Here is a 140,071-nt window from a genome sequence, read left to right as displayed (position 1 = left end):
CCTCAGACTTTGGGTTCTAACTATCTAAATTCCATTCAGGAATTTGCCTAATTCAAAGCCAGCATTTTCTGTATCATTGTTACATTATAAATGTTTTGTTGGTTTTAAAACCAGGTTATTCTTTTCCCTGTGTTTCCAGGTTTCCAGGATCTGGCCACACATGTACCTTTCAGACTCAATGTGTCCAGACACCATGTGCCAGTGTGATCTCTGCTCTGTTTTCTCTAGATGCTTTTGTGCGGGCTGGAACTGAGCCGTGCTGCTTACTGCTCCCAGATGTGCTCACGAGTGAAAGGGGGAGAACCCCCAAGGGAAGATGGCAGCCAGGAGTGGCACCTGTACTCAAGCTGGACAGAGAGATTAAAGCCTGGAAAGCCCTACAAAGTACAGGTAACCCCTGTTTCTAAGGACTCTGAAGAGTACCAGCTTCTGAGGAACCAGAACCACCAAGTAAAAACAGATTTGCACTTTTTCCCCACAAGGTTTTCAGAGTTCAACATGTGTTTCTCAAACATAATGTTGCTATTTTCCTCTTGTTTCACATCAGAGTATTTTTTCAAGTCTGTGCTGGGATGCAATAGGTTGTATTATGTGTTAAGGACAAAATGTCTTTTTAGATGGCAACGCCATACTGTCATCATCTGAAAATTGGATAAAACACTGAACCTTTCACATTTCAACAAATCATTTAAAAACCCAGTTCTGAGTTAACATCTTCCACTTCTGTTTTGGACAGAGTGTGAACTGAAATTGATGTTTGCTGGTTGTGGCCAGCATTGTCCATGTCTATACATATATTAGCTTATTGACTGAGAGCTTGCTGGGTACCTAGTTTTGAATATTCCATTTTGCCTTTTGCCACTTTTGTCAGAAGCTAAAATTTCCTTGTAAGTGACATGCAGTGACTAAAACCTTATTGTTCCAGCTGACCTCACTGAAAGGATATTGTCACTTACATGGCTGTCTGCTTAAGAGCATTAGCACTTTCATTGATGACACTAAAAAGCCCAGGTTTTACTGTTTCATTGACGTCAGTAGAAAGGTAAGGCTGGTTTACACACAAGTAAACCAATAAGGATGTACTGCATTATACAATTACTAAAAGATAATATCTTTTTTTTCCCATTGCCTTTATTTATTAGTGACTCATATGGTCCCAGCACAAAATTCACACTGTGTTTTAATGACTTCTATTGTTGCCTCTTCAACCTGAGGAAAAACGGATCCCTGTAGCTCATGTCATAGCCCTTACCAAGCAGGATTTGCACCAGAGTGGGGAAAATGTAAGACCAGGTATTGACAGCCCTGTCTTCTACAAATGGAGATGACCATAGAAATAATTCATATTATTTTTTACAAGTGCGATGACTTAATTGTTTACTTATTCTGTAGTGTCACTTGCCACTTCAATTACAGCCAAACTGCTTAGTTAAAGTCAAGGAAAAACGAAACAATAATTTCCAGCTTAAGGCTATATTTTAGGAAGGAGATAATTTAATTCTAACTAAAAAAAAAAAAAAAAAGAAAAGTTTGTATCTACTTTTTTCTTCTGTAGCTTTATATTGCATTACGCTGAGCTTTTCCAGACAGGAAAAGAGGGAAATGTGTGTTTTTCATAGAAAACTGGAGTTAGCTGGAAACTAGATTACAGCAAACTGAAGGGGTTTTTTCATTTTAATACTGTTTCAGTTCCATGGAAAGTGATAATGGTTGCCTGGATGCTATAGTGTTTATATATGGTGCCTGATAGACATTTCCCCCCAACACTTTTTGGTTTAGAATTAGTTAATTTAGTATTATATTATTTTGGCAGCATTATTGTAACATCTAGGAGCTCAAGTAGTCAAAGTCCAGCTGTGCTCTGAGCTGTATTTTATGTGTATATTATGCATGTCTTAGTAATCTCTGAATCTCAGTTTTGGGTGAACTGACCATGTGAATTAAGGAGAAAAAAAAAAGCACAGTAGAGAGTAATGGTGACAAAAGTATTTTATGTGGAGAAACTAATGTTCTATATCTGAGATTAATAAATAAACTGTGCAATGCATCACTTTTTCCCTTCCAGCACTATTTATGCAAGTGTAGTTACATTTCAAAACAATGAATTAATCTTTGTGACAGAATATTAGACTACAATTAGCCCTATTCTTCTCCTAGTGAAATTAGTGAAAACGTTATCACTGACTGTAGTGGGGACAAAGTTAGGTCCACCCTTAACCTTTGTCATAGCTGTCTACATATGGAAGTGATTCAGCTGCTGAGTAACTGAACATTATTCAATACTCCAGAGTGCAATTCTCTAAGGTGTCAGCACTCCTTCGACAGCTAGCTATTCGAGTAAAGTTTCCAAGTCTGGTGTGTTAATCTGTCCCTGCTGAGATCAAACATTGCACCTTCTATAATAAGAATGACAACGTCTTAACAGGCCAGATAGTTATCAAAGATGTTTGGAATCACTGCCATGTTTTGTGCTGTGTTTATCTCAGCTTTAAGCCTTCATGTGCTGCTCTAAAAACAACAAAGAAATATTGAGATTGCGAGAAAAAATATCCTATTGAAGTTTGTCTCCATTTATCGGAGCATTTTTCTAACCTAAGGCCTCAAAAAACAACGTTATACCAAGGAAAGGAGATCGTGTCAAACCTAGAAGAGTAGGTCAAAACTCTAACCCGCTGTAGAAATTTCAAGAGGCTTTTGGTATTTTGAAGAGTTCCTACAGGTGTGTAGACATCCAAGTCAGTATGCCCAATGCTCATACTCCTATTGCAAGTCTTCTGGGAACTGGTACTTTGATTATGGCTTTAGCTTCTGGCAAAAAAGTTACTCTTACGCTACTATGGACTGTGCTGGTAGAAACCCTAAACATTTGAACTGCTAGCCTATCTAATTCGGAAGAGATGCATCACCAAAACAAGCTAAGTAGTCAGTCTTATCCAGAAGCTGAGAATTTATGCCATGAGCTGGACTACAAAGAACTCAAATTACTTTATATTTTTAATTTTTTTCTGACAAGTATTGATCACATTTCAAATGACAGTATTCCAAATAAGAGTTTGTCTACAGAGATCTGCAAACAGGACTTCATTGTATGCACTATTCTCAGCTTTATATTTTCCAGAGAAAAATCTAAAACCTGAAGGTAGAATGTGTTATTACTGACAGAAAATAGACTTCAGAATCCCAGATGGCAGCTTGCAGGCTTTCCTACTACATGGAAGTCCCAAGGCTCTTTCTATAAATATGTAGGACCATATGTTCCTACATTACTGAAACATCAGTAATCTCTTTTCTATTACATCCCTTTGGAAAAGTGGGACAGTAGCATGATAATAGGGACATCTGAAATATCCAAGACAAGAGAGTGTAGACAACAAGATCTATACTGTATGTCTTCACAGCTCAACATTTGGCACAGTATTCTTTCTTAATAATGTTTTTATGGGTTGATGGATTCTGGGATCAAGTTTAGATGGACATGAAACAGTATTTAAAGCACAGATGTGGTTAATAACAGTGCTGCTGCCAGATCTGCCTTGCTGTTGGGATGCTCAGCTGCTTTCTGTGCTTGTCATTCCTTTGGAGGGCCCTGTGCAACACCTTTAGCTCATCTGCTTGTCCTCATTGGGCCAGATGCTGGGATTTTCCTTCTAAATGTTTTCAGGTAAATTACAGTTTGTTTCCCTCGTATTTTGCGGGAATTATGACTAATTACATAGCAAAGGATCATGAGATTTACTCCCATGAAAATAACTGTGGAGGAAGTACAAAGGAATGCAATACTGGTGTAAAAATCCAAACAGAGCTAATACTTCAAATCAAATAAGAATGAAAGTCCAAGTTAATTATATTTTGGAAAGCATTGTTTTTATAGTCAAGGGTCAAATCCTTCTCCTAATCCACTCCAGTCTTTCTGTACTGGAAAACAGAACTGCATTCTGCAATTGATATCAGCCGCTTATTCCTCAAGGGAGGAGCTTAATGGATAAGGCACTGAGCAGAGCATCATTCCTGGGTTAGTCACAGGCTGCATCTATGCGTTTGGGCAAATGACTCTACCTTGTGTCTTGTTTTCTGCAGGAGGAGATAATAGCATTTTCCACTGCTCGGAAATGCTGAAGTGCTATCCGTTAAGAGTGGCAAGGCGGCATGCAGGGACATAAATCCTAGTGTTGTAAGACACGGAGTTCTTAGCAGGCAGATGATTGTTTCCCTGGCCATATCTTAAAGAATCCTATTGTTTCACATAGGTGAAGTTTCCTTAATCCATATTAACAAAGCCCGCTGTGTGCTTGAATCTTCTGAGCACTAGTTGAAGAAGTTGTACTACAACATCAGACTGATTGCTCTTTGTATTTATACTTACTGCTGCTTGACTTTCTCTGTTAAGCTCTAATGTTGGATAAATGTTTCTGTCTGGATCAATTGGAAAAAAAAAAAGCCCTGAGGGGAGCTCTCCTTCAAAGAGTAAAGGACCTCTCTACTTTGCCACTGAACCTGGAATCATGGGTGAAATATTAATGCAAATTGAAATATTCCAAGTTTAAAAAAAACCCACTAACAACAACCCCAAACAAACAAAAACCCCCAAAACATTGGGATGGTTCAGTCTCAAGGACACAGAGTCCCTCAAAAACACCATTAAATTTTTGCTGGCAACTACAGAAGAAGGCTATTAAAATAAACAGGCATAGAAATGAAACTGCCCTGTAAAAATCCTCTACTCAGGGCACAGTCCAGGCACTTTGAGTGGATATTAACAAGTTCTTGTGTTATCATTCCATCTCCATACTATCCTGAGTATGAACCAAGAAGCTTGTCTCTCGTGTTAGCAGCCCAAAATTTGCTCTTATCAAAAGAACTTAATCCTTTTTGTCGGTTATTCTTTTTAGAGAGGTAACACACCTGAGGATGAAGCTGGAGACAACGTTGCTTTTGCATCTACCTGCAGTACAGTTTCTGCTGTTAAAGCAGCTAAGGTTGAAGACTCTGCCAATGTGTTTTGCCGTAAGAGGTTTCTTCAACAATTTATATTATCAGAAAATGTTGAGGTGTGGTCTACTAACTATATAAGGTATCTGGGCATCCAGAAATGCTGGGCTTGGATCTTCATTTCTGCCAGACTCATTCTGTGTTTGAGTAGGCAAGCTATTTGTGACTCTGACGATAACCAGTTTCTCTTGAGTTCAACTGGATTTATGAATGAATGTCTAAATACCCAGCTGTTACTAATCTCTGCATCAGTTATTGTAAAATATAATGATTTATGCCTGCCTCCTGCAATATTGTAGGACTTGTATACCTTATTTTTTTAATCTGCTTTGAGATCCTTTGAATATATAATTGTCATGATTCAGACTTCTGATGAGATAGTGCAAACCTCCGCAGCTCCACAAGTAGCAGCATTTTATATCAAATGAATTCAAAAGGGTAATAAGGAAATTGAAATTGAATAATGAAATAATTAATTTCTTCTAGAACTTTGGGACTCATTTCCTTGTTGTTACATGGTGTAATCTTTCCATCATCACAAACCAAAGCAAAATCAAATCAGTGAAAGCTTTGCCTGACATCCTTTGGCAGACTGAAAGTTAACTCATTTTCAGATTGATTTAAATATGAAATTGAATTAGCAGAGCTAAAAATATTTCTTCAGTACTGCACTGGTGAAAAACAAAGAACACTTTTATGCTAGATAGTCTAAGGAAGAGTGGACAGCAAACTCTGAGAAAATTATAACCTTTTTTTTTGCTGTTACCATGGAAATGTAGCTACAAACACTTGTGTTTAGACTGTACAGTCCTCATGAAATACAGCTTGTCAGTTGTTTTTATAAGACATAAACCCTTTCAACTCCATGGATGCAGAACAGTTCCTAACAAGGAGAAATGAGAAGGTGACTGTTATAAATGGGATGTGTGCAGTGCCTCATCAGTCCTCAAAATAATAAGGCAAAGCCATTATGGAGGCCTCATTCTAATTTAAACATCCATTTGTTTATGCTAGAATTAATGTGTTTCTTGGGTGATTTTGTTTAGATTTTGTGCCTCTTAGCCCATATGACTGTATTCCCAAAGTATGTGGATACAGTCCTGCGACTCGGTTCCTTCGCTGCATTACTTGCTTTGCTATGAGGAAAGACAGTGCAATCTCTAATCCATGTTTAAAATAAGATTGTTATTTTAAGCGACCATTTGCATCTTTGCATGCCTGAGGGATTCCCTTTGGAGTTCCAATAAACAGAACAACAGCAGGCTTCTCTCTGTGTATTAGACAGCCCTGCGTGTCTGTTACTGCTCAGACAATGGGAGCTGAACAGGCAGTCAGGGTTGTAGGAAGAAGTGGGAAAATGCAGCACTGATTTCAGGTATTTCCCAGAATGTAGGGGTAAGAATGCAAAAGTGTGGAGTTTAGCCTTTTGGGGAGAGAACCGAGACTTTCAGTACAAAACACAGGCATATAAATTATTTTAAACACCTTCATGCGTATGAAACACCTTTTCATCAGTTGCCACTTGAAGATCATATACCTGAGATCCGTTTCCTAACCTAATTGAAACTGGCCTGTTGCCATACACGTTTCCCTTTTGCTTTCCAATGCGCAACACACAGCAAATCTGCCTTTCAAAATGAACCTGTGCACGTGGCAGCATTTCTGTAAATGCACGAGAGAAGGCTGAATTTAATTGGATTATTCATAAACCTAAATTAATCAGGGGTTTGCAGTAGCAAAGCCAATGTTCCTAATCCAAAGGGATTACCCAGAGTAGATATAAGATTGCAGGAGAATCCCATCTCATCCGAGTTGAATTATTTTGAAAATCGGGATCTCCTGAGTTACCTGGGAAATGACCTGAGGATAATTCACAATCAGGAGTTCTGGAAGGAAAATGGTACCTTGGAGCTACCTGGGTGTTTCCCACAATTGCAATCTCCACTGTTGCTAAGGCACAATATCCTAGAGACCGATTCCCCAAATCTTCGGCTTGCACAACTAGATGATCATCACTGACCTGGGATGTGTCTAGCACAGACCTGTCTACAAATAAGAGAAACTTATTAAAGACATTTATAATTATTTTGCAAAAGCATGACAGCTGGTATAGGAACATGAAATTAAGCTCCCTTTCTTGTTAACTGCTGCTAAATAATTAGAGCAAATACTTTGCTACACAGATATTTCTGTGGTTTTGATTTTGTGTATTTTCCTATAGTTATTTACTGATGGTTCAAATCAGTTTTGTTACTGCCAACTGTAGTAAGGTGGTGGATGTGAGACTTTTGCTGAGCCTGCTAGAAGGGAAGAGTTTGGGGTGCTCATGGGACAGTTCTTTACCATATTTTCCATGATACCGATGTGTCTCTCAGAGGCTTGTAATGATTGTATTGATCACTTGCTGCTGGTAATCCTGGGTTACTGGCTGCTAAATCTTCACTTTAAGGTGACTGCAGCATCTACCACTGGAAAGGGAGTGAAGCGTTCCTAGGAAAAGGTCTTTAAGTAACCCTGAATGAGAGATGCCGGGAGAGAGGAGCGCAGCTTTGGGGCTCTGAGAGAGCTGCTCTGCTGCGGGCAAATGAGAGACAGCCACTTACTGATCTTGTTCTAGGCAATGCTGTGACCTGTGTTCACTATCGCTTGTCTGAGGTGATGTTTGTTTTCATGACAATATGACTGCTCAGCATACACCATGACACGCTCCTTTGCTACTGCAGGCAGTTGGGGGAAGAGCTTTCAGAATTCGGATTTAGGCAAGTCCTCTTTCCCTTTTCCAGTGGAAGGGCCGTTCAGACAAATTAACATAGCTACACCAGCTCCTAAATCCTTAGGCACTGGGCATCCCTATCTGCGTGGTACGCCAATGTGATGGGCATTACTGTCTAAAGCTGGACAGAGATGGTGTCAAGCTGACTCCTGATGACCAGTGTTTCCTTGGTGGGGACAGTCTCAGAGCCCTGAGAACTCCAGCAATTCGTCACTGAGTTACAGGCTGTGTGTTACCTTTTGCCCTTCTGGCCTCTCTGTGAGCAGAAGGCAGCCCGTCCAAACTGCCCTGTAAGGACCTTTCCTCTCATTCCAGACCTTTGCTGGGTTACCTTCCTGCTGCTTCTGTATGAATAACCTCATTGATTGGAGTCGGGACTGTCAGAAGAGGGAGGGGATGTAGGGCTTAAGCTTGTGTTAAAGGAGCCTGTTAGGGCATGTGGATTTATCTTTGAATGTTCTTCCCTCCTACATTTCTGTTGAGCTGGTGATGCAGCTTTCTGTAATGATTTTGTAGTGACTAATACCTAAAAGCCATAGAAATGTCTCTGAACTCTTGAATGAGGGAAGGCGTGCTCTTCTGCTATCTTGAGGGAGACAGAGGATGTTTTTGCTTTTGTATCAGAGGGTGAGATTTACATCAGGTTGCTGTGTCAGTACAAAAGCAGTAGCAGCCAGCAGAGGGGAGTTAGGAAAGCCTGGTATTTTCCAATCATCTGTTCACCCAAAACACTGTTATGTGGACAATGCATTTCAATGTTAAACTGTTCCTGGAGAAAAAGAAATCAAGTGGGTGAGAGCTGTATTTTAGATAAAAGAGGTGCAATGCTAGACTAGAAGACTGGAAAAAAAACAGTTTATCTGAACCTTTCTTTTTGTAGTTTGTTGTTTAATCTGACACACATTTTCAGTGATAACTCAGTTAAAACAACCTTCATATAATCCTAGAAACTAGCTGTCTACATTGGTCGTTGTTCCAGACTGTTATCCTGACCTTAGACTTTATCCAAAACATGAACAAGGATCTTCAGTGATGGCCACCAGCTGTTTTTCCAGGGGAAAACATTCTTTTCCTAGTTTCATGAAAACAGTTAAAATTACTGTTTCAGCCTTGGGTTTGTTTTTAAGTGCCCTTCCCATTATGGTGGTGAGCCCTACATAATATTTAGAAATGTAAAAATAAGTGAAAAAATATATTGAGGAGCAGTTTTGAATTTTTTTATTTTGTAATTAAATAATAGGTGTTTTCCATATTATTGCATAAAGAATATCAAGAGGTGACCAGGAATGCACCTCTGTGCGCCATTGTAACACAACGCAGCAATGTACATTTCAACAGAGTATTGTAACCTGTGCTCGCTTCTTAAAAGATGAGATCGCTCTATCTTTCCAATTTGTTCCGCTATTGCTTTTGAGCTGTCATGTTCTACTGTTATATCTCCAGGAGGTTTTTCTCTGTACAAAATGCCATTTGCAGAATGTCTGTGGCAGGAGACGGCTACAGAGCCAGCCCATTGAAGCCTAAGCCAAGACATTCATTCTTCAGTCAATATAGCATGTGATTAAAAACCTCTCAGGCTGGATATTTTGTTTGAGGGGAGCAGACATATAGTGTTTGTAGTTCTCTTTCGCAACATTTGACATTATTAATTTTTTTGTAGTTTTTTAAAGGAAAGTACTTTTTCCCAAAGTCTTTTTTGCTCCCTTTGCCTTCCTCTTTTCTTTCCTACTGATGCAAAATAATGCACAAAGTTTGACACAATTCCAAGTTATGGGTTTAAAAAATCTTTATGGATTTATTTAAACTCCTACCCATATGCATTGACTACTTTTAGCTGCACTTTCCAAAATTTTTGATGGCGGTTACGTTAGTATGGACTTGGTCTTTTGAGAATCTTTCATCCAGTACACAATGACTGCAGGCGCACAGAATGAACTGCAAAAAGACCTTTCACTGCACTTCAAAAAACCTAATCCAACCTGTCATTATTGGTGATGCATTGTGTGGGTGTACACAAAGCATCAGGCAGTGTTTTTCAAAGACAGCAATTTTCATGTTCTCAGCTGTACTTTATAATCTGCAGATTCAGAAAAAAATCTGCTATAAAATAAAACTTTGCATGTTGGATTTTATTCACAAAACGTGAGGATAGGAGTCATGAGGGGCAGCATCCTCTGGTGGTAGGTGCATTGGGATACAATCTCATTGAAAGCTTTCTGCCTGGCTTCACAGAAAATCTCAGCATTGCTGAGGTCACGATGAAGTGCTAGTCAGAGTGAGTAATGCCAGGGTATTGCATTTCTACTGCTTAGGTAACTTAAATCAGAACTGTAAACCTGATAGAAAATCTTACATCAGGTATTTTTTCATATAGAAACAAGGAATTCCAGGATATGACAGCTGCTGCATTTTGTTTCTCTGCTATGTATTCATTTGGTTATTCAGAATTTTACCACTGGAATTGTGTAGGGAGTTGAAGACTTCTTGTGGTAACAGCACCTAAACAGCTCTCCAGACCCAGACCTCATTCCTAGCTCTAAAAAAGACAGTACATCTATGAACCTCTGAAAACCTTCCTTTGTTTAGTTCGCATGCTTGTCTGCATTCTGCATGGTCTCAAAATAGATAACTGACTTCTGTTTCCTAAGGCTTAAGGTCTGTAATTGTTCAAACACTTCAATACAAAACAAGGGAGAACCAACCAGTTGTATCTTACTTTCTACAGGTAAAGAAATAGCCCATATCCTTGAGTCCACCTGGAACATATGCTCCAAGGTTGACTTGGAGCCTGTCTGAGGATTTTATATTGTAACCCAGCATTTGGTGTGGAAGAGTCATCCGAGTCAGTGACACAGCCAGGCACAAAGGATACTCCGGGTTTAAAGACTGCAAAGTAGTTTTAGTGGCACATTAATTTATCTAAAACACAGTGGAGCTCAACATGACAAATACCTTTTATAGACACATTTGTTTTCCTAGTGAACACCTACCTATCCTGACAACATTAAATACATCGTACTTATAGGCATCATGTATGAGAGTCTGGTGTTTTATCAGGTGGAAAATACAGCAGTGTGTACCTTCCACTCATGACTGTGTTCAAGCTGATGCTGCATTTGCTGCCTGTTTAATAGTTTACTTTTTAAAGTTATATCCTGTAAGTTTTTAAATCTTAGGGCTGCTTCAAATACCAACTGTAAATGAGATACACTAGCAAGAGTAAATTTATAGCAACTTTTCTCTGAGGCATTCAAGGGCCTTACAGTATTTCTTATCAGCCCAGTTTTGTAGGCTCAAACTTGCCAGCTCTCATAACATTTGTCTCTCATACTAACCCATCTGCTGACAGTTTTGATTAGGCTAGTAGTGGAACAATGCATTTTTTTGACTGCACAGAAAATGTTCAAAGTAGATGTGAGGCTTCAGGCACAGGTGGTTCTTTCTACTTGTTTTTACAGACTGTATGTGTCTTGCATTACGTCTCATTCAGAAACACATGGAGACGGCACAGACAGGTCCTTGCTGGTTTTGTTCTAAAACCATCAGAAAGAAAGCTTGACCTGAGAATTTGGGGTAAGAGAACTTAATAGGGTGTATGTTATGTTTATTTGTGCGATGTGTGGAAGTCAACAGTAAGAACATACGCTGAGTGAGAGATACTTGACACTGCCACGTCAGCTAAATCTCCTGGTGATAGTCTTGCTAAGGTTACAAAACTGAAACAAAAGATAATACGATGTTTTGTACATATGGTAGAAGTGCAGGGCCCAGATACTGTTTGCCTGGTCTTCTGTGGTCATCTGTACCACTCCAAAAGGGGTGAGTACTTCCTCCTGGATTGATGGTGTTTCCTTTTACTTTGCATTGAGATTAGTTACGGCCCAAGAGATGCAGCAATAGATCAAACACGAGTTGAGGCCTAAGCCTCTCACTACGGTTTTACTCAGGGGTGGCAGTATTTCTGAAATATTATTTTAACACCTGGTGTGAATGAAACCAAATTCTCTTGTCTCTTTAGCAAGAGTGTGAAGTAGGCAATAAAGTGATATATTGCTTAGAGAGGTTATGGCCTTGTTGGTCTAACTCAGCAGGTTTCCATGATGAGAACAATGTCCATTCTTTTTCTATATTTTAATGCAGTGTTGCTTTGTTTAATTTGGAAAACAAAACAAAACACAAACCCAGAAACCTTACTTTGAAGTAAATAGTCCAGTTTTTACATTCGCGTGCACATTAAACAGCGGTTAAATAGCTTTTGTATTCCACACTAGAGGTAGCTATCTTATGGTCAAAACATAGTCAAACTCGAGCTTTGCTTATATGACAATATTAGTGGGATTTTCTAGATGTGGTAGATAATTGCTGTGTGTTTGTAGTTTATGCAACCAGGTGGCATTTGCTAAATGCAGATTGAATGGTGCTGTCAAGATCAAATGGTTTGACACGCATGGGAAATCCCAAAGGGCCTGCTAATTACCTGGTCAAAAATGTGTGTCTTCTCATGGGGGATAGTAGAGGTCCAACAATGTTTTGCAAGATTGTTCTGAGGAGTAAGCGTTAAGAAAGCATCTAATCAGTACGATGTATTCCCATTAATATGAAAGCAGGGACAGGTCATGTAGAGGTTAGTATTTGGAACAGTAGTAGTATTTAGAAAATAACATTAGGAAAGCACTGCTACGTTAAATGCCATTCATGTAGCACTATAAATTGTAGCACTACATTTCTCCACCCATTTTTTCCTTTGTTGTCAAGAGATTTTGTTATAGGTTAGAGAAAATGACAAGTACCCATTAAAACTCATTTAGCCTTCACGCTGTGAATCCTTCTACTGCTGTGACTTGAAGTGACTTTTGCCTCTCTTACAAACATATGGAAATGCACGGCAAACCTTTTATAACGTCTACAATATAACGAATATTGCTGTTAAAAGCCGCCTTCTGAGACATGACGCAAAACGGCATGACCAGTGCAAGTCAAATGAATACATTGAGGAAACCACCATGCTGAAGACAAGTAAGTATTTCAGATGGAAAAACTTCTTGTGATTAATCAAGGATCTTATTCTCTGGCTTACACCTCATTTTCATCAGTATAATAAGCCTGAGTTCAGTGCAAATACCCCTGATTTATAACAATAAGAGAGGAACACAATACCACATAGGTCATATTCTCTGCTGGTTTTTTGCTCTGCATCGTGACTGTCTGACATCTGTGCCGGCTTAGAAATGCTTCCTGTTTCATGTTGGAGCTTTTTATACCATTTGTACTTGCTCTGTAGGGGAGAGGAAAATTAATCGCAATCTAAATTAAATCCCTTTGGGATGCATTTAGATATGACTAAAAGGACTTCTAAAAATATGTTAACTAACATGCTTTAAAAGTATATTGTGAACAAAGAACATTTTAATATATGTTTGCAGGTAAAGGTGATCTATAGATTGAGTGTGCCTTTACAGGATCACCTCTGGAAAACAGTATTATCTTGCCTGTCACCACTCCAGTCTTTGGCGATTTCCATAATGTGTTTGTAGGTGGTCTAAGCACTCTTCTTTTCCTTTGTGGTCCACACACATTCTTCTGCATTGTAAACCCTGTTGACAAGTAAAACATGATGCACCCAATTTTGCTCCTTTTTGGCATCAGTAGACGACAAGCAAATAAAGAGTTAATTTAATAGATGCTTTTGGTGGGAAGAGATGCCTTCAGTTTAAGTTTCCAGAATGTTTCCAAAAGATGATTGACAAACACTTTGCTTACTGTTTGAAACATTAGAGCTTGTGTGTTGGAAAGGTGATCACGAAGTGCCTCACCAGATACCACAAGTCTCAGTTATGAGGTATTGCAGAACAATGCACAAGCTCAAGAAGTGGGCCCACATGAACCAAGTGGAAGGTCCTGCACCTGGGTTGGGGAAACCCCTGGTATCAATACAGGCTGGGGGATGAAGGGATTGAGAGCAGCCCTGCAGAGAAAGACTTGGGGGTACTGGGGGATGAAAGATTGGACATGAGCCAGCAATGTGGGCTTGCAGCCCAGAAAGCCAATTGTATCCTGGGACAGGACAAGACAAAGGGTAATGGTTTTACACTAAATGAGGGTAGATTTAGAGTAGATATAAGGAAATGTTTTATGATGAGGGTGGTGAAACACTGGCCCAGGTTGCCCAGAGAGGTGGTGGATGCCCCATCCCTGGAAACATTCAAGACCAGGCTGGACAGGGCTCTGAGCAACCTGATCTGGGTGAAGGTGTCCCTGCTGATGGCAGCGGGGTTGGACTAGATGAGCTTTGAAGGTCCCTCCCAACCCGAACTGTTCTATGATTCTATGAATTCCTTCTATCGCAAAACTGAGATTTATCAAGAATTTGGCCCTTATTTACCATTCCATGACAACTTAATGATCACCTGAATACAGGTAATTTTCTTTCTATTTCTGGCTTGCATCCTGAAGATTTACACTTACGTTTTCCCCATTTTTCTGACAAGAGTTATTTTAGCATAAAGACTTATGTACACTAGCAGCCTTAAACAACAGCCTAACAAGGCTAAACTATCTCACCCTGTATGAAGCTCCTGAAATAAGCCCGAGCTCCATATTAAAATATTAAAATACTGCCTCCTCCTGACTTTATGTCTGGGTAAGCAATAACATTTGCTGTTCAAAAATATGTTGGGAAGTTTATCTATAGAACTAATGATAGAACAGTCCATGTTTCTAAAATAGTCTCTGTTTAGCCTGCTTATCTCTTCCCTGACATTTCTTACTGAGCATCAGTGAGCAGGCAGCTTTGTACTGACATCTGAAAGCAAGTCTGCGGCAGCAGTGTGCAAAAGGCTATGGAACAAGCAGTCACATGGTTTCTATATTTTCTCTCTTTGTTTACTGTGTTCGTAATGCCAAATGGCAAATTAAAAGAATGCCCTAATCCCAAAGAGTAAGGCATGGTATTTCTCCTCCCCACACGGATAGCTGTGATTATCTTTGGGGAGGGAAGGTATTTTATACTTGTTCTTTTTATATTCAGCTCTAGTCTTCTCTCTGGGAGAGCAAATAACTTCTGAACTTTTTCATATGAAAACTATATAAGTTATATAAATGTATGATTTATATAAATTGGATTATTTTAACAAAATGTTTTACTAAATTTACGGATATTGGTATATGTGATCTGTTTGGCTTTGAATGTATGAGGAGAGAAAAAAATGTGCATTTTTAGAAAGGGGCTGGGAGGTTGATGTTACCTTGCTATGTTTGCTAAGAACTGCGGAGAAGACATATTCAGCCAACACTGGTATAATGCCTTATTTTCATCTTTACCTGCTGTGATTGTGGTCATGGAATTCAGTTCTGGCTGCTCACCTTCATCTTTTACAAATGCCATTTTCCAAAGCGTGTTTTGTAGCACACATGATACTACTGGAGCTGTAGGAAAACCTCTGTTAGTTGTTACTAATAAAGGGCATGTGATGTTTAGATGTAAAATCTATTACAATTTTATATATTTAAAATACAGGGGAAAGAAATGAACTGAGGTGTGGAGATCAGCTGCTTCTGTTTCTCCTGTCTGAATTTCTGTCCCTCATATCTGCCATAGAAAAAGGTAATGAGGAGGCAAAAGCCAGGCCCCTATTGAGACCTCCAGGTTCTACCATTGCTGCTAGTCATTTCGCAGGGACAAGGGATCACAGCAAGGGGTTACAGCTTGCTTTGCCTACAGGTAACAAGGGGGCGATGATATTTTTGGCAGGTTTTTAGTTATCTTGCTATGGCCACACTGCAACTTGCTTACGAAATATCCAAAAAGAAACAATATGAAGAGAATCCAGCGCTTGGTTATTGCTTTATTACTATTGCCACTGCAGCAGCAGTTGGCTTTTTGGATGTTTGAGTCTCTCGCTTCTTCTCAGCTTGTCACCAATATACATTAATGTAACCAGATCCATGCACGTTTTCTGTCTTCAGAGAAACGTCTCCTAATTTGGAGGCTGCAGTGCATACATCTGATCATAGCCAAATACTTCTGCTATGGATTTTTAATTGACTTCACCTCATACTGAAACTCCCTGGGGATGAAAGCGACTTTATTACTAAGTGTGGCCTGAATTAGTATCAGGGAAGGCAAATGACTCAGGATAAGTACCCGCCAAAGCATAGGCTACTTATGGGACTATAAGATGAGGTTCTGTCATGAAAAGGGTTCAGGAAATAAAAACAGAGTCTATGAAGTTGTCCCCATGAGATAGTTAAGCCCCTGCTGTTTTTTCTTGAAGTTTGTAGCCCTTATTAGCTAGTATGTAGGGGCATTTACTGTATTTGGGAGGATAGAAGGTGTAAGATAAAAACCTGTAAGACTAATCCAGGTTCTTTAATTTGCAAATTCTTACTTGGTCGGGTGATAGTAGCTGATAATGTGAGCTTAGTTTTCAGTTAATAATTCTTTTATCCTCATTCCTTTAACTAGTAGTATTTGCTAATTATTTTCTATTTGGACATTTACATATCAACAGCTGGTTGAGCAGTCTATATAGCATCAAGGCTACTTAGTTTTTCTATTCAGTGGTCTCCAGGCACAGAGCTTAAGATCTGACCCGACAAGCAAACACATTAAAAATACAAAATACCCATTTTTTTTATAGACTTGGGCAAATTGTACATTGCTTTTAATAATAACTGTTGGTTTTTTTAGCAATATGGCTTTAAGGACTTAGTTTGTATTCAAATAGCTAGACTATTTGCAGAAGTAGATACATGTAGAAGTAATTTTAAGGACGAGGTAAATTGGCATGAAAATACAAGTTAATTTGTTACTTAAAGAGGTTCCAGTAATATTTTCTGAGTAGCTTTTCAAACAATATCAAAAATGTCTAGAAATACTTTTTCACATTCATGTAATATCTAGGTCAGTTGCACACAGAGTTGGGCAGTTGTGCCTCTCAAACATCTTTTTAACACATGCAAAACATTTTTAAATCCCCTTTGAAAATACGTGCTGCAATTTTACTCTATGAAAAGTTGTACACTTGTATTTGGACCATGTTGCATGCTGGGGAATTCAGAAAGTGCCAGGTGAAGAAAATACTAAGACTGAAAATAAAGTTCCAGCACTGGCTACACAAGCCTTGAAACTGTTTTCGAAGATATTGGCATTATCAGGATGGACTTGAAGGGTCCTGGTTAGTGGTGCTGAGCACAGCAGCAATAAAATGGCAGCATTCTGTTCAAAGTCAATTTAAGTACACCCTAATGAGTCACTGAAGCACCTATTAAATGGCAGATGGTGCTTATGCCTGGGAAGGGACAACTTTTGCAGGTGACCTGTTTTGTAGATTAGAGGTATACCTACAGATTTTAGTACAGAATACCACTTGGAGTATTTGGAACTGCCCATAACATCACATAATACTACTATAGAGTGGTGTGGGCTTTTTGTGTGGTTTTAAAATTTATTATTATTTATTTTTATTTTCCTTAGTTGGCAATAGGTATCCTACTGTGCTACGCTAATTTATTTCCAGAAAATATTGCCTCGTACAAGCTCAATACTTCTCAAGTGGTACGTGTGCTCACATAAAGTTACTCTTGGACCCTTAAGTCAAAAGGAAAAGGAAAAAAACCCAAAACACTGACTTCTTTCTAAAAGGCCTAACTCTAACCTACCATGGTTTCTGATTATTTTTCGTTATTTACAATTTCAAATAAAATGTTGTTTCTTTTAAGACCCCACATTCATGTTTTAAAGCAGTCAAGCCTTCAGTAGCCTTAAACAGAGATATCTGAAAGGTGTAGACATTTATGAGGAATCTCAGCTAACACATACTCATTAAATAGGAGAATGTGCTCGCTAATGTCATTTGTGCTGTAGTGAATACTCCTTGTAACATTTCAGTCATAAACTAGACTGATGATAGTTCTGTAGGCACAAGCTAGATAATTGAAGCCTGATATTTAAATATCCGTGTGAAAGGTAAAAGGATTTTGGGGTGACAGAGAAGTTCATTTATTTATACTAGAAAACTGGAAGTAGCAATTTTATCAAAACAGAACATTAAAGAAGAAAAAACATTGTAAATACTGGGTTTTGAAAATATAAATCTAATTATTAGGGCTGTATGGAAATGCCTGTTTACTGAAAGGTGAATGATGAAAGAACAACATGTGGAAAAATAATTTTAAAGCCAGCTATGCCTGCTGTCTGGTTAAGTGTTGGAAAATTGGCTTATTGCATCCCTCACGTAAAGCAAATTAAAACAATTGACTAAATTTAATTGACCATTCCCATGATATAAAGCAACAAAATCAAACAGTGGATGAATGTTTTTGATTTCTCCTGTTTTTGTGCAAGTACTGGACACTATTTTAATCTATCAGTATTACCCTGATGTCTTTTGAATAAGTTATTCTGAGGAGAAAAGCATTGGTTTACACAAAAAGAAGTGTAATACTGCAATGGATGTCCCGGTAGCACAGTTACTCATTAGAGCAGTAGGTTTGCAAATACATGTGCACGTTCCCCTGAATTTTATTCAAGTAGCATCAAGCACATGTTTAAATGTCAGCAGATCAGGGAAGCAGCAATATTAAAGTTGCCTTCATTAAAGCAGTCAATCAGCTTGAGTTCTAGCAGATCCGTTCTTTAATACACATCAGCTTGTGCAGGAAGGCCGTAATAATTCGGAGCTGTGATAGAAGAGCTTTGCTACATTCTGCTGTGGATCTTTCAAATGCTGTTCTTGATGTGGATGGGACCTGTTGGGTGCCCAGGTGTGGCCACAGCCCTGCCCGGAGCCCGCTCAGCCGGGGGGGCTGCGGGACACCACTCGCTGCCAAACACGGTGGAGAGCGGGCTGGGGAGGGGCAGCTCTCCAAACCCCCCCAGCACATGTTGAATTCCTCACATTAAAGTTGTCCCTTTGAACTCAAGAAAGCTCTTCCGTAGCTTAAAGCATGGCAGGAGTACATGCGTTTGTAGGAGCCTGACCTTCGCTTTGTTTTTAATCCAATAAAATGAAAAACTTTTCTACAGTTTGGTTGTGAATTGCCTCCCAGACATAGAAACATAGTTTTGCATTTAGTCATTCAAATATTTGAGATGTTGGAAACAAAAATAATCAGAAAACCTTTACTGGGTTCATTTTCTTAATTTCTCTATCTGAATGCATCCATCTGTCAAAACATTCTTGTGCAAAACACATGAGGTACAGGTTTTGAATTCATTCTGTGCATATCTTACTAATTTGTACAAAATCCACTTAAAAAAAGAACTAATTTTCTTTTTTGTGCTTTTTCAAGTTACTACATCTTTAATGACAGAGGAAATACAGCTCTTGGCTATAGCTGGGTCTAAGGGAAAACTTACTGGCTTCATGCGGGTTAACATTTAACCTGCTGCATTTGCCAGCAAGGCTGGGAAGGAAACCATTTTCCTACCACAAGATTCTTGGAAGCATTCAATTATTTTCTTATTCTCAGGCTCAGGACAAACCCCAAAGTACTCTCTGTTTTCATTAGGGAGGGGGGCAGTGAAAAAGAATCTCCACAGGCATTGATTCTGGAAGCTAGAGCAACTGGATCCTGATCCATCTGTGCTCCAAGATACACGTGTGCAACTAAACTGGAATGGGTCTGAATTAGGAAAGACAAATGCAAAAACATAATGCTCACATTTAAGCTCAGTACTCCAACCATCCAAGTAGTGAGCACTGTAGGATGACTTGCTTTTGAGCCTTAAAAATATCTGAGATGTACTTGGGTCTCTTCTCCTGTGTTGCAGAGGTACAGGAATGGTACCTGATGTTTCAGCACTCGAAGAAAGAGCGTATGTGGACACAGAGAAGACAAAGAAACTCCAGATAAGGTGGGATAACATAACACTGTAAATCTGTCTATCCAGCTTTTTAAGAATTCAACATCTAAGACGGCAAACAAGGTTTAAATTAAAAGAAATTTTTAAAAAGCTAGTTACTATAGGCAGAGCTTGGCATAGGGGAAGAGTGTGCTGTGCAGCAAATTTATAGAATCTTTTCTTTCTTTAAATAATCATACTTCTAATGAGAATATTAAAGATGTCACACAGTTAAACTTAGGTCTAAAATGAGTTGCTGTTTCTCCAAGTAAGAGCCAGTGGATGGATATGAAATGAATGGTTCATTTCACAAGATATTCTGTTGAAGAGGAAATGAAGAGTGGCTAAAAAAACAAAACAGAAGCCAAACAAACACAAACGAAACAGAAACAAACAAAAACCAAAACAAAACCCAAAACCCACCAACTACAAAACCCCCTAAATCCAGTTCTCTTCCAAAATCTGTGTAACTGTTTTTTCATTTATTCTGCTGTAATTCAGAAGCCTTATTGGCTCAGAAGTTCATACTGGTTCTCTAAATTGCAAATGGATGCTTTCCACAGCTGACAGAGATCCGTGATACTGCCAGTCTGAAATTTTATCACAAATTCACAAGACAGGATTTGAAATTATATGAAATATAATAAATAGCTAGATCTTTAACTTCTAAACAAAGTGAGATTCCAGCATAATTACTCTCCAAAAGGTAGAATGGGTAGTATGTTAAGCAAAATTTCAGCTATTCCTTTGATAAATTTGCAGGACTTAGAATTAGAATAATATGTTAGAATTATATCCTTTTCTTTTGAAAACTAATTCTTAGCTCTGTTCTGCTCTGTGAAAGTTCTATGTCTATGTGACATTAAGTTTATTATTTTAATTTCTTAACCGATGAACTGTAAGTGCTGAGATCATTCCAAAGTAGGGTTGAATTTATTAGTAATTAATGTAATCCCTCGTTCTTATTCTAGCAGTGAATACCTGATCTGTCTTATTGTTATGGCTCCTGAAATGTAGTAAAACAAATCAGTGCAGGAATGGTTTGCTTTTGTTTTCCTTTGTTTCAAAGAACCTATTGGGTGCTTGTTCATGTTTTTGCCACAGTGTGATTGTGTCTCTCAGAAATTGCCCTGCAATTATTTTGTTTTCAGTGTGTAGTCCTGATCCTACAAATGTGCCAATACATTTTCCTGACATCACATAGATGCTCTCACAATGCCAAATTCTATTTTTGTTTTCCCCATAGTGTTAGAGAGAACACAATTCCAAACTAACAGCCTTTTACATATTCATTTTTACACGCTCTGTGCACCCTGCTGACATTAAGCATGTGGTAGTGTTTCCAAAAACAGGGCCTAAATCTGCTGACTCTCCAGAAATGAGCAGGATTTGTCCTATGGTCTTAATAACATTATTTGCATGAATAGTACTCAGCTGAATAAGGAATTATAAAGCTGGGTGTACATTTAGCAATGAAGGTGCTGTGCATTCTCTGCCATATATATAGGGATGCAAGTAACGTATATCGGAAATTTCAGCTGTGTTGAGTGGTTTGTGTGTGTCCGTTGTTGTTTGTTTGTTTTCCTATTAATCCTTCTGGAAATTACAAAGGATCAGTGAAACACAGATATTGAAATGCAGCTAGTTTTCTTCACCCATTTTTCACCAAGTGGCCTTAATAAGCCATTTTCAATGTCATGTAAAATGTGATGTTTTAGAGATTTGAATGGTTTTGGCAGGTTTTACCACAGAAATATGGTTAAGTTCAAGGAAGAGAACAGAAAACTGCTTAAAATATATCACTTTGGTTAACCAACCTCAGCAAGGATTTATTTCCTGAAATGGATAGGATTTTGCTGGATTACGTTAGTACCAGGTGGAGTTTTAATTAAACCTCTATCCTGCTGTTGGGAAAGCAAGCTTTACAATCAGAGAATTGAAAACAGCCTTTCCTTTGGTGGGGGCAGGAGTGTGTGTGTGTGAAGGAGCCAGGGAGGAGGTGATGCTCTGAGATGCAGGAGTTTCCCACCCAGCCCAGCATAGAAGAACAAACTCCTGCTTGAGCAGCTGAGAGACTTCTCACCCAGTCTGCCTCAGGCACAGCTCCTCGCTGAGCTCTGCAATCCCCACGCTGCGCTCTCTTCTCGAAGCATCTCAGAGACAAGAAGTTAGTACACGTGATGGTTTTGTTCCTCTGCTTCAGCCCAAGAACACCTGGCTGTAGAGTTTGGGAAGAGAACACCTGGCAGCAGGATGTAATCAAAAAGTTCATTCTACATTTGGACCTCCAGGTCTTCTCTGGCCTGTTGATCCACTCCATCCCCCATCTGCAATTTCGGCAGTGAAGTCAGAAGCAGTTTGCTTCAGAAATATTTCCCTTGAATAGAAATATAAAGTTGCGTATAGATTTCATTTCAATGTTTCCCTTCTTGCTCAGTCTTTTAGGTAACATCTGCAGGTGCCAACGTAGAGCCAGTCTTTCTGTGATACCCAAAGTAAAAAATGCTAGAAAACACAGTGTAGAACAAATATCATTTTTTAGACATAATTTCATCTTTCATACTTTCCACCAAATATACCCCATCCAGTATGTAACTGAAAGTTTAAAGTGCATGAATGCTTCAAAAAGTCTTAAAAACAAGCCTACAAAATACGGACATTTGTTAATAAGGAGAATACTAAAAATCTTTGTCCAGCCAAGAAAACCTGAAATTACCACCTGGAATACTAATTTGCCTTTACGATATTCACGACATCCAAACTCCTGTCAAAATTTGTCTGTGGTTTGTTCTTTAGGGCAGGGCTTGTCATCCGCTCTACGTCATACTCCTCGAATGAATAGTGTATTAGCAGATATTTGAGCATAGTCATTCAAAAGAGACTGAAAAGCAGGTGAAATGCTCAGGACTGCAGGGCTCAGTTCCAAGGCTGGAGAACTCCTCACGTTGGTGGGAGGGACAGGTGAGAGCAGCCCCTGTTTAAAGGGGTCACAGTCCGAGCCAGCAGAAAAGTCAACCAGCTCCCCATTTCTCTGGTTAAAATGAAAACGCTCCTTAATCCACCTTGCTCCTGAATGGCAAAATGTAACTTTGGGGGCAAAATAATAAAGACATGTTAGTTAATTATGTACCTGGTAATTAAAAATGAACCAATTACTAACCAAGTCAGGATCTGTAGAATTTAACTAAGAATTTAATTTACAACTCATTTTCTGAAGGCTGGGTATGAAATTGTTCATTAAAAAGCCCGTAGCACTTTTTTGGTTTTGAATGTGTTTTTAGAAAAGAACATGTGCTGTTTCCTAGAACCCTTGAAACTGATCTAGAAAGACTTGGACATTCTGCTAATGAAATCTCTGGGAAGGCAGAAGGTACATTGGTGCAAATTTGCATCCTAAATCTTTGTTCTTGAGGACTTGGCCATTCAGAGCTTTGCTCCAATACTTGAATAGCTCAGCTTTAGAATAAATGTTGTGCAGACATGCACGGATACTTCAACTCTCCAGTAGCTTGAAAAAATAAAAGATGAATAAGAGATAGATCTGCAGGAAGCATTATTTGCTTACTCAGTGCTGTCTACTGCTGTATTTGTAGGCTTATATCCCCTCTATGCTGTAACTCAGATTTTTAGTATTATCTTTTGAATTACTGCGTAAGGGAAAAAAACATTCTGCAGGTAATGGATGCATGTAGGTGCATTCATTGTGTATTTATCATACATATGAATTGAGTGTCTTTACTTACACAAATGAAAGCTTATTATTGGTAACGATAAAAACGTACAGTAAAAACAGCCTGGTCTTGTAGTTTCTGTTTTGTCTGCTTCTTTGCAGTTTATTACAGTGACTTTAGATCTGCTCCAGAGTATCAAGATAAACACAGAAATACTTATTATTGAAAAAGACTGAAGAGTTCTGTGTTTTCTTTGTTTCTCTAGCCAGTTTTTTCTTCTTGAATGTAATGGACTACCACAGCGCCGTGGACTGTCAGCTGTAAACCCTGCACAGAATTGTTAATTTGGATAAAATGTTTCCATTTCAAAATCATGGGAACTTTTCCATTGCTCTTTTGTGTCAGATTCTAAGAAGGTTTTCCGTATGAGACTTGGATAGAGATACAGCGAATCATCAGATGGCAGAAGAACATATGGAACAATACTCCACGGCTGAAAAGATTTCCATTGAAAAAATTACTTTAGAGTGAAAATTAGAAGTGGATGACCGATGGCATAAGTTGTTTTGTTTGTTTTCTCCATGCTTAGTTAGCTAAAAATCTTCCATTCCCTTTTGTCTTGCAAATGCAACAGTACCCCCTTGCATTCAAGGAGAAAGTAATTTAATTTGCTATGCTGTCTTAATCAGAGACTTATGTGCAGCAAAATCTGACATTTTTATCTAGACTATATTATGTAAAGCAACGAGCTGGGGGAGCAGGTTCATGTTCCGGCTGTTGACAGCTGCTGTTTCTCGGTAGGTCCCGCAGCAGCAGAGCGGGGCCGTTTCCCGCCCCAGCGCCCCGCTGAGCCGCCGCTGCAGGGTGACAATGTGTAACCATGGAGGGCGGAAAGATAAAAGTGAAGTTGACATGAAAAGCGTGTGACTGAGGTACCCACAGATTAAAAATCTGTGAGAAAGTTGTTTGGCACCCGGCTGATACCCAAAGAGCGCTGCATTATTCTTTTCATTGAAGAGCATTGGTGAACACTCAATAAATTCCAAGGGCAGGCCTGTAATGAAGTGGAGCTGATGCAAGTTGGCACAGCTTTAAAATTCACCATATATTCTAGTTCAGATAAGACGCATTTCTGTTGCTTTATGCTTTTTGCATCCTTGATCTGCAAGAGTAATAAATAGGGCATGATCTCTTGCAGTTACCATCGCAGTGTCAAATGCACTGAACTGTTCTGGCCTGGATACCTGTAATGAGGTACCTGAAAACCTGCAATTAGAAATGCAAAGATTGTTCTTGTTGGGCAGTCCAAAATCAAGCAATGTCGCTGACTTTGTACTGAGTTCAACAAGCTTTGTAGCCAGCCAAGAAACATGCAACAAAGTGAAGCAGCTTCAACATTAGTCACATTCAATGCTATTTACAGCTTCTCTAGATCATCACTTCACCTAAAAATGTATGGGAACCCAGAGCTGACCACACAAGTTATGTGCTCGTTTTGACCTAGCCAGCTTCATTAATGTGGCTGCATTTCCTACCACATGAAGCTCCCCAAAGCTCTTTGTTAAGCATAATGCATTACAATAATCCAATTTAGACATGACAAAAATTACTGTTCTTCTGCCAAGGCATCTACTGAACTGAAACTGTCATTCCCAAAGTAAGGGTCACAACCTTTAGTGGGACTGCAAGCCTAACAGTAGTGTAATTATTTATCCTAGTGTAATGAGGCTGATGAAAGTGGGACTTACTGCCAGAAACAAGCTGAGGAGGTTTTTATGGGTCTGACTAGACTATTCTGAGCAGGAACACCTGCTCTCCAAATCCCGTCCTTTGTCCAGCCCCTGGTTTGGACCTTAGAGAAGATTTTTTTAGGAAGGTAAAAAAAAAAAAAAAAAAGTATTTTCAAATGTAGTCTATTTCTCTCAGTCTCTGAATCTGCTACATTATAGTTCAGAGTAATATTTTCTTCAGCTCCTGTGATAAATACGGGAAGAACTAGAAAAAAAATCTGTAGGCTCTTAATTGGTTTCCAATGATTCATTCAGACAGCACATTTATAGATGGGGGGGGGGGGCAGCAAAAAAAAGGAGAAGAAGAGAGAGGACAGTCTTTAGAATGTACACTGTCCGTTTTACCCAGTTGCCAGAACATTTTTGTGACATATAATTCATGTTATTTCGTTGGTGAAGAACTTGGTGTTGAAGTAAATTTCTTAGCCTCCTTCCTACCTTCTAGTGCTAGAATCCTTAGTGTATTTTTAAGTTAAACAATGTTGTTTCCCTTTGGATTCTAAACAGTGGGTTAGAGAAATCTTACTTGGAGATAAGCAATGGGCATTTGTTCTCTCTTTTTATATTTTACTTCTCTGTTCAATGTCCAAGCCACAGAGCACAAGGGCAGTTGACATAATTTACAGTTTCAATTTTTAGAAATGAATAACTTCAATAGTATTGGAGTTCAGATGTTCCCTTATGCAAAGACGGAGTCAAATTGTTATAATGCTAGATACCATCTGTTAAAATATAAATTAGATGGTGGTCCCAGAATGCACAGAGATCACCTTTGAGTGCAGCTGCAGATTCAGTGAGGTCTCTGTGATGTACATGCAGTTGAACCTGAACATTGCCTCTGAATAAAATTAAGAGTATTAAAGCAAATTTCAACATAAATATTACTCCACTTATTATAGACTACGTCTTAGCAACCTTTTATCATACACTGGATTATTAATCACTGTCAACTCGCTCTACTTTCCTTTTCAGTAAAGAAAAGTGAAGTTATGCAATGTTACTATGTAGATCATGCCTTGTTTTTTCTAGTTGTATTTTGAGAAAATGCATCTGAGTAAAACCACATTTTTAGTGATGCTGAGTCTTCCCCCAGCAGTTAACATTTCATCTCTATTTATGTGACATGACTTTATGCTTTGTGGTTTGGGCAGATGGAGGCATGATTTTCTTCACATTTTTCATATGGTGAAGAATTTAGAGGAGCTAGTTTAGCAGTAGCAAGCAGAGGAGGCTTTGATTTGTTTACCTAACATATGTATCACATATAAAAGGCAATGTCCTTCCACTGTAGTTGTTAATAACTAGCTGTTCCAAATGGATTTGTGCCAACACAAAATCCACCACCACAATTAGCAGTAGTAGGAACTTCAGCTGGCAGCGGCAGCGAAGGCAGTGAAGATTAAATGACTGTGTGAACTGTCCCTCCAAATTAAAACAGATGTACGTTGGCATGAAATAAGAAAACTCACACAACTCTTACCCCTTACACTCATTTCTGCTTTGGTAATACTTAGAGAAAATACTGGAACACACTGATTTTAACATTACACAGGTTCACCCTGTTAATGACAAGAATCTGAGCATCCATACCAGTAAAACACCTCAAATTACAAAAACATATACATGACTTTTGAATGCTTGAGGGTACAAATAACGTTTTGAAGAAGGTTGATTTTTAGAGGCGTTTGTCAGTCAGGTACCCGTTACTAACTTCTAGCTGATGTTGCACATGTTCTTCCAAAAATTCCACTAAATGACACCCAAGAATTTTTATCAAGTAGAAAATCTTGCAGAAGCTACAAAATCTCTGCTATAGAAGTATTACTACAAAACAAACCCTCCTCCTTTTCATGAACCATTGCTGAATTATGCTAACCCCTGGACAAACCAATGAAAAAAAATAGTGTAATGAGGATTTGAATCGATATTTTATTGTACAATATTAACTGATAGAATACATTCTAGATTAGCCCAAGCTTCTTTAGAGTGACTCGCAGTTTGTTGCCTCACAGTGTCCTGTATGATATGCTTTCAAAATATATATTATTTTCCACAGTTAAATGGACCTCTAGCAATGCGCTAGAGCACCTCAGAAATGTTTTAGGCTTGAGTTTTCCAAACCTAACCTTTGAATTCATGAAGACAGTCAAACATCTGATTTGTAGGTCAGAGTATGCAAAAAGCAGAGCTGTTAACCATGACCTTGGAGAGGCTTTGCAGCTGCAGTTATGATGCAGCATTCAGTGACACATCTTTGTAACACATCTTTGTAACACTTGGCACTCTGTGAAATGCCGTTTCCTTAGCTCTGGGTTTGCATCCCATTCCTTGCGTTTGTTACGGACAGAATTAAATCTCGCAAGCCCATCAAACATATCAGTCTTCTCTGGTCATTCTGAAAGCACAAGGCAACCGAAAGACAGACATCCAGGGAACACCATGTAGTTTTGTCAGTAACTTCAGCGTGTGCATGAACAGGTATTTATGCCCATGAATCTGGATGCTCTTGCTGTAGAATTTTCAGGACTAGAGCAATTGCTTTGGTGTTGACAGCTAAAAGCTTCCATGTGAACAGACCCCTGGTGTCCTACTCTGACAGTGGTTGGACATCCCAGAGATAACAGTTTGCCAGGAAGCAAGGCTAGTGAAAAAAAGCCAAATTCAATTAAAATGTATCATCAGATAAATGTGAATTTTGGCAGCAGCACAGAATTACACATTTTAGGCTTCACTCAGGACACAAAGTGAGCACCTCTTTCCATAAAAATGAATGTTCTGTTTCCAGCGACATATGCTAAACCGTGCATCTAACCACTTAGACCCAGCATCAGCAACACCAGGCAATGGTCATTCTACAGAGCATTACCTACGCAGATCAGATGCCATTTCCCCCAGTACTAACTGTTCTCTGACAAGTGCCCAAGCACTGGGCTAACCCAAGGGAGAGTTGCTAGTCTGAGCTCAAGGAAGCTCAGTGTGAGGTGTAACAGCAGATGCAATTTGCCTGCTGCATGGAGAGGTCAGCCCCTATAAAATCACGGACAAACAGCTCCCAGGCAGCTGGAACAACCTCTCTGAAGAACTGGACTTGGGCGGGACAGTAGAAAGAGACAGAAGAGGGTATGTTTTACTGTTTTTAAGAAGTGAGTGAGTTTGTGGACAAATTTAAACGGAATGTGTCCTATGAAAAGGAATGTATAAAGCAAATGCAGCAAGTCCAAGTTTTTCACTGCGACATGACTGCTTCTTAACTTCATGAATAGCAAATAGGGAAAAATAATAGAAACACATTAATTATAACACAGTGAAATGAAGACTTTAACAGCACTGAAGGCCACCATATACCACAGCTGAAGCCCACAATTCTTTCAAATGGCCTTGCCAGCCTGCTTTGAGCTTCTTGAAACCATGGGGAGGTATCTACAGGCTTGTGAGTAGGTTAGAAAGTTACACGGCTCCCAGAAAAGATGAAAAAACAAAATCAAAACCAAACTCACACATTTGCTTATCGGCTGTAACACAAGGCCTTCAAGCCAGGAGAGGACTTACAAAGTAGAACATTGCAGGCTTCAATTTATCTAACTAATGGCATTATAAAGAGGCCTGTTCCTGCCAGAGCTGACAGGAGAACCAGGTTGAAGATAAACAAAAATACAAAGGGTCAAGGCACCTCTTTCCAATATGAACTGTAGAAGTAGTGTTCATAAAAGCAGGTTTTACTTCTTAAAGAAAAAGTCTGTTGAAGAACACAGGATATTCCCGATTCATCTTGTTCCAGATCTTCAGCATGTGCAAATCTGCATAGTTTGTGTGTAACGTTTTGCACAGTGAAAAAAAGTCAGTATAAAAATACTGCTCTCCCATTCTTTATCCATAGTATGATAAAAGCACAGTTGATTATAACAGGAAATAATACTTTATTATAAAATCTGCATGTAAACAAGTAACAAATTAATTGAATAATGGTTAATGCAAGTGCAAATTAACTTCATAAAATGATATCTGTTCTGTATTTAACTATATATTTATATGTAATTTGTTTTCTCCCATTTTAACGTAGTTCTAATCCCCTCTCCCCACATTTGTTTAAAAAGATTTATCATTGCTTGCTTTATACTAGAAAGAGTGTACGAGCCTGCGTACAAGTTTAAGTTTTGCTCTGCAAACGAGACAAGTCTATGGTGATACTCATCATATCTTTGCATCTCTGGTATCCACAGGACAAGAGGATATTTAACATATGTACACAGTGAAAATGTGGCCATGGCAAGCCACTATTTACAGTTAGTTCATTTACTTGCACACATTGAAACTTAAACCATTTATCAATGAAGCAGACATTGTCGTGTAACTTCTGGACTTCCTTGTGCACCTTAAGGCATTAACAAGAGTCTCAACTGACAAGTCATTCTTCTTATCACCATGAGGATCATCCGTATGCTTCTTGTAACAGTCAGATGCTTGTTCATCACACACACATAACATCTGAAGCTCCTAAAGCACAGATAAGTCATGGCAAGACTTGGATTTTGCTTTGAAAGCCATCTTCTTATTGTTCTTTGCCACAATTCTCCCAAGGAATCGCTTTGCCTTTTTGCCTATGCTTTCTCTTCTCTTTGTGTTAGCCATTCTCCTGGCATTGTCTTCTTTACTGTCTTTTCGAAGTCTGATTTGCCGAACAATACCTTCAAACAAGTCCTTGACATTATGATGAAGAGCAGCTGATGTCTCGATAAATTTGCAGTCAAACACAACGGCACAGGCCCGTCCCTCTGGATGGAAAGAGAGAAAAGGAGATGAGTGGAGATGTACATTTTCTCTCCATATATACTGTCAGAAAAACAAAACAAAAGTTGACTTTAAGTGAGGGAGTGCCTTCACTGCCATGAAGAACCTCACTGCATAGTGGGAAAGTGCAAATTTGAGCTCGTGGTTTTGTCCCCTTACTTGTCTTGGTTTTGTCGTGATAAAGTCAGAAATCTCATTTGGTACTGAATGTAAGACAACAATAGTCCTACAGGCAGACAGACCATCCCAGTATTGTTTGAGTGCCAAAGATGAGACAGGAGTGGCACCTGGATGCATGCTTGCTGCTTGATAGGAAAGTGAGGTACAGAAATAGTTCTTATTTCTTCTGAAAGCTGTTGAGCAATTACGCATCTCTGCCTTGCTGCAGTAAGTGAGAATTTTCCATATTAGTTATAAAGGAAGGTCAAGTCATTGAACAGATCAGTAGAGGTCATGAAGACGCACACCACTGGATTTGACTAGTACTACATTCAAAATACAAGATGCTCAGTGTTCCAGACATAAGCACATAACTCTGGAACATTGCTGCAGTGTAAATTTCCATGCTCAATTTGCGGTAAATAATGGCAAAGTTGTAAACCTGAGCAAAGTATTGATGTTACCACTAGGACAGGTCAACCATGCACTGCCACCAGCCTGAAAATTGATCATCTCCTGGTGAACAGTCAATTCCCTGTGCAGGCGTTTAATACAGGGAACGTGGCAAGACCAGATAGCAAGAGATGGCTCATCATCATCAAGGCACCAATATTTCAGAGTATTCTTCCCAATGAAAAACACAACACCACCACACCACACGCCACAAAATGTTTACTTAAGTGAAATTAATATTGTGGTGTTGGCAGTGGTTACTGTTACCAGAAATGCTAGTTACAGAAATGCTAGCTGGAACTGAGAAAATTCTCACTGATCACAACGGCACAATATACAAAAAGGCCAAGTTGTGTGAGCCTGGTCCCACCAGCTCAACTCAAATGTGATGGAATCACTTCCAGAAGAAAAGAGGATCGTACAGGCTGTAGGGTATCACCCTTTCCAAAGGCTGCCTGAGTCCTACGACATGGCACTCCTGTCCCTTAAAAAGCATAGCTCGGGCTATCAAATCTTGAGATGAGCAAGTGCTGTTGCACATGTAACATACAATTGAACTCCTTCAGTTAATATGGACGAAACCCAAATGCTACACAAAACAACCTGCTAAACTGCAGCTCTGAAGCATTTATTTCTCTTGTACTGCAGTTGAGAGCATTGCTCTGTGCAGTCACAAATCTTCCTCCACCACCATCTCCACCAGTTTCCGCGCTACCAAGTCCCTCAGCATGAACCAGCTGGCTTGATTTCTCTGGTGTGCCTCAAATAATATGTTTTTCCTACATCAAACCCAGACCATTTCTATTGACTATGATCATCCATAGCCTTTGCTACTCATTTAGATGTTATTGTATAAATTAATAGTGTCTCTTACCATCAACTGAGACTTCCCGGGACCTGACCAGGTCGCTTTTGTTGCCCACAAGAATAATAGGAATGTCTTCTGTTTGCCTTGCTCTTCTTAGCTGGATTCTTAGCTCAGAGGCCTTTTCAAAACTAACTTTGTCTGTCACCGAATAGACAATAATATAGGCATCTCCCATTTTCATGCAGTGGTTCTGAAGCCATTGGTTGTCATCCTAAAACAAAAGCAAGAAATAGATTTATTGCACTGAAAAATCTATTCAACACCAATCAATGGTTTAATTATTGTAACCACCTTAAAGATATTTTTGATAGCTTTATTAGAGAGTCAGTAAAAGTAAGCCAACCTCCCTTTTTAAAAATGATTTTGTTGCTTAAAAAAAAAAAATCACATAACAAAATGATCTTTTTTTGAGAAATAATATCAGGTCTGCACTGATCAGATCATGAATGTCTAATTTCACAGTAACACCCTGGGCTGCTCATTCAAAACATTAAGGAATTTGCACCCCAGTCCTATTCAAATTTTTTAATTGCCTGCCTAGCTACAAGAAATTAATTGCAGGAGAGAACAAAGGCAGTATGAATTCTAATTTTTAATGCCACTTTTTAAATATTACTGATAGAAGAAGCAGACATAGTTGTGCCATTTCTACTTTTTAGGATGAACCACTGACCACACCATAAAGAAAAAATATCATAAATCTGTAAGTACCTGCTCCCATATATCAAACACCACGAGAGATGCTTCTTCTCCGTCAACTATAATAGATCTGTCATATGTATTTCCTACGGAAAAACAAAAAAAAAAAAAGTTCAGAAAAAAGATTAGTTCTTCTCCCTCTTCTCGCTGGGAGGGGTGGCCGGAGGGGATGCCCGGGGAGCCGGGGCCGGCGGCGGCACCGCTGCCCTCTGCCGCTCGGAGCGGTGGGTCTCCGGCACCGGGATTCCGGCTCCCTCCGCCCGGGGGCTGCCCTGGGGGCCCCGCGCCCTCACCGGCCTCTTCCGCGTCCGCGCAGTCCTCCACGCCGCCGAAGATGCGGGCCAGGCTGGTCTTGCCGACGCCGTGCTCGCCCAGCAGGATCACCTTGTACAGGTTGCTGTCGGAGTCGCTGCCCGAGGAGATGACGGAGTCGGAGGAGTCGGAGGCCCAGCTCTCCCGGTGCTCCTCGCCGGGGCTGTACGAGGTGCAGCGCACCAGGCCGGAGAGCTCGCCCTGCGGCAGGGCGGCCCGCAGGTCCCGCTCGTCCACCGGCATGCTGCGCCGGTGCAGGTGCTGGTGCACGGAGAAGGGCATGCTGCCGCGCCGCTTGTCCAGGTAGCGCAGCTTGTCGCCGCGGTTCAGAGTCATGGAGCTACGGAGAGCAGAGCTGTCAGCACCCGCCGCCCCTGCAGTGCCCCAGCCGCTACGGCACGGGCCAGTCCCGCCGCGCCGCCCGCGGAGCAGCGCTTACCTCGGGGCGCCCCGCGGAGGGAGGGAAGCAGAAAGGGATTCCCCGCCGTTAACCACTTGCGCTGCCGCGGGAGCTCCCTCAGCGACTGCTGCCGCCACCCCGCTCCTCGCCCCTATTTATGGCTCCGCCAGCTCGGCCCTCCCCGCCGTGACGCGCACTGCACGGCTCTCTGCCAGCGCGGCCGTGGGCAGAGCTGTCCGCCCACGGCACCGCTCCGATCCGCTGCACTCCGCTGCGCTCTGCGCGGCGGGGGCGGGGAGCCCGGCGCGGGGAGTCCCGCCGGGGGCGGCACGGCCCGCTCTGCTGGCGGCAGCGAAGGGGGCGGCCGCGGGGCTCCCCTCCCGCCGGGGCCGCGGGGCTCCCCTCCAGCTGGCCGCGGGGCTCCCCTCCCGCCGGGGCCGCGGGGCTCCCCTCCAGCCGGCCGCGGGGCTCCCCTCCCGCCGGGGCCGCGGCACGGCGGCGCATGGCGAGCGCTGTGAGGAGGGGAGGGCTGGAAGCAGAGCGTTTCAGTGGGAAATACCGTCATGTGTAGCGAGTGACAGGCTGTGCAATCAAGCTAACGGGGTCTGCACCGCGTCCCTCTTTCTGCCAGGGCCGCAGTACTTCCCTGAAGCTCCCCCGGGTGGAAATGGAAGACAGCATTTGCTATCTATGTTACCTGGTTCCACTCGCAGCCCAGTGCGAGAGAGCGTGTGTCGTACCCAAACAGGTTTCCTCGGTTTGTTAGGCTCCGTGTTATTGTTCAGGAGTTTAGGTGATGTCTACAGTAGTGTTAGGAAAAACAGTTGCAAATCTGCAGTATTTGCAATCTTTGCATTACTTTGTGCTTGCTTGACCTAACGTTCAGGACTGGGTTATGCGAAAAGCACCTCTGCGAGGTGTTGCATTTACATAGTAAGCTTGCCAGAGTGTCCACATGCAGTGTTAACGGTTTAAGAGGAAAATATAAAACATAAAGGTCAAATTCTTCTCTTGATTTCACCTGAGCAGCAACGTGCGACAGTGAAAGGCTTATCTCATAAGTGGCACAGTCATGACCGTGTGATCGGGTGTAGAAACGACTAACCAGATAACTATACTTGTATTCTGAATGGCTCACCCAAGCATCGTGTATACAGTTTATTGTTTACCTAGCAACCGAAACGTTAGACATTTTACAGCCAAAATAACTCTGGCTCCTGCTCCCAAAAGGTTACAGCCCTATCAGTAGGGGAAAATCCCTGTGACTCTGTATAGGGATAGTTGCCATCAAATCCGTGAAAGTTTAAGGGTTTACACATCAGCTACAGAAACAAGGCTAAAGAAGGTAAGAGATAGGGAGGTAATGGAAATGAAATTATAGATGTAGGGAATAAAATAAGGGAAGGAAAAGAATCTGTGGGATTTGGCTATGGGGCTTCATAGCAAATAAAACACTGCATACCGGCTCAGAAATATCTTTTTTCTTACATATTAAACTCCTCACGCTACTTAACTACAGCAAAGATAGACATAAAAATACTTTGAAGGGACTGACCACAAGGAGTGGATATTTTTTTTTCCTGTGAAATTAAGTAAGTGAATGTTCTCTTATTTTCAGGAGCTAATTATAATTCTCCAGTCCCTGCTCTTGGGGTGGTTTTGGCCCCTCCACCCTGATAACTACAGTTTGAAGTGTTAATGTGGCAGTTAAAGATCATCAAGTGCTTGCAGCAAGTTCTCTCTGCCTGTCTCACAAAACAGCAACCAAAATAGCCTTGTCAGTTTAAATAGTCAGAGTTTGGTGGTGAAATGAAGTGAGTGCTTCACTTAAATGAACCGAATTAGAAACCTCTGGTTAGCATTTTAAGTCACATTTAAATAAATTATGGTTAGCATTTGAAGTACGCCTTGGTTACTTAACTTGGATAGACTGGAATCTGCCAAACAATCTTAATCGGTATTTATTTACAGTTAATTATGTAAATACACTGCCAGAAATTGAAATTCTTTGTTAACTTTTTAAAAATGTGCATGTTTCTGAGCGGGTTTGTAAGTCTTTTGGATCAGTGTTTCTTGCATGCCTTTACCGTGGTTCAGGGTCAGACTTTAGAAGTTGACATATAAAGTGGGGGTATTTCTAATTATTTTCTCTGTGAAAGAAGGGAAATCTGAGAAGCACCAGAATAAAAGATACCGTGCCACATTTGTGCCACATATAGCACTACTGACTGGAACCAAACTAAAAATGGGAGTTTCACTGACACTAAAGAAGCCATATTTTATTCTAGGCCTTTTGCTCATGAGAATTATAAATATTTTAGTGATGTAAATGCAGGATAGACCCATTGCTAGCCAGAAAGTAAGAGGAAAGGCATATGCAATAGTGTTAAATTAAGAATTTGAGGCAACAGTGTTTCAGCAGGAAAAATGACTGAAAATAAAATGATGCCTAATAGAAATCATGCAAAAAATTCGGGACTCTGTGGCAAATACTTGTTTGGTGCCAGCACCCAGGTACAATTAATGGATTAATGGATATGGAATTCCACCAGGGTTACAGGATACGACTTGGGATCTGGCACTGGGTTCTGTGAGTTGTCCTTTAACGGAAAGTGAGGTGTCCTTGGACTGGGTCCCCGAGGCCCAGCTGCAGAGAGGAGCGCTGTGCCAAGGCACTCGGTCTGTTCCCAGCCGCCGCAGGATTTGTGCCTGGAACCAGAGAGAGGGGGAATTCACAGGGGTCATGTAGCTGTTTTATCTCCTTTGATCTCAGTAGGTCCAGCTATTTTGTGAAGTTCGGAGGAATTAACAGATAATTCAGTTTAATCACTTAAGACATATAACGTGCTTCTTCGCATAGCATGTAATTCTGTTTGCTGTTAATTATTGCTATATATTCTTGTACACATTACCGTGGCACCTGCTGATTTCAATGGGGTGCATATGAGACCACAGGCTTGAAATGCTGATCTTCTAGTTTCTTTGAAGGTTTTTCAGACCATCTCTTTCTATTTAAAAGTGATTTGCATGTCTTGCTTTTCTACTCTTATTTTCTATTTTCCTAGCTGGTCTAGGGTTTGTTTTAATTAAATGAGTGCTTCAAACACATACTGTAGACTTGATATTTTTTCTAATTTTTAGATAATTTAGATATTTTTACTGATGATTTTTTTTTTCTGTTATCTCATTCCTTCCTTACTCTCTCTCCTTTTTTTTCCCTTTCAGTTTTCCTCCAGCTTTGGAGAAGTATCAGTGTTCACTTCTAGTGCACTCTCTTGGCCTGAGTACTTTTCATCATATGGAAAATGAAAAACATGCAGACCAATCCTGGTTTTCCAGTGATTTATTCCTGGGGTAATAAAGCTTGTGTCTGGAGTTTCTTTATGCTATATTAGGTGTAGAATGCTTTTCGCGGTGTAAATGACAAGCACAGACGTCGCAGGGAGTGCAGTGATAACTGACATGTATAACCTAACACCTGACCTTCTCCCCTCTGAATTTTCAGATAAAAAAGCAGAATTTGGGGGGCCAAATTAGCTATATGTGATTCTGTCCCATCCGTGTTTGTTCAAGGTCAAATGACATGTTGTGAACAGCATTTATATTTTTACATCACACTAACATTATTACTGAATTCCAGTGTTTACTTTTGCTGCTGTCTCACATTGTTTCACATTTCATTAGGAGTAATACAAATAATTTTAACAGCCCAAAGACTGGATTAGCAGCAGTCAGGTTTGGGAGAAAATGTTGTTCTCAGTGTGACTCTATGCTGGAAGTCATTGGTCTCTCCTCTTCTTACTTCTCAACTTATCTGCACTGTCTCACATCTAATTAATCAGCCATTATGTGGGTGAAGTTATTTCTACGCGACCTACAGAGATATCTAAAAAGTCTGTTCATGCCAAGTTATATGAAGCATTACTATTGCAGAAGCATGAGTCTGGCTACCTCCCAAATACCTGGATTAACAAACAAATAGCAGCATTTATTATTATTTTAATTACAGGACTGACAGACTCAGGCCAGTGGAAGAAGAGACAGCGGCAGCAAAATGAAATGTGCTGGGTTTTTTAACCTAAGCAAGAGAGATAGAGGTACAGGGAAATTAAGAAAAAAACACCAACGTTTTGTCCTTATCACACAAAAAGCAGGATACAGTGCACACGTGGTTTCAAGTTTTCCTCACCGTCACCCTTCAAACCACAGAGTAGTGTGTGCAGAACAGATACAGGCTAATTGGTTCAGTTTGTGAGCTGCATGCAAATGCACATTAGACCTTTTCATGTGTAGCACATGGTATGTTGCAGTGTCTTGCAGTTAATGTGTAGGGAGGCAAAAGTGGGCTACAGTTTGTACTGTGTGAGTAACTCTAGCAATGGCGAAGCTTTCAGCCTTAGCACTAACTCCTTGGTGGGAAAGCCCGATAAATGTCACATCCACCTGCATTTGGACACTGCCAAGGGAGGGCAGCACATCCCCTTGGCCAAGGAGCCATGCCTTTGCTTATAACTACACTTGCATTTATTGTCAGGGAATATTTTTGGTTGAATAGTGGTAGTCATGAATTGAGGTTGCAACAATAACATGTGAGAAGTATGAGCTTTGGAGTCAATAGGAACCCACATAGTTTAGAAAGCTAATGTAGAGTGCCAGGGGGGAAATGCAAGCAGAAACCTAACTAAATCCATTATTAGATCTACAAAATTAATCCCACGTTTGTTCCTCTCACAGCTACTGTGCTTCCTCTCAGCTCCAGACCAGAAATTCTAAAGGATAGACACCGCAAAAGAATGTAGTGCTGTTTGCGTTTTTCAGGTAGAAAATTATAAAATAGGTGTGGTTTAAGTCCATTGCTTGTAACATAAAGCAAAGGCTTCTGTCTTTCTGAAACTCATGCAAGAGTGCAAAAAATAACTTGGGATAAGAATAACTGGAAATGTGGTTCATCTTCCTGCTGCTCTGAATTTCTCACTGCTGTGAGTAAACCAAAAACATTCCCCCACTAGATAACCTTATGAGCAACTGCACCAGGTGAATCATTGCTCCGAAAAAAAGAACTTGCACAAGTGGCAGATCTGATTTCATTTTTGCCTGTGCAGTTCCCCCACTTCTTTTTCACAGAGCGCACCACACGGTTAGCAAACTATCCCGTTCAAATATACTTGGGAAAACCATTCTTTCTCAGTGTAACTTTGAATTTGCACTGACTTTTAGTTTTTCAGATTCAAGTTTACTTCTTACTGACATGGTAACCACTCGTGCTACACCCTGCTACAAGAGCCTGAGTTCGGATACCCCCTAAGTTTCCTCAGTCACTGCGGAACGGACTCATTAGCACGTATCATGTGTGATCAGCTGTTTGGTCCTATTGCATTTCAAGTTTGGAGTAAAATCAGAACATGACCTAAGATATTTCCATAATTATTTTCTTTCATCACCCCCAATTCCTCTTTTTCAGCATGAAACCTGTCATGGCCAATGTGCATGACATACCTCTTCTGTCCATGAGTGGAATGCTAGATATCCTGTTACAATTCCTGTGGGATGTATACTCCTTAGTGTGGATTTCAGAGGCCCTCTAAAAGAAATATCTAGAAGTCTGATACCATTAAAAAGTTTCTGAATTTACAGTTTGCAACAGACAGTTGGTTTAAGGAGTGGGCAAGTAAATGGCTGACTGGCTGTTGTACTAAGAAGTTCATAGTGGTAAGGAAGAAAATCGCAAATGGAAGATTTATTGGTTACCAGCAGTAGATCTTGGCAAGAGGAATGAATCTATTTACAATAACAAATTAAAGGAGCTGTACTGGGTCAGACTCAACTTACAGCCAGTTTCCAGTAGCTGTCAGTAGTAGGTATCTAAAGAAGAATGGACAACAAGGACACGATAAACACAATTAAAACTCCCCCTGTACAACTGCCAGGCTAAAATATTCCTTTTGTTCAGAGGCACTTTGTGGTTTTTCTGCATATTTTTCTAATTACTTTTTAACCCATGTAGATTTTCAATGTCATGCAACACCTGGATTTACCATATTGTGAAGCAGAGAATAAGGTTTCCCTCATCTTTTTCATACATGAAATGATTTTATTGCTTTCTGTAGTAATTATCTCTCTTGGCTGAAGAACCCAGAGTATTCAATCACTGCTTGTATAAACGTGATCCCTACTTGTCCTTCCCCGTATCTTTTCTAATACATCTTTTTAGAAGTTAGGGTACAAGAAGCATACAGGTTAGAAACACAGATTGTTCAAACTGCATGTGTCCATGGATTTCCCCAGTGGGTGGTGATGCTTTCTGCTTTCTTTGTTAATCCTGAGAATTAGTAGCATCTGTTTACACTGTCAACTGAGCAGTGAGTAATGTTTTCATGGGGCTACTGTAACTCTCTTTTGAGAAACAAATGGTTTAATGAGGCAGGAAATTGGGTAGAAAACAGCCTAAAGCTGCCCTTGCTAACCCACAGAGCCCATTTCTTCTGTACACCTACTGGACAATGTCTTCAAAAGCTGCCTGTTAACAGCCACCTTCCACATAGTACTACAGAAAAAAAACCCACAGAAACTTGCAGAATGAAAGTATAGTTAAAAGGGAAAACTTCTCTGTAGCAAGAGATTACAGTGAGGGTGCTGGGAGTACAGCACATTGCGCCAGTGACAAAGCATTGCTTACATTTCAACACATTAGGGAGATACCAAATGAAAGAAGACCTGAGAACGTGGGGTCTGAAAATCTGGGTAAAGTCGTCATATTGTAGATGCTTGCACAAATATGATAGGCAAACAAGGAAAGGTGTCCTTGCAGTGGAAACCCATCAGCAGGAGCGGACCTGTGGGCTGAGGAGACGACCAACAGCGTGCAGAGTCGCATTGATCCATCACTGGGGGAAGGATGTAAGACAGAAATATAATTTGTTATGTTTGTGGCAATATAAACTAAAGCTTTAACTATGCTGCCCTCTTCTGTGTGCTTCTTATCTATGAAGAAAGGACAAGGATTTTTAAATCTATCTTTTCTAACACAGAACCTTCAGTTTTGTGTCCAGATGTGCATTTATAATGCTTAGAATATCTGCACCTTATATAAGGCTCATGATGGGGACTGGTGGTGACCAGAATTAGAACATAGCTGCTCTTTTGCTATAGGTGATAAAGTCTGATCTTGCTTTCCTTTTGGGCAAAAGTCCATTTCTCTTTCATTTCAACAAATGAAAGCTTGAAACAGGGACAAAAACTCACAGTTACAAGGGAGACTTATGAATTTGAATCAGAAAGGCATCACACTTCTCTATAACTCCGTGGAGAATTTGTGGTGTCTTTTGCTGTGGTGAGTGATGTCATGGAGTTGTTCATGTGAAGTGTGTAGGAATTTGGATGTGAGAGATTTTATCATCTGTTCTGGGAGAAACTCAGAATTTGTCCAGTTGGAATGTGCTGAGTTTGGCAGATCCCACGTTTGCATCACAGCAGTAACAGGCATCTCTGCTTCTTTTAAATGTCTCATTTCCTGCTTTGCTTCTGCCGCTATGCAAGAAGACTTCAAAAATTCTTATAGTAGAGTTATACTAGAATCAAATGAAATCTATTATTTTCACTTTAAATTGTCAAAGTTCTTTCTGATTTTATTCTTGAGAAAGAATGTAATAGTAATTATGTTAACCATAATACGGTTCATTATCTAGCACTTTCTCTCCAAAACATATGAAATGATCAGGATCTAGGCTTATGATAAAGTACAGAGAACAAGCATAAGCATAGATGGATATAATAGAATGATATGAAGTGTGTACTTATATAAAGAGAGTTATAGACAGTAGACTTGAAATATATTATTTTATGAAAGCAAATGCAGATCTTAATTTCAAAGCCAACCCTAAATAAAAAAACCCGCATCAGAACTCCAGTGCTAGAAGTCTCTCAGTCCCAAAGATTAAACCACAAAATTTTGACGTGGATCAAGGACTTTCTACACCCAAACCAGTTACAGTGAAGCATGTAAGAAATAACTTTATTTCCCTATTCACTTATTCCTTGCACAAGCAACTTGCCCACCTTTACTGAAGGCCAGAGTACTGAACTGGTGAGGCAGCAGCACGCTGAGCTGCTGATCATGCTGGGGAAGTGCCAGGGAAATGGTGCTTGGCTCTCAAACATCTCAAACATAAGTCTTTGGGCCTTCGGCATTTTAAGTGGACTTTCTTAACTTTCCAAATCATCAAAGCTACTTATATTCAAAGAAGGACTGAGTGATCATCCCGTTCTCTGGCGGTAACAAAATTCAGCAAGTTATTTGCCTTTCATGGCATTTTTCCCTGTTTACAGTTTGGAAATGAGATGAGAATCAGGCCTTGACAGTCTTTCCCCTTTTCTACACTTACATCAGTAATTAACGTGAACCAAGCAAACGCTTCCTTGGCATCAGACTCTCGCGTCAAAAGCATCAAGTCTGTGATTTCACTGCCTGCTCATGTACCCAGGGCCATGCGGGGAAATGGTCTTTATTAATGTCAAATAGAATATGATGAATACAGTGAATTGCTTTTCTGTAAAGACTCTTTCTGTTCACACTGACCCCTTTATTCCATAATCTTTACCAAAGAGAGGGTTATATATTTTCATTACTCCTCTGCTGAAGCACATCAGCACCACCAGAATCATTCAAATGAATCTACAGCCTTCTAAGGTAACAGCAGCATGTAGCTAGGCAACAAAAAAGAATATAGTATTTTTCAGGAAGGAGGACTTTTCTAGATGATGTCATGCAGATGCAGTGCTTTTTTTTTGCCTTATAAGAAGAAAACAGTTCATTGGAGAAATGAGTCTGTCATCCTGTCACCATCAAGTCATATCGATAAATAGACTTCCCTTGATTAACTGTGAAAGAAAATAACAATACATTGTGTACTGTGCCTATTTATTTCTCTGTATCTAGTACGTATTTGTAAGGTTTTTTGCAAAGACTAAAACCCACAAATGCTCTTGTGGCAGATTTCATTAACTGTCATCCTAATTAAAATTGACTGCTTCAATAATTACTAAGACAGCTGAAATAAATTGAATCTCAGTTCAGCTGAAACCATGTCAGCTTTAAAAAAGAGATTTTATGAGTGGAAAAGGCATCTTGTTGTATGTACTGTCCCTCACTATATGTAGGGACAGAGCTGTTGTGAATGGTGAACACTGATTTTATGGGTGTGAAGGGGTTTGGTTAAGTGTAAGCTGAAACCCTGACGTGGACTAGCAGGTACAGCATAGGCACTGATGCCTTGGTGTCCTGGACGAGCAAGCCGAGGATGATGGAGGTGCCAAGCCAGCTTCTGGGCTTTGGCAGGACTCTTTCCAGTCTTGAAGGGCAGCAGGAGCTCTGAGATGCTGGATGAAGACATCTTCCCTTCTTTCTCACCTGGTTTTGTGCTGGCCAGGTCTCAGGACAGCCGCTGACCTGCATGAAATTGTGGCACCATCTGCCGGGGTGCAGTTACCAGCCCTAAGCCACGCCGCAATTCACGATCTCAGCTCATTATTACAGCTACCCCACCTCCATGTCGCTAAGTCGACAATTTGTCCATGCATGCAAAAACGTGTTTAACTTGCAGAGCTTTCAAATTTTGTTTCCCAGTCAGGGTGCAGCCTGCGTGGCTGGGACAGACTGTGCAGGGCGCTGGGAGAACATCTGTCCTGGAGCAGGGCAGTTCCTCGCCAGCTGTCCGTGTTTGCGAGAGGACATGCTCTGTACACTGCAGTTTCTGTGGCATATGTTTTTTCTGGTACAGACCTGAACCTAGCTAATCAGAGACATTACATCACAGTCTTGGAAGCTTTCATGTATGTATTTCCTCTCTTCGGCATGTTATTTTTATTTGTGTATTCCAGAGCCTGTTCCGTGGGATGGTTTCCATTCTTCCCAGCTGGACCAAATCACGATTCATGCTACATTTTCTCTTTCATCTTGCCATTCTTTGTGGCAAAGCAGGGATTGCCCAGATTGGTATGCAGGCCAAAAAAAGACACCATTTATTTGTAGTCAGTGAAAGCAACTTTTAAGAGCATGAAGACTGGATCACAGGAACATGTCAGCGGTAGGTACACTGTCTTCATATCATTCATAGCAAAGTTCTTGCAGTTTTAAGGATTAGTAGAATATGTTGCAAGTGCTAAACTAGTATGATACATTAACTGATGTATATACAATTTGCATCTAAGCTATAGTGTTTACTTATTGAGCCATAAAATGCAGAAAACTGTTTTATTATATGACTTGGTAACTGCTTAAGTACATTTCCTGTGGAGTTAAGCACTCAGACTACAGATTAACTGAAGTGTGTAGGTGCAAATGGCATATGCATTTAAAGTAAGGTAGTTATGACTGAAGTTAAAGCTGATACAATGCTTACTTTGTGTTTCAAAGAATAAATTAACTCTCAGTTGTTTTACTAGGAATGGCCCAGTATTCTTCTTACCAACAAAAATAAACGTGACAAGACTTCGTCACTTCCATACTAAAAATAAAATCCAGAGTATAACCTCAGTTAAAGCTCTGAGTTTGTAGGAACAGACCCAAAATGGTGAGTTTGAAGGGGAAAAGGAAGAAAGTGTTTAAATAACAGCTCCTGTTTCAAGCTCCTGGTCAATTTTGCCATTAGTAAGAATCGATAATGAAGCAGAATGTGACAGGCTCTTTACATTATTGACTTATGTTTCAAAAAACAATGTCTAAAATGCATTGTTGTGAAAATAAGTCAGTGCCAATTTGAAGAGAAGCAATTTATGTGACTCATTCCGAATAATTTTCTGTCTACCTCAAAAGTATTTGTGTTTTTCAAAAAGTTGGCCACAGTGTTAATGAAACTATTTTCTGATTTTCAGTTATAAAACTAATTTTGTTCTATTAAAACTTTGGGGGGAAAATGGAATCTATTGGCATTTCTTGTTTTTCTCTGCAAGCATTTCAGACTATGTGGATGATTTATTTGTTTATTTGTCGTTTTGCATGGGAAATAGAAAGCATTGCTGCTTAGATACCTTCTTAATCCTTAGACCACGTGCCAGCTCTTCCATTAGCAAAAGTGTAGAGAAATCAAGCTGCCAGGCATCCTGGGGTTAAGCAAGCTTCTCGCAATCTACTGAGGTTATTTTAGTCAAAGCCACGTGTGACACATCTGATGGGAACTCAGATGAAACTAACTGGGGTAGATTAGGAAATAAAAATGCTATGATAAACCATCCTCTCAAAGTTACATCAAAATAATGGGATCTGGTCCAGCAGAGAGAGTTTGGCAGCAATGACTTGCCAGTCACTCAGGTCTTCCTGCTCGGCTCAGAGTGGACACAGCTGCTGCCCACGCTCAGTGGCCGCTGCACTTCCAATCTGGCAAAGTGTGTGTCGCCCTGTGTCAACTTAAAGCATTGGGTTTATGTAGATATTGTCCTGCTGATCCTCCTGGCTCCTCCTGCTGTTTGTGACTCACCTGCAGTGGGACAGCAAAGGCTTTTTGTCACCTGTGGGGCAGGGGGTGGCTGTGGCCAGCATTGTTCCTGGACTTGAATGAGGCTGCTTGTATCCAACACGGCAGCTCTAAAGGCTCATCCTTTCTGATGGAATGTGTCCTGTTACAAAGCATTCCAGAGGCTACATTTAGGAGTAGCTTTTTTTTTTTTTTAAATAAAGAGTCTGACAAGAAATATTGGTAACAAATTAATGTTTTCTTCTCCCACTTTATCTCCATAGAGCAGGAGCCAGCTAACAATCGTTTAAACCAGGGAACAGAGGATTTTGCTAGAACTGGCCGTACGGTATCTCTCAGCGAGTATCCAAGCTGAGGGAGCCTGGACAAGAGGACCCGTGAGCTTCAGCAAACTAACTGCAGTTGGTCCTCACTTTTTTTTCTACTATCTCACCAATATCACACCCATCTATGCAATGACTAGTAAAATGTAAATGTTCATTATGTTTCTGTAGCTGTCTGTAAGCTGATTTCCCATATACTAGTTTTTGTAGGAGTAATGAAACGTTTTTTTAGAAAATCCAAGTGATTTTATTTTGCTCATAGGTATATGTATAGAGTAACATTAGCATCACCACTATATAAAAAAAAAATTACATTTAACAGAGCAGAACACCAATAATTTCCTCATCAGGCAATTATGATCTGGCAGACAAACACTGATTCACCACTTCCAGTAAGTGAGAGTTCTCCAAAGCAGCTGCTACACGTTCTTTATCAGCAAGCTGTTTATTAACTGGGCAGAAAAAAAACACAACACAAGAAACCGGTCAAAACCTTGATATGCAGGGTCTTTGTTAAAGCATTTTACATGGAGACACATAATCACTCTGTTGCTATGGCAGCCAGGTAGACCTGTAATTCTGCAGCTGCCAGGGATGCTGCAGAGTTGCAGTCTCGAGTCACAGCTGGCACATTATCACAGGTTGAACCACAAAGCTGTTTGTGGTCCAGCAGCACCTGTAGCTGTAATGCAAAGGAAATTCCCCCTCAGCCACTCCCCATTTTCTGAGTCCTCCAGAACCCAGGCAGATCCATGACCAGCTGAGAGCACAGGCTGCCTGAGGAGATGGCAACAGTACAGTACAGGACATTCCAGTGTCATCATTACACGTTTCTGTTCCGCTACATCCCCAGAAGCTGATGCAGGTAAAGTCCCAGAGAGTAAAGAGCTGCTCTGCAGGTGTGGGAGTCTCTCTCCCCTCTAATCTTCAACATTAAAAACCCAAAGAAAACCACAAACCAGAGCATTAAACACCTTACCTGCGTGCTCAGAGGCATGTGTTCCTGGTGTTATGTGAACATCCAGCTTAACAAAAAGAAAAAGAGGACAAAGTCAGTTTTCACCACAAGTTAGGTAGCGCTTTTTTTTTTTCTTTGTAATTTTCAAATACAAACCCTTTTCTTGGCTTTTGGAGCAATTTGATTACTCACCTTAAACCTCTCGGGCAGAGATCTGATCAGTTTTACTTTTATGGAGAGGCCGATTAAGGTCGCCATGCTGCAGTGAGGAATGGTGGGAGTGAACTCCACCGCCACCGTGCTCTGCGCGTCATTCACCTGGGAAACCAAACACTCACGGACGAACCGCCCGGCCGCACCCCAGCCCAGCTGCAGGCACCGCTGGGAAACGCAGCTCGGAGCTGCACCTTGCCGCGCATCGTCTCCTTCACTGACACCGTAAAATACCATGTTTAGCTGCAGCAGACCGACATATGAACGTCCCGCAGCGCCAGAAAGCAGCAGCTTGGTCTAGCAGTGCGGGCTGTGCCCGCGGCCCCGCCCGCGTTTACCCCCCGCGGCCCCGCCCGCGTTTACCCCCCGCGGCCCCGGCGGCTCGACGGGCGCCCCGGGCTCTCACTTTCACTCGCACTTGCTCCACGACGTTCAGCTCCTCCAGGGTGAGCGGGTGCTCGGGGTCGTTAATGGAGCGGATGAGATGTGCCGCGTTAAGGAAAGCGGAGCGGAGCGGAGCTGCCCTGCCCGGCCCTGCCCTGCCCTGCGCGCCGGCCCAGCGGCCCCGGCCCTCCCCTCCCGGCAGGATATCGAAGATCTCCCGGTCGTCGATGGAGTCGGGCAGCTCCTCGTCCTCCTCCCGCGCCGTCACCGGCCGCTCCCCCGAGCGGCGGTAGATGAGCGGGTTGGCGTTCTCCAGCGGCGCCCCGCCGCCCGGGCCCGGGCCCACCATGGCTGCGGCGGCGCTGCCGGGCGGAAGGAGCCCGGACGCCGTTCGGGGCCGCACCGGGAGCGGAGGCGGGTGCTGGGCGGTGCTGGGCCGGCCGGCGCTGCCCCGTGCGCCAGCGCGCTCCTGCGGGCGCGGGGCCGCCGGCGGGCGGGACCCGGGGAGCGCGGGTTCGCTTGTCGGGCGCTCCGGGGAGCGGGTGGGAGGCAGCGTGGGGCGGGGCGGGTCTTGCACAGCTTAAGCTGAACTCCACCGGGCTCAGCGAGTTATAGCTCTCAAGCACTAGATGCATGATGTTTGGCTTTATGTTCTGTACATTCCAGCTTCACTGAATGCTTACCAGGGGCTGAGTAGAAAGCCAAACCGACCCTCTTTTATTTGCAGACTTTCAGCGCTTCTACCATACAATCATGAGGTAAAATGTAATTGTGAGCTCTTATAAAATTGTGTGTCTATAAATGCGATACTTGTGTCTATTTTTCAGCTATGGAAACCAAGAAAGGTAACAGTGCATTGAAGTATAAAGAGGCAAATATAATCATGTGGCAGGATTGTTTTTGGATTGGTCCCTGACTTCTGCATTATTCACTGATTGAGGGTAAGCTGCCACATGTTCTCTTTTAACATTAAATGCCTAACGGGATTCAAGAATTCTACTTGCCATGTATGTAACAGTGTCTCTAGAGTCCACAAGTTAGTCTGTATCACTGGATTAAGTGTTTCCACATATAGGTCATGATTGTGCATCTCTACCAAGGGTCTACAGGCAAGGCTGTAGGGATCTCAAATCCCACTTGTATATTTTCCTAAGATTGGCAGAGTTGGCAGAAACTGTTTTGCACTGGTAACATTTTCAGAGCGGCTGCTTCTTCGGGAATCTGGATGGAACATGGGCTGAGAGATTTTGCAGATCGTGTATTTGAAAGACAAGTAGTGAGTAGAACAAAGAAGGATTGAAGAGTAAGGCTTGGAAAATAGAAGAGTAAATGAAGGGGAAAAATAAAGGGAAAGCAAATAGGAAAGGACAGAGTCTAGTAAAATGAGTGAAGATCGGGATATAGAAAATAAATTGCTGATGGAGAGAATTAAAGTTTTTTTCAGCAAAAGGAAAGAGCAGCAAGCAGAGTGCTCAGCATTTGGTTTTGTGGCAAAGGACTCCTGTAGGCTGCAGGTCACAAGTGAGCTGAGGTGTGTGTGCCCATGGGATGGAAGCTGAGACACAAGCAGGGATTCTTGCTGTTCCACACTGCATGGAGGAAAAAACAAAAAACAGAAAACAAGAACAAAGTCTCACAGTGAACTGTGGGTCTTTAGGGCGCACTCAGCTGAAAGCAAAGGTGCAAGCAGTAAATTAATTTGTGCTGTGTGTAACAAGTAAGAATTCTTGTGATATATTATAAAATTGCGAAACAGCCTTTCTGGGGCAAGAGCTACTGAGGCGTGCCAAAGAAAAAAAATAAAGGCAAAGCCCGAAGTTCACGTAGAGCTAACATGAGCCCTAAGTTACGTGGGCAGAAAATCGCTTTTATTTCTATTCAGCTCTCTCTTCCCTCTTTTTCATGTCATGCAACTTTGATAGATGTGAGTTCACACAGAGGCCCAGAAACCTCCTGATTTTCAGAGGCATCAAAGGTACAGTTCCCACCCAAACACTTCGATATTGTTCCCGTGCTACAAAAACTGAGGAAGCATCTCGTTAGTGTTGAGAAACTCTCTAACTCTTGTATTAGCTACCAAGCAAACATCCTTGAACACGCAGGACTGAGTGGCAGGTGGAGCAGCATCCACCTTGCAGGAAAAGTGAGATTTTTCTGGTAGTGTTTTTGTCAGCAAATATTGTTTTGTAAGAAGAAAAATCCATCAACGTTTTCTTCAGCCAAAGCACATTTTTCAGGAGTATTGTTTGGGGTTTGCTCTTGGTGGCTATATGGTGTGTTCCTTACCTTGAGTCGTTAATACCAAGACAAAGTAAACCGATGTGATAAGGTAAAAGTGGAGTTCCCTTCCTGGTCTCTTGACTGTGTGGTGTGAGGAAACCCTGACCGCATTGTGAAGCGGGTGTTGTTCCAGCAGCAGGACGAATATCCTGTCACAATGAAAACTCTTTTCAGAGCATTTTACAGCGGCTCCCGGGCCGGGCAGCTGCTCTGGCTGCCCCGCTCGGTTGGCTCACATCTTGAGTATTGCTTTTGCTAATCAGCGGTTGCCTTGCGTAACACGTACATGTAACGGTATATAAGGCAACAGGCTGCGGGGGTAAATATGTGACTGGCTTGAAAATGGCGACTGGAAAGGACGCGTTGCTGCTGTCGCTGATTCTGACTGTCGGGGTCACGGCGCTTGTAGCTACCGGTGAGCTTGGGAAGGGATTTTACCTATTGCCTTCTGTAAGGAAATAGAGCCCGTGGCAGCTTGTTCACCTATGGGAACCCCAGCTGTATCGGAGGAGCTGGGCAAACAACCTTGCTGCATAGAAATTACATCTCAATAGCAAAGTTTTCTCCATTTCTTTTTCTGCTCTGCTTTCCATAATTCGACTTGGTAGTTTTTGCAAATAGAGAAATAAGCTTCTTGTCCCAAATACTGTTAACCTAAACATTAACAGTATTTGTATATGGCAGAGCATTTTCAGGAATGTTAGAAGCTTTTCCTTTTGGCTCTACATACAGTCAAAGTTCTGCAATGTATTTTGTGTATTCACAGATCTTTTATTCAAAAGAAAATGCCTTTTCTTATGAGAGCACCTGATTGGACTTTTAACTGACAACATGGATCAAAAAGAGTTAAGATCTACATGCAATTACTGATGTGTGTGGATAGTAAGACAATTCATCTGATATACCTGAGGGAGTTTACACACAGAAACCGAGGAGAATGAAGGCTGAAATGATGTCAGCTATACTGATTAGAGTTTGTTGAAACAAAAAGTGTATATTTAAGTAGCTAAAGCTCTTAGAAATCTAGAATTACTTACAAATAGACCAATTACGTGATTTTGTGTTCATGTCCCCCAGGACACAATGCAGAGCAACCAGAAGTGGAGACCAAATACGGGAGAGTGCGAGGGTTCCGCTTCCAAGTGGACGCAGCCGAGAGGAGTGTGAATGTCTTCCTGGGGCTTCCTTTTGCGAAGCCGCCCGTTGGGCCACTGAGGTTTTCTGAACCCCAGCCACCTGAGCCATGGAAAGGAGTCAGAGATGCCACTTCCTACCCACCAATGTAAGACAACAACACAGCCAGGGATCTTTGTAAGACTCGTACATGGTATGCAAGTCCAGGACACTGATGTGTAGGGCAATCACAAGCCACAAAGATACATTCCTTGCTGCCATCTCGTTGCCACCTGCGACGGTTACAATGAATGCATTTCTAAAGATATCTCTATAAGCTGCTCTTCTTATGAAAAGCTCTTATGTGATGGGCATTAGTGACAAATTAATGTGGACCTGCACTTTGCTAATGATGTTCATGTTTTGGAGCATTTGGTCATTGCTTAGCAATGTATAAGAACTGTGTAGCTTTGGAGCAGAAACAGAAAGAAACTGAGGAAATGTTGGAATAAAACATTCAAAGAAAAAATGTGGAGCGAGTCACATGCTTCATAGGACACATAAGCACTGCAGAGCATTTCTAGTCTATGTTGTAAATATCTACTGCATTTGTGCTACTGCCCTTGTTTAGTGCATCAAGCCCAAGACCCACCATTACAATACAAAAAGCTATTGAGGATGCAAAATACTTAATTTGGATTTTCATTGAAGGAATTTATAGCCACAGGTAGTTGCAGGTATATTTCTGAAATGTTTTGAAACACAAAGTTGTATCTGCATGTCCCTGTGTGCTGCCATAGATTGTGACTCATTTTTACACATCTCCTTAGTGTGAGCTCAAAGGAAGAAAGTATCTTGAAGGTGAAAAAATATTAAATGTTTTCTGTTGCAAACAATCTGGAAATGTACTGGAGATTGGTTTCTGGTTAGCACTTTACTGTGGTAGTACAAAAAAGCTACACTTCATAACCTTGAGGTTTTAGTTATTCCTGTTACTAGTTATTTTTTCATTTATTCAGGTGTTTACAGGATAAAGCAATAGGAGATTGGTTTTCAGATGTTATTACTAATAGAAAAGAAAAAGTTAATCTCCAAATGGCTGAAGATTGCTTATACCTAAACGTGTATACACCTGTTGCTACAGAAAAACAGGAGCTGCCGGTAAGCAAAACTATTATAAAACCTCTAGCATAATTATTGTACAGTACACCTACAAGCTGTACTATCTGCAGACTTAAAGGTGCAGTTTGATGATCAAGTTACACACTTTGCCCCAGTAAATATTTCCTGAGGTTTAAAAGATACACAAAATCCTATTATAAAATTAAATTATATTGACATTTATGTAGATAGTGTTTGATTTCCTCGAAATTATCTGTGAAAAGTCACAGGGTACTGATATAATCTAAGTATTTAATAAAAGCAATGCTATTTTGTGAGACTGCAGGCCTCATATTTGAAAGACTTCTACTGCTTGTGAAATGTAATCTGAAAGAGTCAGGAATGAATTTTTATCACTGGGAGCTCTTATCCGTGCTGGGTTGTCTCTGGTTTTGTCTTCCCAGGTCTTTGTGTGGATCCATGGAGGTGGATTCGTTGGAGGAACAGGTTCATCCTATGATGGTTCAGCATTAGCGGCATTTGACAATGTGGTGGTGGTAACAATTCAGTACAGATTAGGTATTGTTGGATATTTTAGGTAAGACATCTTATTTCCATTCTTTGCGATTTCCTCAATTACGTGTGCAGAGCCTCGGTGAAGAGACGTGCAGGACACTTGCTTATGCAAAGAGACTATACATTTCTTAGTTGCATATGCAACAGTTGGGAACAATTTACAAGTCCCAAGTGAGCTTCATTTTGTTCTTGTTTGGTTGCTACTTTAAGCTCAATGCTCTCTGAGCCATTTATTTTTTTAGTTGTGTAGAGAATGGCAGCTGATTTGTTATAGCACAGATTATATTTTTCTCTGCTTTTTTTCTTGCACTGGGCATTGAAAGAAATCTCTTCTCTGCAGCACTGGTGATAAGCACGCGCCAGGTAACTTTGGGTATTTGGATCAAGTAGCAGCTCTTCAGTGGATTCAGGAAAATATCAGATATTTTGGAGGAGATCCAGGATCCGTCACTATTGTTGGAGAATCTGCAGGAGGAATCAGTGTTTCTGCTCTTGTAAGTTCACAGTAATAATGAATTTGGATGACTTAGGGGAATAACAGAATGTCCTGAGTTGGAAGGGACCCACGAGGATCACTGAGTCCAACACCTTGTTCTATAATAGAATGTGGTATCACTGCAGCTTCTGATTGATGAAAATGTTCTTATCATACCCAAATCTTGCCGTTCAGACCCAAAATGTTATTCCTCATCTACTAAATTAAATTCTGGTGTTTAGTTTTGTTGTTGTCATTGTTTTGGGTATTTTGGTTTGGTTTGGTTTCAGTTTTCTAGTAGTGCCAATACTCCCCCAAAAACTATCTGTGTGAGAGAATTTCTTTAAGAAGATGCGTTGCCCTTTTCGTGATTGCTTTGACAGACACTTGTGCAAAGTCATCACAGCTGAGCTTGTGCATTTTGTGACCCAGCAATGATGCAAAATTTTTACATCAACTTTGAGCACCTTGGCTAAGAGTTTGTTCTTGCCCAGTCTCTCACAAATTGGTGGAGATCACACAGTGAAATCAGGGTTCAGTGACAGATGTCATAAAAATTCCTGTTTCCCAAGCTCTGCCCTCTGGCCAATGGTTCTTTCCTCCCCTCCTGCAGCACAGCCAGACTCTCCTGGACATGGTTTTATTCGGTCCATCTCTGGCTTGTGGTGCCGTCCCAGCGAGTCCTGGCAGCAAGGTGCTATGGGAGGGGACAGGGCAGGCGTGGCTTCCCTATCCCTGGCCATGCTGCAGAGCCCTTGGCATAGCTGAGCTGGGATCAGAGCTGTACAATAAGAGTCTTATGGCAATTGTTTTCAAAATGTTTTAAATGGCAATTCCTGAGAGTGAAATTCTAAGTCAGTGGTCAGAACAGAATGCTTGTCATGCTTGTTCTTGCTTTGTTATAGATCTTATCTCCCCTGGCAAAGGGTTTGTTCCATAAAGCCATTTCAGAGAGTGGTACTGCAAGCAGGCTTTTGTTCACTGACCATCCTGAAGAAGAAGCAAAAGTGCGTACTTCGTGGTAAATTTGATTATTTTTCCAGATAGTTTTGCACAGCTTAAACTGTGTATTCCAAAATGTACAAACACTTGTGGGTTTTTTTTTTCCTGAAACTACAACCACTGTCGTTGAAGACAGTATTTCTGTGTGCAAATAATACATGTTTAATGATGCTTTGCTTTTCATATTTCCAAAACTTGTCAAATGTCTGAAAGCAAAAAACTAAGGAAGTGAAGAGAGAAGGCAGGGAAGGAGTGTGAAATGTAAAGCAATCCTAGAACATGTATTGTCATCGGGAAAAGTAGAGCTATGATTTTTGGCTGGAAAATGGCACCAGATTCCCAATATTCTTTCTCTTTCCCTCTTTTTTGATGCCTGTTATGTGCCAGTAAACAAGACTTTATCCATTCTGTTTATATTTCAAATGAAGAGCTGACTTCAAGCCAGGTTTTTTTGTCAACTACAAGAAACAACATCCAGGAACCTGGATTTGATAATATGGGATATAAAAGAGGCAACATTATAATGAGTTCTGTCTCTCTATTGACAGCCGTTACTCCACCCAAAAAGACATCATCACGAATGGTATCCCATGCTCTTTGTTACCATCTACATGGTCTTATTCTGCCTCTGCATCCCCCTCACTCCTTTATGTCATCCCACTCTGTCAGCCCAGCACGTTATTTACCAGAATTACTATCTTGGTCTCTCTCTCTATCAAAATACTTGGAGGGTGTCTGTTTTGTCCTTCCGCTCAGCCCCAGTGTGCAGGGTTCTGAGGGCTCCCTGCTCGCTGCGTCTGCAGCTGGAGCGTGTCTGGCTGCAATGGTCCTTGTGCAGAAGTTCAGACTCCCCCTGCTGCACTCTCAGGCTCGGTGGCACACGGAGCCTTCTATGGGAGCAGATAAATAGTGAGTGTTTTTATTGATTTCAGAGAATTGTTGCTGCCTCTGACTGTGAAAAACCCAGTTCAGCTGCAATCGTTGAATGCTTAAGGGAAAAAACAGAAGAAGAGATAGTAGAAATAGCACAAAAACTGGTAGGTGAAACGATACTTACTGCGTTTAAATGACTTTTCCAATTTTGTCCTAACAGAGCTTGCTATTTGCGTGTTGGCATATTAGGGGAACTTGAAGTGAGTGAAAGATGTGACTTTCTTGACCTTTCCAGGCTTTGGCAGCATTGCAGCTGTGCTGTAACTCACCTGAGCAATGTCAACAGGTGACTCTCCTTTCATTCTGTGTGCACCTTGAGCTGCCTGTGTTTTGCTGTCTTGCTCTGCCAGGGGAGCTGCAGTAAAGAACTGAACATTTTTTCTGGTGCTAACATCCATGAATTAATTAAGCTTTTTTTTGTTGTTTGTTTTTCTTTTTTCTCCAGCCTCCCATGTCCATCATTCCATCTGCAGATGGGGCATTTCTTCCAAAGAGTCCCATGGAATTACTATCTGAAAAACTCATCAATCCAGTCCCATATATAATAGGAGTAAATAACTGTGAATTTGGATGGTTGATTCCTATGGTAAGAGACTTATAATATCAGTATTTATATATCATTTTATTAGCATAAGACTTCCTAATAAATATGATTCTCTGTATCATGTAGTTGCTGCAAATTCCTTACGCAGATGGTCTGGATGAAGATGTTGCGCGTCAACTTTTACACGGATTCTTACCAGCTACTATTAAGGTAAGAGACCATTTTCAGAACAACCAAGTGCTGCTTTTTCGCTTGACTGGTTCTATGTTTCTATATTATATATATGGGCTATATTTTATAGGCAACCTTGATTCTGTTTGGCAGCTTCCTCCCATGGGCCAGTATCAGGCAGCAGACAGTGTCTCTGTTGCCACTAATGACTGAAAATACACTTCAAATTTCTATCTTAAATACCCTTCTCTCTTAAAACGAGTTCTGTGGAAATCCAGGAATGATTCAGGTACCTAAACACAGATGTCTTGTGACATTTTAGATTCCCTAGGTTATCCAAGGCACGCATGGTACCAGCAGGTGTGACACAAGCCCTATAGAACATGCTGTTCTGAAGCAGTAGGTATCCAGACAGGAGAACTAGATGTGTTTAAAGTGGCACTGAGAGACCCATGTTTAGCTGTCTGGAGGTTTTGCTTCCCTGTAACAAAACAAATGAATTTTATGAAATCCAACAGGATTCCTTTTCCCTTATGAGGGTTATTTCCACAGTAGTGAGAACAGACTGCCGTATCTATGTATCAGCATCGCTGACTGATGTTTATTTAAATAAGTTTGATCTTAAGATATTGCAAACCCCTTTTTCCATTTCTATCCAGTCACTCATGTAATTCCCCATTCTGAGCTCTGAGCCACACTCTGCACAGCTGAGGGTGTTTCTGAAAGAAGGTAATGGTTGGGGTTTATTTAGCCAGGGATGTGCAGGTGACACACTCAGTGCTGTTACTCTTGATAATATTCATCACTGTTATATTTTTGTTGTTGATTTCAGGGTGTTACTTCTGAAGTTGTTGATCGAATATACAATGAATACATAGGGAATGCAGCAAACCGTATTCAGGTGCGAGATGGTTTTCTTGATGCAGTTACAGATGCTTTGTTTGTTTTTCCGTCCATTGAAGTGGCCAGATACCATAGAGGTGAGTCTCTTAGAAGAAATGTAGAGTTCCACCCTGAGCTGTGATTATGGACACTGCTTGTGTTTTCCTGTTATCAAAATAGCTTGTAACCAAAGTTTATCCTCTTTGACGGCAGGTAGTTTCAGCTCTCAAACTAACACTCTTCTGTCCATTTTCTACCAGATGCTGGTAACCCAGTCTACTTTTATGAGTTTCAGCATCGACCCAGTTCAGCGACAGGGGTTGTACCAGAGTTTGTAAAAGCAGATCATACAGATGAGATTGCCTTTGTGTTTGGAAAGCCATTCTTAGCTGGTAATGTATCCATGCTTACTAAAGTGGTCCTTTTAAAACATCCTTATTAGTCATTTTACTTACAGGAGTGGCTTTTAGAATAGACTTTCTCTCTTAGAATCATTGAAATCAACATAAGCATTTTCTGCCTTTAGCAGTAGTTACTTTCCATGAAATCATCCATCTGCACTTCTCTCCCAGAGCTCTACTGGCTAAAACTCCCGTAGCTCAGAGGGAAAAATACAACCGAATACAGTCTGTTGGAATTGATAGAGCTGCTACTTTTATTATTATTTAGTTTTTAACGTTGCCATATTATGTCTCACTTTGCAGGGAATGCTACAGAAGAAGAAAATAAGCTTAGCAGAAGTGTTATGAGATACTGGACTAACTTTGCTAGAAATGGGTGAGAATTGTAATGCTAATTACAGTTCAAGATTTGTCTGTGCCGCCTGAACCATAGGGCAATACTTACATGCTGGTTCCTAAGAATGTGGCAGTCAGAGCACAAGTGACAGGTAAATGAAAAGCTAACTGTTCATTACATTATTTCCAGAAATCCCAATGGAGAAGGATTGGTCCATTGGCCTCAGTACGATCTGGATGAAGGATACCTGGAAATAGACCTCGTGCAAAAGGCATCAAAGAAACTGAAAGAAGGAAAAATGGAGTTTTGGACACAGCTCTTAAAAGAAATGGTGGATGAAATGAGGGAACACAGTGAATTATAAGAGTGGGGGCGGGTAGAGTTTGCTTTTAAGACTCAGAGTAAAGTCAAACAAAATTAGTTTGTCAGGATGCAGATTTTAGTAACTCTTCTAAGTCCTTATTATGTAACCTGTTGTCATGATCACAGTGGAAGGAGAGAATCAGGGGAAATTTGGAATGTTTGCAGGACTAAGAATCACTATTTAATGAAGTAAGGAGAGAAAACGCACAATCTTTCAGGCTCAAAAAGAGCATGATATCTCATCAGTGGATATCAAAACGGAATAATGCTCCTGTGAGAGGCGAGAGTGAGAAGGGAATTGGGAAATCTATTGAAATCTGTAAGAAATGTTCTATACAGAAAATATCAGAAGTATCTGAAGATGTTATATGTTTATTCCCCTCTTCTTTCAGAAGCAAATGGTCAGGTGTTATTTTTACAGGGTCTTTCCACTTCTTTTAATTGGAAATAGCTTGTAGGAGCAGAGCATCCACAAAAAACCTCTGTGAGATGAGCTTGACCTCTCTGCTTGTTTTCTTGTTTTGTCAACTGTTATAAATAAATGTTGCTTTTGATTTTTTGGAGCTTCATTTTCTTTCCCTTAACTGATACAGGCTAATTCCAAGAGGTTAGATCACATCCAAGAAGCCAGAAATGTGCCCAGGTTCTTTCTTCAACCCAAAGGGTTGAAGCTGAGCTCATGGCAAGAACCAGAGTCTGGCTTAACTTCTGTACTAAGGACAACAGCCTTGGTATCTGCAGCTTGAATGCACTGCAACAAGATGCTGAAAAGCAACAAAGCTGATGAGACAAATGGAAAGTTCCTCAGCAACCCTGATGATCATGTGCAATGAAGCTGGAAGAGCAGAGTTTACAACCACCCAACCAAGCAGTGTGTGTTTACCACTGCAGAGTGAAGTTCTTCCTCAGACAGTTCAGTTGTGTGTTTGGACACAAAGCTGCTGAGCTGCTTCCCTGCTACTCAAGGAACTGGGGCTGAGCAGCTCTCAGAAGTTTCCGACGCTGCTGTGGCACCCAGGTAGACCTGTAATTCTGCAGCTGCCAGGGATGCTGCAGAGTTGCAGTCTCGAGTCGCAGCTGGTGTGTTATCACAGGTTGAACCACAAAGCTGTTTGTGGTCCAGCAGCACCTGTAGCTGTAATGCAAGAGGAAATTCCCCCTCAGCCTCTCCCCATTTGCTGAGTCCTCCAGAACCCAGGCAGATCCATGACCAGCTGAGAGCACAGGCTGCCTGAGGAGATGGCAACAGTACAGTACAGGACATTCCAGTGTCATCATTACACGTTTCTGTTCCGCTACATCCCCAGAAGCTGATGCAGGTAAAGTCCCAGAGAGTAAACAGCTGCTCTGCAGGTGTGGGAGTCTCTCTCCCCTCTAATCTTCAACATTAAAAAACCCAAAGAAAACCACAAACCAGAGCATTAAACACCTTACCTGCGTGCTCAGAGGTATGTGTTCCTGGTGTTATGTGAACATCCAGCTTAACAAAAAGAAAAAGAGGACAAAGTCAACAGTACACTGGAAGCTCAAGTTCAAACTATTTGATGATAAAAATAAGACAGTAACAAAAAGAGGGCAAAAAGAGTATTCTTGCCAATGGCAGCTACTGCATAGAGCAGAATAAAGTCTAAACTCGCAGGCTGTTGTGCATTCCCACCTGCTTAAGGCTCTGTGAGACAGGGCAGCAGCCTCCCCTCCTCCCGTGCTGCAGAGCACTGCAGGGCACTGCCCCGCCACCCCCCTGGCCCTGACACCACTGTCACGGAACCGCGACTGCACCCACATTCCAGCGCACGGCCCCCTCTGCGTCCAGAGCGTTCCCCTCACCCGCAAGAGCAATACCACTCCAGTCAGTTTTCACCACGAGTTAGGTAGCGATTTTTGTTTTAAAATTTTCATTACAGCAATTTGATTACTCACCTTAAACCTCTCGGGCAGAGATCTGATCAGTTTTACTTTTATGGAGAGGCCGATTAAGGTCGCCATGCTGCAGTGAGGAATGGTGGGAGTGAACTCCACCGCCACCGTGCTCTCCGCGTCATTCACCTGGGAAACCAAACACTCATGGACGAACCGCCCTGGATGTATCCTGGTGTCAGGATTGGTTTTTGATTGGTCCCTGACTTCTGCATTATTCACTGATTGAGGGTAAGTTGCCACATGTTCTCTCTTAAAATTAAATGCCAGACAGGATTCAAGAATTCCACTTACCAGGTAAGTAACACTGTCCCCAGATTCCACAGGTTTTTCTATATAACTGGAGTAAGTGTTTCCATATGTAGGTCATGATTGTGCATCTCTACCAAGTGTCTACAGGCAAGGCTGTAGGGATCTCAAATCCTATTTGTTTATTTTGTTCTTTTAACTAAGATTGGCAGAGTTGGCAGAAACTGTTTTGCACTGGTAACATTTTCAGAGCGGCTGCTTCTTTGGGACTCTTGATGGGACATGGGCTGAGAGATTTTGCAGATCGTGTATTTGAAAGACAAGTAGTGAGTAGAACAAAGGACGATTGAAGAGAAATGTTTGGAAAATAGAAGAGTAAATGAAGGGGTAAAATAAAGGGAAAGCAAACAGGAAAGGACAAAGTTTATTAAAATGAGTGAAGATCGGGATATAGAAAATAAATTGTTGATGGAGATAAAAATAGTTTGTTTCAGCAAAAGAGCAGCAAGCAGAGTGCCCAGCATTTGGTTTTGTGGCAAAGGACTCCTGTAGGCTGCAGGTCACAAGTGAGCTGAGCTGTGTGTGCCCATGGGATGGAAGCTGAGACACAAGCAGGGATTCTGATTGTTCTACCTCACATGGAAAAAAAACCCAAACACAACAAACAAACACAAAACAAAGAAACAAACAAACAGAAAAACAACAAAAAAAGTCTCCTGGAGAACATCCATACATCTCTGCGTTGGTGTTGTCAACAGGGTAGTGCCGCAACCCACAGCTCTGTACAGAGGCAGGAGCCTCGGCCACCTGCCAACAGTTTGCTCCCTGAGCAGCCCAGGTTAACGCTGACTGGGGTTACCTGCAAGGGCTGTAAAGCACACCTGTGCAGGTACACTGAGGGAGGTTGGAGTAAAGGTCACAGCACAGTCCTAGTGCACAGGGCTACTAGCTGCATACTATGTGTGCTGAACTAATTTAAGGACTGTGGGTCTTTAGGGCCCACTCAGGTGAAAACAAAGGTGCAAGCAGTAAATTAATCTGTGCTGTCTTTGACATCTGAGGATTCTCGTGATATATTATAAAATTGCGAAACAGCCTTTCTGGGGCAAGAGCTACTGAGCCTTGCCAAAATAAAAAGGCCCAAAGTTCACGTAGAACTAACACAAGCCCTTTATTCAGCTTTCTCTTCCCTCTTTTTCATGTCATGCAACATTGATAGATGTGAAGCCCATAAACCCTCCTGATTTTTCAGAGGCATTAAATGTACAGTTCCCACCCAAAGACTTTAATATTGTTCCCATGCTACAAAAGCTGAGGAATCATCTCGTTAGTGTTGAGAAACTCTCTGATTCTTTTGTTAGTTACCAAGCAAGCATCGGTTTGTCTCACAGCTCGAGTATTGCTTTTGCTAACCAGCGGTTGCCTTGCGTAACACATACATGTAACAGGGTATATAAGGCAACAGGCTGCGGGGGTAAATATGTGACTGGCTTGAAAATGGCGACTGGAAAGGACGCGTTGCTGCTGTCGCTGATTCTGACTGTCGGGGTCACGGCGCTTGTAGCTACCGGTGAGCTTGGGAAGGGATTTTACCTATTGCCTTCTGTAAGGAAATAGAGCCCTTGGCAGCTTGTTCACCTATGGGAACCCCAGCTGTATCGGAGGAGCTGGGCAAACGACCTTGCTGCGTAGAAATTATGTCTGAAGAGCAAACATTCTCAATTTCTTTTTGTGATCTGCTTTCACTCATTTGTCTTAGTTGACTGATTTTGCAAATAGAGAAATCAGCTTCCTGTCCCATCATCTTGTCTGCTGGGCAGTGCAGACCACTGCACCACGTCTGTAATTTGATATAGAGAACTTTCACACTAATGTTTAACAAATGTTACCTAAATGCTAACAGTATTTGTATATGGCAGAGCATTTTTTGGAACGTTAGAAGGTTTTCCTTTTAGCTGTACATACAAAGTTCTGGAATGTATTTTGTGTGTTCACAGATCTTTTCTTATTGAGAGCACCCGATTGGACTTTTAACTGACAACATGGATCAAAAAGAGTTAAGATCTACATGCAATTACTAATGTGTGTGGATAGTAAGACAATTCATCTGATATACCTGAGGGAGTTTACACACAGAAACCAAGGAGAATGAAGGCTGAAATGATGTCAGCTATACTGATTAGAGTTTGTTGAAACAAAAGGTGTATATTTAAGTAGCTAAAGCTCTCAGAAATCTGGAATTACTTACAAATAGACCAATTACATGATTTTGTGCTCAGGTCCCCCAGGACACAATGCAGAGCAACCAGAAGTGGAGACCAAATACGGGAGAGTGCGAGGGTTCCGCTTCCAAGTGGACGCAGCCGAGAGGAGTGTGAATGTCTTCCTGGGGCTTCCTTTTGCGAAGCCGCCCGTTGGGCCACTGAGGTTTTCTGAACCCCAGCCACCTGAGCCATGGAAAGGAGTCAGAGATGCCACTTCCTACCCACCAATGTAAGACAACAACACAGCCAGGGATCTTTGTAAGACTCGTACATGGTATGCAAGTCCAGGACACTGATGTGTAGGGCAATCACAAACCACAAAGATACATTCCTTGCTGCCATCTCGTTGCCACCTGCGACGGTTACAATGAATGCATTTCTAAAGATATCTCTATAAGCTGCTTTTCTTATGAAAAGCTCTTATCTGATGGGCATTAGTGACAAACTAATGTGGACCAGCACTTTGCTAATGATGTTCATGTTTTGGAGCATTTGGTCATTGCTTAGCAATGTATAAGAACTGTGTAGCTTTGGAGCAGAAACAGAAAGAAACTGAGGAAATGTTGGAATAAAACATTCAAAGAAAAAAATGTGGAGCGAGTCACATGCTTCATAGGACACATAAGCACTGCAGAGCATTTCTAGTCTATGTTGTAAATATCTACTGCATTTGTGCTACTGCCCTTGTTTAGTGCATCAAGCCCAAGACCCACCATTACAATACAAAAAGCCATTGAGGATGCAAAATACTTAATTTGGATTTTCATTGAAGGAATTTATAGGCACAGGTAGTTGCAGGTATATTTCTGAAATGTTTTGAAACACAAAGTTGTATCTGCATGTCCCTGTGTGCTGCCATAGATTGTGACTCATTTTTACACATCTCCTTAATGTGAGCTCAAAGGAAGAAACTATCTTGAAGGTGAAAAATATTAAATGTTTTCTGTTGCAAACAATCTGGAAATGTACTAGAGATTGGTTTCTGGTTAGCACTTTACTGTGGTAGTACAAAAAAGCTACACTTCATAGTTTTGTGGTTTTAGTTACTTATTTCTCATTTATTCAGGTGTCTACAGGATAAAGAAAAAGGAAATTCTGTTTCGTACCTTGTTACTAATAGAAAAGAAAAAGTTCATCTCCAAGTGTCTGAAGATTGCTTATACCTAAACGTGTATACACCCGTTGCTACAGAAAAACAGGAGCTGCCTGTAAGCAAAACTATTATAAAACCTCTAGCACAATTATTTTACAGTAAATCTACAAGCTGTAATATCTGCAGACTTAAAGGTGCAGTTTGATGTTCAAGTTACATATGCTATTTTGGCTTCTATTTAATTTTTATCACTGGGAGCTCTTATCCGTGCTGGGTTGTCTCTGGTTTTGTCTTCCCAGGTCTTTGTGTGGATCCATGGAGGTGGATTCGTTGCAGGAGCAGGTTCATCCTATGATGGTTCAGCATTAGCGGCCTTTGACAATGTGGTGGTGGTAACAATTCAGTACAGATTAGGTATTGTTGGATATTTTAGGTAAGACATCTTATTTCCATTCTTTGCGATTTCCTCAATTACGTGTGCAGAGCCTCGGTGAAGAGACGTGCAGGACACTTGCTTATGCAAAGAGACTATACATTTCTTAGTTGCATGTGCAACAGTTGGGAACAATTTACAAGTCCCAAGTGAGCTTCATTTTGTTCTTGTTTGGTTGCTACTTTAAGCTCAATGCTTTCTGAGCCATTTATTCTTTTAGTTGTGTAGAGAAGGTCTGTGTAGAGAATGGCAGCTGATTTCTTATAGCACAGATTATACTTTTCTCTGCCTTTTTTCTTGCACTGAGCATTGAAACAAATCTCTTCTCTGCAGCACTGGTGATAAGCACGCGCCAGGTAACTGGGGGTATTTGGATCAAGTAGCAGCTCTTCAGTGGATTCAGGAAAATATCAGATATTTTGGAGGAGATCCAGGATCCGTCACTATTGTAGGAGAATCTGCAGGAGGAATCAGTGTTTCTGCTCTTGTGAGTTCACAGCGATAATTAATTTTAATTACTTAGGGCAAAAAAACCAAACCAGCTTTCATGGTAATTTTAGTACCTACATGAAATGTCAGAGAGAGAAAAGGGATGGTTTAATGGTAAATGACACATCATAGTCAGGAAGTCCTGAGTTGGAAGGGACCCACTAGGATCATTGAGTCCAACACCTCGGTCTGTAATAGAATGTGATATCAGTACAACCTCTGATTGATGAAAATGTTCTTATCATACCCAAATCTTGCCGTTCAGACCCAAAATGTTATTCACAGAATTGACTGGGTTTGAAAAGACCTCAGAGATCATCGAGTCCAACCCTTGGTCCAACTCTAGTCTGTTTACTAGATCATGGCACTAAGTGCCATGTCCAATCTCAGTTTAAAAACCTCCAGGGACGGCGAGTCCACCACCTCCCTGGGCAGCCATTCCAATGCCTGACCACTCTCTCTGCACAGAATTGCTTTCTAATATCCAGCCTAAATTTCCCCTGGCAGAGTTTAAGCCCATGTCCCCTTGTCCTATTGCTGACTGCCTGGGAGAAGAGCCCAATCCCCACCTGGCTATAACTTCTCTTCAGGTAGTTCTAGAGAGTGATGAGGTCACCTCTAAGCCTCCTCTTCTCTAGACTAAACAACCCCAGCTCCCTCAGCCTCTCCCCATAGGTCTTATGTTCAAGTCCCTTCACTAGTCGTGTTGCTCTTCTCTGGACCCGCTCCAGCACTTCAATGTCTTTCCTGACCTGAGGGGCCCAGAACTGAACACAACACTCCAGGTGTGGCCTCACCAATGCACAGTACAGGGGAAGGATCACTTCCCTTGTCCTGCTGACCACGCTATTTTTGATACAGGACAGGATACCATTGGTCTTCTTGGCCACCTGGGCACACTGTTGGCTCATGTTGAGCTTCCTGTCAATTAGTACCCCCAGGTCCCTTTCTGTCTGACTGCTCTCCAGCCACTCTGCGCCCAGCCTGTAGCGCTGCAGGGGGTTGTTGTGGCCAAAGTGCAGCACCCGGCACTTGGCCTTATTGAACTTCATCCCATTGGAATCAGCCCATTTTTCCAGTCTATCCAGATCCCTCTGCAGAGCCCTCCTGCCTTCCAGCAGGTCCACAGTCCCTCCCAACTTGGTGTCATCAGCAAATTTGCTGATGATGGTCTCAATCCCCTCATCTAAATCGTCAATAAAGATGTTAAACAGGACTGGACCCAACACTGACCCCTGGGGACACCACTAGTGACTGGCCGCCAGCTGGATGCAGCCCCATTCACCAGCACTCTCTGGGCCCGGCCCTCCAGCCAGTTCTTAACCCAGCGTAGAGTACACTTGTCCAAGCCACGGGCTACCAGCTTTTGCAGGAGTATATTATGGGAGACAGTGTCAAAGGCCTTGCTGAAGTCCAGATAGACCACATCCACGGCTTTCCCCTCATCCACCAGGTGAGTCACCTAATCATAAAAGGAGATCAGGTTGGTCAGATAGGACCTGCCCCTCCCTAACCCATGCTGGCTGGGTCTGATCCCTTGTCCATCCTGAAGGTGCTGTGTGATTCCATTCAGGATGATCTGCTCCATAACCCTGCCAGGCACCGAGGTCAGGCTGACAGGCCTGTAGTTGCCAGGGTCAGCTTTGCAGCCCTTTTTGTGGACTGGGGTAACATTGGCCAATTTCCAATCACATGGGACCTCCCCAGTGAGCCAGGACTGTTGGAAGATGATGGAGAGCGGCTTGGCAAGTTCTTCTGCTAGCTCCCTCATCACCCTAGGATGGATCCCATCTGGTCCCATAGACTTGTGAGGATCCAGATGGCTCAGTAAATCACCAACTATTTCCTCCTGGAATACAAGGGGCCTGTTTGGCTTCCTATCTCTGTCAACCACCTCCAGAGATGAGTTCTCCTGAGGGCCACCTGTCTTACTGGTAAAAACTGAGGCAAAGTAGGTATTAAGTACCTCAGCTTTCTCCTCATCTTTGTTAACTATATTTCCCTCAAAGTCCAACAGAGAATGGAGGTTTTCCTTGCCCCTCCTTTTGTTGTTAACGTATTTGAAGAAGGACTTTTTATTATCCCTGACAGAATTGGCCAAATTAACTTCAAATTGCACTTTTGTTTCCCTGATTTTTTTTCTGCATGACCTAGCTATTTTCATAAATTCTTCATAAGTAGCCAGCCCTTTTTTCCACAGTCGGTAAAGTCTCTTTTTATTTCATTCAGAATCTCCCTGTTTAGCCAAGCCGGTTGTCTTCCCCGACGGCGAGCCTTTCGGCACACTGGTATAGCCTGTTCCTGTGCACTCAAAACCTCCTGCTTGAAGCATGTCCAACCCTCCTGGGCCCCCTTGTTTTTAAGCATTGTTTCCCAGGGTATGCTCTGAACTAGACTTCTGAATAGGCAAAAATCTGCCCTCCGGAAGTCCAGCGTAGAGGTTTTGTTAATGGTTCTCCCTGCATCTCTGAGTATTGAAAATTCTATTATTTCATGGTCGCTATGCCCCAGGCGGCCTCCAACCACTACATCTCCCACCAGCCCTTCTCTGTTTGTAAACAGTAGGTCTAGCGGGGTCTTGCCCCTGGTAGGCTCATTTACCAGCTGATGAAGGAAATTGTCCTCTATACACTCTAGGAACTTCCTAGACTGCCTCTTCTGTGCAGTATTGAGCTCCCAGCAGATATCCGGCAGGTTAAAGTCACCCACAAGAACGAGGGCCGTCGATTTTGAGACATCTGCCAGCTGCTTGTAGAATAATTCATCTCCTTCATCGTCCTGGTTGGGCGGTCTATAACAGACACCCACGAGGATGTCAGCCTTGTTGAACTTCCCTCTGATTCTGGTCCACAGGCACTCAACCTTGTCACTGCTGACCTCAAGTTTAACAGAGTCAAGTGACTCTCTAACATACAAAGCCACCTCTCCTACCCTGCCTATCTTTTCTGAAGAGCTTGTAGCCACACATAGCAGCATTCCAGTCATGAGAGTCATCCCACCATGTTTCTGTGATGGCAATCATGTCATAGTTTTCCTGCTGCACGATGGCTTCCAGCTCCTCTTGTTTGTTGCCCATACTGCGTGCATTAGTGTACATGCACTTCAAGTGGGCTGCTGATTTCACTCTTAATTCGGGCTTTCCATCCTTAGGCTGATCTTTGGAGAGCCCAGTTTCAATCCCTTCCCCCTTCACACCTAGTTTAAAGCCCTCCTGATCAGCCCTGCCATCTTATGGGCTATAGTCCTCTTGCTCTCCCTAGAAGGATGAAGCCCATCTGATTTGAGGAGACTAGGTACCATGGAGTTTGCCCCATGGTCAAAAAACCCAAAATTTTGATGGTGACACCAGTCCTTAAGCCACCTGTTGATGAGATGGGCTTTTCTACTCCTCTCTTTATTTAGCTCCTCATCCATCCCAGATAGCACAGGAACTGAGGCAAATATCACTTGTGCTCCCGTCCCATGAACTGATTGACCCAGTGCTTTAAAGTCTATTTTAATTATCTTGGTACTTCTTCTGTTGATGTCCTCGCTGCCAGCTTGGACTACTAACAGGGGATAGTAGTCTGAGGGCTGAGTTAGCTCTGGAAGTCTTCTATTAACGTCCCTCACCCTGGCCCCAGGAAGGCAGCAGACCTCCCTGTGGGATGGGTCTGGGCGACATATAGGGCCCTCTGTTCCCCTCAGAAGGGAGTCACCGACTACTACCACTCTTCTTTTTTTTCTTCTTACAGCTGCAGTTGTAATCCTTTTTGTAGATGAGGTCCATCCAGGGGGCTCTCCAGGTGGATCTTCTTGGCTGTCCTCTGCCTGATTTTCAGGGACCAGGGCCTCATATCTATTTGTTAAGGGCACCAAGGGTGGTGATGGGGTTCAAGAGAGGGTTCTTTTACCTCTCCGATCAGGGACCTGTTTCCATTCCCCCCCATCAATTAGATCTGCTCTATCTGCCTTATCGCAGGAGGGACAAGGCTTTGCCATCTCCTGTTGCACACCCTTAGGAGTCAAAAGAGTTCGACCCCACCAGTCAATTTCTTCCTCACTCTCCCTAATGCTCCTTAGTCTCTCCACCTCTTCCTTAAGCTCTGCCACTAGGCACAGCAAGTCATTGACCTGGTCACATCGTACACAGGTGCCTCCCATACCATTCTCTGGTGCTAATGCCAGGCACAGACACTCTGCACAGTCGGAAGCCTAATCTACTAAATTAAATTCTGGTGTTTTGTTTGTTTGTTTGTTTTTCTGTAGGGCCAAATCCCCTCCAAAAATCTTTCTGATAAAAGTTCTTTAAGAGAACGTATTGCCTTTTTCCTGTTTGCTTTGACAGTCACTTGTGCTAAGTTACCACAGCTGAACCTGTTGTGCATTTTGTGACCTGGAATCAGAGCTGGGATCAGAGCTGCACAATAAGAGTGTTATGGCATTTGTTTTCAAAATGTTTTAAATGGCAATTCCTGAGAGTGAAATTCTAAGTCAGTGGTCAGAACAGAATGCTTGTCATGCTTGTTCTTGCTTTGTTATAGATCTTATCTCCCCTGGCAAAGGGTTTGTTCCATAAAGCCATTTCAGAGAGTGGTACTGCAAGCAGGCTTCCGTTCACTGACCATCCTGAAGAAGCAGCAAAAGTGGGTACTTCGTGGTAAATTTGATTATTTTTCCAGATAGTTTTGCACAGCTTAAACTGCGTATTCCAAAATGTACAAACACTTGTGGGTTTTTTTCTCCTGAAACTACAACCACTGTCGTTAAAGACAGTATTTCTGTGTGCAAATAATACATGTTTAATGATGCTTTGCTTTTCATATTTCCAAAACTTGTCAAATATCTGAAAGCAAAAAAATAAGGAAATGAAGAGAGAAGGCAGGGAAGGAGTGTGAAATGTAAAGCAATCCTAGAACATGTATTGTCAACCGGAAAAGTAGAGCTATGATTTTTGGCAGGAAAATGGCACCAGATTCTCAATACTCTTCTCCTTCCCTCTTTTTTGATGCCTGTTATGTGCCAGTAAACAAGACTTTATCCATTCTGTTTATATTTCAAATGAAGAGCTGACTTCCTTGGTTCCGCTCAGCCCCAGTGTGCAGGGTTCTGAGGGCTCCCTGCTCGCTGCCTCTGCAGCTGGAGCGTGTCTGGCTGCAATGGTCCTTGTGCAGAAGTTCAGACTCCCCCTGCTGCACTCTCAGGCTCGGTGGCACACGGAGCCTTCTATAGGAGCAGATGAAAAGTGAGTGTTTTTATTGATTTCAGAGAGTTGCTGCTGCCTCTGACTGTGAAAAACCCAGTTCAGCTGCCATCGTTGAATGCTTAAGGGAAAAAACAGAAGAAGAGATAGTAGAAATAGCACAAAAACTGGTAGGTGAAACTATACTTACTGCGTTTAAATGACTTTTCCAATTTAGTCCTAACAGAGCTTGCTATTTGCGTGTTGGCATAGTAGGGGAACTTGAAGTGAGTGAAAGATGTGACTTTCTTGACCTTTCCAGGCTTTGGCAGCATTGCAGCTGTGCTGTAACTCACCTGAGCAATGTCAACAGGTGACTCTCCTTTCATTCTGCGTGCACCTTGAGCTGCCTGTGTTTTGCTGTCTTGCTCTGCCAGGGGAAGGAGAAGAGTGTGTACATGTCACAGTTTCTGCTGGAGAACCTGACAATTAATTAATATACTAGATTATATTCTACTTAGGAGTTCCTATCACAGTGCTGGTTTCCATGTTCCTTTCCAGTTTCAACACAGAAGTTAGTTTTTCCACTACTGCTCCACACATCATAGTAGGATTGAACTCCCTAAGAAGAGATGTAAATTAAACATCATGACCCGTGGTTCACAAACATTAAAATATAATGCTGGTCCGCACAGAATCTTCTGCCTAGTGCAGAAAATCTGTCAGAGAAAGTGTAGTGATGGCTTGAATACATTGTTTCAAATATTTTCACTTGGCACTTTGTTTTGTTTTGCTGTGGAGCTGCACTGAAAATCTGAACATTTTTTCTAGAGCTGACATGTTTGTTGTTTGTTCCTTTTTTTCTCCAGCCTTCAATATATGTCTCTGCATCTGCTGATGGGGTATTTTTTCCAAAGCGTCCCATGCAATTACTATTTGAAAAACTGATCAATCCAGTCCCATATATAATAGGAGTAAATAACTGTGAATTTGGATGGGACATGCTTACGGTAAGAGACATGTAATGTCATTATTTATACATAATTTTAACATAAGGTTTTCTACTAAATATGATTCTCTGTATCATGTAGAGTATGAAAATTCCAGCTTCTGAAGATGGTCTGGATGAAGACGTTGCACGTCAACATTTGCAGGGCTTATTAGCAATGAATATTAAGGTAAGAGACCATTTTCAGAACAACCCAGTGCTGCTTTTTCACTTGTCTGGTTCTATGTTTGTATATTGTATATATAGGGTATATTTGTACAGGTGACACACTCAGTGCTGTTACTCTTGATAATATTCATCACCATTATAACAAGTATTTTTGTTGTTCATTTCAGGGTGTTACTTCTGAAGTTGTTGATCGAATATACAATGAATACATAGGGAATGCAGCAAACCGTATTCAGGTGCGAGATGGTTTTCTTGATGCAGTTACAGATGCTTTGTTTGTTTTTCCATCCATTGAAGTGGCCAGATACCATAGAGGTGAGTGTCTTAGAAGAAATGTAGAGTTCCACCCTGAGGTGTGATTATGGACACTGCTTGTGTTTTCCTTTTATCAATATAGCTTGTAATCAAAGTTTATCCTCTTTGACGGCAGGTAGTTTCAGCTCTCAAACTAACACTCTTCTGTCCATTTTCTACCAGATGCTGGCAACCCAGTCTACTTTTATGAGTTTCAGCATCGACCCAGTTCAGCGGCAGGGGTTGTACCAGAGTTTGTAAAAGCAGATCACGGAGCTGAGATTGCCTTTGTGTTTGGAAAGCCATTCTTAGCTGGTAATGTATCCATGCTTACTAAAGTGGTCCTTTTAAATCATCCTTATTATTAATTTTACTTACAGGAGTGACTTTTAGAATAGACTTTCTCTCTTAGAATCATTGAAATCAACATAAGCATTTTCTGCCTTTAGCAGTAGTTACTTTCCATGAAATCATCCATCTGCACTTCTCTCCTAGAGCTCTACTGGCTAAAACTCCCGTAGCTCAGAGGGACAAATAGAACCGATTACAGTCTGTTGGAATTGATAGAGCTGCTTCTTTTTTGATTATTTAGTTTTTAACGTTGCCATATTATGTCTCGCTTTGCAGGGAATGCTACAGAAGAAGAAAATAAGCTTAGCAGAAGTGTTATGAGATACTGGACTAACTTTGCTAGAAATGGGTGAGAATTGTAATGCTAATTACAGCTCAAGTTTTGTCTGTGCCGCCTGAACCATAGGGCAATACTTACATGCTGGTTCCTAAGAATGTGGCAGTCAGAGCACAAGTGACAGGTAAATGAAAAGCTAACTGTTCATCACATTATTTCCAGAAATCCCAATGGAGAAGGATTGGTCCATTGGCCTCAGTATGATCTGGATGAAGGATACCTGGAAATAGACCTCGTGCAAAAGGCATCAAAGAAACTGAGAGAGCGCAAAATGGAGTTTTGGACACAGCTCTTAAAAGAAATGGTGGATGAAAGGAGGGAACACAGTGATTTATAAGAGTGGGGGCGGGTAGAGTTTGCTTTTAAAACTCAAAGTAAAGTCAAACAAAATTAGTTTGTCAGGATGCAGATTTTAGTAACTCTTCTAAGTCCTTATTATGTAATCTGTTGTCATGATCACAGTGGAAGGAGAGAATCAGGGGATATTTGGAATGTTTGCAGGACTGAAAATCACTATTTAATGAAGCAAGGAGAGAAAACGCACAATCTTTCAGGCTCAAAAAGAGCATGATATCTCATCAGTGGATATCAAAACGGAATAATGCTCCTGTGAGAGGCGAGAGTGAGAGGGGAATTGGGAAATCTATTGAAATCTGTAAAAATGTTCTATACAGAAAATACGAGAAGTATCTGAAGATGTTATATGTTTATTCCCCTCTTCTTTCAGAAGCAAATGGTCAGGTGTTATTTTTACAGGGTCTTTCTACTTTTTTAAATCGGAAATAGCTTGTAGGGAGCAGAGCATCCACAAAAAACCTCTGTGAGATGAGCTTGACCTCTCTGCTTGTTTTCTTGTTTTGTCAGCTGTTATAAATAAATGTTGCTTTGACTTTTTAGAGCTTCCTTTAGTTTCACTTAACAGATACAGGCTAGTTCCAAGAGGTTAGATCACATCCAAGAAGCCAGAAATGTGCCCACTTTCTTTCTTCAACCCCCAGGGTTGAAGCTGAGCTCATGGCAGGAACCAGACACTGACTTAACTTCTGTACTAAGGAGGACAGCCTTGGTATCTGCAGCTTGAATGCACTGCAACAAGATGCTGAAAAGCAACAAAGCTGATGAGACAACTGGAAAGTTCCTCAGCAACCCTGATGATCATGTGCAATGAAGCTGGAAGAGCAGAGTTTACAACCACCCAACCAACCAGTGTGTGTTTACCACTGCAGAGTGAAGTTCTTCCTCAGACAGTTCAGTTGTGTGTTTGGATACAAAGCTGCTGAGCTGCTTCCCTGCTACTCAAGGAATTGGGGCTGAGCAGCTCTCAGAAGTTTCCGACGCTGCTGTGGCACCCAGGTAGACCTGTAATTCTGCAGCTGCCAGGGATGCTGCAGAGTTGCAGTCTCGGGTCACAGCTGGCGTGTTATCACAGGTTAAACCACAAAGCTGTTTGTGGTCCAGCAGCACCTGTAGCTGTAATGCAAGAGGAAATTCCCCCTCAGCCTCTCCCCATTTTCTGAGTCCTCCAGAACCCAGGCAGATCCATGACCCGCTGAGAGCACAGGCTGCCTGAGGAGATGGCAACAGTACAGTACAGGACATTCCAGTGTCATCATTACACGTTTCTGTTCCGCTACATCCCCAGAAGCTGATGCAGGTAAAGTCCCAGAGAGTAAACAGCTGCTCTGCAGGTGTGGGAGTCTCTCTCCCCTCTAATCTTCAACATTAAAAAACCCAAAGAAAACCACAAACCAGAGCATTAAACACCTTACCTGCGTGCTCAGAGGCATGTGTTCCTGGTGTTATGTGAACATCCAGCTTAAAAGGCATCCCAAAAGAAAAAGAGGATAAAGTCAGCAGTACATTGGAAGCTCAAGTACAAACTATTTGATATTTGGTGATAAAACTTAGACAGGAACAAAAAGAGGGCAAAAAGAGTATTCTTGCCAATGGCAGTTACTGCATAGAGCAGAATAAAGTCTAAACTCGCAGACTGTTGTGCATTCCCATCTGCTTAAGGCTCTGTGAGACAGGGCAGCAGCCTCCCCTCCTCCCGTGCTGCAGAGCACTGCAGGGCACTGCCCCGCCACCCCCCTGGCCCTGACACCACTGTCACGGAACCGCGACTGCATCCACATTCCAGCGCACGGCCCCCTCTGCGTCCAGAGCGTTCCCCTCACCCGCAAGAGCAATACCACTCCAGTCAGTTTTCACCACGAGTTAGGTAGCGCTTTTTTTTTTTTTAATTTTCATTACAGCAATTTGATTACTCACCTTAAACCTCTCGGGCAGAGATCTGATCAGTTTTACTTTTATGGAGAGGCCGATTAAGGTTGCCATGCTGCAGTGAGGAATGGTGGGAGTGAACTCCACCGCCACCGTGCTCTGCGCGTCATTCACCTGGGAAACCAAACACTCACGGACGAACCGCCCTGGATGTATCCTGGTGTCAGGATTGGTTTTTGATTGGTCCCTGACTTCTGCATTATTCACTGATTGAGGGTAAGCTGCCACATGTTCTCTCTTAAATGCCAGACAGGATTCAAGAATTCCACTTACCAGGTAAGTAACACTGTCCCCAGATTCCACAAGTTTGTCTATATAACTGGAGTAAGTGTTTCCACGTATAGGTCATGATTGTGCATCTCTACCAAGTGTCTACAGGCAAGGCTGTAGGGATCTCAAATCTCATTTGTTTATTTTGTTCTTTTAACTAAGATTGGCAGAGTTGGCAGAAACTGTTTTGCACTGGTAACATTTTCAGAGCGGCTGCTTCTTTGGGACTCTTGATGGGACATGGGCTGAGAGATTTTGCAGATCGTGTATTTGAAAGACAAGTAGTGAGTAGAACAAAAGACGATTGAAGAGAAATGTTTGGAAAATAGAATAGTAAATGAAGGGGAAAAATAAAGGTAAAGCAAATAGGAAAGGACAAAGTTTATTAAAATGAGTGAAGATCGGGATATAGAAAATAAATTGTTGATGGAGATAAAAAAAGTTTGTTGCAGCAAGCAGAGTGCCCAGCATTTGGTTTTGTGGCAAAGGACTCCTGTAGGCTGCAGGTCACAAGTGAGCTGAGGTGTGTGTGCCCATGGGATGGAAGCTGAGACACAAGCAGGGATTCTGATTGTTCTACCTCACGTGGAAAAAAACCCCAAACACAACAAACAAACACAAAACAAAAAAGAAACAAACAGAAAAACAACAAAAAAAGTCTCCTGGAGAACATCCATACATCTCTGCGTTGGTGTTGGCAACAGGGTAGTGCCGCAACCCACAGCTCTGTACAGAGGCAGGAGCCTCGGCCACCTGCCAACAGTTTGCTCCCTGAGCAGCCCAGGTTAACGCTGACTGGGGTTACCTGCAAGGGCTGTAAAGCACACCTGTGCAGGTACACTGAGGGAGGTTGGAGTAAAGGTCACAGCACAGTCCTAGTGCACAGGGCTACTAGCTGCATACTATGTGTGCTGAACTAATTTAAGGACTGTGGGTCTTTATGGCCCACTCAGGTGAAAACAAAGGTGCAAGCAGTAAATTAATCTGTGCTGTCTTTGACATCTGAGGATTCTCGTGATATATTATAAAATTGCGAAACAGCCTTTCTGGGGCAAGAGCTACTGAGCCTTGCCAAAATAAAAAGGCCCAAAGTTCACGTAGAACTAACACAAGCCCTTTATTCAGCTTTCTCTTCCCTCTTTTTCATGTCATGCAACATTGATAGATGTGAAGCCCATAAACCCTCCTGATTTTTCAGAGGCATTAAATGTACAGTTCCCACCCAAAGACTTTAATATTGTTCCCATGCTACAAAAGCTGAGGAATCATCTCGTTAGTGTTGAGAAACTCTCTGATTCTTTTGTTAGTTACCAAGCAAGCATCGGTTTGTCTCACAGCTCGAGTATTGCTTTTGCTAATCAGCAGTTGCCTTGCGTAACACGTACATGTAACAGGGTATATAAGGCAACAGGCTGCGGGGGTAAATATGTGACTGGCTTGAAAATGGCGACTGGAAAGGACGCGTTGCTGCTGTCGCTGATTCTGACTGTCGGGGTCACGGCGCTTGTAGCTACCGGTGAGCTTGGGAAGGGATTTTACCTATTGCCTTCTGTAAGGAAATAGAGCCCGTGGCAGCTTGTTCACCTATGGGAACCCCAGCTGTATCGGAGGAGCTGGGCAAACGACCTTGCTGCATAGAAATTATGTCTGAAGAGCAAACATTTCTCAATTTCTTTTTGTGATCTGCTTTCACTCATTTGTCTTATTTGACTGATTTTGCAAATAGAGAAATCAGCTTCCTGTCCCATCATCTTGTCTGCTGGGCAGTGCAGACCACTGCACCACGTCTGTAATTTGATATAGAGAACTTTCGCACTAATGTTTAACAAATGTTACCTAAATGCTAACAGTATTTGTATATGGCAGAGCATTTTTTGGAATGTTAGAAGGTTTTCCTTTTAGCTGTACATACAAAGTTCTGGAATGTATTTTGTGTGTTCACAGATCTTTTCTTATTGAGACCACCCAATTGGACTTTTAACTGACAACATGGATCAAAAAGAGTTAAGATCTACATGCAATTACTAATGTGTGTGGATAGTAAGACAATTCATCTGATATACCTGAGGGAGATTATACATGGAAACCAAGGAGAATGAAGGCTGAAATGATGTCAGCTATACTGATTAGAGTTTGTTGAAACAAAAGGTGTATATTTAAGCAGCTAAAGCTCTCAGAAATCTGGCAATTACTTACAAATAGACCAAATATATTGTGCTCAGGTCCCCCGGGACACAATGCAGAGCAACCAGAAGTGGAGACCAAATACGGGAGAGTCCGAGGGTTCCGCTTCCAAGTGGACGCAGCCGAGAGGAGTGTGAATGTCTTCCTGGGGCTTCCTTTTGCAAAGCCGCCCGTTGGGCCACTGAGGTTTTCTGAACCCCAGCCACCTGAGCCATGGAAAGGAGTCAGAGATGCCACTTCCTACCCACCAATGTAAGACAACAACACAGCCAGGGATCTTTGTAAGACTCGTACATGGTATGCAAGTCCAGGACACTGATGTGTAGGGCAATCACAAGCCACAAAGATACGTTCCTTGCTGCCATCTCGTTGCCACCTGCGACGGTTACAATGAATGCATTTCTAAAGATATCTCTATAAGCTGCTCTTCTTATGAAAGCTCTTATCTGATGGGCATTAGTGACAAACTAATGTGGACCAGCACTTTGCTAATGATGTTCATGTTTTGGAGCATTTGGTCATTGCTTAGCAATGTATAAGAACTGTGTAGCTTTGGAGCAGAAAGAGAAGGAAACTGAGGAAATGTTGGAATAAAACATTCAAAGAAAAAATGTGGAGCGAGTCACATGCTTCATAGGACACATAAGCACTGCAGAGCATTTCTAGTCTATGTTGTAAATATCTACTGCATTTGTGCTACTGCCCTTGTTTAGTGCATCAAGCCCAAGACCCACCATTGCAATACAAAAAGCTATTGAGGATGCAAAATACTTAATTTGGATTTTCATTGAAGGAATTTATAGCCACAGGTAGTTGCAGGTATATTTCTGAAATGTTTTGAAACACAAAGTTGTATCTGCATGTCCCTGTGTGCTGCCATAGATTGTGACTCATTTTTACACATCTCCTTAGTGTGAGCTCAAAGGAAGAAAGTATCTTGAAGGTGAAAAAATATTAAATGTTTTCTGTTGCAAACAATCTGGAAATGTACTGGAGATTGGTTTCTGGTTAGCACTTTACTGTGGTAGTACAAAAAAGCTACACTTCATAGTTTTGTGGTTTTAGTTACTTATTTCTCATTTATTCAGGTGTCTACAGGATAAAGAAAAAGGAAATTTTCTTTCGCACCTTGTTACTAATAGAAAAGAAAAAGTTCATCTCCAAGTGTCTGAAGATTGCTTATACCTAAACGTGTATACACCCATTGCTACAGAAAAACAGGAGCTGCCTGTAAGCAAAACTATTATAAAACCTCTAGCACAATTATTGTACAGTAAACCTACAAGCTGTACTATCTGCAGACTTACAGCTGCAGTTTGATGATCAAGTTACATATGCTATTTTGGCTTCTATTTAATTTTTATCACTGGGAGCTCTTATCCGTTCCGGGTTGTCTCTGGTTTTGCCTTCCCAGGTCTTTGTGTGGATCCATGGAGGTGCATTAGTTTGTGGAGCAGGTTCAACCTATGATGGTTCAGCATTAGCGGCCTTTGACAATGTGGTGGTGGTAACAATTCAGTACAGATTAGGTATTCTTGGATATTTTAGGTAAGACATCTTATTTCCGTTTTTTGCGATTTCCTCAATTACGTGTGCAGAGCCTCGGTGAAGAGACGTGCAGGACGCTTGCTTATGCAAAGAGACTATACATTTCTTAGTTGCATGTGCAACAGTTGGGAACAATTTACAAGTCCCAAGTGAGCTTCATTTTGTTCTTGTTTGGTTGCTACTTTAAGCTCAATGCTTTCTGAGTCATTTATTTTTTTAGTTGTGTAGAGAATGGCAGCTGATTTGTTATAGCACAGATTATATTTTTCTCTGCCTTTTTTCTTGCACTGAACATTGAAACAAATCTCTTCTCTGCAGCACTGGTGATAAGCACGCGCCAGGTAACTGGGGGTATTTGGATCAAGTAGCAGCTCTTCAGTGGATTCAGGAAAATATCAGATATTTTGGAGGAGATCCAGGATCCGTCACTATTGTAGGAGAATCTGCAGGAGGAATCAGTGTTTCTGCTCTTGTGAGTTCACAGCGATAATTATTTTTAATTACTTAGGGCAAAAAAAGCAAACCAGCTTTCATGTTCATTTTTAGTACCTACATGAAAAGTCAGAGAGAGAAAGGGGATGGTTTAATGGTAAATGACAAATCATAGTCAGGAAGTCCTGAGTTGGAAGGGACCCACGAGGATCATTGAGTCCAACACCTCAGTCTATAATAGAATGTGATATCAGTACAACCTCTGATTGATGAAAATGTTCTTATCATACCCAAATCTTGCCGTTCAGACCCAAAATGTTATTCCTCATCTACTAAATTAAATTCTGGTGTTTTGTTTGTTTGTTTGCTTTTCTGTAGGGCCAAATCCCCTCCAAAAATCTTTCTGATAAAAGTTCTTTAAGAGAACGTATTGCCTTTTTCCTGTTTGCTTTGACAGTCACTTGTGCTAAGTTACCACAGCTGAACCTGTTGTGCATTTTGTGACCTGGAATCAGAGCTGGGATCAGAGCTGCACAATAAGAGTGTTATGGCATTTGTTTTCAAAATGTTTTAAATGGCAATTCCTGAGAGTGAAATTCTAAGTCAGTGGTCAGAACAGAATGCTTGTCATGCTTGTTCTTGCTTTGTTATAGATCTTATCTCCCCTGGCAAAGGGTTTGTTCCATAAAGCCATTTCAGAGAGTGGTACTGCAAGCAGGTTTTTGTTCACTGACCATCCTGAAGAAGAAGCAAAAGTGGGTACTTCGTGGTAAATTTGATTATTTTTCCAGATAGTTTTGCACAGCTTAAACTGCGTATTCCAAAATGTAGAAACACTTGTGGGTTTTTTTCTCCTGAAACTACAACCACTGTCGTTAAAGACAGTATTTCTGTGTGCAAATAATACATGTTTAATGATGCTTTGCTTTTCATATTTCCAAAACTTGTCAAATGTCTGAAAGCAAAAAACTAAGGAAGTGAAGAGAGAAGGCAGGGAAGGAGTGTGAAATGTAAAGCAATCCTAGAACATGTATTGTCATCGGGAAAAGTAGAGCTATGATTTTTGGCAGGAAAATGGCACCAGATTCTCAATACTCTTCTCCTTCCCTCTTTTTTGATGCCTGTTATGTGCCAGTAAACAAGACTTTATCCATTCTGTTTATATTTCAAATGAAGAGCTGACTTCCTTGGTTCCGCTCAGCCCCAGTGTGCAGGGTTCTGAGGGCTCCCTGCTCGCTGCCTCTGCAGCTGGACCGTGTCTGGCTGCAATGGTCCTTGTGCAGAAGTTCAGACTCCCCCTGCTGCACTCTCAGGCTCGGTGGCACACGGAGCCTTCTATGGGAGCAGAGGAAAAGTGAGTGTTTTTATTGATTTCAGAGAGTTGCTGCTGCCTCTGACTGTGAAAAACCCAGTTCAGCTGCAATCGTTGAATGCTTAAGGGAAAAAACAGAAGAAGAGATAGTAGAAATAGCAGAAAAACTGGTAGGTGAAACGATACTTACTGCGTTTAAATGACTTTTCCAATTTTGTCCTAACAGAGCTTGCTATTTGCGTGTTGGCATAGTAGGGGAACTTGAAGTGAGTGAAAGATGTGACTTTCTTGACCTTTCCAGGCTTTGGCAGCATTGCAGCTGTGCTGTAACTCACCTGAGCAATGTCAACAGGTGACTCTCCTTTCATTCTGCGTGCACCTTGAGCTGCCTGTGTTTTGCTGTCTTGCTCTGCCAGGGGAAGGAGAAGAGTGTGTACATGTCACAGTTTCTGCTGGAGAACCTGACAATTAATTAATATACTAGATTATATTCTACTTAGGAGTTCCTATCACAGTGCTGGTTTCCATGTTCCTTTCCAGTTTCAACACAGAAGTTAGTTTTTCCACTACTGCTCCACACATCATAGTAGGATTGAACTCCCTAAGAAGAGATGTAAATTAAACATCATGACCCGTGGTTCACAAACATTAAAATATAATGCTGGTCCGCACAGAATCTTCTGCCTAGTGCAGAAAATCTGTCAGAGAAAGTGTAGTGATGGCTTGAATACATTGTTTCAAATATTTTCACTTGGCACTTTGTTTTGTTTTGCTGTGGAGCTGCACTGAAAATCTGAACATTTTTTCTAGAGCTGACATGTTTGTTGTTTGTTCCTTTTTTTCTCCAGCCTTCAATATATGTCTCTGCATCTGCTGATGGGGTATTTTTTCCAAAGCGTCCCATGCAATTACTATTTGAAAAATTGATCAATCCAGTCCCATATATAATAGGAGTAAATAACTGTGAATTTGGATGGGTGATCCCTACGGTAAGAGACATGTAATGTCATTATTTATACATAATTTTAACATAAGGTTTTCTACTAAATATGATTCTCTGTATCATGTAGAGTATGAAAATTCCAGCTTCTGAAGATGGTCTGGATGAAGATGTTGCACGTCAACATTTACAGGGCTTATTAGCAATGACTATTAAGGTAAGAGACATTTTCAGAACAACCCAGTGCTGCTTTTTCACTTGTCTGGTTCTATGTTTGTATATTGTATATATAGGGTATATTTGTACAGGTGACACACTCAGTGCTGTTACTCTTGATAATATTCATCACCGTTATAACAAGTATTTTTGTTGCTCATTTCAGGGTGTTACTTCTGAAGTTGTTGATCGAGTATGCAATGAATACATAGGGAATGCAGCAAACCGTATTCAGGTGCGAGATGGTTTTTTTGATGCAGTTGCAGATGCTTGGTTTGTTTTTCCATCCATTGAAGTGGCCAGATACCATAGAGGTGAGTCTCGTAGAAGAAATGTAGAGTTCCACCCTGAGCTGTGATTATGGACACTGCTTGTGTTTTCCTGTTATCAAAATAGCTTGTAATCAAAGTTTATCCTCTTTGACGGCAGGTAGTTTCAGCTCTCAAACTAACACTCTTCTGTACATTGTCTACCAGATGCTGGCAACCCAGTCTACTTTTATGAGTTTCAGCATCGACCCAGTTCAGCAACAGGGGTCGTACCAGAGTTTGTAAAAGCAGATCACGGAGCTGAGATTGCCTTTGTGTTTGGAAAGCCATTCTTAGCTGGTAATGTATCCATGCTTACTAAAGTGGTCCTTTTAAAACATCCTTATTAGTCATTTTACTTACAGGGCGGGGGGGGCAGGCCTAGAATAGACTTTCTTAGAATCATTGAAATCAACATAAGCATTTTCTGTCTTTAGCAGTAGTTACTTTCCATGGAATCATCCATCTGCACTTCTCTCCAAGAGCTCTACTGGCTAAAACTCCCGTAGCTCAGAGGGAAAAATACAACCGAATACAGTCTATTGGAATTCATAGAGTTGTTGTTTTTTGATTATTTAGTTTTTAACGTTGCCATATTATGTCTCACTTTGCAGGGAATGCTACAGAAGAAGAAAATAAGCTTAGCAGAAGTGTTATGAGATACTGGACTAACTTTGCTAGAAATGGGTGAGAACTGTAATGCTAATTACAGCTCAAGTTTTGTCTGTGCCGCCTGAACCATAGGGCAATACTTACATGCTGGTTTCTAAGACTTTGGCAGTCAGAGCACAAGTGACAGGTAAATGAAAAGCTAACTGTTCATCACATTATTTCCAGAAATCCCAACGGAGAAGGATTGGTCCATTGGCCTCAGTACGATCTGGATGAAGGATACCTGGAAATAGATCTCGTGCAAAAGGCATCAAAGAAACTGAGAGAACGCAAAATGGAGTTTTGGACACAGCTCTTAAAAGAAATGGTGGATGAAAGGAGGGAACACAGTGAATTATAAGAGTGGGGGCGGGTAGAGTTTGCTTTTAAGACTCAGAGTAAAGTCAAACAAAATTAGTTTGTCAGGATGCAGATTTTAGTAACTCTTCTAAGTCCTCATTATCTAATTTGTTGTCATGATCACAGTGGAAGGAGAGAATCAAGGGAAATTTGGAATGTTTGCAGGACTGAAAATCACTATTTAATGAAGCAAGGAGAGAAAACGCACAATCTTTCAGGCTCATAAAGAGGATGATATCTCATCAGTGGATATCAAAACGGAATAATGCTCCTGTGAGAGGCGGGAGTGAGAGGGGAATTGGGAAATCTATTGAAATCTGTAAAAATGTTCTATACAGAAAATACGAGAAGTATCTGAAGATGTTATATGTTTATTCCCCTCTTCTTTCAGAAGCAAATGGTCAGGTGTTATTTTTACAGGGTCTTTCTACTTTTTGAAATCGGAAATAGCTTGTAGGGAGCAGAGCATCCACCAAAAAACCTCTGTGAGATGAGCTTGACATCTCTACTTGTTTTCTTTTTTGTCAACTGTTATAAATAAATGTTGCTTTTGATTTTTTGGAGCTTTCTTTCCCTTAACTGATACAGGCTAATTCCAAGAGGTTAGATCACATCCAAGAAGCCAGAAATGTGCCCAGGTTCTTTCTTCAACCCAAAGGGTTGAATCTGAGCTCATGGCAAGAACCAGAGTCTGGCTTAACTTCTGTACTAAGGAGGACAGCCTTGGTATCTGCAGCTTGAATGCACTGCAACAAGATGCTGAAAAGCAACAAAGCTGATGAGACAACTGGAAAGTTCCTCAGCAACCCTGATGATCATGTGGAATGAAGCTGGAAGAGCAGAGTTTACAACCACCCAACCAACCAGTGTGTGTTTACCACTGCAGAGTGAAGTTCTTCCTCAGACAGTTCAGTTGTGTGTTTGGATACAAAGCTGCTGAGCTGCTTCCCTGCTACTCAAGGAATTGGGGTGAGCAGCTCTCAGTTTCCAATGCTGGTGCCAGGCAGCACCGCAGCGCGGCAGCGGCCGGGCAGAGTCTGTGTCCTCCAGGGAGCAGGGCTGGTGGGCACATCCCGGGTGCCCGAGGACGTGCGGTGGTGGAACCCGAGGTGCAGGGACTGCGCTGGTCTGTGGGCCCAAACACGCAGCGGGTTCCTGTCGCACACAGCACGGCCGCTTGGCCCAGGGAGCTCCTGCTGCTGTGTCTGCAGACTGAGAGCAGTGGATGCCATTGAGCCACCCCTGAACGCTCTGCCCAGAGCCCAGGAACGTGAAACACATGTCTGCTGCTGGCATTGTTCCTGGACTTGAATGAGGCTGCTTGTATCCAACACGGCTGCTCTACAGGCTCATCCTTTCTGATGGAATGTGTCCTGTTACAAAGCATTCCAGAGGCTACATTTAGGAGTAACATTTTTGTGAAAAATAAAGAGTCTGACAAGAAATATTTGTAACAAATTAATGTTTTCTTCTCCCACTTTATCTCCGTAGAGCAGGAGCCAGCTAACAATCGTTTAAACCAGGGAACAGAGGATTTTGCTAGAACTGGCCGTACGGTATCTCTCAGCGAGTATCCAAGCTGAGGGAGCCTGGACAAGAGGACCCGTGAGCTTCAGCAAACTAACTGCGGTTGGTCCTCACTTTTTTTTCTACTATCTCACCAATATCACACCCATCTATGCAATGACTAGTAAAATGTAAATGTTCATTATGTTTTTGTAGCCGTCTGTGAGCTGATTTCCCATATACTAGTTTTTGTAGGAGTAATGAAACATTATTTTAGAAAATCCAAGTGATTTTATTTTGCTCATAGGTATATGTATAGAGTAACATTAGCATCACCACTATATAGATACAAAAAATTACATTTAACAGAGCAGAACACCAATAATTTCCTCATCAGGCAATTATGATCTGGCAGACAAACACTGATTCACCACTTCCAGTAAGTGAGAGTTCTCCAAAGCAGCTGCTACACGTTCTTTATCAGCAAGCTGTTTATTAACTGGGCAGAAAAAAAACACAACACAAGAAACCGGTCAAAACCTTGATATGCAGGGTCTTTGTTAAAGCATTTTACATGGAGACACATAATCACTCTGTTGCTATGGCACCCAGGTAGACCTGTAATTCTGCAGCTGCCAGGGATGCTGCAGAGTTGCAGTCTTGAGTCACAGCTGGCACATTATCACAGGTTAAACCACAAAGCTGTTTGTGGTCCAGCAGCACCTGTAGCTGTAATGCAAGAGGAAATTTCCCCCCAGCCTCTCCCCATTTTCTGAGTCCTCCAGAACCCAGGCAGATCCATGACCAGCTGAGAGCACAGGCTGCCTGAGGAGATGGCAACAGTACAGTACAGGACATTCCAGTGTCATCATTACACGTTTCTGTTCCGCTACATCCCCAGAAGCTGATGCAGGTAAAGTCCCAGAGAGTAAACAGCTGCTCTGCAGGTGTGGGAGTCTCTCTCCCCTCTAATCTTCAACATTAAAAACCCAAAGAAAACCACAAACCAGAGCATTAAACACCTTACCTGCGTGCTCAGAGGCATGTGTTCCTGGTGTTATGTGAACATCCAGCTTAAAAGGCATCCCAAAAGAAAAAGAGGATAAAGTCAACCGTACATTGGAAGCTCAAGTACAAACTATTTGATATTTGGTGATAAAAATTAGACAGTAACAAAAAGAGGGCAAAAAGAGTATTCTTGCCAATGGCAGTTACTGCAGAGAGCAGAATAAAGTCTAAACTCGCAGACTGTTGTGCATTCCCATCTGCTTAAGGCTCTGTGAGACAGGGCAGCAGCCTCCCCTCCTCCCGTGCTGCAGAGCACTGCAGGGCACTGCCCCGCCACCCCCCTGGCCCTGACACCACTGTCACGGAACCGCGACTGCACCCACATTCCAGCGCACGGCCCCCTCTGCGTCCAGAGCGTTCCCCTCACCCGCAAGAGCAAAACCACTCCAGTCAGTTTTCACCACGAGTTAGGTAGCGCCTTTTTTTTTTCTTTGTAAGTTCCAAATACAATCCCTTTTCTTGGCTTTTGGAGCAATTTGATTACTCACCTTAAACCTCTCAGGCAGAGATCTGATCAGTTTTACTTTTATGGAGAGGCCGATTAAGGTCGCCATGCTGCAGTGAGGAATGGTGGGAGTGAACTCCACCGCCACCGTGCTCTCCGCGTCATTCACCTGGGAAACCAAACACTCACGGACGAACCGCCCGGCCGCACCCCAGCCCAGCTGCAGGCACCGCTGGGAAACGCAGCTCGGAGCTGCACCTTGCCGCGCATCGTCTCCTTCACTGACACCGTAAAATACCACGTTTAGCTGCAGCAGACCGACATATGAACGTCCCGCAGCGCCAGAAAGCAGCAGCTTGGTCAATCAGTGCGGGCTGTGCCCGCGGCCCCGCCCGCGTTTACCCCCCGCGGCCCCGCCCGCGTTTACCCCCCGCGGCCCCGGCGGCTCGACGGGCGCCCCGGGCTCTCACTTTCACTCGCACTTGCTCCACGACGTTCAGCTCCTCCAGGGTGAGCGGGTGCTCGGGGTCGTTAATGGAGCGGATGAGATGTGCCGCGTTAAGGAAAGCGGAGCGGAGCTGCCCGGCCCTGCCCTGCGCGCCGGCCCAGCGGCCCCGGCCCTCCCCTCCCGGCAGGATATCGAAGATCTCCCGGTCGTCGATGGAGTCGGGCAGCTCCTCGTCCTCCTCCCGCGCCGTCACCGGCCGCTCCCCCGAGCGGCGGTAGATGAGCGGGTTGGCGTTCTCCAGCGGCGCCCCGCCGCCCGGGCCCGGGCCCACCATGGCTGCGGCGGCGCTGCCGGGCGGAAGGAGCCCGGACGCCGTTCGGGGCCGCACCGGGAGCGGAGGCGGCTGCTGGGCGGTGCTGGGCCGGCCGGCGCTGCCCCGTGCGCCAGCGCGCTCCTGCGGGCGCGGGGCCGCCGGCGGGCGGGACCCGGGGAGCGCGGGTTCGCTTGTCGGGCGCTCCGGGGAGCGGGTGGGAGGCAGCGTGGGGCGGGGCGGGTCTTGCACGGCTTAAACTGAAACTTCGCTGGGGTCAGCGACGCTGCAAAGCGTCTGTGAGGGACCTACGAAGTGACCTTAGTGTTACGGAGGATACGTAAATTAAATTGCACGTTAAATAGAAAATGTTATTGATTTAAATTATTTCCTTCCTCTTTTAATTAATTTGAAAAGTCAAACTGTTGTCGCTAAAACTGCGAGTGCATTACCCGGGTACGTGATTGCCAATTTGCTCTCAGATATGAGATACTGCTCTACCACAGAGTTGCACAACTCTGGATGCTAGATTAAACTAGCATGCCCGAAAGGAATTTCCACGGGATATTTGTACGTAAAATGTAACAAATCCTCATGTTATCTAGTACACAGTTTCATCTATCTAATGTATAGTCATAACATAGAGTTGAAGGATATGCCATAATTTTTCGCTCTTTCAGCTTGTTATTTCTATACAGGTGTGAAGTCTCTGGTAGTCTCTGGTGGTCTTTTGTGGAATTAATACCCTCACCCACATTGTTCGTACCTGGTATTGAGTCATCTCAGGATATAATTCTGCTGAGCAGTCTTTACAAAGTTTCACTAAACAATTAGACAAAACCCATATAGAAGGTTTTGGTATTTGTAAGGCATTAGGCATGCCAGCTTAAAAGAGGTTTTAAACTTCAACAAAACTGTATATAAAAAATGCTGCAAAGAAACTGGAATGATGGAGTGTAATGATGACGTAGGAAGATGTGAACACGCTCCCCAGGCAGAGGGCAGCAGGAAGAAAAGAGGATTTGAAAGGAGGTAAGGCTTGCTGCTTCAAAAGATGTTGCAGCTAGAATAAAAGACATTTGTTGTGGTTCTGTGGCTGGGCACCACCTTACAGAGGTGGTGTTGGTGGTGTCCTCAGGTGTCTCTGACTGCAGGAAGCTGGGCCAGATTGGGCTTGCCCCCAGCAAGTTCTGAAGATTACTGAGATATTTACACATCTCCTGGTATTTCAGATAAGGCACGCAAACTGCCTGTGAGCAAAGTTTCAATTTATTTCTGCTTTCACCTTGGTTTTGTATTATATTCTGTTAATGTATAGATTACATTGGCATTAAAGGTCACATCTTAATCTAAACCTTTATCATAGAATCATAGAGTAGTTTGGGTTGGGAGGGACCTTCAAAGGTCATCTAGTCCAACCTGTCTGCCATCAGCAGGGACACCTTCACCCAGATCAGGTTGCTTGGAGCCCTGTCCAGCCTGGCCTCAAATGCCTCCAGGGATGGGGCATCCACCACCTCTCTGGGCAACCTGGGCCAGTGTTTCACCATCCTCATAGTAAAAAATGTCTTCCTCATGTCCAGCCTGGATCTCCGCTCCTTTAAGACCATTACCTCTTATCATAACCTCTCACAAACCTCTTTTAAGTACTGAAAGGCCGTAAGAAGGTCTCCCTTGAGCCTTCTCTTCTCCAGGCTGAACAACCCCAACTCTCTCAGCCTGTCCTCACAGCAGAGCTGTTCCAGTCCTCTGGTCATCTTTGTGGCCTCCTCTGGCCCCTCTCCAACAGGTCCATGTCTTTCTTGTGCTGAGGGCTCCAGAGCTGGATGCAACACTGCAGGTGAGGTCTCACCAGAGCAGAGGGGCAAAATCACCTCCTTCGGCCTGCTGGCCATGTTCCTTGTGATGCAGCCCAAGATACGATCGGTTTTCTGGGCTGCAAGCCCACATTGTTGGCTCATGTCCAATCTTTCATCCCCCAGTACCCCCAAGTCTTTCTCTGCAGGGCTGCTCTCAATCCCTTCATCCCCCAGCCTGTATTGATACTGGGGTTGCCCTGACCCAGGTGCAGGACCTTCCACCTGGCCTTGCTGACCCTCCTGAGGTTCACATGGGCCCACTTCTCCAGCTCGTCCTGGTCCTTCTGGGTGGTGCCCCATCCCTCAGGTGTGTCAGCTGCACCACGCAGCTTGGTGTCATCTGCAAACTTGCTGAGGGTGCACTTGATCCCACTGTCTATGTTATTGATGAAGATACTAAACAGTACTAGTCCCAGTACAGACCCCTGAGGGACACCTTACATTGGAGTTTCAATTATTGAATGTTATTTTGGATAATAACTTTTGTTGGTAAGCATCATTTCTCTGTCTATTTAGGAAATAGAAAGTTGACTGAGCTGACTTATGAAGTTGTTGGTTGAGTTTAAAAGTGTTTTTTGTTTGTTTGTTGGTTGTTCTTTGGCAGCGCAAGAAATATGTATTCATTAGATTTCACTAATGGAAATTGTTCAACTAAAGTAGCCTCATGGAATCATGTTTTGTCCATCCATTTGCTCCCTGCCTCGCATATATGTGCATGGATAGATAGATATAGATATAGATATAGATATAGATATAGATATAGATATAGATATAGATATAGATATAGATATAGATATAGATATAGATATAGATATAGATATAGATATAGATATAAACAGGTGCACACACCTGTTCCCATATTTTGAACTCTGCTGGTTTTAGACTGTCTTTAGTCCACAAGAAGAATCAACAAAAATCCCAAGGCTATTCATATTTGACTGGAACAAAAATAACTGCAACAGAAAGGATTTTCCAGAAAGATTTGAGGGAAGTATAAAAAATAAGAGGCAAGTTATGTTCTACAACGCACATTTGCACAGCTCCAGGTGAAATTCCTGAGAAACTGGCACACTTTTCCAAGGCTATCGAACCCAGAGCAAGTAGCTCTGAAAACCTTATTTTAGCCATCTCATTTGCAACCCTTTTTGGTAAAGATTACCTGACTTACTGTGACATACCTCTGTATCCCAAGCAGGATGAACTTACATGATGTGTGGTCATGGCCCTTTCCCGCTTTTTGGAGGGAAGTCCATCCCCCATGACGTGTTGGTTATTCACTCTTGCTTTCTGTCCTCCACTGAGGCTGTTTGTAGAGAACTTATAGTCTGACCCTTAACTTTAATCTCCCCTTTAATTTTGAAAAATGCAGGAGGTCTATTTTTATTCAAGAAGGGATAAAGAACTAATGTGGAGGTTGGAGGCCTGGCCCTGCCGAAAAGCACAGTGTCAGTTATTGTACATATGTGCTAGCCCTCATTAAAACTTCCGCATGTATTAACTATTTCTATTTCTTGTTTTTTCTTTTAATTGTTACTTCTTAGTTATTTTTAATTTACAATCCTGTATTTTTGTGAGGTTTTTGTTGCAACTTTTCAGGTTTTTTTTACAAGAATTTATGTGTTACAGCTCTGGAACCTCTTGAAATAAATAACTTACGCTTTTTCTATGGATAAACAACGTTTAATCCAATTCCTTAATTGTATTCTTTAAACATGTGTTCATTAGAGCATAAGCAAAACAGCGCTGGGTGCACGGGGGATTCGCTCCGCCCAACACGCACACCTTTAACAATAAGAAGTGTGCTTAAATACAGTAAGGTGTTACATATTCATAATGACCCCAGAAACGCCTATACATATTCATGACCTTTCCCGCTTTTTATTAAAATGAGTTTCAGATAACCATTTACATATTCGCCTCCTTGACCCTCCCCTGTTGTGCCTGCGCAGTGTCACTCAGTGAATTTGAGGAAGGGTCTTTAGGGGTCTTTGGATGAAGGCTCCTTCAGCTTCGTCACAGTGGACTTTTTACCTTTGGCTCATTAGGAGGAACTGGCTGGAACCCGAGCTACCAAACCGACTGAAACCAGACTGGCACCCCCTTTTTGCTGTAAATCTTGGCTATCTTGTCTCCTCAAGGTTGTAGCTGGTGCTGTAAAACCTCTTATCTCGGCATTTAATGAAGTCCTGCTTTTTTTAGCACAATTAGTTACATACAGCTCTAAACTAGATATTAATTATGTGGTTAAAATGTTAGCTTGTTAGTAGGCCCTTATTATATAGTTGCTTAACCCTTAAAATGTTAGTTCCCTCTATCAATATAACTGTCTAAACAAGTTTCATAACTTTTTACATAGAACTTAACCACCTTTCCCTTTTCCAAGTTCAGAGTCCGTGCTTCATTTGGTTATACCTGTAAACATTAAACATCTTAGCACGAATCACAACTGCATTTTTCACACTCTTTAGAGCACAACTGCTTTCCCCACTTGTAGGATAACAGGAGATTAACTACGACTGCACCTTTTGTTGTTGTTCACACACGGTGTTGAGTCATTTTCAGATTATTCTCAGGATCAGGTAAGGATTAGGTGCATTGCACTGAAGGATTGTGTTTACAGTCTGTATCCAGTAGGGCTCTGAAAGTGCTGAATGCGGGCATGTTCAGGACAGAATCGAGCTGCCCTTCCTGGTCAGAATGCCTTTGGCCAGGACCTTTGTACGTGTCCGTTCAGCATAAAACCAGGAAATAGTCTGGAGCCCAAACACAGGGGAGAGATGGCTCCTCGAAGCCAGATTGCTTTGCTTTGTAGTATAGCATTCATCATTTGCGGAGCAGAAGGTGAGATGACTGTTATTATTGCTGTTGGGGAAGCAGCTGCATTAACAAGCTGAAGTGTACTGATTTTCAAAGGCAGTACATCTCGAATACTTTTGTTGCCAAGCTGCTAAAGTATCCTAATAAGCTTGATGCAAAAATTACTGGTTTTGTGAGATGAAACCATTTCTGAGATGATTTTATGAAAACAGAACTTTCTGTCATTCTTAAAAGGCAGAAAGCAAAAATATTTCTGAATTATCTAAACAAAATATTTTTAAGATCTTGTTGGATTATAGATTTAGAAAATAGTCATGATTTTGACTGTTGCTATTTACTGTGAAATTTGTTTTTAAGCTTGGTGCTGTTGCACAGTAACTGAACTGTGTTGTACGTAGCTCCAGCTGTCACTGGCAGAGCCAGCTGTAGGAGTGTTCCACAGGAGTGTCTGTCATTGCACAGTAGTGAAAAGAAGACTAAACAAAATTGGAAGGAACAAGCTGAAATCTTCTGAATTAAACAGTCAGCTAAAAATGCTTTTCATTGAAAAGTCTGTCTGATAATTATGAAGATGCCTATTTTTTTTTTCTTCCTGATGTGTTACTTAGGACAGAATGGTGCTGAGCCAGAAGTGACTATTGCACTTGGACGGCTCAAAGGGCGACAAACTATTGTGAAGGAGACGGACAGACTTGTAAATGTTTTCCTTGGAATTCCTTTTGCAAAAGCCCCTGTTGGACCCTTGAGGTTTTCCCCACCTGAACCACCTGAACCCTGGAATGAACTGAGAGATGCAACTTCTTACCCACCAATGTGAGAGTTCGTTTGTATATAGGACCTGCTCGTGTTTGTCAGTGTTGTCGTGTTTATTATAGTACAGAGGTCTGGTATTTGGTAAGGAGCCTGTATTGACTGGTAGTGAATATGCTGCCAGTACTGAAGTATTTTGTGAGGACTGTGGGACTGGGACGCACAAAGAATTCCTGGGAAATTCCTGTCTTAGGAATTAATGTTTTCTCATTATCCTGTGCTGAAATAATTAGCTTTTTAAGGACAGGTATAGAGCTGTGCTGTCACAGCTTGCACCTCTCACTCTATACAAGTAACACAAAGTTTGAGCACCTTGTGGGAATTCAGCCTGTGGGGTACAAGGAAGTGTGTTTTCTCTGTCATTGTTACGTTGATGCTATTGCAGTTTTATCACTAATAGTCATGTTTCCTTTCTTTTGTGAAGATGTCCTCAAGATCTGTCCTTGTTGAAAATAGCTGAAAAAAACTTTAAAGAAAAACACATTCCATTCCGAACTTCTGAAGACTGTTTGTATCTAAATGTTTACAGTCCTGCTGGTTCAAACAAGAACAAGTTACCTGTACGTAAACCCATTGTACAAACTTGTGTTGTACAAAGTTTTCACCTAATTATAGCTCCTAAGTCACTTAGTTGCTTTTGAAAATGTGATGCTGTATTTGCAAAAATAATGTTACATAAAATTCAAAGTGCATCAATCTAAAATTCAGCTCCCATTGAGCTTCAGTGATTTGGACTTCTTGATTCTCTTCTGTTTTCTTCCTCTTTCAAATGGAATCTACCAAGCAATGTGTAAAAGTGTGTCTCGCCCTTTTTTCTCTAAGGTCATGGTGTGGATCCATGGAGGCAATTTTATATTCGGTGGTGCTTCTAGATATGATGGTTCTGCACTAGCGGCCTACGAGAATATTGTGGTAGTAATAATTCAGTACAGACTTGGACTCCTTGGATTCTTCAAGTAAGATGACCTATTTCACCTTTGTAAAAGTACTTCCTATCGTATTTAAAGCATAGGTAGTTTTGTTTTCTGAATCAGCCAAACTTGTATACCAGCTTCCTGCTGTTAGAGTGGTTTGAATGCACATATTTTGCTGACATCAGGACTTAAGAACATTAAGAAATGTTTGTTGCATTGTCATTTGATTGTAGCCTGCTATCAAATCATAGTTGGGCTTATTTGGTTCTGGATAGGATTTTTGTTCTTGCCATCCATTGCTGTGTAAAGCAAAAAAATCATATAGTGTAAAGGCCGGGAATCCATCCATGGGTGGGTCAATAAACAATAGAGGCAAGTAAGTCAGTGGGGTTAGGTCTGACCGGGAAGGGCTTTAGGTCAGTAGGCTATACAGATCTTCCCTTGGCCAAATATGACACTTTGCACAAAATCTAAGTTGGTGAGATTTATTTATTCTGGTATCAGAAGAACTATCAGTCTTCCTGAGAAGCTGGCTTATTCTTTTCTTTCAGTACTGGTGATGAACACGCACGTGGGAACTGGGGATTTTTGGATCAAGTAGCGGCTCTTCAGTGGGTCCAAGAAAATATTGAACACTTTGGCGGAGACCCAGGATCTGTCACGCTCTTTGGTGCATCTGCAGGATCTTGCTCTATATTTGCACATGTAGGCATGCAGTGGATACACTAAAAATTAACATAGTTTAAAAAATCTTTAAAAACTCAATTAGTGTAACATTTTTTGCTTAATATGATTTTTGAAAGTAAGATTAATAGCACATTGTGCTAAATCTGGACCCTGTAAGCACATAAAAATGTGTCATTCCCCGCTGAATCCAGCAGTCTAGTCAAGTATAAAGTTATAGGATAAGAACCTTAATGTAGAATAAACTTTCTGTTCTTCCTTTCTTGGCAGATTTTATCTCCTATGTCTAAGGGTCTCTTTCATAAAGCAATATTAGAGAGTGGAATTATAATCCCTCCAGATAAAGCTTTACATCTTACAACAGATCTTAAGGTAAGCTCATTTTTTGTATTTTAAAGCATTTATAACCTAAACCAGGATATTGTTTATATCTGATAATTTGCTTAAAAGAGAAAAGGGGAAAATCTAATTGCATATTATTCAACAAAGTTGATAAAATTTATTCCCACATTATACCTATAGTCTATTTATTTCAGTCTCATTTGGTGTTGGAAATGGATTATGCAGTTATGCGATTATAATATCTGTGGGTCAAGTCACGTATTTTCAGTTACACACATGCCAAGCTGGGCATATGTTGATTTTCATGCACACTGTAACTTATATGGTAACTATGACGCTTATTATGGAAAGTTTTATTAGAATCCAGAAGAGGCATTCAGTTTTTATTCAGCTATGGTTTTTTATGCAGTACTTTTATTTGAAATTAATTATTTTAAAAAAAAACTTTAAATTTAAAATTAAATTCCTCTCTATAAGTACCTTTTCACTTCTCCTCCTGAAACATCAAATAGTAATAATGTAAATATCTCATAAGTTGATTTTCTGAATTTTCTTTCCTTATTTGATTTATGTTACAACTTTGTATTATCTCTACGGCAAGGTTTGTTATAGAACAGTGAATGGAAATACAGCAAGAAAGAGAAGTATGCCAGAATGATTTCACTTTGTGATCAAACTGTAGTATTTCTAGTAAAATAAAATACTCAAAGACCTATCCAGCTCACCTAAATCTGTCCTTAAATAAAACTATTAACAGTACTGTGTATAGTAATTTTATGTTAATACATTCCTTAAAGACCACCTCACAGCTAACAGTTTTTGTCTCTGTTAATAATTTTCAGCGTATTGCAAGTATATTTAAGTGTGAGATGAGCAGCTCACTCTCACTGATAAACTGCTTAAGGAACCAGGAAGTAAACGATATAGTCTTTAACAGTACGGTAGGTGAAACTTTACTTAGTAATATTTTTTTAATGGCACATTTGCAAAACTTTAGCTCCGCCTCTAACCAGAGTTCATTGCTGGCCTGGTCCAGAGTACAATTTTCTTCATTTTTGTCAGAATACCACCTAAATATTGAAATAATTTCACATAATTTCTGTGTAGAATTTTCAATGATGTGCTACAGTGCCTGTGAAGTTGTGAGCAAGACGGGAGCAGACTTATGTTTTAACATCAGTTAGAAGCAGCACAGGATCAGGAAACCATTACATTTCTCCGTGCTACGACCCAACCGGGCTTGCGTTTTATACTCTTGTACAAAACTATAAATTCGTGTTACAGTGGCTATAGATACTCAGATTTCTTAAAGCCTTTTTTTTTTTTTTTTTTTTGCACTTGGAACCTTAAATGTGGACATTTTATTATATGATTTGAAGGAAAAATGGGAAATAGTATTAACACATAATTTTTTTTCTTCTCCTTCAGGATATCACCTTTCTACCTTTAGTTTTGGATGGAGTATTTCTTCACAAGTCGCCTGAAGAGATATTGGCTGGAAAAGAATTTAATGTAGTCCCATTTATGACAGGAGTCACCAACAATGAATTTGGCTGGAACATGAGATCTGTAATTTAGTGTTATTCTCTTTTTTTTGATTGATTGTTAACTGATGTGTTAACTGATGCAGGCAACTCTGAGAAGGTATTTGCTGGTAGGACACCTTTTAAGTATGGCTGAAAGGGAAATATAGATTGTTGGAAATATAGACAAGGTAAACTTTTCTTGTATTAGGATTCTGTAGTGACCCAGAACCATTTGGTCACGAAACAGTGAGACAGGCTTCATCCTGCAAGTTAAACTACATGGGCATCCTCGGAACATTAATTTTATACCATATTTCCTTATCCTAAATTTTTAATCCCTCATCCAGGCAGAGAGAGGAAAAAGAAGGCTTATTACTTATTACTGAAAGAAAAATATAACTAATCTTTTCCCCAACAACATGCAGTATTCAGGACTGATACACAGAATGTTTAAAAATGTGACGTTGATCACCTTAAACAACCTATTCCGTGTGTCACCATGAACTCTGATGCTGGTTATGTCATTGCCCTGTGTTCCTTGTTACCATGTAGAATGATCTAGTGTTTGAAAATCTCATCTGGGGACAGAGTGTGGGCATAATGTGGGTGTCCAACCTATTCTCAGTCCATAAATTCTTTCTCATATCAGTTCCATGGGTAACTTTAATAAATAAGCAGTTGCTATACAGAGCACAAAACAGCAGGAGGTAGATTTGTGTCTTTTCTCTTCTTTGTCCTCTTTTCTTCACTTCCTAAGTATCCATCTATGTAGTACAAAGCGTTTATTCTAGATCTACGTAGTAATTGTGTGTCTCTGGGAGTGTGCTGGTACTGAGTCCAAGAAGAAAACTGTAAATTGAAATCTGTTGTAATTCATTTTGCAGACAGAAGAGTCATTGGATGCAATGGTCTAAGAGAGTAGGAACACTGCCTATCTATATTGCCTTCAGAGGGTTCGAATAATTGGACTAGAGACAGAGAGACTCTTAACATCTCCCCTACCAGAGGGAAAATCAGCCCTTGAGACAGAGGAAGCTTTTGCTTCGTTTCTGCCCTAATGCTTTCTAATCTTAAGAGTTTCTTAAGAATATGTGTGTGGATTTAAGCATAAACTATATAGTATGAGTGGTTTATGTAGAAGTCTTCCCCATGTAAACATTTACTGCAATAAATTCAAGCTTTTCAAGACAGCTGCTGCATCGCACCGCATTTTCACATATGATATGCCTCAAAGATAAAGCCAGTAGTAAGAATAAAGTGCAATAATGTAGTTCCAATGTTAAAAACATTGGAGAAGTTGAATGGCACTAATGACTTTTTTTTTTCTTGTGCAGACATCAAAAATACCAGGTTTGAAGGAAATAGGAGATAAAAAATCAATCATTTCAACTTTAGAGTTTTTCCTCCCACTGACAGTAAGTATTGTTGCACTAGCCTAATTTGAGAAGTGAAATTTCTTTTTAATGCATATAACAGATTTGTGAAGCTTGATGTTCTCTGATTTCATGCTTGAGCTGTAGTGTTACCAAGACTACGCTCTGGAAAGACTCCCAGCAAAGCTGATGGGACTACGGTGTGTGGAGTTACACAGAAACAGGGTTGAGTAAGGCCTGGGATTTGAGGAAATACCTTTTTCCCTCTAGACCTCTGAATGAACATTTTTATCTTATACATTTGTATGTAGTATTACTGTAATAGTGTCCCTGCTTTTATGGCATCTGGTGGCTAACCTGATTGATGGGTTACAAAGCAGGATTTTTCAATATATTTACATTAAATTAAATATAACTTTTACATAGTTACTTTGCACTCCTAGTTTTGAAATATAACTTCCAAGCAGCAAATTCCAATACTAAAAACTTGGTCTTGCCCTCTAGCCTGATAGTCCATAAACTTTTCAAGGACTCAGATAATTTTCTGTTGTTATTCCCATCTCTTTTCTCTTGAAGAAAAGAGAAACCAAAGGTATTATCAGGCAAAGTCCCTGGATCTTCATTGATTCCTGTAGAGTTTTAACCTGTACAAATCCATTGCAAATGTGACCTGAGGTGGTTTGTTTGGCTTGGGTTTTGGTGTTGGGTTTTTTTCCCCCCCACAAAAAATCTGAATAGGTTTTATTTGCCATTGTGTTTTCCCATGAACATGGGTGCTACCTTTGTGCCTTTGCAGAATGTCCGAAGTTTAAAAGATTACAGTTTTAGTTGCTAATTCAGTGACATGATTTTTCTGTGTGTTTCTCATTTCCCCGATTTCTCTTAGGATTTACCACCAGAGTTTCTGCCTGTGATAGTGGATGAGTATCTAGGAAACACTGATGATCCTGCTGAGCTACGGGACGGATTTCTGGAATTATTAGGGGACTTAGGAATTGTCATGCCATCCATTAGAGCACTGAATTACTACAGGGGTGAGCTAATGAACACCAATAGGATATTAAAACCTTTTGCTACATGCTGGATCAAACAATGTAGACACAAACCCTGTTGTGTGTAGGCAGCACTTGTTGAGATTCCCACTGGGAACTTGAGGGTGAAGAGGCATATAGGTCTGCAGGACTGTGTGAAGCAAGTGTGTGTACTCCTTTATCCTTGTACTAGCGTCTTGCACTTGTGCTCATAGTCAACAGACTGAGAGCAGAGCGTGATGACGCAAGTAAATGCTTGATAACTGAAGTATACAGGCTTAAAAATTGAAACATATTAAAGCAACCTGGAATTTGTCCTTTGGCCCACTGCTACTTGGGAAGTCAACAGCTCTGTACTCTGGAGTTATTCTGGTATTGAAGTGTACACAAACCAGAACTGGAAAATAATTTGATGTTATTTTGTTTTCTGTATGTTTTCATGGGGTTAATCTTTCATCTTTTTGTGTAAGTGCTGTGGGTTCTTCATTTTTAATTAAAAAGAAAAAAAATCTATTTGAATGTAACATTGCATTAAAAATGTGGCCAGTATAAAGCTTGGGGCATATTTAAAGTAATACTTTAAACAGCTGATGTCAGCTGTGATTTACAGATCTCTTCCTTAACTCTCTAATTGTTATGTCTTCTAGTGTCTGGAGCTCCCACCTACTTCTTTGAATATCAACATCGGCCCATCTCATACGGGGATAGTAAACCAGCGTATGTGAAAGCTGATCACGGAGATGAAGTTGGGTTTGTCTTTGGAGGACCATTTCTGGCTGGTGATATTCAGCTACGCAGTAAGGAATAGAACAGTCCATGTTCACTTACAAATCACTCTCATAACACCGGCATTATTCTATTCAGTAGTTCTGCTTCCCTTTTAATCAGACTAAAGTGCATTTATTAACAGTGAGACCAAAGTATAACCCTTTCTCATGTTAGATTTAACATGACTTTACTGTCTTCATTCTTTGTCCTGTACAGTTTGCTGTTTCTGAAGCACTCTATGTTATACATGTCAACAATTTAGCAAAGAGGACATTTGCTTAAAAACATCACTGTCATTATACCAGCACTGTTGATGAATTTGACAAATAGCTTTGGCTGAAAAATAAATTCAAGGAAAGGTCAATGAAACTTGCAGGAGACTAGCAGAGTGCTTGGGAAGCAGGAAATATAGGATTTCTTCTTTTCCTGAGGAATTTAAGCTAATGTCTCCTCCTTTCCAGGAAATCCTATGGGCTGTCAGGCCCCAGAGAATGTGGCACTCAGTCTCTTTGCAGATAGTGTTCCAGTTGTGTTGATTAGAGCAATGCTTGGAACTCCAGTGTTTCACTTTCTGCACGAAGATCTAACAGTTAGGTTAAAGACTATTGTCTCCTATGACTCAATTAATATTTAAGCTTTTTATTCAAAATGGAACCAGTCCATTGGGGAAGGCTTAAGAGTGTACTCCTAAAATTGCCTTTGCCTTGTCATTTTGGGCATTCTCATAGGATTCTGGAAGGTCTGGTTCCTTCAGGCAGAATCCCACATTGCTACAGTCCAAATGAATGTGCCAGTCACCGAACAGTTGGATACAAGATGCCACATCCTCAGGAATATTATGAATCCAGCAATTTTCTTTAATTGCATATGCCTAAACGTATAATATTCAGGATGGCTTATCTTCTTTCTCATGAAACAAATCAGGGGCAGCTCTTATTTTGACAAAGAAATACAGAAATTCTACTTATTTTAAGTGAATTCACCATTTTTTTGCCTTTATTTTTGTCATTTGCACAGTAGTTCATAGTCTGTTTCAAAGCCTACATAAATGAAAGTACTTCCTTTCACTCCACTGAACTTTGGAGCAATCCAGCTATGTTGTAAAAGCATTTCTCAATCTGTTACAAGAGCCTTTTGATTTTATCATTTCACCCCTCCCCCTTACGTTATCCTGCACTAGAAAACACCATTTAGTTCTTTTTCTATTTGCCTGAATTTACTGAAAGCATTACTGTTATGGCTGATTTCAGTTAAATCAGCACACTGGTGCAGTGGCCATATGTGTGACTATATTTAAACGACTTTGTCTGGTATCACAATGAAGAAATTTTTGCCTAGTCATGCTGTGAACAGTAGGGAGAATTTTCGTCCCACAAAGCCAAAATGAGATCAATGAAAATAAACCATGTAGCCCGTTCCTTAAGTTGGAATGGGACTCGGGACACATGGGTTCTTTTTTCAGTTCTGCTTTTGGTTTCCTGTAAAGCTACAGGCATATCACCTTGTTTCCTGTACTGCAATTACTCAGTTTGTAGAATAAGGATAATTGTGTTCATCTTGTTCACAAAGAGTGCTGAAGTCTTCTCTGGATGATTGCTGTGTTGCTAACATATTGCAGGTACATGCCTCTGTTGTAAACAGTAAGTTCTTAAAACCTATTCACAGACTGGAATGCTCCTTCTGAAATAGCAAGGGTTTGATTTCTGCAACTCATAACAGTTATTTAAAATTTTGTCTCTCAGGTGAAGTTACAGAGGAAGAAAAGAACCTTAGTAGAACTCTGATGAAGTACTGGGCTAACTTTGCTCGAAATGGGTAAGAATCATGAGATTCATGAGTCATAGGGAGTTAGCAATTTTGTTGATTCAGTCTGAACTTCTGCGATTGAATCCCCTTGCAACTGAAAAGGACATCCACTCTCTCTTCATTGTTGTTTACAGAAATCCTAATGGAGAGGGTTTGGCTGAATGGCCATCTTACAACCTAAATGAAGAATACTTACAGATAAATCTAAAGCAAAAGAAAGCCAGCAAGTTGAAAGAAAAGAAGGTAGACTTCTGGAGAAAGGTGATGTTTGAAAAGACAAATAGCAAAAGAACAGAAAACAAGAAGGTTAATTCGGAGTTATAGTGTACAGTCTCAACATGCACATAATATGCAAACTATTAGGATAGTAAAAGAAATTACTTAAATCAATGTTCTTTTCACCTTTTCTTCACACTTTTCATAATTGCAATTATTTCAGTTACGTATTTGTAATAATTCCAATTGATTTATTTCCCCTTTGTGATCCTTTACTTCTTCCTGGATTTACATCTGCAACAGAAGCCTCACTTAATAAATTTGGTTACCTAATTTCCCTACTGCTCAGGTTTTTCTGTCGCTTCCCCATGACTGAAGACAGAATGTAGCAGCAACATCATTTTAATAAAGTGAAATCAATAAAGACGGGATTTGGAGGTAAAACTGTCTTTTGATGTCAAGTGTATCAGCAATGGTACAGAAGTTTTAGTCTGATTTAGATACAGAAATGACTTCTATGGAGAAAGAAAAAAAAAAGAAACTAAAGAATGTTCTGCTTTGCAAGTCGGCTTGAGATGTTCTCTCTTAAAATTAAATGCCAGAAGGGATTCAAGAATTCCACTTACCAGATATGTAACACAGATTCCACAAGTTTGTCTATTTCACTAGAGTAAGGGTTTCCATGTATAGGTCATGATTGTGGATCGTACCAAGTATCTACAGGCAAGGCTGTAGGGATCTCAAATCCCATTTGTTTATTTTCTTGTTTTAACTAAGATTGGCAGAGTTGGCAGAAACTGTTTTGCACTGGTAACATTTTCAGAGCGGCTGCTTCTTTGGGAATCTGGATGGAACGTGGGCTGAGAGATTTTGCAGATCGTGTATTTGAAAGACAAGTAGTGAGAACAAAGAAGGATTGAAGAGTAAGGCTTGGAAAATAGAATAGTAAATGAAGGGGAAAAATAAAGGGAAAGCAAATAGGAAAGGACAGAGTCTAGTAAAATGAGTGAAGATCGGGATATAGAAAATAAATTGCTGATGGAGAGAATTAAAGTTTTTTTTCAGCAAAAGGAGAGAGCAGCAAGCAGAGTGCCCAGCATTTGGTTTTGTGGCAAAGGACTCCTGTAGGCTGCAGGTCACAAGTGAGCTGAGGTGTGTGTGCCCATGGGATGGAAGCTGAGACACAAGCAGGGATTCTTGCTGTTCCACACTGCATGGAGGAAAAAACAAAAAACAGAAAACAAGAACAAAGTCTCACAGTGAACATCTCTGTGTCTATGCAGCCATAAAAATTCTACAATGAAGTTATCGTCCCCATTATCTTGTTTGAAGCGCAAACTTGCCAAGTTATCCCCTTTGCCAATATGTACTCTGCACCAGCCATACACTGGGAACAGCGTATTGGCATTGATTACAGGGTAGTGCTGCAACTCGCAGCTCTGTACAGAGGGCAGGAGCCTCCTGGTGACCAGAGAAAATGCCTGAGATAATCAGTGTGCACCGACTGCACGCACCTGAGGCCACCTGCCAACAGTTTGCTCGCTGAGCAGCCCAGGTTAACGCTGACTGGGGTTACCTGCAAGGGCTGTAAAGCACACCTGTGCAGGTACACTGAGGGAGGTTGGAGTAAAGGTCACAGCACAGTCCTAGTGCACAGGGCTACTAGGTGCATACTATGTGTGCTGAACTAATTTAAGGACTGTGGGTCTTTATGGCCCACTCAGGTGAAAACAAAGGTGCAAGCAGTAAATTAATCTGTGCTGTCTTTGACATCTGAGGATTCTCGTGATATATTATAAAATTGCAAAACAGACTTTCTGGGGAAGAGCTACTGAGCCTTGCCAAAAAAAAGAGGCAAAGCCCAAAGTTCACGTAGAGCTAACACAAGCCCTTAGTTACACAAGCCTAAACCCTAACCCCAACCCTAATGGCAGAAAATCTCTTTTATTTCTATTCAGCTCTCTCTTCCCTCTTTTTCATGTCATGCAACATCGATAGATGTGAGTTCACACAGAAGCCCACAAACCTCCTGATTTTCAGAGGTGTCAAATGTACAGTTCCCACCCAAATACCTTAATATCGTTCCCATGCTACAAAAGCTGAGGAATCATCTCGTTCGTGGTGAGAAACTCTTGTATTAGCTACCAAGCAAACATCCTTGAACACGCAGGACTGAGTGGCAGGTGGAGCAGCATCCACCTTGCAGGAAAAGTGAGATTTTTCTGGTAGTGTTTTTGTCAGCAAATATTGTTTTCTAAGAAGAAAAATCCCTCAACATTTTCTTCAGCCAAAGCACATTTTCAGGAGTATTGTTTGGGGTTTGCTCTTGGTGGCTATATGGTGTGTTCCTTACCTTGAGTCGTTAATACCAAGACAAAGTAAACCGATGTGATAAGGTAAAAGTGGAGTTCCCTTCCTGGTCTCTTGACTGTGTGGTGTGAGGAAACCCTGACCGCGTTGTGAAGCGGGTGTTGTTCCAGCAGCAGGACCAATATCCTGTCACAATGAAAACTCTTTTCAGAGCATTTTACAGCGGCTCCCGGGCCGGGCAGCTGCTCTGGCTGCCCCGCTCGGTTGGCTCACAGCTCGAGTATTGCTTTTGCTAATCAGCGGTTGCCTTGCGTAACACGTACATGTAACGGTATATAAGGCAACAGGCTGCGGGGGTAAATATGTGACTGGCTTGAAAATGGCGACTGGAAAGGACGCGTTGCTGCTGTCGCTGATTCTGACTGTCGGGGTCACGGCGCTTGTAGCTACCGGTGAGCTTGGGAAGGGATTTTACCTATTGCCTTCTGTAAGGAAATAGAGCCCGTGGCAGCTTGTTCACGTATGGGAACCCCAGCTGTATCGGAGGAGCTGGGCAAACAACCTTGCTGCGTAGAAATTACGTCTGAATAGCAAACATTTCTCAATTTCTTTTTGTGATCTGCTTTCACTCATTTGTCTTATTTGACTGATTTTGCAAATAGAGAAATCAGCTTCCTGTCCCATCATCTTGTCTGCTGGGCAGTGCAGACCACTGCACCACGTCTGTAATTTGATATAGAGAACTTTCACACTAATGTTTAACAAATGTTACCTAAATGCTAACAGTATTTGTATATGTATTTGTATATGGCAGAGCATTTTCAGGTATGTTAGAAGCTTTTTCTCTCGGCTGCACATACTGTTCCTTTTGGCTCTACATACAGTCAAAGTTCCGGAATGTGTTTTGTATATTCACAGATCTTTTCTTCAAAAGAAAATGCCTTTTCTTATGAGAGCACCCGATTGGACTTTTAACTGACAACATGGATCAAAAAGAGTTAAGATCTACGTGCAATTACTGATGTGTGTGGATAGTAAGACAATTCATCTGATATACCTGAGGGAGATTATACATGGAAAACAATCAGAATGTAGGCTGAAATGATGTCAGCTATACTGATTAGAGTTTGTTGAAACAAAAGGTGTATATTTAAGAAGATAAAGCTCTTAGAAATCTGGCAATTACTTACAAATAGACCAATTATTTTGTGTTCACGTCCCCCAGGACACAATGCAGAGCAACCAGAAGTGGAGACCAAATACGGGAGAGTGCGAGGGTTCCGCTTCCAAGTGGACGCAGCCGAGAGGAGTGTGAATGTCTTCCTGGGGCTTCCTTTTGCGAAGCCGCCCGTTGGGCCACTGAGGTTTTCTGAACCCCAGCCACCTGAGCCATGGAAAGGAGTCAGAGATGCCACTTCCTACCCACCAATGTAAGACAACAACACAGCCAGGGATCTTTGTAAGACTCGTACATGGTATGCAAGTCCAGGACACTGATGTGTAGGGCAATCACAAGCCACAACGATACATTCCTTGCTGCCATCTCGTTGCCACCTGCAACTGTTACAATGAATGCATTTCTAAAGATATCTCTATAAGCTGCTCTTCTTATGAAAGCTCTTATCTGATGGGCATTAGTGACAAACTAATGTGGACCAGCACTTTGCTAATGATGTTCATGTTTTGGAGTGTTTGATCATTCCTTAGCAATGTATAAGAACTGTGTAGCTTTGGAGCAGAAACAGAAAGAAGCTGAGGAATTTTTTGAATAAAATGTTAGAAGAAAAAATTGCAGAATGATTCACATGCTTAATAGGACACATAAGCACTGCAGAGCATTTCTAGTCTATGTTGTAAACATCTACTGCATTTGTGCTACTGCCCTTGTTTAGTGTCTCAAGCCTGAGAACCACCATTACAATACAAAAAGCTATTGAAGATGCAAAATAGTTAATTTGCATTTTTACTGAAGGAATTTATATCCACAAGTATTTGCAGGTATATTTCTGTAATATTTCAAAACACACAATGTTATATCTGCATGTCACTGTGTACTGCCATAGATTGTGATTCATTTTTACAGATCTCCTTAATGTGAACTCAAAGGAATAAAACATACTAAAGGTTAACAAAATATATGTTTTCTGTTGCAAACAATCTGGAAATGTACTGGAGACTGGTTTCTGGTTAGCACTTTATTGTGGTAGTACAAAAAAGCTACACTTCATAGCTTTGAGGTTTTAGTTATCTCTGTTACTTGTTATTTTTTTATTTATTCAGGTGTCTACAGGATAAAGCAACAGGAGATTGGTTTTCAGATATTATTACTAATAGAAAAGAAAAAGTTCATCTCCAAGTGTCTGAAGATTGCTTATACCTAAACGTGTATACACCTGTTGCTACAGAAAAACAGGAGCTGCCTGTAAGCAAAACTATTATAAAACCTCTAGCACAATTATTGTACAGTAAACCTAGAAGCTGTACTATCTGCAGACTTAAAGGTGCAGTTTGATGATCACGTTACATACTTTGCCCCAGTAAATATTTGCTGAGCTTTAAAAGATACACAAAATCCTATTTTAAAGTTAAATTGTATTGCCATTTTAGTAGGTAATGTTTGATTTCCTCGAAATTATCTGTGAAAAGTCATAGGGCACTGGTATAATATAGGTATTTAAATCAATGCCATTTTGTGAGACTGCAGGCCTCATATTTGAAAGACTTCTACGACTTGTGAAACGTAATCTGAAAGAGTCAGGAGTGAAACAGCACAAAATAAGGTATTTTGGTTTATATTTAATTTTTATCACTGGGAGCTCTTATCCGTGCCGGGTTGTCTCTGGTTTTGTCTTCCCAGGTCTTTGTGTGGATCCATGGAGGTGGATTATTTTTCGGAGCAGGTTCATCCTATGATGGTTCAGCATTAGCGGCCTTTGACAATGTGGTGGTTGTAACAATTCAGTACAGATTAGGTATTCTTGGATATTTTAGGTAAGATATTTTATCTCGGTTTTTGCTCAGTGATTTCCACAACGATGTGTGCAGAGTCTCGGTGTTGAGACGTGCAGTACACTTGCTTATGCAAAGAGACTATATGTTTCTTAATTACATATGCAACAGTTGGGAACAATTTACAGCTGATTTCTTATAGCACAGATTATATTTTTCTCTGCCTTTGTTCTTGCACTGAGCATTGAAACAAATCTCTTCTCTGCAGCACTGGTGATAAGCACGCGCCAGGTAACTGGGGGTATTTGGATCAAGTAGCAGCTCTTCAGTGGATTCAGGAAAATATCAGATATTTTGGAGGAGATCCAGGATCCGTCACTATTGCTGGAGAATCTGCAGGAGGAATCAGTGTTTCTGCTCTTGTAAGTTCACAGTACTAATGAATTTGAATTACTTAAGGGAAAAAAAATACCACCACACATGTTAATGATGCTTGCAATGCTTGAAGCCTTATGTGGATGCTAAGTCAGTGGTCAGAACAGAATGCTTGTCATGCTTGTTCTTGCTTTGTTATAGATCTTATCTCCCCTGGCAAAGGGTTTGTTCCATAAAGCCATTTCAGAGAGTGGTACTGCAAGCAGGCTTTTGTTCACTGACCAGCCTGAAGAGGAAGCAAAAGTAGGTATTTTGTGGTAATTTTGATTATTTTTCCTCTCAGTTTTGCATGTCTTGAAAAGTTTATCCCAAAATGTAGAAGCAGTGCTTTTTCTTTTCTCTTGTGAAACTAGAACCACAGTTATTAAATAATTTCTTTGTGCAAATTATATGTTTAATTATGTTTTGCTTTTCAAATACTCAAGTATTCAGACAAGTCTGAAAGCAAAAGAGTAAGGAAGCGAAGAATGAAGGCAGAGAAGAAGTCTTCTATAGGGAGCAGATGAAAAGTGAGTGTTTTCCTTGATTTCAGAGAGTTGCTGCTGCCTTTGACTGTGAAAAACCCAGTTCAGCTGCAATAGTTGAATGCTTAAGGGAAAAAACAGAAGAAGAGATAGTACAGATAGCACAAAAACTGGTAGGTGAAATTATACTTACTGCATTTAAATGACTTTTCTAATTTAATCCTAACAGAGTATGCCAGGGGAAGGAAAAGATTGTGTACATGTCACAGTGTCTCCTGGAGCACCTGAAAATTAATTAATATAATATATTCTATTCTACTTTAAAATTCCTCTCACAGTGCTGGCTTCTATGTTCCTCTCCAGTTTCAACACAGAAGTTAGTTTTTCCACTACTGCTTCATAAATGATAATAGCATTGAACTCATTAAGAAGATATGTAAATTGAGCATCATCACCTGTGTTTCCCACACATTAAAAATATAATGCTGATCATCACAGAATCTTCTGCCTGGTGTAGAAAATCTGTAGAGAAAATGTAGTGATGGCTTGAATATGTTTCTTCCTATCTTTTTTCTTGCTGCTTTTTGTTTTGCTTTGGAACTGCAGTAAAAATCTGAAAATTCTTTCTGGAGTCAAAATTTCTGTGCCAAGGAAGCTGGTGTTTGTTTGTTTGTTTGTTTGTTTGTTTTTCCCTCCAGGCTTCCCTGTACACCAGATCATGTGCAGATGGGGTATTTCTTCCAAAGAGTCCCTTGGAATTACTATCTGAAAAACGGATCAATCCAGTCCCATATATAGTAGGAATAAATAACTATGAATTTGGATGGCTGCTTCCTACGGTGAGAGGTTTATAAGGTCAATATTAATATATCATTTTGTTAATGTCTTTCTAATAAATATGATTCTCTGTATCATGCAGTTAATGCAAGTTCCTGCTTATGCAGATGGTCTGGATGAAGATGTTGCACGTGAACTTTTACAGGGCCTCTTAGCAAGGAGTATTAAGGTAAAAGACCATTTTCAGAACAACCCAGTGCTGCTTTTTCACTGCTCTGGTTCTATGTTTGTGTATTCTACATATGGGGTATATTTTAGAGGTAAACTTGATTCCGTTTGACAGCTTCCTACTACAGGCCAGTATCAGGCAGCAGATACTGTGTCCCTGTTGCCACTAATGACTGAAAATACACTTCAAATTTCTATCTTAAATGCCCTTCTCTCTTAAAACGAGTTCTATGGAAATCTGGGAGTGATTCAGGTACCTAAACACAGATATCTCGTGACATTTTAGATTCCCTAGGTTATCCAAGGCACGCATGGTACCAGCAGGTGTGACACAAGCCCTATAGAACATGCTGTTCTGAAGCAGTAGGTATCCAGACAGGAGAACGTGAAATGTTTAAGATGGCACTGAGAGACCCATGTTTAGCTGTCTGGAGGTTTTGCTTCGCTGTAATTTACAAACCTCTTAGCCTTCTGGTTCCTTATGGAAGAATAAAGGACTTCATGAGCATGGCCAGCTTTGCAAGTGATCATTCAGTGTCACAGACATCCATCATGAACCTAGAAATGCAGAGACACAGCTTGTTCTGAAAGCACAAAAATTATGGCCTTCTACAAACAAGTGAATTTTATGAAATCCAACAGGATTCCTTTTCTCTTATGAGGGTTATTTCCACAGTAGTGAGAACAGACTGCCGTATCTATGTATCAGCATCGCTGACTGATGTTTATTTAAAGAAGTTTGATCTTTAGTTGTTGCAAACTCCTTTTTCCATGAGAACATTTCTATCCAGTCACTCATGTAATTCCCCATTCTGAGCTCTGAGCCACACTCTGCACAGCTGAGGATGTTTCTGAAAGAAGGTAATGATTGGGGTTTATTTAGCCAGGGATGTGCAGGTGACACACTCAGTGCTGTTACTCTTGATAGTATTCATCACTGTTATATTTTTGTTGTTCATTTCAGGGTGTTACTTCTGAAGTTGTTGATCGAATATACAATGAATACATAGGGAATGCAGCAAACCGTATTCAGGTGCGAGATGGTTTTCTTGATGCAGTTGCAGATGCTTCGTTTGTTTTTCCGTCCATTGAAGTGGCCAGATACCATAGAGGTGAGTCTCTTAGAAGAAATGTAGAGTTCCACCCTGAGCTGTGATTATGGACACTGCTTGTGTTTTCCTGTTATCAAAATAGCTTGTAAGCAAAGTTTATCCTCTTTGACGGCAGGTAGTTTCAGCTCTCAAACTAACTCTCTTCTGTACATTTTCTACCAGATGCTGGCAACCCAGTCTACTTTTATGAGTTTCAGCATCGACCCAGTTCAGCAACAGGGGTCGTACCAGAGTTTGTAAAAGCAGATCATACAGATGAGATTGCCTTTGTGTTTGGAAAGCCATTCTTAGCTGGTAATGTATCCATGCTTACTAAAGTGGTCCTTTTAAAACATCCTTATTAGTAATTTTACTTACAGGAGTGGCTTTTAGGATAGACTTTCTCTCTTAGAATCATTGAAATCAACATAAGCATTTTCTGTCTTTAGCAGTAGTTACTTTCCATGGAATCATCCATCTGCACTTCTCTCCTAGAGCTCTACTGGCTAAAACTCCCGTAGCTCAGAGGGACAAATAGAACCGAATACAGTCTATTGGAATTGATAGAGCTGCTTCTTTTTTGATTATTTAGTTTTTAACGTTGCCATATTATGTCTCATTTTGCAGGGAATGCTACAGAAGAAGAAAATAAGCTTAGCAGAAGTGTTATGAGATACTGGACTAACTTTGCTAGAAATGGGTGAGAATTGTAATGCTAATTACAGCTCAAGTTTTGTCTGTGCCGCCTGAACCATAACGGCAATACTTACATGCTGGTTCCTAAGAATGTGGCAGTCAGAGCACAAGTGACAGGTAAATGAAAAGCTAACTGTTCATTACATTATTTCCAGAAATCCCAACGGAGAAGGATTGGTCCATTGGCCTCAGTACGATCTGGATGAAGGATACCTGGAAATAGACCTCGTGCAAAAGGCATCAAAGAAACTGAAAGAAGGAAAAATGTTGTTTTGGACACAGCTCTTAAAAGAAATGGTGGATGAAAGGAGGGAACACAGTGATTTATAAGAGTCGTTGAAGGTACAGTTTGCTTTTAAGTCTCAAAGTAAAGTAAAAAAAAATATTATTTTGTCAGGATGCAGAGTTTAATAATCACCTTCTGAGTCCTTATTATGTAATTTGTTGTCATGATCACAGTGGAAGGAGAGAATCAAGGGAAATTTGGAGTGTTTGCAGGACTAAGAATCACTATTTAATGAAGCAAGGAGAAAATAATCTTTTAGGCTGAAAGAGACCATGGTATCTACTCAGTGGATATCAAAATGGAATAATGCTCCTGTGAGAGGGGGGAATGAGGTGGAAATTGGCAAATCTATTGAAATCTGTAATAAATTATCCATACGGAAAAGTATCAGAAGATGCTATATGCTTATTCCCCTCTTCCTTCAGAAGTGAATGGCCAGGTGTTATTTTTATGGGGTCTTTCCACTTTCTTTAATTGGAAATAGCTTGTAGGGAGCAGAGCATCCACCAAAAATCCTCTGTGAGATCGGCTTGACATCTCACAAATGAGGACAGAAGATTTCTACTTGTTTTGTTGTTTTGTCAGCTGTTATAAATAAATGTTGCTTCGACTTTTTAGAGCTTCCTTTAGTTTCACTTAACAGATACAGGCTAATTCCAAGAGGTTAGATCATATCCAATAAGCCAGAAATGTGCCCAGTTTCTTTCTTCAACCCAAAGGGTTGAATTCAGATGTGAATTTTCCAGCGTCAGGGCGCACAAGTTGTGGAGTTGGCTTTTTGCAAAATTATGTGACAAGCAAGATTCACTTGCCAGGCACAAAGGAACACACAATGTAAGCCCCCAATAATCTATTAGAAGTCTACTTGTAACAATAAGCAAACACCAATAAATAAGCTCTAACTACCCCCTTGCTGGTGTTGAGCTGCCCCTCTCGCCTCCTGCAGCATCTCACAGTCTGTGGCAGCTCTTCCCAGAGGGGCTGTCACAGTTCCTGCCTGTGGGTGTTGATGTCCTGAGGATGTCGTCATCTTCTTCCTCTTCTTCTTCTCTTTCTTCTTTTTTCTTCTTTTTCCTCTTCCCCCTCCTCCTCACTTCAGGGCTCACCGGGGCTTTCACACGAGTGGACCTCAAACAGTGGGATCTATACTGAGCCTCTGTCTGGCTTTCCCCTTTGTGCTTATTTTTTATAACTTGCAAAAACACTCGTTGTTACCATTACTTGCAAAAACGCATCATTAAGGAACGGCTAATTGTAGCAACAGTTAATTGTAGCAACAGTGTTCAACAATCCTGCTACTTCTGTCACATATTTCTTAATGTAGCGTATGGGTCACACTGGGCATTTTATTCCTTCCTCTGTTTTGATCTGAAGGAGCCTATAAATCCATTATTGGTTTGCTTGTTGAATTAGTGTTTCTGTTCTTGTATGTCCAGAAACCAATACCTCAAACAAGACAGAAAAAAATCCCATGTGTTTGTGAACACATGATCATAGGTATAAGTTCTGTGGAAAAGTGAAGCCCATTATTTTATTAGGCACATATGACAACAAAGTGGTTTCAGACTGTGTAAGAAGCAGCATTCTGTCCATCTGTGTGCTTTGAAAGTCCAAATATAAAAACTGGTATGATCTGAAACAGCTGAGAAAGGAATAATACCGGGACCACAACATGTAGGTTACCTTTAAGTGGCAGATTCCTACATTGTGCTCCAAAGTGCATTTTATTTTATAGCTTTACTACTAATGGTTACTGGGTACAGACACCCAGTTTGACACAAGGTAAAAGTGCATATACATTAAATACCAGTGTGTGCTCTGGACACTTTTCCTGGTTTGGGCTGGGATCATTTTCTTCCTAGTGGCTGATACAGTGCTGTCATTTGGATTTTGAAGTAGAAGAATGCTGATAATACACTGATGGTTTGGTTGTTGTTAAGTCATGTTTATATTTGAAGAAATTCTTAGCAGTATATTTAGTTGATCATACTAAGGTACTAACACTTCGGGCCCCACATCGGTGCAGAGTCGCTGTGTGGCCGTTGTTGGTTCCCAGACAGAGCTGCATGAGTCACAAAGATGCTGCAGGGAGTGGAGCATCTCCCGTGTGAGGAAAGGCTGAGGGAGCTGGGGCTCTGGAGCTGGACAAGAGGAGACTGAGGGGTGACCTCATTAATGTTTACAGATATCTAAAGGGTGAGTGTCAGGAGGATGGAGCCAGGCTCTTCTCGGTGACAGCCAATGATAGGACAAGGGGTAATGGGTGCAAACTGGAACACAGGAGGTTTCATTTAAATTTGAGAAGAAACTTCTTCACGGTGAGGATGACAGAGGCCGGAACGGGCTGCCCAGGGAGGTTGTGGAGTCTCCTTCTCTGCAGACATTCCAACCCGCCTGGACATGTTCCTGTGTAACCTCATCTGGGTGTTCCTGCTCCATGGGGGGATTGCACTGGATGAGCTTTCCAGGGCCCTTCAACCCTGACACTCTGTGACTCTGTGACTCAAGCGGCTCCCCCGGGTCCTCCCGCCCGCCCGCCTCCCGGGCCGCGCTCCGGGCCGGGCACACGTGGCCCCGCGGACCCGCGCGTGCCCAGCAGCGACCGGGGCTGGGTGTGGTGTGTCCGCTGGCGGCCGCCGTAGCGCGGTGGGGGTGGCGCTGCCATGGCGGCCGGGCCGCCCGTGCTGCTGGGGCTGCGCGACGCTGCCATGGCGGGTCCGCGCCGAGGGGGCGGGCAGGGCCCCCCCTGGGCCACCAACAAGCTGGGCGGCTCCGCGGTACGGCGGGGGCTGGCGGGGGAGGGCGGCGGGGCCCTCGGAGCCGCTCCAGCGGTGTGGTGCTGTTGTTCTTTCAGGACTGGCTGCCCGCCGTGCGGCCGGGCTGTCCCCGCTGCGGCGTGTGCGGGGGGGCGCTGGCGCACCTGGTGCAGGTGTACTGCCCGCTGGACGGGTCCCCCTTCCACCGCCTGGCCAACGTGTTCGCCTGCGCCGGGAGGGGCTGCTGGGGAGACCCCCGCAGGTGAGCGCGGGGTCCTGGCGGGAGCGCACCGCGGCCGCTGTGCTGTGCTGTGCCTCACTTGTCCCCGCTTCCCACGCTGTCACAGCTGGAAGGTGCTGCGCTCCCAGGGCTTGCAGGCACAACAGGAAACGCAAGACTGCGGCGTGAAACAGGTACAGCGAGCAAACTGCCTTCTTGGGCTCTGGCCTTCGTTTTGGTGCGTGGGATTGCAGAGGTTTTAAAATAATGCAGTTGAGCTGGGTGAGTTTTGCACTTGTAGATACTTGTGTAGGTAACCACGGCCATTCTCAAGAAGCTGTGCTCGGTGCTGCTTTTGAGTCGTGTGGAGAAGTCTTGGTCGTGGAATGTTTGGCACCGTGAGTACTACAAGTTATTTAAGAGAAGGTTAACTACGTGTTTGTGTTCTACGTCAGGCTTGTTTTAAAAGAGAGATTGCAGTCCCACTGGGTGGTCAAAACTGATATTTAATTACTTGAGCTACCTAAACATTCTTTTTCAACTTTAAATGATTGTGCTATACTGCTTAGGTTTGGGTCTTTAAGATGTTTTACTTATTTTTTAACTTAAATAGTTTTTTTTTTTAATTTTATCATTGATTTCAATTAATCTGACTCAGTTACGGTTAATAATCTTCTGGTATTTTTGCTTTGAAGAAAAACTGCCTGTTGGCTTAAGAAGACTGAAAGAGGAAGATGGCTATCAAAGTAGTGGTGACAGGCAGAAAGTACTTATTCAGCTGGTCTGTTTGCAGTATGCAATTTTAGTCTGTGGTAAATGAGCTTGTACTCTGACAAAATGATGGTATTATCATTGTTGTTGTTATTTTCCTCCGTATTCTGCCCATTGAGCTTACCTGTGGTGCACTAACTGCTTCAGATAAATGTGCCCAAACAAGCTGTCAGTGGTCATGCCAGCAGCTGGGATACGGCAGCACCATGTACAATGACCGTGCAAAAAGCCCATGAATTCTTGTTCTGTTTCTCCAGTGCGAGATGCTTTTTGCCATAACTGTGCTGCTGTGAAAAATGAACATGGGTAAGCTGGTAACGACCACTGTAAAGAGAGTTGGTGAAACAACACTAAGCATTAGGTTAAGGTTTTTGTTTTCTTATCTGTTAGGAAACTGTATTTGAAGTGCATTGGGGTGGCAGATCCTCACAGTGTGCTTTTTCCTTTTATTTTTTCCCCTTTCATTCTCAGAAACAAGAATCAAACTTTACTGCAAAGGATTGGTGTGATGAAGCAGATGACTGGGGAGTCTGTGATGGAGCAGAATCTCCTGCGTGCTCCTCCCTTCAGCTGCTGGGCTTGAATGAAGCTGTGAGCAGCTCCTCGTCCAGAGAGGTGGAGTGTGCATCCCAGTTCCAACAGCTTCGCTTGTCTGAAGCCATGGACACGTCAGGTTCCCTGCACACCCATCCTCCAGCCAGCGAGGGAATGGTAATGGAAACGTCTAGTTCAGCTCCCGTGTTCCAGCCCTTTTACATTAGTGTTGTGGATGAAGAAGACTACACTGGTTGCCTTGATACAGAGCATGCAGATCAGCTGTTGAAGGAGTATCAGCAGAGAGAGGGTGTTGATTTGCAACAGCTGATGTCAGAAAGGTGAGAACAGGTGTGGATTTCATGCTGAAACTGAAGAGATTACGTAGTTTCCTGTATGCTGACTGGTCATCTAAATCTGACTCTCGCTAAATCTGAATGCTTTTTGTTTGTAACCGGCTCCTTCAGGAGTCATTGATGTGTAGTACTTTGCTGGAAGAACATAACGATGCACCCAGTTCTGTCAAATTTTGAGTTATTCAGAGATGTATCTATTTCTGAGTGACTGAGTGGCTGGAATGTGCTTGGGCTCCAGATAGAGCAGTGGCCCATCAATCTCTGAAACCAAACCAGTGTGGTTTAACCAATATCTTATGCTAAATGGCGTGAGTTTATATGGTGACGTTTGAGTCTTTTTTTTTTTTTTTCCCCTTCTTTACAAAGCTAAAGGTTTTCTTGTATTCCAGTTGCATTTTTAAGAGTTTAGGTACTTAAGGATTTTGGCTAGAGACTGGGATCATGGTAAGACTCCCAAAGATTTCATAAAGGTTTTCTGAAAAACAACTTTTGAGCGTAGTTACTGAAAATATTTTCAGTATGAATTTAGCTGACCATAGTGAGCACTTGTATCCAGACCATTTCTCTTTTGATTATATTAACATGTACAGTGACTTCTTCTGAATTGTGGACAACATTGAATTTTTTCATAACTAAAGCTACTGTCAATTGCAGAATCTGCAACCTTTCCTTTCAGTAGTGGTGGTCTTGTTGAGTTTTGTTGACCTTTATAGAATCAGAACTTTACACTTAATTCAAAATTTTAAAAGACAACATTGTAATTTAAAAATTAGGAAAAGTTCTGAGAATCAGCTATTTGATGGATTTGAATCTCCTGTGCTAGTTTGAAACACGGTTACTAATTGTAAGCCACCAGAAACTGAAGAACTAAAAGCAAAATGTTCACTTGCAACTTCTAACAGGAATTGCCTCTTAATTTAAGCTGTATAGTTTTTGCAGTGTACTTAGTATAAATCAATGTGAGTGTATAGTAACTATTGCTTTTTTAAAGCATGCCTATCATACTGAAAACCTTACTGGAAATTTTGTTTCTTTTCTTGTTTTCTTATAGTTTTGCCAATGAGGGTGATAATGAAAAATATGAGAAGAGTCAGGTCAAAAGCAGGGACCACACGTTCCATAAATTTATGAAAAGAATATCTGTGTGTCATGAACAGATTCTGAGGTATGTTGATCATCTGGTTGTAACAGGGAGATACAGATCTTAGAGATTGCCAGTACATCAAAATAAACTGTTTCTTTGGAAATAGATATATGTTTTTATTTCTTAATAAAAAATTTTACAGGAGGGCCCTTTCCATGCCTCTGTGGTCAGACTAGAGTCCCTGGTTGGGCTTTTGTATACAAAGTATAAGTAGATGAGAAGCAGAGCAGGATCAGAGACCCCAAATCTGGCTATGGGAGATTTTCTTCAACTTGAGACCTGATGAGAACAGACCCAGACTGTCTTTGAGCACGTACTGAAATCCAGGTGTAGTGGTTTGCACGAGACAGTTTTGAGGTGGAAATATAATACACAGCTGCATGCTGTTGTGTAACCTTGTTCTGATTGTTAATGTCTCAGTCCTTGAGATGTTACTGAAGTAAGAAATTACTCACTTCAAAGCCCAAGTTCTTCTGCCGCTTACTGTGATTGCCTCTTGGGACCCTGCAGTCTTCAGTTCTTGTAAATGTGTTGCTTTTTCTAGAACAAAAGCAGATTTAACCTCAGAGCAGCCACTTTCCCAAAAGAGGAGTTAATTCTGAATGAAAGTATAACAAAAGAGTTCAGATCGTGAATTATTCATAGTACCAGATAATACACCTGGTTTTCATGGATCATACAAAGTGTCAGTTTTTGACTGCTTTGTTCCAGAGCCCAGTGCAGCCCATCTGCTCAAGCTGTCTCAGTGTAGTGACAGGAACTTTGTTTACCAGCTTTCCAGAAAGAGGTCGGACTAATTGGTACCTTTTTGATGAGGAGGTAAAGTCTGAGGGGCTGGATACACAGAAGAAACATTAGAAACTTTCATTAGATCTCTATCAAAGTTTATACAGAAAATGTACTAATGCAGAGTGCAAGTAACATTTTCAGACAGCTTTTTTTCACTGGATTTATCACTTTGCAGTGTTATGCTCTTTGAATTTTCCATTCTTCTAAACTGTCACCTCTGATGATCCCGATGACTGTCACTAGTTCCAAACTTTATGTAGCCCCCCTTTCCCCTTCACAGGTATCACGAGTGTGCCTATTAAACCCCCATTTCTCCTGGGCTGCCAGGTCTCTGTTGAGCTTTCAGCACTGAATCCCCTGCTTGGCATTCAGTGGAAACCACCTTCAATCTTGTTTTTCTGGTAGTTGTGAAGCCATGATAACTCTTATAAATAAAACATGCGTTCTGTGGCATAACTACAGTGGGTTTGAGACCTGTTCTATGTTGATTGTCATTAACTGCCACTGGCTCGGAATCAGCTTTTCAGGAAAGTGTAGTTTGCTTTATTAATTGAGTCAGGTACGGCATATTTTGGAGTTCTCAATTCAAAGCATTTGTCTCCTTTAAATCCAGCTCTTTCCTGAAGATTTTTGAAGTGTTGAGCTTCCAAGTATTTCTCCTTCCTCATCGTTATTCTTTGTTTAATGACTCGTCTGAAGCTTAGTCAAGGATTCTGGCTCATAACAATGTGTTTTATTTCAAGCAAGTTCATAGGTTTCAGAGAATCCTAACCACTGTTACCAACATGTAAGTTGAAATTTAAATACAAAACAGAAATAATTGCTTTTTTTTTCTTTCTTTCTTCTCCTAGATACTCTTGGGGTGGCCAGCCTTTATTTATAACATGTCCTCCAGCTAACATTAACAAAGGGGTTCCAGCCTGCGGTAACTGTGGAAGCAACAGAATATTTGAATTTCAACTCATGCCGGCACTGGTCACCATGCTCCAGAGCGACTCAGGTCTTGACCTTTGACTAAGCTGAATGAATACTAGAAACAGTCACCTTCTTGGTAAAGTTTAGGGAACTGCCATTTGGATTGTTTCTTGGTAACCACACACGCTGATGTGCTTAACTGCAGCGATCATCTTGTAGACAATCCACTCTGTTCCCGTTATAGATTCACTAAGCAAAAGGGATAAGTCTGGTTTATGGAGACTCTATGGTTGCCATTTTCTCACTAGTGAACTTTTAGAACAGCCACGTAGATAATTCTGTGACCTTGGGAGTATTTTGTCTTTACTGCCTCTTAAATGAGGCTTTGGAAAATAATAAATATTGTCAGATAAGATTGCAGACACTTAAGAAACTCTTTGAAAATTCAGACTTAGCTTGCTTTAACATCTTCAAAATTAGAAAGTGCTATGTACATAGGAGGTTGAACATGAAAAATATTTTCTGAATTGGCGAAGATTGAAGTATAGCAATAAGCAAGAGCTGCTGATTCTGTTTTTTTTCATACCTTTACATACCTTTATTGCTTGGCTTTTAGGTCTCTCAGTGGAATTTGGAACTGCTATAGTTTACACTTGTGAGAGAAGCTGTTGGCCAACAGATCATGAAACCCCTCTTGAAGAATTTATTTTTGTACAAGAAGACCCAGATCAGAGATTATTTAAATAAATTGTATTTCTCTGCATAGATGGAAAGTCTGTTGGGTTTCTTTACTACAGGTGAAAGTGTGGAATTATGCAACAGAATTTTTCTCAGATGTGGTGACAAATGAAATTCATGGTGCTTATTTCCAAGAATAACTGACTGAATTATACATTAGGATGCCTGCAAAGTGGTGACAGAGAGCTCACATACATTGAATACATGTGGAAATTTAAGTGTAGAGATTGGTGCATGATTCTAGTTAATCTTCACATTTGGGGAAGAAAGTCAAGGAGAAAGGTTGTCTTAATGTAGTTAGTTACACTGTTGGATTCATCAACCAACCAGGATGCAGGTTTTGCAGCAGAGAACTTAATGTAAGCTTGATTTTTAAAAACCAGATCTGCTTTGTTTGGATCACAGATTGGAAATGATGGATAAGTTCCACCTGCATGGTTAAATGAGCTCAGACAGTCACTTTGCCGTGGTTGGGGAGCAGGTGGGGGGTTTTCTTGGTGCTTTTGTTCTGGCAGATACAGAATGCTGGGGTGGGTGCAGCACCTGCCTTGTTACCTCAGTTTAGTGCTCTCAGGCTAATGATGCTGCTTTAGTTAAAACAGTTTGAATTCTTCTGTGGACTTCCCTGTTGGTTTAGTCTAAATTGCAGTATTTTAATTGCCTTAATGGAGGAGTAATTTAAGTAAGTGTCCTTAAAGCTTTTTGCACAGGTTTAATGCTGCAGCATAAATTAATGCACAAAAATGTGCATTAAAAAAAAAGGGGGGGGTGGAGGGAGCTAAAATGAGGGAACATGTTTGCAAAACTACTATTTTTAAGGAAGAATTGTAGTTCACTATGTCCTTTTCTAGAAGTGAATCAGTTTACTTAGGCTAACACGTGAAAAGCTCATGTTACACCTGGAAAGCTGCCCATGCTTGCCACGGGTGCTGGGACCTCTCTTTCCCCAGCAACCCCGAGCACACAGGGTGTGGGCCCAGCCCCGGCTGCAGCAGACGGGCGAGGGCCGCCCCCGGGACCCACCGAGGCGGCCAGCGGGCTTGGGCGGGAGCGGGGCTCGAACCGCTGGCTCGTCCGCCCCACACGCCCGAGCTCCTGCCCCGTTGCCGCCTTCCGGGGCGGTGGGCGGGAGAAGACCGAGGCCCTCCACTCCGGCAGGGGGCGTTGTGGGCGAGGCGGGCGGGCGGCAGCCGCTCTGGTCTCGCCCAGGCTCGCTGTCCGGAGTGCGGCCCGGCTGAGGAGAGGCCGCGCGGAGTCGCTCCCGCCGCCGCCGCTTCGTTCGCCGCCGTCATGTCCGCGCCGGTGTCGGGCCCCTTGCGCAGCGAGCTGGCGGAGGCCGTGGCCCAGGCGCGGCTCTTGGTGGTGGGAGCTGGCGGTATCGGCTGCGAGCTCCTCAAGGACCTGGTGCTCACCGGCTTCAGCAACATCGACGTGGTGCGGGCCGGGGCGGGGGCCGGGGCTGATGGGGGGGGGCGGGCGGCGGCGCGGCTGGGGCGGGGGAGCGGGGCGGGGGGCCTGAGGGGGCCGGGGCGGTTGGGCCGCGGCGGCAGGAGCGCGGGGGCGCTGTGGCGGCGCGGCCCCTCCCGCCAGCCGCATTGTCTGCGTGTTTTCAAACTGCTCCGGCCCGCCAAAGCTGCCGGGCGAGGCGGCCGCGCCGCCCCCGCCGCCGGACGGGCTCCGCCACAAAGGGGCTGCGGCCTGTAGGCACCAGCCGTCCCCCCGTCTCACAGCGGGGCTCCTGAGTCCGGGCTGCCCGCCCGAGCGAGCTCCGGGTGAGGGGGAGAGAGCGGGCGGGCCTTCCCCCCGCAGCTCGGGCCGCCTTCCCCCCGCAGCTCGGGCCGCCTTCCCCCCGCAGCTCGGGCCGCCTTCCCCCCGCAGCTCGGGCCGCCTTCCCCCCGCCGCTCGGGCCGCCCTCCCCGGCGGGTCCGGCCGTCGCTCGGCCGAGCGGCTGCGCCTCTAGGAGCTCCAGGTGAAATTTGGGACCAGCGCTGTGCCAGGTTTGCTGCCCGGCGATTGCTCGTTAGTCTTAGCTTTGCCTGATGCCGCCTTTGCTCATCCGTGGATCGTGGTCCAGGGCTGGATTGCAGCGAAAAACAAAACACACGGGAGGTGAACTGTGTTTTTAGGCTCCGAGTTGTAAAACAGTCTTAGCGGTCCGGTTACGACAGCTCCCGCGGGCTGTCGCTTTCACTTTTGCTTCCTGCTGCTGATCTCTGGATGGGTATAGGAAAGGCAGGATTGATAGGGTGGTAATTAAAATGGGACAGAGAAATGCTATTAGCAAAACTCTGGTTATCTCGTTTCTAGCCCTTCATTAATTTCATATTGTAGTTATGAAAAAATAAGTTATTTTAAAAAATCGTGGAAGTACAAATGCAGCTAGAGCCCATGTCTGCTTCCTTGAATATGTTTTTACTTCTGTGTGCCTGGTCAGGAGTCAAGTCAGAGAGTTTTGTACAAGTTGTAAGAAGTATGTTTTTACAGTCAGGCTTGCTGAGCAAAGCATCTTAGAAACAGTTTTTATCTATCCCCATATCAGCTTGTAGAAGAGCTACTGGTTTGCCTTGTTATTCGTGTCATTTCATTAAATATACTTTGTTGAAAGACAATGCTGTTGTCCTCATGAATGAAGAACAAAATCAAGTTACTCGTAAACCAAATCAGAATTAAGAACACGAATATATATATTATCTAGGAAGTTCTGAGACCTTTTCCTTCAACTCACAAAAATGGGAGCAGTGTAAAAGTTACTGTAATATGAGAACTGTGAAATTCTGATCATTCTTAGCCAGACTGAAGCTTCTCTTGATGTCTAATGGTCTCAAGTATTCTCTCTGGAGAACTTCCTTTGCTTGTTTTCTGTTGTAGCTTATGGCACTTGTTATCATCTCCAGGGAAGATACTAAAAGCTTTCTGGGTAGTGGAAGTTTTAGAAGTTCTGTGCACTTGATCGTTTTCACTTTAGGTTCTTGGGTTCTTTGCTGTGGACTAAGCACTTTCAGGGAGTGTCTTAGGAGGAAGGAAAGGAGGTAGAAGTGTATTTTCCTGCAAACACCATTATCATGAAAAGATAGAAGACCATGGGCAGTTACTGGGATGCTATGGCCAATAAAGATTAACAGTGTCTGCTTTACAATACATTTCTGAAACATTGTGTATTTTCTATTTGTTCTGTATCCACAGGTGCTTTTATTTAGCATTTCAATAAAACTCTTTAGCTATTACAGTTTTTAGTAGATTAAAATGTAATCCTTAAATTAAACAGGCATTTTGACTTTGAAGCTTGGATCTTGTATGCAAAGTATCTTCAATGAGAAATGCGTGGCACACACTTTTAATTATTGAAGTTTGGTGAATAAAATTAAAAGCACATGAGAATGCTGTCAGTACATCATGTCTAAACTTCGCGCTGTGCAGTCAGAATGATAGTACTCTCCACCTAGCTGAAAGCGTTACTGTGTTGAGTTTGTCAGCGTTATCAAGGAATTTGGGAGAAATATCTCTGAGGCTCCAAAAAGTTGTGTCCCTCCCATCCTAGATAGAAATGTTAGAGACAGGAGAGGACTTCTAAAAAGAGTCGTTGATCACAGAAGCTCTTTAATTAAAAGAAAAGTAGTGGCAGCAAAGGTAGGAATATATCTTCTGAATTGTTGAAAGTATGATGTGCATATATTGATAAATAGAAACGTTGCTGTTAGGGCAGTTACAGTCATGGCATCCTTTGAGGTTGTACATCACAACTGTTCTGGGGTACCTGGTTGTGTGAGTGGATGTTTGGGGCTTTTTTGTAAGTAGACTTAATATTCTAGTATATATCACATATTTACATTTCTTCATATTTTAATGTGCACTGAAGCAGTTAGTCCTGGTGACAAACAGCAAAACTTTTGCCCTGCAGTGTATGGATTGGATGACAGTGCAGCCCTCAGTGTCCTGATTCAGTTGCTCAAAGCCATGTTCTAATATAAGGCGGAAGTACTAATTAGTTTGCCAAGCAGCCTTTCTTGGACCTTGGGGAAGCGTGGGACAGACCAGCGTCGAGGGCGGTTGGTCCCGTGTAGAGCCAGACTGGATCTATCTTGACTGAGTTCTGCTCTGTCTCCTCTGGGTTTGTACACTGTGCTCCCGAGGAATTCTCACTGAAATCTTTATCCTGCGGCAAACAAGACAATCAGTTTGTGACTTGGTGTTAAATACTGTGCAGGCGTATCTCACAATTCCTGTGTGTTTTTAGTAGGAACTCCTGCTGTAGAAAGTTTGTTGTCATGTAGCCCTTAATTTTTGGTATAGGTTTCCATTGTCAGTAATTATATAAAATGTGTGGATTCCTGAAGATGATCAGGTGATTACTTGTGTCTCCACAGTTGCTGTAATGCAGATGTAACACCTACATGCAGATCTAAAAAGAGAGCTGTAAAGTTTATGCATTTTGGTCAATCACTTTTGCTTCAAATTCTGTTGAAGATGTTGTCCCTTTTATTTCTGTAAAAGTGAAATGGCTGTCTCTTATGTGTTTTTAGATTGATTTGGATACTATCGATGTCAGCAATCTCAACAGGCAGTTTTTGTTTCAAAAGAAACATGTTGGAAGATCAAAATCACAGGTGAGGAAAAAGTGAAAGCTCAGGTCTTACTTACTCAGTATTATTTTATGGACCATGTTAGAAACACGTCACAGTTTTGTTTCTGCCGTGAAGAGGTAAGTGTTGCTTGGCTGGCCATGGCTCTCCACAACATATCATAATAAAAGAATTTAAATCTCTTAAGGTAGTCAACTTACTCAATACTCAACTGGTTTTGAGTCTACCTCCAGAAGGAAGGAATAAATAATTAGTGATTTGTTTTTGTTTTCTTTATTTCTAGGTTGCCAAGGAAAGCGTGTTACAGTTTTGTCCAGAAGCTAATATTATAGCTTACCATGATAGCATCATGAAGTATGTTTGTTTTTAAGCTCTATCTACCTTTTTGGTTTGCAAGTACTGTGTTATTTCAGTGCTACAGTGGTGTGCTTTAAGGTATTTTACCAAGCTACTGCAGTAAGAAGAAACAGCTGTAAATATGACACTACCACACACCTGAGTGGGAGTGTGGATTTTGCATGAGTTTTCTGAAGCTCTGTCAGTAAGCTGTAGTCATTTACTTGTGTCTATTTTTCATCCTCTTAGCAACATTTAGTATATAAGATTCTACACTGTAAGGATGCCCTGGTGTCTTGAGCAATAATGAGATTAAAATAAGTGTGACTGTTGAGTCTATGATTATAAAAATGATGTCCTTTGTGTGTGTGTAGTTAACTGAGTATCATTTTTATATGCCCCAAACTGTTTAAATTTAGTTTTTGTGGTCCATAACCAATGAGTACAAGATTATGTAGATTTTCATTAGCTGTTTCCCATATTTTAACTTTTATTTGTCCAGTTTCTTAAAAATTGATATTCTGTAATGTTAAGATTTGATCTCTGATGTTGCTATAGGCACTCAAACACTGACTCACTGCATCCTTCTCCTGAAACTGAAACTGTTAATCCTATTTGCTCTTTATTGTCTCTTTGCCACCTTTTTCTTTAAAAATGCACCTTTTTCTGAAAAATGCAATGTAAAGGTACTAAAGTGGCAACATTTTAAAATCCTGTGTCTTGGCTCCTAAGGGTAGGGAACCACAATCCAAACCAATTGGGCTCTCACAGTATAGGGCATTACCAACAGTCTGTTGAGCTATGGTAATTGCAGCGTGCATGTCTTAGCCTCAGCTGATGGTTTTTAGGGTCAGTTACCAGAACTCAGCCAATTTACTCATTAGGTCAGAGCAGTATAATCACTTTTTTGTTGTCTCCCTGTTTCGTGGGTCAAATTAGTACTAATTGCAGGTGCTTCCTTCCAACAGCGTAAAATTCATGATTTCCCCCAGCTTTAAAATGGGCAGAAGACAAATGGTGCAGTTAAAGGCTACCAGTCAATTTATAATATGTGTAATTTATCACCCAAAGATCAATCCACCTTTTCTATGTGTATAGTTTCTGTTGTGGCATAATCACCCCCAACTTCAATATGCCGTTTTGAGTATTGTTTTTCTTTTCCATAGCCCTGACTATAACGTAGAATTCTTCCGCCAGTTCACATTGGTTATGAATGCTCTGGATAATAGAGGTGAAGTTTCCACTATGATTTTTATATTGGAGATGAAATAGTGTTGCTTGTTCATAGAAACGTAACTTTAATGTGTATTTCTGCCGTCTCAGTTAAATAACAAGTATCCTCTTATCCCATCTGTAGTTTGACTCATGCTTGTGTGCTTCACTAGAAACTTGAAAGGGTAGTTAGTACTTTTACAGGTGTTTTGAAAGTAAGCATAAACTGCTGTGTCGCTGCTTTATGAGAGCTGATGAGTATTTTGTGTACATATGTAACTTTATTTAGTTGAGTTTGCTATATTTAATAGTGTTGATATATTTTATGTTAATTGGAAAATTGACTTTGTGAAAAAGTCGTAGTCCTCTGTAATGAAGTAAGGCAGATTAAGGATAAATGTGTAGGAGGCTAGTTTGAATTTGGAGATGTGAAACTATTTTTTTCTAATTATTCAAATTTTTCTTTAAAACCTCTTGATTTGCAGCTGCCCGTAACCACGTGAACAGGATGTGTCTGGCTGCTGATGTTCCTCTTATAGAGAGTGGGACTGCAGGCTACCTTGGACAAGTAACAGTTATTAAAAAGGTTAGATTGTGTATTACTCTTGTCGCTTTAAGTTTAAATCATTGGCTATTTTAGACAACAGGGAGTTGGGTGTTTTGAGATACAGTTACAGTTCATCTGGTAAAAGCATATACTATCAGTAGCCTTCACAGTGTGACAAGTAAATAATTCACTTTTCCCTAGGGAGTGACAGAATGTTATGAATGTCATCCTAAACCAACTCAGAAGACTTTTCCAGGCTGCACAATCCGAAATACGCCATCGGAACCTATCCATTGCATTGTTTGGGCTAAGTATTTGTTCAAGTAAGTGATTTTTTAAAAAAAAGAAAATGGATACTGTGGTCACTCTTCTGGTTTCTAAACCTACAGACAGAGAAATAAAGTGGACACACGCTCTGGGTGGGTCTTTTGGTTTGCTTTGGTTTTTTGTATGTGATTCAGGTTTTTTTGTTTGTTTGATGTTGGTTTTGGTTTTTGTTGTTGTTTGTCTTTAATGAATGTGGATTATAGCTAAAACCTCCAGTTATTTGGCCTGGTTTTGGAATGTTTTGTTGTTTGTTTTTTTTTCTTTTAATATAAAGATAGATGGTTGGTTGGTTAGTACTTACGTCTTGCTCTAATATCACAGAAAATCTGGCAGAGCAGTTTGGCACACCAGTGTAGGTTGAGGGTATTTTAATCTCCACCTTTGTGTGAAGTTAACACATTTTTCAGTTAAAGGCATGTTTTAACAGATGTGAAGTTTGTTAGCATCTTGGAGGATTATAAGCAATGCGTTCAGTACTGGAATATAAATACAAGGCTAGGTGAACTATTGAGTTATAGAGAACTGTTTTGTTAAATTCATTTTTGTATTGGACATTTTGTGTTGTCAGTGTTAAATCCACGTGTGATGAATCCCAACAATTTTGAAAGCAGTGTATGAAATGGCACTCTGGTAGCAAGAATTCTAAAGTGGATATATATCTGTTAGCAAATATTTCAAGTCTTTAACCAGATATGATGAAATTCTAGTGTTGTGTTGCTGTTCTTGATTATTATATAGCCAGTTGTTTGGAGAAGAAGATGCCGATCAAGAAGTGTCTCCTGACAGAGCTGATCCTGAAGCTGCCTGTGAGTGTGACATTAACTGGGAGCTTACCTTGTTACTGAAATGTTCTATTTCAGAGATTATGATTTGTTTCTGTACATTTCTTAAGGTTAGAGAGTTCAGCTACATTTTCTTTTAAGAGGATTCCCTTTGCCTTACCCTTGGACAACAAGAGTCTGGGATGTGTTAACAGTAGTTTCCCTTACAGACCTTCATGTACACTGCATAATTTAGTTCCCTCATACTGCCACTTATTAGATATTTGAAACAATTTCAGTGTTTTTCAGTTAATTGGATGTGTAGTGCGTACCAGTGGGTTTTGCATGGAGAATGAGCAAAAAATACTCTTCAAAATTACACCAGTTTAATAGTTTCACCTGTCAGAGCTGTGGCCCTTGTGGGCAGCCTAAAACATTATTAAAATTATTACTTCAGCTGTTGTGAAAACTTTTTAATACAGTGTAAGATGGGTCACTGATATTCACTAATTGTTCTCAGATAGTGTGGGTAGAACAGCTGTGAGGAACACAGTCAATACACTCACCAACATATTTCCAATTCACACATCCAGGTGTAAAATACATGATTTAGATGAATAGACGTGGATCTGTTTGGATACTCCTGTTCCCTCTGCAGCAAACAGTCTTCCCAATGTGCGCAGAAACTTGAAGCGAAAAGGGAGCAAATTAAATACAACTGATCTTCACAGGGTGGCCTTTTATCCCCTGTATATTTGGATTTGGTGGAGTGCTTCTTTCCCTGCAGCTGGGAGGCTTGTCTTTTGAACTGAGGGCTGGCTGTTATTTGCAGTCATTCTGCATTTTCCACTCTTAGCTGAGGGATTGTATTTGAACTCATCTAGCCTGAAACACTTAATTCTTAATCTGCATAGGAAATATGCCCATTTTGACTGATGCTTTTGTAAATGTTAAGTATTTTTCTGTAAGAAGAGTAACTCTAGTTACTGCAAAAGTGAATAAGCATCTTTGTTGCTTCTTTTGCATCCTTTGATAAATGAATGGACTTGGGAGAGGGAGCTTAGAGGATCCTGCGACTCTTTAGATTCTCTGAACGTCAGTGATCACCTGACAGGTTGTTCCTATAGGAAGTACAGAATGAAATAGCTGAGTCTTAACAAGAGTGGTGTTATAAACTCACTTAAACAGTGGCTGCTGGGTTACTTGGAAGGTAGCAGACACAATGCCACTGACTTAAACAAAGATACCAGGGCAATTATAAGAAGGCCTGAGCTGTAGCCTCATGTCTGTAGTGAGCAAACAGTCCAAAGCGATAGTGCTTTCTAGAATCAGTGGATGAACGATGTATCAGGGAAGAGTCACTGCAAGGCAGGTTGTGCCTTGCATGGCTCTGTGGGTCCTTTGAAGGAATCAGCAAACTGTGGACAAGCACATCTGGTTTACACTGTTTTGAATCTGTGGGGGGCACGCAAAATCTTTTTGAGGAATCTGAAGGATCTAAGCAGACTTGGGGAAAAAAAGGATTAAGATCCTGCAGAAGATAAACTACTTAAATGATAGAGATAAATGGTGACAAGCGAAGTGTCTCATATTGGGCATGGGACCAGTGCTGTTCGGCATACATGACTAGGCAAAGTCACTCAGAATAATAATGATGAGAACTAACTGCAGAAAATAGTAGAAAGCTTCACAATACAGAATGACTAGGCAATGAGACACTGGGTAGATTTGGTGCAGATGTCTATGAAATTATGCGAATGGTGCGTTGGTGAAAGGGAAGAAACATTCACAAATTGACATAGAAAGTGATGGTCTCTGGGTTGATTTTTCTCAGTCAAGATGTTAATAGATAGTTTTATGAAAACATCAACTTGCTGCTTATTAGAAATCACAATAGCAATTCCTGGATGTAACTGGGAAAGCAACAGAAAATTAATAGCATTTGTGTGTGTGGAATTTTTTGGATAAGAATAACCAGAGGTGGGAAGCTGATTAATTTTTTGGTATGTGTTGAATTTCTAACCTGACTCTTCAGCCAGCAAAAGAGACTACTAAAAGGAATGGTTAGAGATTTTTCTGAAATCACAACGTTATGTGGAGAAAATTAATAGGAAACAATTGTTCACTGTATCTGACAACAAAGGAATTGGGTGACATCAAGTTAAATTAGTGAGTTGGAGTTGCAGAAGCAAACAGGATTAGTTGCACTGTGCCTAATTCTGTTTTTGTTGGGCACATTAAAGCCTCTTTATGGTCCCTGCATAATTTTGGTTATTTACTCTTGGGGAAATACTAGGATGTGATTTTTCCTTTTTTTTTGAATTAAAATATTGGTTAACACTTTGTTAATAGGGGAGCCAGCAGAAGCAGAAGCCAGAGCACGAGCATCCAATGAAGATGGTGAGATTAAACGTGTTTCAACTAAGGAGTGGGCTAAATCAACTGGATACGATCCAGTTAAACTTTTTACTAAGGTATTTTACTTAACCCTGATAAATATCTTTATCTGAAGTGCATGAGGTGCTTTAGAGTCAAAACCCAGTTTGGACACTCAGTGCTAGCCATCAATTATGCAATTGTGTTACAACTTCCACCAGTTTTGCTGTAGTGTTGTTTTTTTTGCAAAACTTGCTTGTTTTGTGTCTGTACAGATGGCTTCAGCAGCTTGTCCATACTGTACAGAAAAAAAACTTCATTTGAATTACTTTCAATATGAAAAAGTAAACATGAATTCTGCAGGAGTTTCACTTGGCATAATCAGAACCAGTCTGAGGACCTGAAAGCTATCCGTCATCTTCGGTTTAGGAGTTTTTCTTCTAAGTAGTTGCTGAAAGTGGATAAAAAACCGAATGTAATGCAATGTAGTGTTGATAGGTAGTAATAACTTTGGCAATTCATAGGCATGTAGGTAAGAATATCTCTGAGTATACAAAGAGCTGTAGTGATGGATTTAGCAGGCTCATGAACCCACTGTTTAGACTTTTGTTTCTTCATTTTTACTTTACTCCCCCACATTAATCAGCTGTGTCTGTTTCATGCAATAAATGTTAGAGAATGGGTAATAAGTTTTTCAATTTTTTTTTTTTTTTTCCTGTGGTGTTCGATTTTTTTATTTATGTGGTTGAAAATATTTTCAAGGAGAAAAACAACCTTATGAATCTAATGCTGATTTTTCCATTTCATAGCAGATGTAAAATTAAAGTATGTCTTTCTTTACCTCTTTCATTTTAATGTTTTTGGTGTTTGTGTTGCCTTTTTTTTTTTTTTTTTTTTTTTTGTTTAATGTTTCCTAGCTTTTCAAAGATGACATTAGATACCTGCTGACAATGGATAAGCTGTGGAGGAAAAGAAAGCCTCCAGTGCCACTGGACTGGGCTGAGGTACAAAACCAAGGTAACTGTCCATCCTCTCACTGTGTGTTAGTCACACCGCCTGTTTGTTAATGCACCTCTGTGATACGAACATTTTCTCACCATCACAGCTGAGTACTGTTAACGACCATATTAATTCTTTGTGATTCCTGAAGATTTTATATTTTTCTCTATATAGAAAACATTTTTTTCTAAAACCATTTTGAAGTTGTTATAGATACTGAGTATTGGCTGTAGAAAATGAACTTTTCACAAAATTATATGTCAGCTTATTCTAGGAGACCTTGCCATAAGCACTGATATCTTTATCTCTGAATACTGTGTTTTGCTGAAAATTTACGTTTGCTGTAATTTGTGCATGTCTGGGTGATCAGTGTAAGTGTAACTGTAGTTGCAGTTTTCAGTGTAGGTTTGTTGTAAAATGTTGGGGCTACTGTAGTTCAAGGTTATCGTTCTTCAATTTAGAAAATATTTAATATTACTGAAATGTGATTATTCTTAGCTCTTTGAGAGAACTTCCATGGGATTTACAAGTATTCTTGATCTTATTTTGTTGGTTTTGTTTTTGTTTTTTTTTTTCCTCAAGAGAAAAACACATCTGACCAACAAAATGAATCATCCGCAATCTTGAAGGATCAGCAGGTTCTCGATGTCAAGAGTTATGCACACTTATTTTCAAAGAGTGTTGAAACCCTGAGACTTCACCTGGCTGAGAAGGGGGATGGAGCAGAGCTTATATGGGATAAGGTTAGTTTGCCAAATACATAAGAACAGCTATACTCTTCATATGTAGTACAAATGTTAATTGGACTCATTCGCTTTTATTCCAAAATAGAACAAAAACATCTGGCACTTCACCGAAAGCATTTTCCATATGTAAACAAACATATACTTGAAAGCCTCTGTATTCTGTAACTCACTGAGTGTAAGGATTAACTATTGTGATGTAAAATAACTTAATTCACCAATTTGAAAAAGCACAAATTCAGAAGTATTTGTCGTATTTTGATTTTTGAAAATATTTTAATAATGCAACTTCATTTTTTCCTTTTTAGCTTTCTATAAAACATGCTGTTATACAGTGGTTTCTAGCTAGAGTTCTTCTGGGTTGTACATGGTAATTAGCTCTGACAATAGGGATGAGATTTATTACGAGTTTTACTGAAAAAAAACAAGAGCTTTTAACACGAGAGCCAGTGTAACCTTCCTGTGGTCAGCCGTCACCTGGCATGAGAAAAAAAGAGTAGTTTGTAAATATGGAAGGGACAAAACAGTAAATAGTGTTACAACAGATAGTAAAAATACTTCTGGAACATCAGTTTTTGAAACTGAGCATAAAACATTGCAAGATGTAGGGTTTAGACGTTATTTTGAACATACAAGGCATTTTATCAATACTAATACACTGATTCACTACTGAAATATTAAGTACAGTTTTACAGTTTCTAAACATGTGTATTTAATTACTGCTCTAAACATATCATCTGAAAGAGGAAGTATATTGACTTTGAAATGGAATATTATACAAACTTTTTTTAAAAAACTTTCTGTTTTCAAGGTTTTAGGAACCGTGTTGCAAACTTTTTCCATTGAGTAACCTGATTCTTAAATATTTTTGTGTGTTAACTTCCTGTCAGGATGACCCTTCTGCAATGGATTTTGTCACTTCTGCTGCGAACCTCAGGATGCATGTTTTCAGTATGAATATGAAGAGCAGATTTGATATCAAGTGTAAGGATAAAATATAACATTGTTTTATTTAAATAATAATCTAAACCACTCATTTTCATTTTTTGTTAAAAATCTGCATATTCCTGCTTATTTTACAGCAATGGCAGGAAATATTATCCCAGCTATAGCTACTACTAATGCTGTAATAGCTGGTCTGATAGTGCTGGAGGGTTTGAAGATTTTATCAGGAAAAATAGATCAGTGTAGAACGGTAAGTGGAAATAAGATACTTCTACTTTCTTGTTATTTATCAGTTGTTTAAAAGTGACTGTGATTATTGTATAGTTTTGCTGTTTCTCACTTGTTGCTTCAGTAGATTCTGAATGTACTGAGAACTTTGAGCCACAATGAAAAGAGAAGCAGAAGTCTCAAGAATCATTAAATCCCTCCGATTTAATAAAAGTTGGCTAGGAGAGAGAACCAGATTGACATCACTTGAAACAGGGTTGTTTCACGCTAGCAGGCTGTTTGGCCATGGCTGGTCCGTCAGCACAGGTGTTGTGTCAGACTGGCTGTGTACATGTAGTAGGCGCTTTCTCCTGTTCAGCAGATATGTCAAAGCGGATTAGGGACCAGGACACCCTGTGAGACTTAAAAGAATAAATCTTTAGGAAAGCAGCTTTTCTGAGTGTTGTTATGTACAGAATAACTTGTTTTATTCCTGTCTGTTCTCAAGATTTTTCTGAACAAGCAGCCAAATCCCAGAAAGAAGCTATTGGTTCCTTGTGCTTTGGATCCACCAAATCCTAACTGTTATGTCTGTGCAAGTAAGCCAGAAGTGACTGTGAAACTTAATGTACACAAAGTTACTGTGTTAACACTCCAGGATAAGGTAAATCTTGAATATTAGCTACAGCTTTCATTTTTATTCTAATACTGGAATTATTTTACAGTTAGGTTTTTGTTCAGTATGTTTTGACTGAACATCAGCTGTTTATATTTGCTCTAAGTTTTGCATTTTTCTCAGCTACAAGAGGATCTAGATTAGCCAATATGCTTCTTCCTTATGTGTGCTTGTTTATGTTGTGAAAGAATGTTTGTATTTTGTATTTTTGCAGTTTTGAAGCCTATATATATATATCTAACAGCAAAAAACTAAATTTGTATTTTGGTTTAATAGTTCCGTAGCCACATTACAGTTCCGTAATCACAACTGATTTGTAATTCAGTCATTTTATAAAGTACTCTAGAATTATTTCCAGTGTGTCTGAACCTGTACATTTCAGACAGCAAAAATAGAATTATTTTGTTCGTGGAAGTAAAATCAAACAAAAAACCAAAACCACAAAGTATAGGCTTTCAGCAGATGCCTGAAAGTGGACCAGGATAAGAAAATCAACCTAATTCAAGGTTCTTTCTTTTGTAAGTGTTTTAAAGTCAGATGTTGATTAAATAATCATATTCATCTTTTCAGATAGTGAAAGAAAAATTTGCTATGGTAGCACCAGATGTACAAATAGATGATGGAAAAGGAACTATTCTTATCTCTTCAGAAGAAGGAGAAACAGAAGGTATGCATACCGAAGCTTTTTAGATAAGAGTAGATAAAAACTAGGAAGAAACCAAGATATACAGAATGGAAGTATAGCAAATGTTCTAGTGTTCATCCCGTAGACTTGTATTTGAAGAGAACTGGATTTGCAAGTATCTCAGTGTCTCGAGAACAGCGGTATTGTCTTTGAGCCTGCATGTCCAGTTCTGCTTTCCTGTGCAAAGTGCTTTTCACCTGGAGTGTCAGGATTCCTTTCAAGAATAGGTATTCAGCTATAAAAGTGCACCAGTTAGTTTCCTCTGTTTGCAAGTCCTGTTCATTTTCTTATTCTTACATTGTCATCTTTTAATGATGCTTGTAGGCACTATTGTACTACAAATATTATCTCCAAAATGTTCCTAAATATAATAATAGTGAAGTGTTTGAACATGATGCTTGAGGGATAAATAAGTCAACCATAAGTAGTTTTAACTCCTGATGGGCTTAAATGTCAGCTTTTACTTTAAATATAGCCAATAAATGTTAATCTTATGTTTCTACATAAAATTTCTGGAGTACTCATTTCATCATATTTATTGAGGTATAAAGGATCTTTATATAAATAGCTGTATACACTGCAGTTTTTCACTATTTTTGTAGCAAATAACCACAGAAAATTATCAGACTTTGGAATTCGAAATGGCACTCGACTACAAGCAGATGATTTCCTCCAGGACTATACACTGTTAATCAATGTGCTTCACAGGTAAGGATTCTGAAATAATTATTTGTGTGTGTGTGTGTATATATATATATGTATTTATATACATAACAGTTCCACAGGAAATTTCCAACTCAGAATTTTAAATGAATGAGTAAAGCTCAAAGATTAAGTTGTGGAAAGAAAATACAGTGTTAAAAGAGGAATTGTTATTTTTTACAAATGTATACAGTTTAGCTTTTTTGTTTGTTTTTTAACAACAGTAGTTGGAGAAAGTTTATATTAATAATTTGTCATTACACAACATAAAAATACAGTGCAAAACCCAGTTTACTCCTGGGCCAGCCAACAAGCCAGAAACTGCCGTTTAAAAAAGCGAAACAAAATTTTAAAAAAGCAATAACACCTCAGCCTTCTGGGTTTGTAGATTGTCTGTTTGCCTACCTGTATTCAGATACAGCAATGCAAATACAAGTGACTTTGAAATAATTGGTGTGTATATTTAACCCTAGATAAGTAATATACATATTATATACAGTAAATTAACACCCTACACTTTCAATGAGAACAGGAATGTGACATTGAGGAAGAAAGGTAAGCTCAGGTAATGATTCTTCTCATTCTGAAGCATTTTAAGTCATGGCACTGGGCTGCACAGTGTTTATGAATAGACAAAGCATAAATCATAAAGGAGGACTGAACTGATTTTCCTCTTTTTTTAATATGCTTTTCTCATTTTGTCACAGTTGCAGGGTGCTCCAGTACTTGAATTGCATACTTTCTTTGTGAAAAGCACAGGGGTTTTTTATTTTCACTTGGTTGTTCAAAAGCATATGTATTTTTCTGCAGTGAAGACCTAGAAAAAGATGTAGAATTTGAAGTTGTTGGTGATACCCCTGAAAAAGTTGGCCCTAAACCATCAGAACCAACATCCAAGAACATTACCAATGGTAGTGATGATGGAGTACAACCCTCAACATCAACAGGTATATAACAGTAATTGATATTAAATAAAACAAAATAGTCTTTCAGTAGTGCAGTCCAATTAAAGTAAGTCATAAAACTGAAGACAATTAACTTTCCAACATGAAATAAAGGCATTTAAGTTGCCCCATGTATAAATATCGAAGAGAAAAATGCACATTTACAATTTTTACAAAATGCAATCTTAAGATTGTTACAAATGTTTACAGTAAAGATACAGAAATTATTTATTTAACTCACAAGGGCTTTGTGGGGTATCAGCTTAAGTGCGTCATTTGCAGAGTGATTTAAATAAAGTTAGACCTATTCTATCTGATGGTCGCACTATTGCTTAACAAAAAAAGAATCAACCAAATTTGTTACTTTTCCCCTACAGTCTAAAAATTGCTTTGTGGATGCCTTTGCTCATGTTTCATTTTGTTAATTTAAGAAGACATCTTTATTATCTGTGTATAAAATAATTATTGTTCACCTGTCAAGCAGAGCACAAGAAGAAGATAGTATTTGCTATCCATCACCTTCCTAATATAGAGTGTTTCTTTGAATACACTCAAAAGAGTTCAATGAATATGGGATGCTTAAGCACTGAAGGCTGATGTGCTGTAAACCTCATACCGTTTTATAAGGATAGTGCATGAATCTGCATACTTGTTGTGACAGATAAGTTAGATATCTGTAGTTCTGGCTTACACTTTTGGATTATGTTCCTCTGCCTGTCAGTCATATTTAAGATATGTGCACAGATATGTAGTCACTTCCAGTTGCCTCCTGTTTTAGGGGAGATGGAATGTTAAGAGTGTTGCTAAAATTGATTTCAAATTCTATTTTAAAACCTAGCATAGAATTAGTTTTTACAGTGAATTTGTACTTCAAAACAAACAAAATCCACCTCGTGTCTTAAAAGTTGACACTTGCTTCTATTTTCCCTTCTTTATACTATCTGTTGTTATCCTTCAGCTCTTCTCACCCTTCCGCTGCTCCCCCTGCGTGTTCTCTCGCAGGGCCTGGCTCTAGGGGGAGTGCTGCTAACTAATGCCTTTCCTGTATTTTGGGGAGTTAATGCAGTATTTTCCATACCTCTAGTGAAGAGGGGATAACCATATGAAAAGCCTATTTTTTACCAATTTCAGATAAATTAAAAATGCTCTTGCAGTTGAATGACAAAGATTATGGATAAAGAATGCCCCAACATGTATTTTTTTTTGTATTACAGACATTCTTATTTTTATGTATGAAACTTGGTTTGAGACTAGGCATCTGTTTGAATTTAAAACCATATATTTTACAGCTCCAGATCAAGACGATCTATTGATTATTGATTCTGAAGATGAAGGTACTTCAAGCAATGTTGATGATGATATGGAAAACAAAAACCGCAAGAGAAAACTAGAAGATAAAGAGTGCATTAGTACAAAGAGAGTGCGTACTGAGCAGACTGAAGAGCAAGATGAAATTATAGCATTAGACTGAACATGGAAATGCCCCTTGACAAAGTGATTCAGATAATGTAATGCAGTAACAGCATATGATGTTGGGATGTGAAAAATGTCCAGAACTAGACTAATTTTAAGGCCTCTGTTCCAAGTGAATACCAAACCACTGGCTTAAACAATTGGTTTCTGTTTCTTTTGATGATAAAGCTCTCATGTCAATGGACTCTTTCAGGTGTTTTTCCATGTTAATTCCGTATATTAAATGTAGTAGAAACATAGTTTATAAATACTTACAGATAAGTATTTGCTTAAAACGGTCATGAAAAAAGCATGTTATTTTTGTGTCAATACCTTTCAGGTATAATCTGATAGTACACGAAAATCTTACTCTCATTTAGTGAATGGTCACAATCTGGTGCCCAGATTTTAGGTAACACCATTTTTCTTTTTTGCTTGAAGAAAAAATATTTTTAGCCTAGTCCTAAACATTTTTCACACCCTGAACAAGTAAAGAAGAAAATTCAATAAGCAAATTAGTGCCATGTTTTACCAGTGTTCTTAAACTTCAGCTGGCACTATGTACATTACTGTAAAACTGTTAATTTACTCAAGTTTTTCAGCTCGTACTGCCTGATATGTCAATGTAAGAAGCAAATTTTTGTGTATTGTTACAGTTTCAGGTTATTTATATTTGATGTTTTGTAAACTCAGATACTACTATACTGTACATCCGATGGACCAAATAAATGACATCTGAAATACTTGCTATATTTGCTTGCACAGTCCAAGTTTATGCTGACTTAAGGATTTTACAATGTATAGCCTTCAAAAATTACTGTATTATTTTCATTTTTCTAAACATAACCTAGTAGTGCAGAACTTAAGCTTCACTTGTTTGAGGTGAAAGGGGAATTTTTTTAATAAAACTTTTTGTGAATGTTTTTCTTGGACAATCAGTCATTGGCCTCTTCAGTTGGAGTGTTTGCACCGCTGTACACGTGCTCTCACTGCCTCATGCCTTCAGAAGGAAGCAAGCACTGGTCTTTTATACGTTAATTTGTGCATAGGATGAAAGTGCAATGTCTAGAATCAGTATCTTAAAGCCTATTGCATTCACTTAACTATTTTGGTAGCTCTAAAAATGATCCGTGTTGATTCTTGGAACACATTAATCAGCCATTTCTGTCACTGTAATGAAATTACTTCCAGTTTTGTGTTCATAGATAAGTATGCAGAATTAGTTTTACAGAGCAGAGAAACTGGGCAGGCGAGATTTATTCTGTTATAGTTTGCAAACTAAATGAATTTTAAACAAAATGTCAACTGTATAGGAGAATGTAAAAAAACAAAATACCGAAACTTTTAGGTTTTGGTTCCCATATCTCGTTCTATGTGATACAAAAGCCAGCTCTTCAGCAGTGATGAGTTGCCAATGCAGTGCAAAACTACGGTTCTACAGTGCAATTAATGTTTTCTCTCTTCTCTTAGGTAGTAATAGTCATGCGCAATAGCTTGTTTGGAGGCATAATACTCCACTGTGGAATTAAGTACTCTTGAGTTAATTGCTTCTTGGCCAGCACAGGTGAAGACTGAGAGGTAAATAAGACTAAAAGGTAAATGTAAATGAGGGGCTTTACAGAAGGGTTTTCAGTGCTACAATGGGAAGCTTTTCTAGTTCTTACCATAAACAGTTGAAGCGCTAGAATTTAATGTCTGATTTCATCTTCCAAAAGTCTGACATTTTAAACTTTACTAAAAATAAAATTACTAGTTTATTAAATTAGTTGTCAAGTAGCCTGTTAATCTGTGTAATAAGATGTGCTTCTCATTGTGATGTGACAAAGCTTTATCTAAGCTGCTGGCGTGTGTAACAGATAATGTGATTCTATCTCACTACCTGAGAAATTTCCCTGCTTGCATTGGTCCATATTCAGGAATTTAGCTTTCTAACTGTTTTTTTAACAGTAGAGGCTATAACTCTGATAACTTTATTCCATTAGCTTTACTGAAGTTGAGAGTGTTCATGACCTAGAAGTTGAGTGGTATATAAGCTGAATCAAAATAACTTGCAACAACAGATTTGGGAGTGAAAAAGAGGACGAGAAGCTATTCAGTCTCACCGGCTTCTGCTCCTTAAATCATTAGTGTTAACAGCATCAGATAGTACCCAAATGATTTCTTAAATTTGGGATGCTGCTGTCCAAGAAGATACACATAATATCTTCTCAGGGCAGTAGATAACTGTTAATAAGGCCAGATTGCAAAATATTCAGTATTAACCAGGCACTGTATCTTAGATAAGGTACTGCTGCAGGACACTCACTGGTTTGGTTAAGTTTTAGAGAAGCATCAAGTAATCTTAACGATGCATCATCATTTGGTTTGCAGCATGAAAGGCAGTCTAGAATTTACAAAAGAAATTACATCTTCGTGTATTTAGGAGATGTAATTGTGCCGCTTTTGCCTGGGTAGTAAGTATATGGCAAAAATTCTCCTAGAACCTTCCTGTAAAATATTTCAAAGTGAATGATTTTGAATATATTTTCTTTACACAGGCTGCTTCTATAGAACATATGACAGGCTGTTCATATAGTGTCAGCTGTTCTGTTCTTGTTGTTTGGCAATACTGAATAAACCACTAAAATGCAAATTGCTTCTGTGCCAAATGAAAAACTGCTTTTCAGAACTGATGGAGTATGAATGTCCTTAATTGGCTACTACTCACCAACATGGCATTAATGTAGAATTTTCCAACTTAAACTTTGTTTTTCCCTTGGGGGCAAATTATAAATCGAAGCATTTCTTAAGCTCTCAAGTAATTTAAAAAGCAAAAGCAAGCCACTTTTAAATTGACAATTTGTTCAAGTCCTAATAGCAGTTAACATTGGTATAGCAGTAAGTGTAGTTGGAAGATACAAGATATAAATGTTAAAAGAAGAAGAAGAAATTTATTCCTGAATAAAGGAGAAGAAATTCTTCCCAGTGCCTTAGTTTGGCAACCCTGATGTAGGCTGTGTCTTCACTAACAATTTTTGAGCCAGGCTCATTGAATAAATCTACAAATTGCTATTTGCAGTGATACAAGTTGGCTCTTCTGTCACACAGCATTCTCTAGTTTGTTTATAGTGAATCAAATTTCCATAGCAGATAAGCTTTTCTGGCTGCTTTTCATAGTAACGATTCATTCTTGACACTAGTGGGTTTTGTTTACTTAGTGAATTTGAGTACCATGTATGCAAAGGACAAGAAAAATAGAGGGATATTTTAGCACAGTTGAATGCAGTTGAGAGTGTGTCTAGTACCTGTCTTTGAATGCTGTTAGTTCAATATCCCTTTGCTGCAGTGGAGCATGGGAAAGAATACTGACCACCAATGACATAAAACAGTTAACTAGAGATTCATTAAGCTGCTCTGACTTACAGTGAAGAAATTTGTAATGACTTTCCCACAATCCTACTGTTAATTAAAAAAAAGGCAGAAGTGCAGCCTATCTGATCCTCAAAGCATCTAGAGAATCGCCCTTAAGGGGTGATCGATAACCATTCAGGAGAAAGAACTGCGAGGCCATGATGACAGACAGCCTTGTACCTTGTACCAGGCATTTCTTAAAAAACAACTTCATGCTGTAGATCACAATTTAATGTTTGTAGTAGTTCTATGTGACGTTTTAATTTTACTTTATGAAACCATTTCATTGTTGAACTGCAGAGGGAGATGCATGCTTTCCTGGCCTGGTGACTCTGACAGCTGGCAAGCAGATTCATGTGCCATTTCGAATTCTGACATTTATGACAAAGACCTCTTGCTAACCATTTATTAGATCCCAGAAGATAAAACAGGCTTGTGTTCGGTTCGTATATACCATTGATATTATCTGCTTCAAGCCGTATCTCTACTGCCTCAAAACTGTAAATTTGGATTAGAAAACTGAATAAACACTGACTTAAGGAAAATAAATTTGGGGTTTTTGCCATGTTCTGTTTCTGTGCCTATATGTAGTGATATTTTCTTCTCTTTGCAGCCATAAGGACAAGAAGCCTTCAATTTTGTGCATCTAAAATACTGAACGTGCAATAAAGCAGAAACTAGGACCAAAGTAATACAACAAATCTTACACAAGTCAGTCATCTGTTTTTTGCTTGACTGAGATTATTTCTGGGCTAGTGTCTAAGCAGAATGATTACAGAGAACATACACCTACCCACAAAGGACTAGGTGGGGAAGGCAATTTAATGCTTTGATTTGGAGGCCTTGATTCTTTTTTAAGGGAGGAATGGGATGAAGTAAATAAATGTACTCCTAGATATAGCTTAATATCAGTTAAGAGAAGAAAACTGCTGTTTAGATACATGTCATTATCTTTGTCTTTTTCATCAGCATCCTTCTTCACTGATGTGAGAAAGTGAGAAATTTTCAGTGTGATTTCCTAAGGAAGAGATATGGAATTGTTCTGCCATTCTCCAGCAACGTTTGAAGCTATTTGCAAACAGTAAGCAATGACATCAGTCATCTCAAAGCTGCTGCAATTCCAGAGGTAAGTGGAGGCAGACGAGGAGAGACAGAGCCATGGAAGTGCCTCTGCGGTGGCACGTGGCCTCTCTAGGTGTGATGCTTACACACCTGCCTGCTGGTGGGTCTGGATGCAAGTCCACACGGCATCTGCTGCATTTCACACATCAAAGCAGTGATAACTGGAGGTAGCAGGAGGGTGCTGGGGAAAAGCACCCAACTAGAAGCTCAGGAAGCTGTCAGGAGCTGTGGATGTCACAAAGGGGACAGAGAGACGCTGTACGTAGGTGGACCTGGGAGAGAATTAAAGGTGATGTAGAGGAGGAGTGCCAGAGACAGAAGAGCATTGACAAGTCTATTGAGGGGTGTAGGTGAATACAGTGGGAGGAACCTGGAGGTACTGTATGTAGTGGCTGAGGACTGGGGTAAATCCTGTAGCAGTAGGAGAGCTCTATGGGACAAAGGGGGTGACAGGAATGTAGCATAACTGAGGATTTGCAGAGGAGGTTACAAGCTGGAGAATGCAAGGGATGCAGATTAGAGACCTGTAGGAGACTGGCCTTCATTAGTTCCACTGCTTAAAGAACAGCTCTTATTGCAAATTTGTTGGTTATTTTCAGTTAACAAATGTTATCTCTGTAATACCATTTTATATGGAAAATACCATGAAATGTAAATGTAATTTATGTTCTCAACAACCTAATGTTCTCTTTCTTCTGAAATGATGCATCTCATCACAGCTGAAGTGCACTGTACTGTCAGGTTGGGAGGTCAGTGCTCGTAGTCCACCTCATTTCTTCAATAGGTATAAAGAGGCGCATACAGTTAGTCAGATACTTTTCACCAGCCGAGAATAAGGGGCCATGTGTGTAGCCATCTGACCCTCACGCAATGTTTCTATTTTTTATTAAATGCACTAATCCTATCTGTTTTATTTGCTAGATGATGGTTTGCAGTATTGTAATCAGGACTTTCATTTTATGACATCAAGGTAAATTTTAGCTCTGCAGAGTCTCAAGTTTGGTTTTATATTTCCAAGTCTCTGAAATAAGCTATATAACCTAACATCTCTTTAAAAGTACTAAGGCTGGCCAACTGAATTATGTATTTATGCAAAGGTAGTGGCTGCTGTTAAGCTAACTGATTGTGTTTGAATACAGTGATTATGTCTTGTGATTGCAAGGAAGTGTGATTAAGGCCATGTGCAGTCTGCAAAGTATGAGCCAGTAAACTGCTTTGGCCAGAAGTGCTATTATCTGAAATATGTAAGAGAAGCTTTAAAAGAAATAAGATACATAAATGGTGTATTAATCGTAAGTGCTTGGACATATGTTGTCTGACTGACATAGCACATTCACAAAGTGCCTGTTGTGACTGGAATTTTACAGGGTCTGTCCCAAGTTGTATTTGTGCAGCATGGTGAATAGCCGCATTTTCAATGAATAAGAAGAATGTAAAAAATGCTAAATAGTGTTTTATTGCAGATTTAGAATGAGAAATGACCTGCAAGCCTGAAGAGTAGCGTCAGACAAAAATATTTTAAATAGTTGTGCCTAGCAAACATAGCTATTCAAATGCAATGTGTGCTGTCTACCAGAAGATGGTGCCCTAAAACACATTCAATAATTTCAGTTTTTAAAAGCTGGGATCAATTCCAAATGAGTATTTTTAAAACATGTCAGAGCAAGGTGATTTGCAAGCGTATCACCCAAGTCCAAATACATATTAATATCCAAATTTAATGTTCAAAAAAGCTTGCTTATTCTTAAAGTTATCACAATACAGATTAACATGTAGGACATGGACAAGCAAAACAAAGCAATATAGACAACAATACAGCTACCACTTCAAAGAAAATAAAAACTTCAGTTTCCCTCACAAAATAAAAACATTCCTCAATGTAATTTTTCTATGTTTTTTACAAGTGGTTTTTTTATTTGTTTGTTTAATCAGGCTTAAAATAGATCAGAGGAAGCATAAACATTACATTATTCACCAAGAAACTGATCCGTTTTAAAACTGGAAATCGGAGCAGTAAATCCCTGAGTAATAATAAGTCTTATTTACCTTGTGGACTTCAAGGTACAATTTCATTGTTTTCTTGATATTGAAGACAAGGAGGGAAATTGCAAAAAATCAGGGAGCATCCAATTCTCTTAAGCGACA

General features: G+C 41.0%; 9 protein-coding genes across 10 annotated transcripts; 6 read left to right on the top strand and 3 right to left on the bottom strand.

Annotated features, from left to right (window-relative positions):
* Nucleotides 1-28,965: 28,965 nt before the first annotated feature.
* RRAD (RRAD, Ras related glycolysis inhibitor and calcium channel regulator) lies at nucleotides 28,966-32,936 on the bottom strand. The gene is made up of 5 exons (XM_082062773.1): nucleotides 32,787-32,936; nucleotides 32,329-32,687; nucleotides 32,048-32,121; nucleotides 31,343-31,547; nucleotides 28,966-29,840 (listed from the first exon to the last, which is right to left on the bottom strand). The coding sequence occupies exons 2-5, from the start codon at nucleotides 32,681-32,683 to the stop codon at nucleotides 29,563-29,565; spliced, it is 912 nt and encodes a 303-aa protein (XP_081918899.1). The 5' UTR covers nucleotides 32,684-32,687; nucleotides 32,787-32,936; the 3' UTR covers nucleotides 28,966-29,562.
* Nucleotides 32,937-44,761: 11,825 nt separating this feature from the next.
* Nucleotides 44,762-46,552, bottom strand: LOC309444803 (cytosolic iron-sulfur assembly component 2B-like). Its single transcript, XM_082062928.1, has 5 exons — nucleotides 46,301-46,552; nucleotides 46,116-46,195; nucleotides 45,689-45,814; nucleotides 45,518-45,563; nucleotides 44,762-44,990 (listed from the first exon to the last, which is right to left on the bottom strand). Exons 1-5 carry the CDS (start codon nucleotides 46,440-46,442, stop codon nucleotides 44,893-44,895), a joined length of 492 nt encoding a protein of 163 aa, XP_081919054.1. The 5' UTR covers nucleotides 46,443-46,552; the 3' UTR covers nucleotides 44,762-44,892.
* A 2,135-nt stretch (nucleotides 46,553-48,687) lies between these two features.
* On the top strand, nucleotides 48,688-56,830 carry LOC309444801 (fatty acyl-CoA hydrolase precursor, medium chain-like). The gene is made up of 13 exons (XM_082062926.1): nucleotides 48,688-48,788; nucleotides 49,451-49,655; nucleotides 50,506-50,647; nucleotides 51,052-51,185; nucleotides 51,504-51,657; nucleotides 52,544-52,645; nucleotides 53,573-53,677; nucleotides 54,019-54,159; nucleotides 54,244-54,327; nucleotides 55,121-55,268; nucleotides 55,431-55,562; nucleotides 55,875-55,947; nucleotides 56,098-56,830. Exons 1-13 carry the CDS (start codon nucleotides 48,716-48,718, stop codon nucleotides 56,270-56,272), a joined length of 1,668 nt encoding a protein of 555 aa, XP_081919052.1. The 5' UTR covers nucleotides 48,688-48,715; the 3' UTR covers nucleotides 56,273-56,830.
* Nucleotides 56,831-59,911: 3,081 nt separating this feature from the next.
* On the top strand, nucleotides 59,912-81,097 carry LOC309444799 (fatty acyl-CoA hydrolase precursor, medium chain-like). Of its 2 annotated transcripts, none has more exons than XM_082062924.1 (13): nucleotides 59,912-60,007; nucleotides 60,726-60,930; nucleotides 61,768-61,909; nucleotides 62,094-62,227; nucleotides 62,561-62,714; nucleotides 67,240-67,341; nucleotides 78,131-78,235; nucleotides 78,914-79,054; nucleotides 79,136-79,222; nucleotides 79,388-79,535; nucleotides 79,698-79,829; nucleotides 80,144-80,216; nucleotides 80,367-81,097. In XM_082062924.1, the coding sequence occupies exons 1-13, from the start codon at nucleotides 59,935-59,937 to the stop codon at nucleotides 80,539-80,541; spliced, it is 1,671 nt and encodes a 556-aa protein (XP_081919050.1). In that variant the 5' UTR covers nucleotides 59,912-59,934; the 3' UTR covers nucleotides 80,542-81,097. The 2 variants fall into 2 exon arrangements, with proteins under 2 accessions (XP_081919050.1, XP_081919049.1); XM_082062923.1 differs by lacking the exons at nucleotides 78,131-78,235; nucleotides 78,914-79,054; nucleotides 79,136-79,222; ... (2 more) ...; nucleotides 80,144-80,216; nucleotides 80,367-81,097 and adding exons at nucleotides 67,964-68,068; nucleotides 68,747-68,887; nucleotides 68,969-69,055; ... (2 more) ...; nucleotides 69,976-70,048; nucleotides 70,199-70,917.
* A 1,217-nt stretch (nucleotides 81,098-82,314) lies between these two features.
* LOC309444802 (cytosolic iron-sulfur assembly component 2B) lies at nucleotides 82,315-84,403 on the bottom strand. Its single transcript, XM_082062927.1, has 5 exons — nucleotides 84,200-84,403; nucleotides 84,030-84,109; nucleotides 83,603-83,728; nucleotides 83,074-83,119; nucleotides 82,315-82,545 (listed from the first exon to the last, which is right to left on the bottom strand). Exons 1-5 carry the CDS (start codon nucleotides 84,339-84,341, stop codon nucleotides 82,448-82,450), a joined length of 492 nt encoding a protein of 163 aa, XP_081919053.1. The 5' UTR covers nucleotides 84,342-84,403; the 3' UTR covers nucleotides 82,315-82,447.
* A 4,550-nt stretch (nucleotides 84,404-88,953) lies between these two features.
* Nucleotides 88,954-98,767, top strand: LOC309444821 (fatty acyl-CoA hydrolase precursor, medium chain-like; the record flags this gene model as incomplete). Its single annotated transcript, XM_082062954.1, has 13 exons — nucleotides 88,954-89,017; nucleotides 89,602-89,806; nucleotides 90,228-90,363; nucleotides 90,626-90,759; nucleotides 91,269-91,422; nucleotides 91,672-91,773; nucleotides 92,586-92,684; nucleotides 93,172-93,312; nucleotides 94,604-94,684; nucleotides 95,529-95,676; nucleotides 96,321-96,470; nucleotides 98,184-98,256; nucleotides 98,382-98,767. The coding sequence occupies 13 exons, from the start codon at nucleotides 88,954-88,956 to the stop codon at nucleotides 98,569-98,571; spliced, it is 1,677 nt and encodes a 558-aa protein (XP_081919080.1). The 3' UTR covers nucleotides 98,572-98,767.
* Nucleotides 98,768-101,129: 2,362 nt separating this feature from the next.
* Nucleotides 101,130-108,318, top strand: LOC309444800 (fatty acyl-CoA hydrolase precursor, medium chain-like). The gene is made up of 13 exons (XM_082062925.1): nucleotides 101,130-101,225; nucleotides 101,999-102,203; nucleotides 103,054-103,195; nucleotides 103,631-103,764; nucleotides 103,991-104,144; nucleotides 104,299-104,400; nucleotides 104,690-104,794; nucleotides 105,320-105,460; nucleotides 105,541-105,627; nucleotides 106,591-106,738; nucleotides 106,901-107,032; nucleotides 107,345-107,417; nucleotides 107,569-108,318. Exons 1-13 carry the CDS (start codon nucleotides 101,153-101,155, stop codon nucleotides 107,741-107,743), a joined length of 1,671 nt encoding a protein of 556 aa, XP_081919051.1. The 5' UTR covers nucleotides 101,130-101,152; the 3' UTR covers nucleotides 107,744-108,318.
* A 2,005-nt stretch (nucleotides 108,319-110,323) lies between these two features.
* On the top strand, nucleotides 110,324-115,949 carry PDCD2L (programmed cell death 2 like). Its single transcript, XM_082062541.1, has 7 exons — nucleotides 110,324-110,476; nucleotides 110,554-110,717; nucleotides 110,803-110,869; nucleotides 111,918-112,321; nucleotides 113,388-113,501; nucleotides 115,121-115,269; nucleotides 115,801-115,949. The coding sequence occupies exons 1-7, from the start codon at nucleotides 110,363-110,365 to the stop codon at nucleotides 115,929-115,931; spliced, it is 1,143 nt and encodes a 380-aa protein (XP_081918667.1). The 5' UTR covers nucleotides 110,324-110,362; the 3' UTR covers nucleotides 115,932-115,949.
* Nucleotides 115,950-117,104: 1,155 nt separating this feature from the next.
* UBA2 (ubiquitin like modifier activating enzyme 2) lies at nucleotides 117,105-134,337 on the top strand. Its single transcript, XM_082062640.1, has 17 exons — nucleotides 117,105-117,356; nucleotides 120,443-120,526; nucleotides 120,786-120,856; nucleotides 122,005-122,069; nucleotides 122,536-122,636; nucleotides 122,799-122,920; nucleotides 123,663-123,730; nucleotides 126,038-126,159; nucleotides 126,979-127,078; nucleotides 127,643-127,803; nucleotides 128,694-128,787; nucleotides 128,886-128,998; nucleotides 129,464-129,619; nucleotides 130,202-130,298; nucleotides 130,919-131,024; nucleotides 131,829-131,965; nucleotides 133,252-134,337. Exons 1-17 carry the CDS (start codon nucleotides 117,213-117,215, stop codon nucleotides 133,431-133,433), a joined length of 1,923 nt encoding a protein of 640 aa, XP_081918766.1. The 5' UTR covers nucleotides 117,105-117,212; the 3' UTR covers nucleotides 133,434-134,337.
* The last annotated feature ends 5,734 nt before the right edge of the window (nucleotides 134,338-140,071 follow it).

This window comes from Streptopelia decaocto (genome assembly GCF_964273445.1).
Source record: "Streptopelia decaocto genome assembly, chromosome: 11".
NCBI classification, from domain to species: domain Eukaryota; kingdom Metazoa; phylum Chordata; class Aves; order Columbiformes; family Columbidae; genus Streptopelia; species Streptopelia decaocto.
Note: the sequence above shows the minus strand (reverse complement) of the source record. Positions and strands in the feature narration are given on the sequence as shown.

What these genes read in the sequence shown, in the direction of transcription:
- LOC309444799 (XM_082062924.1), top strand. Translation starts at nt 59,935, where the DNA reads ATGGCGACTGGAAAGGACGCGTTGCTGCTGTCGCTGATTCTGACTGTC. An exon ending in TGGAAAGCCATTCTTAGCTG is followed by an intron (nt 79,830 to 80,143) that starts GTAATGTATCCA and finishes CTCACTTTGCAG; the next exon opens with GGAATGCTACAGAAGAAGAA. An exon ending in ACTAACTTTGCTAGAAATGG is followed by an intron (nt 80,217 to 80,366) that starts GTGAGAACTGTA and finishes CATTATTTCCAG; the next exon opens with AAATCCCAACGGAGAAGGAT.
- RRAD (XM_082062773.1), bottom strand. Translation starts at nt 32,683, where the DNA reads ATGACTCTGAACCGCGGCGACAAGCTGCGCTACCTGGACAAGCGGCGC. An exon ending in CGCGGACGCGGAAGAGGCCG is followed by an intron (nt 32,122 to 32,328) that starts GTGAGGGCGCGG and finishes GTTTTTCCGTAG; the next exon opens with GAAATACATATGACAGATCT. An exon ending in CCGGGAAGTCTCAGTTGATG is followed by an intron (nt 29,841 to 31,342) that starts GTAAGAGACACT and finishes CTTTCCATCCAG; the next exon opens with AGGGACGGGCCTGTGCCGTT.
- LOC309444800 (XM_082062925.1), top strand. Translation starts at nt 101,153, where the DNA reads ATGGCGACTGGAAAGGACGCGTTGCTGCTGTCGCTGATTCTGACTGTC. An exon ending in CACGGCGCTTGTAGCTACCG is followed by an intron (nt 101,226 to 101,998) that starts GTGAGCTTGGGA and finishes CACGTCCCCCAG; the next exon opens with GACACAATGCAGAGCAACCA. An exon ending in AGCCTGAAGAGGAAGCAAAA is followed by an intron (nt 104,401 to 104,689) that starts GTAGGTATTTTG and finishes CCTTGATTTCAG; the next exon opens with AGAGTTGCTGCTGCCTTTGA.
- UBA2 (XM_082062640.1), top strand. Translation starts at nt 117,213, where the DNA reads ATGTCCGCGCCGGTGTCGGGCCCCTTGCGCAGCGAGCTGGCGGAGGCC. An exon ending in TGGGCTAAGTATTTGTTCAA is followed by an intron (nt 122,921 to 123,662) that starts GTAAGTGATTTT and finishes ATTATTATATAG; the next exon opens with CCAGTTGTTTGGAGAAGAAG. An exon ending in AGAAGAAGGAGAAACAGAAG is followed by an intron (nt 130,299 to 130,918) that starts GTATGCATACCG and finishes CTATTTTTGTAG; the next exon opens with CAAATAACCACAGAAAATTA.
- LOC309444801 (XM_082062926.1), top strand. Translation starts at nt 48,716, where the DNA reads ATGGCGACTGGAAAGGACGCGTTGCTGCTGTCGCTGATTCTGACTGTC. An exon ending in AGTGGCCAGATACCATAGAG is followed by an intron (nt 55,269 to 55,430) that starts GTGAGTCTCTTA and finishes ATTTTCTACCAG; the next exon opens with ATGCTGGTAACCCAGTCTAC. An exon ending in ACTAACTTTGCTAGAAATGG is followed by an intron (nt 55,948 to 56,097) that starts GTGAGAATTGTA and finishes CATTATTTCCAG; the next exon opens with AAATCCCAATGGAGAAGGAT.
- LOC309444803 (XM_082062928.1), bottom strand. Translation starts at nt 46,442, where the DNA reads ATGGTGGGCCCGGGCCCGGGCGGCGGGGCGCCGCTGGAGAACGCCAAC. An exon ending in TGGAGCAAGTGCGAGTGAAA is followed by an intron (nt 45,815 to 46,115) that starts GTGAGAGCCCGG and finishes TTGGTTTCCCAG; the next exon opens with GTGAATGACGCGCAGAGCAC. An exon ending in CTCTGCCCGAGAGGTTTAAG is followed by an intron (nt 45,564 to 45,688) that starts GTGAGTAATCAA and finishes CTTTTTGTTAAG; the next exon opens with CTGGATGTTCACATAACACC.
- LOC309444802 (XM_082062927.1), bottom strand. Translation starts at nt 84,341, where the DNA reads ATGGTGGGCCCGGGCCCGGGCGGCGGGGCGCCGCTGGAGAACGCCAAC. An exon ending in CGACGACCGGGAGATCTTCG is followed by an intron (nt 84,110 to 84,199) that starts ATATCCTGCCGG and finishes TTAACGCGGCAC; the next exon opens with ATCTCATCCGCTCCATTAAC. An exon ending in CTCTGCCTGAGAGGTTTAAG is followed by an intron (nt 83,120 to 83,602) that starts GTGAGTAATCAA and finishes ATGCCTTTTAAG; the next exon opens with CTGGATGTTCACATAACACC.
- PDCD2L (XM_082062541.1), top strand. Translation starts at nt 110,363, where the DNA reads ATGGCGGCCGGGCCGCCCGTGCTGCTGGGGCTGCGCGACGCTGCCATG. An exon ending in TGCTGGGGAGACCCCCGCAG is followed by an intron (nt 110,718 to 110,802) that starts GTGAGCGCGGGG and finishes ACGCTGTCACAG; the next exon opens with CTGGAAGGTGCTGCGCTCCC. An exon ending in CATGCTCCAGAGCGACTCAG is followed by an intron (nt 115,270 to 115,800) that starts GTCTTGACCTTT and finishes CTTGGCTTTTAG; the next exon opens with GTCTCTCAGTGGAATTTGGA.